Raw genomic sequence first — 144,179 nt, forward strand, 5'->3', positions numbered from 1 at the left:
CCAGGTACCCACCGGTTTTCAATGGGCAAAAGGTTTCATACGGCCTGGTGCTCGGTTCTCGTACGGTGAAATGCTTGGGAAAGGGTTCATTGACCAAAACCATTTGGGCTTGCTGCCGGGCACGTCCAAAAAGGATCGCTTTTGAACAGAACCGGTGGCCTTGTGGTGGAGCATCCACCTGGCATTGGGGAGGCATTAGGTTCGATTCAATGGTGCCGCCAGGTACCCACCGGTTTACAATGGGCACAAGGTTTCGCCCGGCCTGGTGTTCGGTTCTTGTATGGCGACATGCTTGGGTAACAGTTCATTGATAAAAGGTGTGTGGACTTCCTCCCGGGACACGTCCAAAAAAGATAACTTTAGGACCGAATCGATGGCCTTGTGGTAAAGCATCCGCCTGACATTCGGGAGGCATCAGGTTCGATCCCTGGTGCCGCCAGGTACCCACCAGTTTTCAATGGGCACAAAGTTTCATCCGGCCTGTGCTCGGTTCTTGTAGGGTGAAATGCTTGGGAAAGGGTTCATTGATCAAAACCGTTCGGGCTTACTGTCAGGGCACATTCATAAGGGTCGCTTTCGGACTGAAAAGGAGGAATGTGGTAGAGCATCCGTCTGGCATTCCGGAGGTATCAGGTTTGATCCCTGATTCCGCCAGGTATCCATGGGTTTTCAATAGGAACAAGATTTCGCCTGGCCTGGTGCTCGGTTCTTCTAGGGCAAATGCTTGGAAAAGGGTTCATTAACCAAAAACGTTTGGGCTTGCTGCAGCAGCACATCCAAAAAGGATCGCTTTTGAACCAAAACGGTGGTCTTGTGGTAGAGCATCCGTCTGGTATTCGGGAGGAATCAGGTTCGATCCCTGGTGCCGCCAGGTACCCGCCGGTTTTCAATGGGCACAAGGTTCTCCCGGCATGGTGTTCGGTTCATGTATGGCGACATGCTTGGGTAACAGTTCATTGATCAAAAGTGTGTGGGCTTTCTCCCGGGACACGTCCAAAAAAGATTGCTTTTGGACCGAATCGATGGCCTTGTGGTAGAGCATCCACCTGGCGTTCGGGAGGCATCTGGTTTATTCCTTGATTCCGCCAGGTACCCACCGGTTTTCAATGGGCAAAAGGTTTCATACGGCCTGGTGCTCGGTTCTTGTACGGTGAAATGCTTAGGAAAGGGTTCATTGACCAAAACCATTTGCGCTTGCTGCCAGGCACGTCCAAAAAGGATCGCTTTTGAACCGAACCGGTAGTCTTGTGGTAGAGCATCCACCTGGCATTGGGGAGGCATTAGGTTCGATTCCTGGTGCCGCCAGGCACCCAACGGTTCACAATAGGCACAAGATTTCACCCAACCTGGTGCTATGTTCTTTTAGGGCGAAAGGCTTGGAAAAGGGTCCATTGAACAAAAAACATTGGGCTTACTGTCAGGGCACATTCAAAAAGGATCGCTTTCGGACCGAAAAGGAGGAATGTGGTAGAGCATCCGCCTGGCATTCCGGAGGCATCAGGTTTGATCCCTGATCCCGCCAGGTATCCATCGGTTTTCAATAGGCGCAAGATTTCGCCCTGCCTGGTGCTCGGTTCTTGTAGGGCAAATGCTTGGAAAAGGGTTCATTAACCAAAAACGTTTCGGCTTGCTGCAGGAGCACGTCCAAAAAGGATCGCTTTTGGACCAAAACGGTTGTCTTTTGGTAGAGCATCCGTCTTGTATTCGGGAGGAATCAGGTTCGATCCCTGGTGCCGCCAAGTACCCGCCGGTTTTCAATGGGCACAAGGTTTCGCCCGGCATGGTGTTCGGTTCTTGTATGGCGACATGCTTGGGTAACAGTTCATTGATCAAAAGTGTGTGTGCTTCCTCCCGGGATACGTCCAAAAAAGACAGCTTTTGGACCGAATCGATGGCCTTGTGGTAAAGCATCCGCCTGACATTCGGGAAGCATCAGGTTCGATCCCTGGTGCCGCCAGGTACCCACCGGTTTTCAATGGGCACAAAGTTTCATCCGGCCTGTGCTCGGTTCTTGTAGGGTGAAATGCTTGGGAAAGGGTTCATTGATCAAAACCGTTTGGGCTTCACGTCCAAAAAGGATCGCTTTTGAACCGAAATGGTGACCTTGTGGTAAAGCATCCGCCTCGCATACGGGAGGCATCAGTTTCGATTCCTGGTGCCGACAAACACCCACCGGTTTACAATGGACACAAGGTTTCGCCCCGCTTGGTGCTAGGTTCTTCTAGGGCGTAAAGCTTGGAGAAAGTTTCATTGACCAAAAAACGTTTGGGCTTGCTGCTGGGGCACATTAAAAAAGAATCGCTTCTGGGCCGAAACGGTAGCCTTGTGGTAGAGCATCCGCCTGGCTTTCGGGAGGCATCAGGTTCGATACCTAGCCAGCCAGGTACCCACCGGTTTTCAATTGGCACAAGGTTTCCACGGCCTGGTGATCGGTTCTTGTAGGGCGAAATGCTTGGACCAATACTCGCATTCGGCAGGAAAAAACATTGTGTCGTTGGGTGAGTGAATCGTTCGGCCATCGAACAAGTACGCCTTAAGCAGCAGAAACAATTGCCAATATGCGGCTTTTTTTTGGGGGGTTGTGACCCCTTTCCGAAGCATTTCTCCCCAGTAGAAATGAGCAGCCGGGGAAAGCTTATACCCATCAAAAATGGTGGGTTACCACGCTGGGCTGGGACATTAAAGGGAGGTGGTTCGAGGCCTGGCATGGAGATCATTTCTTTTTACGAGTTGTAGCCACGGCTGTAGTGACATGCTCTGTTCTCAGTTCCTGGTAGCCGGCCCTGTATATGCCATTCAAGAGGCAATGAGGTTTTCACCTTAAGAAGGAACACAAACGAACCACAACCACTGCGCTAACAGTATGAACATAATGTGAGCCCAGAATTGGTTCCTGTTTGAAAAATGGAACAATACTGCAGTAGAAAGTCGAACTATAGTTGGTTAGACATGATGAACCTATGTTCCTCTCCTATTTGTTGTTACCTATTCTGCTGCGTTGTTCATCATGTTGAAAAGTGGAGATCCACACACACACAAAATTGCGGGACACGCATTGTCCGCACCTGCGTCTTTCAAAATCTGCGCCAGGACACCGAAAACGCATTGGCGCTCATTATCCAACACATTTCCAAGATTACCTCGGAAGGAGACTGCAGCCATGAAATTAGGAGACGCCTGCTTCTGGGAAAGAGAGCAATGGTTAGCCTTGACCGCCTAGTAAAGAGCAGAGACATTAGTCTGCCAACCAAGATCCGTATAACTCGTGCTATGGTCTTTCCAGTTGTGATGTATGGATGCGAGAGTTGGACTGTGAAAAAGGCTGACCGCCGAAGAATTGACGCGTTTGAATTGTGGTGCTGGCGAAGACTCTTGAGAGTTCCTTGGACTGCCAGAAGATCAAATCAGTCGATATTGTCGACCATAAACCCTGACTGCTCATTGGAGGTCAAATTTTAAAGTTAAAGCTCAGCTACTTTGGTCATCTGATGAGAAGAGAGGAGTCGCTGGAGAAAGATTTGATGTTGGGAAAGGTTGAGGGTCGCCGGAGAAGGGGTAGGCAGCGAACGCGTTGGTTAGATGGCATCCTCGAGGCACTGCAGATGAAGTTATGTGATGTTAGGAAGATAGTGAGAGACCGGAAAGCGTGGCGTGACATGGTCCATAGGGTCACGAAGAGTCGGACACGACTGAACGACTAAACTGAACTGAACTGATCCAACACATTTGTTTACAGAAGACAGGGCGATGTCTTATAACGGTATCACACCTTACTTTAAGTCCTGTGGAACACAAGTTGGTGCTGTGTGCTCAAGTGGAACGTACACGAAGGCAAACATTTCATATGGCTGTAAATCAATTTTACAATTGTTAATTACAAAAATACTAAAACTGCTTGATTTCAGGAGTCAACATTCAAGTGTGGTAATGAAGAGAACGTTGAAGGTGCGTTGTTTTCACATTCTCTTGATCAGCAGTTTTGTGAGAATACCAAACTCAAAAATAGGCATTTTAAAGGCCCACTGTCCACCCTCCGGTCGAAAATATTTTCTTCCCCGGTGACTGTGAGACTTCGCCCCTGGAACGCAAGGCCGCAAAATGTTTTTGAAAAGAGTAACTAATAACGCAGTTACAGCCACCGCAATCACCCGATTCTATCCTGCCTCTCTCCTTCCGTTCCCTCGCAAAGGTTTTTCACTCTCCTGCCCGAGGTCGTCTAGCCTCCGCAATACAATAGACAGTTTTAGTTTCACGTACGTGGGAGCTTTACGTACGTGAAGCGCCTACGTGTGACCAGTGCGCATGCGCAGAACGTGAAGAGTCTGCGGGAGTTTTACGGACGTACGTGAGATTCGGATTTTCACGTTGGCGTCTTCACGTTGCTGGCGTACGTAGAGTTGACAACATGGCGACGCCCTGCCCGCCCGCTTCACAGCAATAACAGCTTCGCCGCTAATTCCTCGGCGCGATATCGTGTTCTAAACTGTTGTATTCGCTTTAAGCTTACCCAATCTTACCCTCGCGTAAAGTTTCAAGTGACAAATAGCCTTTTGTTTTTAGATAGAAGGACGATTTTTCAGCTGTTAAGCCTAACGCAGAAGCGTTTGTCGTCGTCATAGCAACGATCTCGCGAGGTCACGCCAGCCCAGCGTTGAGCGAGAAGTGGCTAGAGTGCCAGATGCAAGCCGGCAGCCAACCAGGGCCAATCCGTTGTAGGGGGAAGGTCGTGAAGTTGTAAGCATAAGTTATGTTGCCCAGCGAATTCGCTTTTCCAAAAGCGACGATCTGGATATGCTTCGCGACGTGAGAGAATGCAATCTATTCGAAGACTGCATGCGACACGCTGTTCGGTGGACGCATATAGGTATGCGTCTTGCTAATTGTTCATTGTAGAGCAACGACGTTGAGAACAGCAATTTCCAATTCGACCGACTCTTGGCTACGGCCGCTGCATGGCTCGGCTCAAGGCAGCTCGACTGAACAAAATTAGTTTGGTTCATCTGTACTAGATGGCGCGGCATAACACGTACGCACAGTTTTTCGAGGCTTGTATGAAAGGTCCATACATTTTGCTTCACGTACACCACGTACGTGAAACTAAAAGTAGTCCTGGCGAAATTCGCGCAGCGCACGTAGACTTCTCACGTTTGCGTACGTAACTCTGTACGCACCCTCCGCGTTTGGCGGGAGGTGGGGCGTGGCTCTCCGCGAGCGCGAAAGAAAAAAAAAACGGTCGAGGGAGCGCGCGCCGCTGGATTCAGTCTGGCCGAGGCGAGGGAAAAGCGCGCTGCGAGCGGTAGACACCCATCCTTCTCCCGTCAGTCAGCTAGACGGACCAATGGACGTCGTTCCCGATACGTACGTCGTTATCGGGGCCCGTCGGGCCAGCGCAGGGAGCGGTGAAGCTGGCTTCTCAAAGGAGAGCATGATGGAGCTTTGAATTGTATTTTCGATGCTTTGCGGCGCGCGTGTCGCTGTAGAATTTTGCACAGACTATCTCCGGTACCTGATCGAAACACTGGGCTCCTTTTTTTAAAAGGGCCTTCCCTGGACAGTGGCCCTTTAAGGCCCCGCCATGCTGTTTCAGCGGTTAGCGTGTTCGACTCCTGTGCCCAAGAATGTGAGATCGAATCCAGGCCGCAGTGGCAGCTTTTCGATAGAGGCAAAAAAGCAAGCTATTCGTTTGATGTGCGATGTCAGTGAACGTTAAAAAAATCAAGGTGGTCACAATTTCCGGGGCCCGGGCTCCACTACGGTGTCTCTGATAGGCTGAGTCACTTTGGGACGTAGAACTCCTTAGACTAAACCAAACCATTTTTTAAGGTCGCCGAGTTCACTTTCCCGCGTCTAATTTTTTTATAATACGGCGTAGCTGCGCTAACCATTTTATCGTCGGCGCTGCCATTTGTTGCAGGTGGCGCCACTTAGCAGCTACTAGAACACAACCGCCATGCTGGTCCACGGCCGGTCTCGGGGGCGGTCGCTTCCGCTGAACAGTGAGCTCTCGTGAACCGGGCAGTGAACGGCTTGTCCTCATTCCGCCGTGTCGCCACATTCCAGAGAGGAGGAGCCGCGCTGTGCACCCCACGTTCGAGGCTACTTCCCTCCTCGCCGCGAAAACGGTCTTATACTGTGGCCGGAACGAACACATCAAATAAACAGTCAAATGAGAACGACGGCAGTGAATAAATATGAAATGCGGGAAAGCCAACCCAACGAGCTTAAAAATACTGGTTTATTATGCTTATTTCGATCCACACTGTTGATTTAAAAATTTTTGAAAATGAGCTCTGGTGCGATATTGGTAGCCTTAATTCCCCAATATAACGTTGCCTCGTAAATCAAATAATAAAAGTTGCTTTGTTGATTACCGAATTATTTAATATTTTATGCTCAGATAAAATCTCGAGCACAGGCCAGTGAATAGGCAAAAATGGTGGACACAGTTACCAGAAATAATATTAAAATGCACTCAATTAAAAATGCTTAGTGCAGCTGAAGTTGCCCAATATGCATGGCAAGTTGTCGTCCTTGTAGTATATCCTACTGTCGTCACCTTCTTGCACTTTCGTCCGTCATGCTTGCAAACACTTCTAGGGAAAGTTTTTGCGGTACATTCGAAGTGAGAGATTGGGCATGAGCCTAAGTACATTGTGAGCAGCTTTATTTACAAGGAGGCCAGGAAAATACAAAATGCCAGATCATTTCTCGAGGGGTGCATAGTTGAGCAGCTTTTCAATGAGGTCCACGTGGCCCAGAAGCATCCTTCGACAGCAGTAGCGCTTCAGGCCCAGGGCGTCCAAGGCATCACTGCAGAGGTGCAAGAACTCCTTCAATGCATGCACATGACACGTCATCATCAAAACACTCTGTGGGCTGTGCAATGCAAAGCGGCCCGTCTATTACCCATATCAAAATATGAATAGCCTAAGGAATATCAATGACAGGGCAAATTGATAGAAATGCTGAAAAAGTCGGGAATGCAAAACAATGCCTTCACTACAAGGCCACCCGATTTCATTAAACTACACAAACAATGCTGTACACAGAAGCGAGAATTTTTCAACTTCCCTCCCAGGAAAAAAGATCGTCCCTTCTTTTTTTTTTTTTTTTAATATCTATAACAGAAACCGCTGAAAACGAAATGAAATAGCACCACCTGTTCCATTCCTGCGCCGGCTGTAAGTTTTGCTTCACCATTGCTGCAGGCGATGCGAACATCCGACTTCGGATCAAATAAAGTTCTCCAAACAAATTTGGTATAAAACAATACTCCTGACCAAATACCATTTCTATACAGAATTTGAGGGTTACCTGGGTTATCTGAAAAAAGCACCCTATGGGATGCGTATGCAAGTGCAATGCGCGATATTCATTACCTATTTACAAAATACTGTTGGCTTTACTGCAAAGCATTAAGAAGGAGTGGGTTTCAAAACCCACTTTCAAAAAGAATCAACCTCCTTGTAGCACACATTAAGCAGTACACAGAACAAAAAAATCTAACTAAAAGAAAAAAAAAGCCCATTATACAATGTTAGACAACACCTTGCATGAAGATTTTCCAAAATGAGCACGGTATAAAATTATTAAGAATTTTTAAACAAAGCTAAGCTGTAAACGATACCACAGTGAAAGCTCCTACAATATCTGTGTTGAGAACATTAAATTCCCGCACAGTAAGCAAAAAAAAAAATTTTGTATGTTTCACTGCAGCATGAGGACTCCCTTCACTTGTAAAGAATGGTAAGGTCGAAGGAGGGTTGAAATCTGGGTCAGTTGGTACATAGTCAGAGAATAAAAACCAGCCAAGGGACGAGGACGAAGAAAGACGATGTACACACGGATGTACAGCTTCCGTGTGTACATCGTCCTTCTTCGTCCTCGTCCCTTGGCTGGTTTTTATTCTCTGACTATGGTAAGGTCGTATCAAACAACCAGTGACGAGCTTAACGTGTTTGCCACTGTCAATTCCTAAGCTACTGTGAATGATTATATGTTACATATATGTACCCGAGTCTCGCAGTATCTCCTGAACTGAAGCAGTGGTTCCAAGCAACATGAGAAAATAGCAGCGCATTTTTATTTTCTAGCACGTTCACCTCCCGTAATTCCAATTTTTCGTTCATTGTAATGCCCATTGTGATTAGAAGTATTGCACTTCTTTGTGTGTTACAATCATATCATATTAATGCCATCATAACCATGTTATAAAAAATTTAACAATCATTGTTTACCTTGTACTGGCTTGCGTTGTTTTTGTATTTACTTTCATATTATCCCATATCTACATTTCACTGCAAATCTGTATGCACATCCTATTGCAATTTAACATGTACACACCTGTGCCATGACTTTGTGTTAACATTATTGTATACCTTTATATTTATTTTAGAATACCTTGTATCTTTTGCCCTGCCTTGTTGCGAATCGGGCGCTTGACCTTGTAAAGCTGACAATGACAGCTTAAAGCTCAGGTGATCCATCAATACTTTAGTTTTTCATCAAGGAATTGAACTGAAAACAAAACAAAAGAAAATGATAAATAATCCAGAATGATGAAATGTGTTGGTGCACTCGTGTGAACCTTACTAAGCAAAAAAAGATGAACAACATGGAGGGTGTATGTGTGATGCCTTCAAAGCTTAAAAATTTAGGCCCGGAACAGTAACGACAATATGTGTGTTCCTTCTTGTCCCAGCCTATGACCAACTGAACTACCTATACGAGCATAGCCTTGCAAACTCAATGGAAGCTTAATTTAACACTCCCAATGCTTCAAAGCTTAGATGACTGCTAGGGGAGAAAATGAGCATCAGGAAAAGTGGATTGTATGTGCTGTTTGTTTGCAGCTGTTTGCATTTTCTGCAGTGTTTTAGTTTCCTTTTTGCAAGCCTAATATTGTCATAAAGCATTATCATGCAATAAAACATTTGCACCCTAGAATTAGTTGAAAATTGCCATTATGTTGACTTGCTACTGTCTTCACCTAAAGCTGCTGTCACCTGTTACTCTCATGAGAACAGGTAATGTAGGCATGCAAAAGTACTTCAGTGTGGAAGCCTAAGCCTGGTCCAGGCCTGTTAGTTTACAAGCCCGAGCTCAAACTGCACCCACAGCCAAATGCCCAGAGCCGGCCCAATTTTTCGGGCAAGCCCGAGCTCAAGCCGATTTTCTTGAAATATGAGGCGTTAAACTGATTAAAAGATGCAGTTATGAAGAAAGAAACCAGCTCTGAAGCTTGCTGCCACATCGGTACGAATTTCTGCATTTCATCGACCCACGTCTCGGACACAGACTGCTACCTAGACTTGCTCTCCAGATGAAAGTTCTTTACCATCCCCTCCGTCTAAATGTTGCACTCACAAGCCTTTTATAGTTCTGTTTAGAACAAGAGAAATGCCATATTGCAACTGCAGATCAGTGCGAACAGTGCAGCATATTTTGCTAAAATGACCATTGTACGCTGATGAACATGCGCATTATAAGCATCGTATGGAATCACTGACCTCTGCCTCTAACTCTTGACTATGTAAAGACCTCCTCCAATTTGACTACGTCCCAAAGGTGTGGTGGTGATGTCATCGTCGGTGACTTTTGCGCGGTAGGCGAAACAACATTTCAGTAGCTTTTGCCTACCGTGATTACGGGGCAGTATGCTGGTTTGCTGCTGGCAAAAAAAAAAAAACACAGCACCATGCTAACTAGTTGTGTCATTGTGGCATGTGCCGAAAGGCGTAAAGGGCAATTTAGCAAGCTTGCACAGATTTCTTGCTAACGAAGGTCACCGTAAACGGTGGGCTGCCACGGTGGAGCACAAAGGCTGGATGCAAACATCGGCTCATTCAATATGTGGCAGTAGTAGTAGCAGTAAACATTTATTGATTTTGGAAACAAAATTTCAAAGACGTAGTCGTGGTTAAGGCTCTCATTTCAGAGCTCCCGTGGCCATCGCGGCTAAGCTAGAGCTTATTCACCTTTACACCAGAGCTGTCCGCATACACAAACGCTGCGAATACCTGGTGTTTGGCCTTCTTTACGGCACGTAATAAGATCTTTGTTTTGGTGCAGGTGCGACTGCGCACATAACATATGTAGACGAGACAGGCATATTATAATGTATAGGCCTGTTTCCTTATTGGTGCTTGCACAGATGTGTTTACCAATGTAAACAAAACACATTTTTTTTCTCTTTATTATGTGTGCGTAGTGAATTGCTGCGCGAGCGATCTGTGTTGAAATCCTTAATGGTTACGTTACATGGCTAACCTTCGCCGTGTTCACCTCAAATTATTTTAACTATTTCGTGATGAAGATTATCACTGTGCGTTGACAGTCGCTGATTTGCTCGATTGGAGCAGCAGTTTTTCATATAACGAGCAATTTTAGTTGTATTCACAGCGGCTAATTGTGAATGCAAGTTGTGGGGATCAGCACCACAGGTGGACATATGGGCACTAAAATGCAGCCATGGTGGCTGGGACTGAACTGGGGTGCCCTAACTACGGAACCACCACAACAGCTGCAGCTTTTAACCGAGAATACCCGTGATGAAATTGCAAACGTTAACGCCGACAGCCGTCTACGAATAGAGCAGATATAATGAATGCTCACCATGGCGATTTCAACGAATAATAATCAAATCCGTGTGGTGCCAAGGTGCAACGGCCTTGGTACTGTTTCCATGCTTACCTAAAAGCTGCTCGATGCTAGTGAGGGGCTTCGTGCTTAACAACGCTCATTTGCCGCTGAGTCTGAAGAATCAACCGAGAGTGCAATGATGTTTCCAGCGGATTGCTTCGTATATGGTTTGTGCACGCTATTTACGAGCCAGAAAAATCCACATTTACTCCATTTACTTACTTGACTGAAAACAGTTATAAGCATTCAAAGCTTTGCAATTTTTGACGCTTCCCGCAAATAATTTACTCAGTGAAAACAGCAAACAGATAACAATGTTGTTCATTTCCCCTGCCGGTCAGCAACACCTAATTTGTGCGACTTGAACCCACTCTCAGACTGCATGATACAACGTGCGGGATCGGACACTGCAGGCCATATACGGGGAGTTTTTCCATGCATCGCTTTTGTCCTCACCGCTGATACTATGCCTTGTGTACATGAACTCGACAGAATGCGGGTCAAGTCGATTATTCGAGAGAAAGAGAGAGTTTGAATCGGAAATGTGTGTCTGGTGCTTTTCTCTCTTCCTCTACGTTTTGCCCTTTCCCTTTAAAAGGGGACCTGACTCGACTTTTGTTGGGTCTATGTAAACCCTTGAGCACATGGGTATTTCGTCGGCCAAAAAGCTGCCTGTAGATTCCAATCAAATGCTCTTGACAAGCTTGGCCACAGTGCCGCTCCTGTGCTTTTTGCCTACCATGGGATCTCACAGTGCCTACCATGGGATTTTTGCCTACCATGGGTCTGGAATTAGAATGCAGCCTTCCAGGACCCTTGAACCCAGGATTGAAAATACTTACCCAAGACTATGAGGGCACATTCATATGGCTTAGTTAAAGCAGGGCTTTATATTTGTGTGGTCTATGATCTGGTAGCTTACAACTGTGTACTAATTAGCATGTGTGGGAAAACAGAGAGAGCAAGATAAACCTTTATTTAGAGAATGTGATTAATATTCGCCCTAGGTAGGCAGCCTCCTTTTTCCACGAAGCCTAGGACCTCAGCCATATCTCTAGTCTGGCATTGGCCAAAGCTACATTTCTTTTTTATTTCAACTGGAGACCGGTATTGCACAAGAAGGAAAGAATCGTAGAAATACAAGCGAAATGGTTTTCGAATGTTGAGGAGAATACTACAACGTCATCTAGGTAGCACTAACATGTGGTCCATTTGAAGCCACGCAGGAGAGTCCATAATACGCTCAAAGGTCACGTGATCGTTGCACAGATCAAAAGGCATAACTTTGAATTGGTACAGGCCGGCAAGGGTAACAAAGGCAGTTTTTTCACAGTCATGCTCGTCTACCACTATTTGCCAGTATCCCGAACGCAGATCTATTGATGATAAATAGCTGGCTACATACAGGCAATCCAGCATGTCGCTACTCGAGGCAGAGGGTAAACATATTTCTCGATGATCACATTCGCATTCAGGTGACATTAATCAATACAGAATTTTCGTCTTTTTCACTAAGATGACGGGTGGTGCCCATGGACTGCTGGAGGGATTGATGATGATGTTTGCCAGCATCTTGTCGACTTCAGACTGCTTGATTTAGCATTCAGAAGAGATACGTGCTCAAAGAGATACACAGATATTGCCGGAGTTAATGCGGTGTGTCACAGCGGAAGTTTGGCCGAGAGGACATTTGCCGAAATCAAAGATGTTCTTGTAGGAATCCAAGAGTTATGAGAGGGTGCGGGCGTGGTCTAGTGGCAGATCTCTAGCTACCATTGCAGAAGTAAGGTTGGAATGGGAAGTGGCCAAGAGCGCAGGTGCACAATGATTAGGTTGTAGCTCAGGTGTGAGAGCAGAAAGTGCGCGCCCGGTGGGGGGAACAGATCCGAGAATGTGATGCTTTGAGACAAGACTTGGGCAGAGAAGCTGAGGTTTAGAATCAGAATGTAAGTGCACATGGCAGTGACGGTGACGATGGTGTGAGGAAGAGTGACATTGTACTGAAGAACAAAATCAGTGATAGTGCAAGTAAGGCAGGCGCCATCAGGAACAAAGGGAAATGGAGATGTAGGAACATAGATGGAAGCTTCAGGTGGCAGGCGAACAAATTCAGCAGAGCGGGAGGTCCAAGCATAGAGGGCAAGTGGAGCAGTCGATAAGGGCAGCATAGGCCAACAAAAAGTCTATGCCGAAAATAATATGATGAGGACAGCGATCTATAACAGTGAACAAAACAGGGGTAGTACAGTTGGCAATATTAACATGGGCAGTGCACATTCTAACGACAGCAGCTGCACTCCAACGGCGACACGAATGACGGAGGAAGCGGCGGGGGTCCAAACCTTTTTCAAAAGTCGACGAAAAAATGAACTAAGGACAGAAACTTGGGTGCTAGTATCAATTAAAGCAATCACAGGTACGCCATCTACATAAATGTTGAGAAGGTTGTGTCGGTCAGCCATGTTCAGGAGAGGAATTTCGGGCCGGGTCGTCAATGCAGTCACCTTCAGTGGCGGAACGCAACAGCTACGGCAATGAGGAGGAATGTGGCCGACACATGAGCAGTTGAAGCAGATTGGTCGGGCATCCAAGGTTCGCCATTCTTCGGGGTTGCGGTTGCGGTATCGTGTCGGGAAGGGCGCAGTAGGAGCCGCAGCAGCTATCACCGGAATGGTGGGCTGGAAAGAAGACTGAGCAGACTGCTGACCGGAGTTGAGGCTGACATTCGCACTGAGGCCCACATTTGCGAATTCCTGGCAAACAACAGCTTGGATCAGGGCAAAAGTAGTGCACACAGGCTGAGGGGTGAATGCAGTGGGAGTCATAGCCTCCAACTCTCTGCAAACAATTCCGGTCACATTTGCTGGGTGGGTCGGCAGATGCAGTGTTGGCAGACCTTCGCATGAAGACGTAGCAGCTGTGTTTGGCAAGCGGTCGAAGCAGGGAGCAGTACGACGGTGTTTAGCTCGCTCAAACCACCAACATACTTCGAAGACGAAGTCGACTGTCATAGTCATATATCTTTGCAAAGCAGAAGATAAAATGCGTCGTCGGCGATTCTCTTCACAATATTGGCCCACCCTGTGGGCCTCTGACACGGTAGTTGACTGCGCTCAGCAAGCAAGATCTTTTTTTTTGCACTGAGGTTGTGTCCAATTGGCTTTTCAAATAAGTCTTTCAGCGTCTGCCTGAATATGTCCCAGGATGTTATATCTTCCTCGTGCATCTTGAACCTGACAAGCGCCATTCTCGCCAGGTAGAAAAACATGTTGGCAAGCATGACAGTAGCGTCCCAGTGGTTGTGCTTGCTTACCTACTCACACATGGAGGACCAGCGGTCAACATCGACTTCATCGGAGCCACAAAAGGTGCCCGGTTCCCGAGACTGTGCCATGACAACGGTCGGCGCTGGGAATGTGCAGAGTGGCATACTTAAAGAATTAAGCTGGCGGTGACTTCGAAGCTCCAGGTTGTGATCCCGTAATAGTCTTACCCGGCACTCTCAACCAAACTGTTACGAGGCATTTCTGAGCCGTAAGACTCTCAATTCAACGTCAGGAGCACCTCCAGAACACCAGAGCACACCAACACAACAGCTTTAGCTTCGGTGTCATCAGCGTTCAACACAGCGTTCAAAACATTCTCGTCAACTTTCGGCATCTTGGCTAGACACCGTAACAACATTGAGCGCCAGCACCAGCTCCAGAACTATTTGTGCAACTATACTGATTAAGTAAAACATTTCTGTATGAAAAAGTGAGCCTTAAGGTTCAACCGAAGCCCTGCAGCTTCTGCGACGGTCAGACCCTGTGATCCTGAACGTAGATATCAAAATACTTCAAACAGTACAGACCTTGACTCCAGTCTGCCTGAAAATATTTGGTGTAGTTTTCATGCTAGTCTGCCCGTTAATTCTCCCGTCCGAGGATATGCCGCCAGAGTTAAGGACTTGTACTCACGTCCAAAGTACGAACGCAATAAACATGAACGCAAAAAGATTTTTTTTTTTTTTTTTTTTTTTCAGTATCAAAGGGCTGACACCGAACATTCTAGAAACGAGGCTGACTATATCTGCAGGCAGTGCACCCAATATTATGTCCATAACTGTGAAAAGTGCGTCGCTTCCGCCCATCAGCTCAGCAACGGGGATGATCTGAACACGAATTCAAGGCAAAATGGCCAACCACAACGTGCTGCCAGTCAGAGACAACGCGTCAGCCAGCGCGCTGCTCACCCTTCGGTGTACTCAGCTTGCAGAAGGCCCAGGTAGGCTTCCCACTTGTTCCCGATGACTTTACCGCACGTGAAGCAGCGCACGGGAATGATCATCCTGCCGGCCGGCTGTCAACTCTCGACTGCGAGGAACGAAGAAACGACGCTGAGAACAGACACCGCGAGAGACAGTGGCACAAATGACTACACGTGTCCCGCTATTGGCACGCCAGTGTCAGCAGACACAGATCTACAAATTCTTTATGATGCTTACCGCAGATTTTTTTTAATGTCACAGGGCACAACGGTTACCAATGACACCAAATTACACGAGGTTGGCGATGTTCGCAAGCGCTAGAGATACGACAAGCGCAAAGTGCGCAAATTATGCGGTGAAGCAATTCGCGCAGTAAAGCCGTAAAGCCGGAAAGCCGGCCGGCCGACCACGAAGTCGTACACAAATCTTAAATATAAAATAAACTTCTTGTAGGAAAAGTTAAAAGTATATTTGTTATTATTAAAAGATTTTATTATATTTTTAGCAGTTTTGCTGACTCTACAGAAGAAATATTTTATTTGTTACGTTTGTTTTGTTTTTACATATCGAGCCAAGCTGGTCCAAATCTGTAGACACATATTGAGCCACATTTAGCTGGCAAGCAGGATGTGTTGTTTTTTTGCAGTCACTTGTGTTTCGTTTACGTCGTGACGCTGAGCGTAGCGAGCATACCCACGCATCACCGACCGACGACACGACCGACGAATATGCGAGACGTTTCCGTACCCCGGCTGGATACGTGTTGTGGCGGCTGACTGGAGCTGCCCACATTTTCGCGTACGAAGGGACATAACCAGAGGCAAGTGCGACTGCGGCGAGAACCCCGATGGAGACAAGTTGGATCGAGCGCTGACGGTGTCCGATTAACGCTGCATGATTAGCTGAGGACCTAAATCCGGTAAGGCGCTGACACCTCGATTTCCTTCGCTGAGCGAACTGCGGACGCTTGCATTTTTGCTTTTCCCAAGCGTGGCGAACTTTGATCGCTGCTCGGACCGCAGCCTGTTTGTGCGAGTTTACTTTCGTACGTAACGTTGCATAACATTTTAGAGGAAGGGCGGAAGTATTACATACGTGACCTTCTTGACGAGATGAATGTGGAGCGTGCGCGTAGTATCTAATCGCATTTCAAGAGCGCAGTTGTAGAACCTGTCTTCGCGTAAAGCTCGCGTGAACTTGAACCACTCGTCTGATTAAACTGCTCGAATGTCTGAGCGAAAGTGAGAAACCGCAGTTCTTTCGCTTTGTTGGAATTCCAGCGCACCTGTGAGTTCCGGAAGCATCCTGCACAAATGCAAAAGGCAGCATTTGGTCCCAGCACTGATCCTAAAATCGCAGCCGGATCGCGCAAACCCGGCGACGCCTCTCGTCGGCCGTTTACGGTGCAGCTGTGAAAATCCGCTTTGCAAGCATCCCGACCGTCGGCACGTTTGGTGAACTCGGGTCGGCGTGGCTTTCGTCCTTGAGAGCGTGTGCTATGTTTCGATTCTCATATAATTTCGACCGCCGCGTGCTGCACCAACGTGTTCGGGGCCGGAGGAGCAACTGGTGGTGATGGCAAGGCTGTGCTGTTCGAGCATGTTTGGTAAATAGTGCGCTCAGCGACTGGGCGCAAATTCAAGCGCAGGGGCAATCGTGATAACTTTTGTCTTTCTGTTGAATCTCGACTTGTGACATAAATTATTATTTTGGGCAAAATTCTTGGTGATGTCCGAGACTCCCGCGCTGCGCCGGGTGTTCTCCGGAGCCGACAAAGTCGCATTTGCGCTCGCCCACTTGTCCACGTCGTCTCGGGCGTATCGTCGCCACGAGTTTATGGCCCAGCGAGGATTGACGGCGCTGAGCGGTGCGGGCTGCCGCGTTCTGTGGCTGCGTGTCCTGCCGGCCTTGGCAGCGAGGCTTGGGAAGATGCGGCGCCGCCCCTCGCTGGGCTGGCATGTTCGCTCTGACCTTGCTCTCAGCGGCCGCCGCTGATTGACGCGTGCGACAGGACGCCCCTGCTGCAAGTTGGCGTGAGGTCTCATCAGGCCTCCAGTGCGCTGTTATACTTACCTGTCCCTACGTGACGAGCTTGCGCACCTGACCATTGAAAGGCTGGTCTTTTGCCTGCCTGTCAGTGCTTTTATAGTTGCTGCTAACAGTAGAGCACCAGAAGTGCACTTGACCGACCTTGTCAACAGGTGTGACGAAGAGAACGAAAAAAAAAAAAAAAAAATGACTGTGATAGTGTACCGATGGGGGTGGGAATCGAATTTCAGATAGCCTCACGTACATACATACTCGCTGAACGAGTATGCGGTAAATGGGTGGCGTTATCAAAAGGATCATTCAATTGGTCAAGGTCTGCATGAAGGGCTAATCAAATTGTTATTGTAGCTGGACAAATTTAAATGGCGCTGTCATTCTCAGACAGTCAGTGTCCATTGTGCTGGCCAGGTCACGTATTTCTTCTCATGTATGTGTTTGAGAGGAAATGGTCAGGAAATGGTCTTTAATACATTCTTGGTGCGAATGTTTTCAACATATGCTGTACAAGTCGCGTAGCATCATTTTCAGAAAAGGCGTGCGAATTCATCGTTGTCGTATGCGAAACCACAGCTCTCATTGTTTTGGTTTTTATCTTATCTTCGTGGGGGAGGTGGAGAAGACAGTTATGCTAATTGCTCCGTACACGTTTGCGCATCGGTCGCAAGCCGATACGGGTCACCGATAAGAGGATTCGCTTCCCGTGGGTCGGTGTTCGGTCGCGCGCAGCAAACAACTGTGACGTGTCGGGATACCCCGCGGCGCAACCTCTGAGCAGTATCTTTTGTGGAATGCTAGTACGCGGAGTTCGCACCGGCGGCGAGGATAGCAGTGCAAGCAGCCAGTTGCTAGTTAATGGCATCTCTTGGGAAAGGGTGCGAGAGTCTCTGTATAGCCAATGTATTGAATCTTCGTGGTGGGAACGATGTGAGGTCTCACGTCGTTTTTCAGAATTCTGTCTCGGAGGATGGGTGAAGGCGGGGCGACCTCTGTGTCCGCCTCTGTCGCTTTGAGCTACTTTGTCGAGTTGGAAGGCTTGACTACATTTTTGACCACTGCTCAGTAGAACGCAATCGACAGTAATGCATGCACTGTTTCACCCGACAGTTTTGCTAAATGGAATGCATATGCGCAGGGCATGAAGTGTAGAATTCGCAGGCTCGTGGGCAACGTCATAAGCGCAAGCACGTGTTGTGTTGAGAGTACGGCGATGTGCTCAAGCGCACAGTCGAAGAATACAACAGGGAATCACTGGTGGTGTTTCGTTAGATGTATTTTCACATCTGACAAACATCCGAGATTAAAGAAAGCCCAACAAGGGTTGAAGCGGAGCCTGATTTCGCAAGCCAACTTCTGACATGTTTTGGAGGAGGCCTTAGCATCGTCTAGAGAATCCATGGCAAGAACGGAGACACAGGGCGAGTGCTTGTTCTCTCTTGTATCTCACGCTGAGCACCCTTCCAAATGTCGAGAAGCCAGGTCGTTTTTTCCCGGAGTGTCAAGCGACTGTGGAAAGAACCGTCATGCACCACGACAGAAGCGTGATTGCAGCCGTTGGAAGCATAGATTATATGTGTGCCTACGTTGCCCTTTTTTTTTTGTCTTCTTGTGTGATGCCCTGTTGTAGTTCGTATAAGCATGGGTCTGGCGCCAGGTTCACTCTCAGGCCTTGTATTCTCAGGATGGCCTTCAGCCGTGTTTTGCGACGAAGAGCCTCGCTTGGCGGCGACGCTAGGGCAAGCAACAAGATCGTCAAGAAATGCCCAACAACCTTGCTGCTTTTGCGGACTGCTCGGCATAGGTTGGGCTCGGCCATTTTGAAACCGAATGAAACGCGTCGCTGTGCTCCGTCATGGTTGGCACCGGTCGTCCTGTGTACGTTTCTGAACGTACAGCGCTTTCATGCTGTGAAGTGGGGCGTGTTCCTGTCATTCCTCCACAGCATATATACGTCGCCGGCGGGAACAGCCACTTGCAGTAACATCATTATTACAAAGGTTACACCACTCACATTAGCGTATCGACAAATGAAACGAACGCAGCCCTGGCCTTGCGGTTTCCGGCGTTGCGAGGGTGCGAACCGCATTCGGCGGTTAAACGCGCGCGTTGGGGCATGTTTTTAGGTTTATCGTGTTAACGGGTATAATAAATATATCTCTACGCATCAACGGCTTCGGCCCTGTGCCGGTAGGGGCTACTTTGAGTCGCACGCTTGGAGCACGATGCACGTTTCTCATGTTACACGCACCGAGATGGAGTGGTCGAGCTGCACGGCTGCGCCTCATTGAGCCCTGCCACTATCTGCTCGTCACCGCAGCCTCGTTTGGGAGGAGCGCTAGCGGCCCAGGCGTACACGAAGCGGTCTTTTTCTAGACAGGCGTAGCTTCAGAGGCATTCATGCCGCTGCGACGCGATGCAGTTGCGTTCGTGACGTAACCAGCGCAAACGGGTACATTTCGCAGCCATTGCGTGGGCCGCCAGCTGGTGTTGTGCCAACGCGTTTTGCATCGCCTGCTTTTTTCCCTCCTTGGTGCATCATCTATCGACGCTCGGCAGCACCTCGCTACCGTGTCCTGAAAGGAAGTTACATAGGAGTTCTGCAGTGGCAGTCCCTCGATCGTAGTGGTACAGTGGCTATCCACTGTAGTAGTGGTTGAAGCGGTGACGGCCATGTTGGATGTGCTGGGGCAGCTGCGCGGGTGCTCATTGCCCACACCCGCGCTCTAGTTTGAATGGTGATGTGTGCGTATAGGAAAGGTTGTAACCGAGCCATCTGTTGTTCAAAATCGTTGTTGGGGCGCTAATTTTGCATCTCACGCGCCTTATTTTGGTGGGACTCGGAAGTGGGAGGTTAGCTGGGGTTCTTGTTTTGCCGATGCTGTATTAGAAGAAGGCATCTTCCTGTGGCATCGAAGGAAGCTCGCGTAGCACGTCCTGCACTCTCGTAAACGGAGCTGTGTGCATAATGAACGCATTTATTGACGCGTACCATTTTTCTATGTATAATGCAAGACCTAGAAATACGTTAGGCTTCGCATTACAACGCGGCAGCGTATATTCCCTCTACTGTCGTAATTTGCACGACAGTGGCATATAAAGTTCGCGCAGCTCGCTTAACTGCAGCATCTGGCTGGGCTACGATGCGGTCGGGGAAATGCAGGGGTGTTTCATGCGGATTGGACCAGTTTGCATAATTTACGCTTACCGGTTTGGATGCACGAGTTAGCTTCGATGACAGTAACTGCACGATGGCGCTTTAACGAAACTTCGTGCTATTTCAGTATCTCACTCCATAGCTTCGTTGACATCATTTCACTCCTGTACACGTTGCCGATACCTACAGTGACACGCGCCGTACCTCTCATCCTTCGGCTGCATAAACTGAGGTTACTGCCGCAGTGATGCGAGGCCAATTTTTTCTGACATTTAGAACAATAGCTGTAATCCTCCACGTACAAAACCGGGGGCCGCTTGGCTCCGTCTGAGTGACCTTGAAGTATTGAGCCAAGGCCAAACCGGTGGTGTGCTAAGCTATGGTAGGCTGGTACGTGACCACTTGACCATGACTAATGTCATTTGATCTTGGAAAGTGAATTCTCAGTGACGTCAAAGACAATTGTTGTAAACAAGCAGGTAGGAGGGAGGAGGAGGAGAAAAGGAGGGCGGAAGGCAGGGATGTTGACCAGAAAGCATGAATTCCGGTTGGCTACCCTGCACTGGGGAAGGGCATGGGGGATTGAAGGGGTAGGGTAGAAGAGGAGAGGGTGTGAGAAAGTCAGTCTGTCAATCAGGCTAGTCTCTCTTAAAAAGCGGAGAAACGCCTTTGAGAGCAGATGACTTTTGTGGCCATGGTCCCAAGATCTTCCCTTCCGTTAAGGGGTGAGCGTCCAGACGATCCAATGCAGTACGCAGCGTATATCGTTCATTTGCAAAAACGGGGCAATCACAAAGGAGGTGCTTTCATCAACTAAAATTACGGTTAATTACCTACTTTTTTCACAAGCTGTCGAACAAGCAGGTAATTAGCCGTAATTTTAGTGAACCGACAGTAACGCCGCTTACTTAGATTTCCTTCGGCACTCACACACTCATGCGCACGCACGCACGCTCGCACACCCAGGATCATGCGTCGGACGCAATGATTGGACTCATTGTTTGCCTGCACCTTAACTAGTACATTCACAATTAAAATAGTTTAAGGCGCAAAAAAAAAACACAAAGGTAAGTGAAGGGACGAAGCAAAAAAACAGACAAACACAAAAATAAGTGACGGGACGAAGCGCCATGGCTCTTCGTCCCGTCACTTACCTTTGTGTTTGTCTGTTTTTTACGCCTTAAACTATTTTAATTGTGAACCAAAACCAACTAGCCCAGCAGCAAGTGCTTTTAGATTAATTAGTACATTATGCAAGTTCCAACAGATATTAATGTGGAGTCAAACACGGAGCAGATATGTTATTTGTGTTTTCATTGCTGACTACCACGCCAGGTATGATTCTTGTCAGTATTCACGCACGAAACGCAGTGTCATTGTGCCGACTTGCCACTGCTGTGAAATTGGTTTTTATACGTATGCATGTGCCGATTTTTCAGATTCATGGGATTTTAGAACAAAATTTCATGCGACGACGGCGATGTCGCCATACGTTGAAGTCATCTTGACACAACTACGGCAGAGTGACCCTCCTTCTGGTTTGACGAAATCACGGTGCAGTCAGTTTTGTGAAAGCGGGAGTGGAAGCGAGGTGGGGCTTCAGCTCGGGAGAGCAGGAAATTGGAGTGGTGTTTTCTAAGGAGGCGCCAAGGGATTGTGGCCTTGCCCCGCGCTTTGGACGCCGGCTATCGCAACGGCTCTCTTACTCCTGTTGTCCGTACTGGCGTCCAGTGGAGAGCGAGATGGTGCGCTATCCACGCGCGGTAGTGGCAGCCGATAGTGGCGGCGTAAGAGCGGGCAGATAAGGCATCAAGGGCAGTGCTATGTGGGGCACCGGGTTGTTCGTACCCTGCTGGTGGACAGCACAGCCGCACTGCGCAGGGCTCGGTTATTTTTCACTTTTTGCGAGCGCACCGCTAAGGTTCTCCGCACAGCTGCGACGCAACTGTTCACCGAAGCGGCCTTACCGATCGAGCTTTGTGGAAACGTAATGTGAAACTTCACTTGACCGAACTTCTAGGATCCTTAGGAAAAAACGTTTGTTGAAGTGAAAGTTCGCTGGACTGTAATAAGTGCGTGGAAGCTTGTTTCCTTTACAAGAAACATCCGGCGCTCGAATTCCCAATTTCAATTTGTCACTGCGCTCATTTGCAAGCGTAGAATGCAGTAACTTTTTTCAGCACCCTTCAGCTTTGGGACTGCAGTGGTCTTGAACTCAGTCGGTGTGTGCAAGCTCCTGTAATCCTAGCTTGTCCCGCACAACAATCTGTATTCCTCCGAGATCATTGCTTCAGCAGGTCGCGGTTACCCAGCACGCATGTGTACGCCTTTCTTGGAGCTAAAGGGCTTTGTAGAGCTGAGGCTCTGGCTGTGGCTGGGTATGACTGTGGAGAAAGTTAAGCATGCAAGGCCAGCTATGAACTCCGCTGGCTACAAGCTTTTTTAGGTAGCCTTTTCAGTTTAAAGTTAAGTGACGGCCAGTTTAATTTCGTCACGCGGTAATGCAACGCAGTCCTCAACGGCAAATATTCAACAAAAAGTGCGGGTTGCTTGCTGAAATGCTCAGTATGACATAAGAGACACAGGATGACGCCGCGGAAAATGTTTATAGAACTGAAAGGAGCAATAACTTAATTAAATTAAAATGAAGGGTGTTTGCACAGCGTTCAGTGGAACTTCGCTGATGGAATTTAATGAAGTCCGTACAACTGAATGCTTCGTTTAAATGACGTTCGTCCAAGTGGTATTCTACTGTATACCTTTCGCCCGACACGACGCACGGAAGCAACGCGAGCCTTTCCCGGTGCTCACCTCGCTCACTCGCTTATGTACGTCACCGAAGCGCGACCTTGCGATTCTTCCATTGCTCGATTGTTATATATGGAGAGGCTTGAGTGGCGACGAGGTTATTCACCGGTTGATGGGTGAGGGTAAATGTCAACATGTCTAGCCTAGGAGTTTCTTTTTTTTTTTTTGCGCAAGCTTGCCATAAGGCATTTTATAGAAACATGTAAATTATTTTCTATAAGGAACCGGAGCAGGCTCCCTCTCTTATCGTTGTCGGTGAGCCATTTAGACAAGTCCTCTTCCCTTGTTGTGGTTAGTCCCACTTCGCGCAGAATCTGTGTCCTTGATGCCCTTGTCCCTGCACAAGTCCACAGCAGGTGGCGAACATCCACTTCTGCAGCTGGTATGGAACACTTCAGGCATGTTTGGTTTGGTTTGGTTTGTGGGGTTTAACGTCTTAAAGCGACTCAGGCTATGAGAGACGCCGTAGTGGAGGACTCCGGAAATTTCGACCGCCTGGGGTTCTTTAACGTGCACTGACATCGCACAGCACACGGGCGCCTTGCTTTTCGTCTCCATCGAAAAGCGGCCGCCGAGGCCGGGATTCGATCCCGCATCCTTGGGAACAGTAGCCGAGCGCCGTAACCACTGCGCCACCCCGGCGGGGCCTTCAGGCATGTGGTTGGTCCGATGTCTGCTTGAGATTCCCATCGGCATGTTACGGACGGCGTAAGGGTCGCCCCAGCTCTTATCCTTCTAAGGGAAGCCTCCTCCAATCTCGTTAGTTATAAGGGAGGGGGAATGAGGGCACGTGTACGTTTCCTTAAAGAGGATGCTAAGATGGGAACAGCGGCCTAGGAGTTATTTCAATAAATAATTGTCTAAGCTTTTGGATACGTGATTTCCAAAACAAAAAAAAAAAAAAATCACCTTTAACACTGTAAAATACAAATTCAAGCGCTCTTATTTGCTTCAGTTCTTGTTTTGTGTTCTGTTTATAAACTTTGTATAACTGTTTTTGTGTGTGTGTGTTTTGTACTCAATAATTCCTGCCAACAATTTGTACCGCTTTTCTTTATTCCTTTTGTTTGGTCTTACATTTTAATATTTCATTTAAATGTCCCACTCGCACAATGCCCCTATGTGAAAGGAGCCTGGGAGTTATTTAATGAACTAGGAATCCACTTCTTGGTGAAGTTATAGTTATGCATGTCTAGTCTTTTATACGAAACGGTGAACGAACGCTCTTGCAGCTGCGAAAGCCGACGATCAACACGGCTCCTGGCGTGTTTTTAGCGAAGAAAACGAGGAGAAAACATTATAATCAGGACTGATAAATGCCGACCGAACAAGAAACGGCGCAATTTGGCAACGGCCCACACAAACGCCTACCAGTCATATTCAGTGATGGAGTAATTATGCCGGGAAGCTTCAGCATTCATGGTCCGGGTGTATCGCTATACAAGACAGCATGCACCGAATCCGTGTCCGCGGGCATGGTTGCAAATGTAAGTCGGGCTGATGCTTCGAAGTGGGCTGAAATTGGTGGCAAGATCAGCACCGAAAGGCTCCCGCTTCAGAAGGGCATCAAGAAGTTCTTTGTGGAATTGTATCGATGGACAGGATCTTGTGCAAAACGCTGGAGGTGTTCGGCGGTCTAGCTGGTGAAGGCCCCAGCGACACACGGAGTCCTGCTCCCAAGCTTGGCACTGCGTGCGCATTTGTGTCAAGTCATCAAGAGTTCACATTTTTACATCGGTTCAATAATATAGGTAAAGCTCAACGCACCATCACGCGCAGTTAAAGACTTGGCAACTTCTGAATTGTCTGACAGGGGTTGTGCGTCGTGAGGCGAACGTTGAGATGTCTGCGATAGGGGCCCTGATTACCCCTGCAAACACGGTCGCATACACGCCTGTTCTTCGAGCCTGCGAGTCTTATGGAACCGCGGCAATGTCGAAGACAAAGCCGAAGGCAATATCGAAGACAAGACAGTCGGGAAAGCAGCAGCGACTCTTGATTGCTTGTCAGAGGCTCTCTATTTGCGTCCCCGCTTAGATGCGGGACACGTTTTTTCCGCCGAACCGTCGCGGCAGTGCGGACGAAGCCAGCGCAGTGCGTTCCGACGGCGGGTTGACACGGCCGCGAATAGCTTTTCCCGTGGCTTGACGGCTGTGCCTTCCTTCTTTCGTTCTGTACGTATACGCAGCGAGGCGACAAATGGCCGCTTGTCGGGCCGCAGCTGTCGCGGAGTCGGTGAATCGTGTCTCGGCCATATCCTACTGATTTCTGATCGCTTGGACTGTTTCCGTTTCAATTTTTTGCACCGACAGGCGCGTCCAGCATCGTCGCTTTTCCTTTGTCATTTCGCCGATGGCGTTGTTTGCATCGCAGGCGTGGAGAATGTTAAGCGGACTCTGACGGCCTCCGCGACAGAATCAGCACACAGCTCTTATAACCTCTCCCAGCTCTTATGTAAATGTGCCGGACGCGAAACGACGATCCAGAGCCCCACGCGCTGTTTTTTTTTAGTGTGTGCAGGCCTTCGCTCACTACCGCGAGTACCTCCATCTTGCGTGGCGCCCGCAAAAGTAAGAGCCGTGTGCCTGGCTTTAATTAATAAGCGTAACCCGCATCTCCGTTGACGTCCGCCCGCGGATATGCTAATGCTTCTCTTAATAACGGCCAAGAAGCTCTGCGTTGTGTCGAGCGCACTGACGCTGCTTTCGCCTGCATGCGCAGGCGTGTCTCGTTGACGTCATCGCTCTTGTCACGGGAAGCTGCGGGCGGCGACCGAACTAACCGAACGACCGCAGCTGCCCAGTGCACGCAGGCACGAGGCTTTCAGTCGGCGCATGGGGAGCCTGCTGATGCCAAACATTGAACGACAGAGAGCCACTTGTCGGAAAAGCTCACGAAAAACAACGCGCACCAACACGTCCGTGAATGAGCAACGTGAAAGAGCACCACGGCGAGATAGCACTGCACTGCACTGCGTATAAGCACTGCACGCGAGTCGGCTCTCTCTATGGTGGGTCCACTGTTTACACCGGCCAGGCTGACAAAGTGCTCCGTACTATCTGCATGTCTCCATGCGCGCTTGTGTTGTACTAGGTGACGAACGTTGGCTGCCCAACTTGGCCGATCTTAATTGAGGATCGGCAGCGAGCTGTGTTAACCGGGGGCGTATACGCCACGTACATAGGGCCGGCTGGAATGGCTATACCTAACGAAATACAAGCCTGCAACGTTGTTTTGTCGGACAGGCGCTAATTGTGAACTTATGAGGGGAGAAGATATAAAATATCACGATTTGGGATGTCCGGATCGATTGACGGATGGTATACCAGCGGCCCTTTCGTAACGGAGTGATGGCAGCTGCTATAGCTTGCTCGGTATCTTTTGTTCACATTTCTTTAACTAGTCCGTCCTGTTAGTGGGAATACCTATCTGCAGATCTGGGCATCGGCCGCACGTTATGAAGAATTTCTCATGCGAATGAAAGGAATAATTAAATGACTGTTCTGTCGAGTTAAAAGCTGCACAAACCGGAGTGTATCTTCCATGGGAACAGCACACTGTGGTTGTACATATACTTAATCATAACACTCCACTACGTTCTTTTGCTTTCTTATATCCGTCTCGTGAAAGAATACATAATTATTGCTTCCGTTTTAACCTTCCGATGACTAATAACGTGGATGGCAAAAGAACCCTCATCTGTGCTGCTGCCGTAATTTCGATAATTAAAAAAAAATAACAGGCCGAATTTGTGTCTCTTAACTCAAGAAGTTCAACCATTGTGACCAGTATGAGACGCTTTTATAAATTACTATTGGTTGATGCGCATACATTATTAGACTTTTTTGTTTTCATTTCTCTTTGTAACTATCCTAAATCTTTGTCAGCATGCAGCGTCATTATAACTCAGTGTTGTCTTATGTATACTTTATTTTATCTATTTTCATTCTGTGCTTAAACATTGGATAATTTTTGTTTGAAAATTTGAGTCTCAGTTTGTCTCGCTACTTTCGTTTATGTACAGTCTTTGTCAGAAGTGTAGAGCCCAGAAGGTCTGCTTCTCAGCCACTTCGTGCGGCTCGTAATGTATTTCAAGCGAGCTGAATCTTTCGATGGTAGGAATAATTTGTGTCCTACCCTCTTCGATGGGAAGGACCTCCACTAATGCTAAATCAGCGCCACTACACGGCTCAGAAGCAGGCCCCCTGGCCTCTACACTTTTGACAAAGGCTGTACATATTGCATGGGCCAAAGTGGAGATTTTTTATTCGAAAAGTTAGCCACAAGGCATAAGTTGAGAAAGGGGGAATGGGATGCAGAAGATAGAAAGTTAAAAGGAAGGAGTGAGGTCCAGTTGCACTTCGCAGAGGTTGGCGGTGTAGTGGTTGTTCATTGTCCACTTCTCGCAATCATAATTGCGGTTCTACCGCGGGCCCACCTTCATGAATAGCCGTTGTCTAACTGGAGCCTTTGCTGGACACGTCCACAACAGGTGACGCGCCTCATAGATCTCAGGTGCAGTGTCACAGTGAGGGCACCTGTCAGTCACTGGCAGATCGTTATCACGCCAGCGATGACTTACAGATGGGGTCAGAACCGCCCCTGCCCGAATCGGGCGCACTGTTACCTCCTCCTGCCGAGCAAGATTACGGGGGAGAGGGTGCGAACACGGGGGAATGAGAGCGCGTGTTCGCTGGCGCAGAACTTGAGAATCGGAAATGTGGGACAGGAACGGATCTAGGGGAAGAGGGGAAGGTGGTGGATCGCCCGATGTATTTATGTGCGTCATAGCATCAGCTTGAATATTATGTGGATCGCGAGCATGGCCGCGAATCCAGTGTATGCGCACAGGACATGGGCACTTTGAACAAAGGAAATGAATGAACTGTGATATTTGGAATGTTCGTCGAATGGCCTTAAGCTGTTTAAGGGCAGTGAGAGAGTTGGTATAAAGATGAACTGCATTGAATGTAGGAACTGGCGGAAGGGAATAAATGGCATTGTAAAGGGCTTGAAGTTCCAGTGCCAGAGGGGTGCACGTATCCGCGGTATATGTCACGTGAGAGTTCAGATGCAGGTGAGAGGGACTATACACAGAAGTAACTCCCCGCTCTGCAGTATGTGATGCATCGGTATATAATATGCACCCTTCAGGCAGATGTGCGGATGATATTGACGAGGAAGCAGTGGGGCGATTGTCCGTGAGCTGGCAGTACGACCATGGAGGTAGTGTCTTTAAACGATGGAATTGTAAAGACTGTTTGCGAGCTCTGTTTGCCATCCGCTGATCAATGAGTTCACTCAGCGTATTTAGCTGGGCGTACTCCTGAAGTACTGGTAGGGGTGTTAGGCGGGGGAATCATGTTATGACACGCATAGCCTCACGATTGATGGCCTCAAGGGAGTCCCACTGTCTGCGGGTGAGACGTTGAAACTGTGCCTCGTAGATTATACGCTGCTGGAGGTCAGAGCGAACAAGTTGGCGGGCCGTGTGAACACGCGCGCCGCCAGAGCGCATAGCTACGCGACGAATCGGACAGAGTAGCGTGAGCGGACTTACGGATGGCTGCCAGCCACAGGGTGCCAGTCCCAGAGGAATTAAGAAGAAGACCAAGAATGCGAACGGTTTGTGGCTGAGGAATCGGGGCATAAATTTGAATAAATAATGAGGGGAATAAAAAATGAGGAATAAAATTTATAGTGGGAGTTTTCCGTAAGTCAGGTTTATTTCCAATGCGAATGAAACAGGATATTGTATGCGAGAGAGGTAGACTAGGAGGGAGGCGGAATGTCAAGACATCCAGCGCATACTGGAGGGCCGCCTGATGGACAGACGTATCTGAGTGACAGCACCGTAAGGTTATATCATCGGCGTACGCAAGCACGCGTATAGAAGGGATGGTCTTTAGGACTCGAACAATAGTGTAGTCGAGATGATTGACATGTATTGTTATTTTGCTATTTCCAGCGAAATAAAATGCAATTGAATCGAACCCGAGGGCTGCATGACTACGCTTCATGCATTACCCCGTTCCCATCGACATGTCATCGTGCTCAAGCACATATACTTCGCATGATTCGGACGAGCGCCCTAATTACACCGCACCGTCAGTTCCATTTCTGTCTTCGTTCTGACCCTTCCGGTTCCAACTATCCTACGGTGCATGCCAGTATAGAACGCTGCCTTTTCTCTCGTCCTGTCACCGTAGTCTGTATAGTAGTAGGATGCAACTCAAGTGAGCAGTAACCGCCGCACACAAGCCCTCCGTTGCAGAAAGTGATCCAGTGTTTTTGGCTTTTCGTGCACCTAAATAAAAAGCAAAGGGTCAAACCCATTTAGAAGCTCATTTATTTCTGTGCCTATGGTTTGTTTGGTTTAGCAAAATATTAAAAACTCATCTAGTTTACTGTGCAGTGCAGCATTACACACTCCGCGTATTTTATCTTGCTGTGGTCCTTACATCCCCTTCTTTTCACTTCCCTTCTGGAGTGCTTAGTCGGCACAGCTGGGAAGACCAGCTTGCATTGGTCGGATAGGAGTAGTGCATGTTAAGGATCAGAATTTTTTTTTTCCAAAAAACAAAAAAAAAAAAGGGTCCCATGGTCGGCGACTGAAAGGGGAGCTCCTGTGCAAAACAGCGATGCGAAAAGTGAAACATGGCGTAGTATATAAACAGTCAAAAGTCACGCGCACCGTCTTTGCCGAAAGTAGCCAGGCTGCAAGTTTCGCTTCTTAGTCAAGTAGCTGAGAAGTATTACAACTACTGAAGCTGTAAATCTGTGCAAAATAAGGGGGAGCTCTAGCCCTCACTTCTTAACAAGTTGTGATCCTCTGGGAATTCATGTTGGCTTTGCAATACAAGCGAAAAGCAAACTATGGAGCTTGGTTACTTTTTGCAAAGTATATTGTACTCGTAATATGTAAACATTAGTATGTACATTGAACGCTTAATCTGCGTTCTGAAATAATTAAAGTATCTGTATATGCGAAAGTGGCTCAGGCAGAAGCTTTTTTCTTATCCTTTTAAGACTCTCTAAACTTACTCGATCTCTCTCTCTCTCCGACCCTCCCGTTGGAGCCACTTGGTCAAAATATTTCCTCCTGTGGCGGCATGGACACCCAGTAGAAGTGCGCCCATCAAGCCGCAATCACCCTTTATGAGAAAGCGCCTCTCGCACTCCACCATGGCGTAAAATGTAGCCGCGCCTCGGCACTTTGGACAAGTGGCCGTTAAGTACACAGCACTTTCTCTTGCATAAGTCGCCTCGGCTATTTAGTGGGATAGGTACAGAAAAAGGAAGCGTCTCTGCCGCGCTCATATACTGTGCGGCCACCCTCGTATCTCGTGCACTATAGGCTCTCGGTAATCGCACTTGATTGTGCGTGCCGATGCGCCCTATTAGGCGGAGAAATGTTAGTCACGCCCTGGTCGCCGTTACGTCAAAGCGCAGCTTCGAAGCAAGTTAACAGGTTTGCGCGTGGGGGCTGCTTATGCTGTGAAACGAGTTTGAATCGACATTGCGTTGCGACACGCTGTGAATAAAAGCACCTCGTTGCTGAAAGACCCGTGGGGCAATTGGCCAGCGGGGAAGTGCGTAAACGCGATCGTGCGGGCAGGAATCGGCTAACACGGTCGCTCATTGAAAAGAGTGGGGAAAATAGTAAGCACGGGGAAGACCACTCCAGTGATGCAAGAGTCGCATATAGGTGCGGCGTCAGATGTTAATTATCGGACCAAAAATGCAGGTTCCTAGACATTTTCTGGCGTTCTCACGTGCGCTTTATCCCGATATGTCCACTTTTACGCGACTCGCACATGTTTTTTTAAGGCGAAAGCCTTTATTGCCTCATCATTGTCGTCAGCAAAAGCGTCACGTTTTTGTGGTGGCTCTGATTGATCGAGACGGGATGACGTCATGGAGGTCTCGACCAATCACCGAGCCAGAACAGCAGCTTGGGCTTGTTGGTTATTCGTCTTCAGGTAACAGAGCAAAAAACAGACGGGGCACAAGAGCAAGAACACACAACGAGCGCTCGTTGTGTGTTCGTGCTCTTGTGTCCCGTCCCTGTTTCTTTTTGTGCTGTTACCTGAAAATGAACAATCACAGAGCACCACCACTGTATGCGCAGATGCGTGCCTTATATGGGCATATGCCAATCAATGATCAATCATTGAATAATTACTTACTATATAATTATTATTTACTAATAGCTACGAACCACTAATTATTTAGTATTTATTGCCTAATTTAATAATGACTAATTAACGTCACTTGCGTAGTTGATTAATTACTAATTCATGCCGCGCACCCGGTAAAATCAACCGCCCAAAAGTAAACGTAGAACAACTGCGAAGATTCATGCAGCGCGATCTCGCCGCTGCCAAGCAGAATTCACTGAATAAATGCACTCGCAGAAATGGAAGCATTCATCGCTACATGCGCAACAGTCGCGTAGCCGATGCAGCACTCAGGCTTTCATCACTTCAGTCGCCAAAGTGTCCTCGAACTTTTTTACTGTTATCTACTGTTATCTCGAGAGCAAAGCCTCGACATGTCGTGTTTTGTTTCCGGGCTTTTCCACAAGTGAGGAGACTAATAGGCATGCTCGCTCACGAGAGCTGTCTTCATTTTTAGTGGTCTCGAATTTACTCCTGTTCTGTTGCAGTCGTTCCGTATTTTATTCAGCGATGCGCCTGAGGCCCCCCTGAGGTAAAAAAAGCGAAAAAAAAAAAAAAATCTCTTTCGATCCCACGATTTTCTAGCAAGAGGCGAGTACGGAACCTCATAGACAGCGCTTACCTGAACTGTAGAGGTGAACCTAGTCTGTTAGAGATAGAAAGGCGATATAACATCGTGTGAAGATGATAGAAGAAAGCGATAGGACATGTGGTGAAATGGTGATAGCGCTAAGGGGATAATTATCGAGTTAGTGATAAGGAGGTGAAAGAGGAATTGTGTGTTCACGGCAGCGAAACATGCCTGAGGGGATGGAGGCATGATCCGTTCAAAATTTGGCAGCGCTTTAGCGTTTCTGAACATGGCCCTGCTCAAATCTGTCCCGGGCCACCAGAAATTTCACCTTGGCTGGACTTTGGCTGAAATTTGGTTAGCAGATATCCGAGAGGTGTCATTGACGTGTCCAGACTCAGATTTGATTTGGGCCACCATTTGACCGAATATGACATTATTTCTTGATGGCGCGTTCAAGCATTACTCTTGTAAGGTATGGCATCTCTTTTTTAGAGCCTACCCTGCAAAAGTCGAGCACCGCAAGACTGCGTCCGCTAGCTACTTGTCATATCTATTACATTTAGTGAATTGTGGTCACAATTTGAGCATTACGCTATACGTCGTCATATATATCGGATAGCTTGTCAAGTATAACTGCACCGGACTAATCGTCAGTTCGAATTAAGTACCGCTAATCAGTTATTTTTTATTATGAATAAACTTTATGCTACAGCATCAGGTCATATGTTGTTGGATAGCTTATATCAAGTCTGATTGTACCTAGCCTACGCAGCAAACTAATTTCATGTCATTATTAACTTTAATTGGAATTAAAATTGAATTTAGTCATTGTTAATTACTTCGTTTGGCTTAAAAATTGAGCGTGACCTACAACCTCAAGTGGTATTGTTGGAAAGGTCTGGTCAAGTAGAATCCGAAATGAAACGCTAAACCACACAGATCCACGCAAAAACCAAACTTTATTTCGTCTTACTCTTTAGTGTTGATTAAACGGCTGCCGGGTTGTTGTTTTTTTTCTTCTTCTTCTTCTTCGTCCCGCTTTCCTGTTTCGGTCGGTGGGTGAAGTGCTGACAGCTCTCTTTCCTTCACGTGTTCTCGGTATTTTGGCTGCATGGAGAAAAGAAGTGATGTGAAATTTCTTTGCTGCTTGGCGGTACAAGTGCTAAGTTTGCAATTGAACATGCCTTTGTTATCACTTTTTTTTGCGATGTTTATTGCCTCTTACTGCCCATGTATCATTTTACGATCCGTTGTTCTGCTTCCGAAGGAAAGCAGAGAGAATTACTCGGATACCGGTTCAAGTGGTCCGAAGCTTCTGGTAGACCATGGCTTAAATAAGACAAGCTGCGCTCGGATACAGCGTTGCATATGTAAAATCAGCTCAAGATATAGAAAATAGTGTGCCGCGAAATTACGCCACTGCCACGTGCATGCAGACGTCCTTCTAAACTCGTCGCTTTTTGCATAATGGCATCTGGCGTCAAGAGTATGTAGGGTTAAAAGACCCTTACTATAAACCCGCCTTCTTCAAATGTGACTTAATATAGTTCCCCGGGTTATTGGACGCAACATTTTTGTTTGTTTGTTTTTTTTCGGAACAGTTTGACAGTGTTGCACGTAATTCGTAATAGATTGGCCCGCTGAAGGTTATCATCTAGTTCTCGCCGGTACTGCCAGACCTGCAACGGCTAGATCAGAGCGCGGGCTTTGTCTTTTTTTTTTTTTTTTCACATTTGTGGGCGTGCTACCCGCACAGAACACAGTACCCGCCCTGCCATGGTGGCTATGTTAGGGCGCTCGACATCGGAGTCAAAAGAACTGGGTTCGATCCCGGCGGTGTTTTTTGCGCAGATGGAGGTGCGCAGGCACCCATGTGCTGTACGTCCGCAGTGCACGTTGAAAAACTGTTAATGGTTGCAATTACCCGATTACCCGGAGCCCTCCAACGTGGAGCCCCTCGTAGTCCGTGTCACTTCGAATCGCTGGATTCGCCGCGTAAGCCATAAACGAGCTAGCGTAGCCCTACACCGGTACCCCTATCTTCGCTATATTGCCCCACACATCGTCGTGCGCTGCCACATTATGTGAAGAGTATACCCTGAGTATAAGCCGTATACGAACGTGCCTGCGCGGCATGTATGTACGTGGTTGCACGTCTGACTCGAAACGCAAAGGTTCCATCATCATCGTCATCATCAGCCTGACTCTCTCTTTCTTACTTCTTCGGACTGTTTGACTGAACATTTAGCATAGAATTTTCTCTCACTCCTCAATTTTTCTACCCGTTTCTCCTGGCCTGATCCAGAACTTTGTGATCCCCCGATACAAAGGGGAATGGCCGCATCAACATATATCACTGCAGGGCGAAGGCCTCTCCCATATTTCTCCACTTAACCCGGTTCTATGCTAGCTGCATCCACTTGACCCCTGCGAAATTCTTAACCTCATCCGCCCACCTAACTTTCTGCCGCCCCCTTCTACGCTTTCCTTCCCTTGGAATCCAGCTTCCCTTGGAGCTGCAAGCTATCCATGCTAGCAGCTCCGGTGAACGTGGACATGTAATGAATGTGGTATCGTGACGTCCCACTGCCTGACAACCAATCAGTGCTTGGTCGTCTGCCACCTCCCAGGGACGTGTCCTTACCCGGGATTTTTAACTCGATAGCGTTGAAGGCCCCTGAGCGAAAATTCACGGTCATGACGCTAGAAGGCGGTAGCTGGCAGCTGACATTGCCGCGCGCTGACTGGGCGAAGGGTCTACTGGCGCTGTTTGGCAAGAGCTGCCAACTCTGGCCTATTCCTTGCATATGGGAGGGTGATGTCGTAATCAGACTGCCAGGACGCTTTCAGTGCTAGACCACGCAGGAACGTTTATACGACTTGGTTAAAGCGGTTCTTTCCATGCAGGTTGGTATATCCTGCGCTGTCGCGTCTTAATTAAAGCGAAGTTTAAGGTCGCCCAATTTTGTTCGTCCACAACAGCGACGCCTGATTTTCCGGAGAACGAACCGGCGCTGAAACGATGCTGTACGCGAGATGCCAAGATCTGAGGGGCGCTGAAGAATGTCGCCCCGAATAACTGCGCAACCTGGCTCGGTGACGGCGGTGTAGCCCAGCGGTGTTCCAAGAGCCAGGCAAAGCGGGGCAGGCTGCAGCCACTCGTAGTTGCGTGGCGAGTGAAATAGCGTCAGGCCTAGCGAGGCACTTTGCAGGAGCAGAGCCAGCCAGGATGGGAAACATTTTGGGCGATGGGCAAGACCCTTTTCCCGTCGTGCCATGTGAGTGGCGTGCCCCTAATTACCTCGGGCGTACGCAGACGGCGCGTGCCGGGCACGTGGCCACAGCAGCGCACCCTCGGAGGAGGGACATGGTAATGGATGCGTCTCCAGCTGGCGCGCTTTGTTTACTCGCTGCCATGGGTGTCGCGCCTTCGTGGCGGCGGAGGTGTTTCGTCTGGTGTGGGCGTCGCGATCCCCTCTCCCTCCCCGGGCAGCAGCCGGCGCGTCTCAAGCTGCTCAAGCCTGGTATCGCGGCGCCCCGGATGTCGACGGAGTCCTTCGCCGCCATCTACTGGCTCGCAATGCATGCTCCCATCTCTGACGCCTTCCTTCCGCAGTCGCCCGTCTCCTCCCGGGAGAAGGTGGGAAGGGCGTCGCCGACACGACGCGTGACCCGAGCGATGCGGAAGAAGGCGCGCGTCGGCACCCGCGGTTGGGAGAGTGTGCGAGTGTGTACGACGCGACGCCCATGCCTTGGGTGCCACACACAAACACGCCGTAAAGAGCGCGGCCGCCACCACCCCTTGCCTCTCCTCGTGTTGTTGCCGCATCCCGGAATAGTAGTCGCGGGCGCTGACGGAATAGCCCGCCCCTCCTCATTCGCTACCTCACGGTCCGATACGCGGGCGACTGATGCGATCGGCACAGAGTTCTCCGATGGGCTGCCATTTCGTTAACGATTTTTGGTGGCGATCTGAATTCGTTCACGCCAATCACAGTTGAAGTTTCGGTTTGACTGACTATTTATTCGCCAGGAATAGTGTCAGTTTAGATCAAATGGCACGTCCAGTTTTACACTATGCATTTGGTACAGTGCCATCGAGCCTTCTAGGCTTCAAACCGGCCGTGCAGTCTGAATTTGGCTCGCGCATGTATAAGTGCCCGCGTGCTTGCGTTTGAGGTAATTTGTCGCACAAAATCGGGAAATGCCTCCAATTGGGGCTAGCACAGGGAAGTACCGTCGTCAGCCTATAGCGCTCGAACACCGACCTGGCGCACAAAGAAAGTGAAATTTCAGAGCAGGGGCCCAGTACTGAGGACCATGATGACGCTGAAACGAAGGCACGTAGGCGTAATGTTTACAATGACAGCTTCACTATACCGCTTACAGAGCTGCCCAACCAATATCTCACTTTGCTTCGCAGCGCAGCGCTCTAGACAGCCGTGCCGACGACTGTACTTGCGTCCTCTTCTGTTCGGATTCTGTCGTGCATGAATGGGAATTAAAGACGACGATACCTTTCAGCGAAGTGTGAGAAATCGGCATGCCTTATCAGCGGGGAGGCTATGGCCGAGCAGCGGCAAGCGCCTGCTCCCGCTTCCTCGGAAGCTCTGTACATCGACAGACGTGTTTCCAATTCGTATGTCCGTTCTAATGCCAACGCATTAACTCGTTCGGGACTGCCTCACAGGAAATCGGTCATCTATGGTTCTTGATTTGCTGCAGAATGCAAATTTCCGTGTGAAGAAATACGTAGCCGCTTTTAGGCAGATGCTGTGGCAACCATAGTTTCGTTTTCTGACTAATTCACTTCTTTTTCGGCAGGCGGCAACGTAGGAGAAATAATTTATGTACTTAATTATTCGGAGCGGAGTGGTATCAACTGTCAATAAAAATGGTGTCGAACTGTCGCCAGGAGTCATTCCGCCGCTTCTACAGTTATATATATATATATATATATATATATATATGATGGAAAGAAGCCAACAGTCGGCGAGGCCAAGGAAAGCGTTGGGGATGGTACTTTTGTGTTTTTTTTTTTTTTGTTTAATGTTTGCTTAGATAATCACAGAAATTAGTAATGTAATCTGTTTAGGGGAAAGATAATTAAACACAAAGTAGAAGAAAAAACAACGTGCCGATGGTGGGATCCGAACCCACGACCTCCGAATATCGCGTCCGGTGCTCTTCCAACTGAGCTACATCGGCCGCTGTCCCCCCTGCTACTTGCTTGGGTATTTATGTTGTCTGTATATGAATCGTGAGAGTGTTCACCAGCGTTTGTGTTTAATTATCTTTCCCCTAAACAGATTACATTACTAATTTCTGTGATTATCTAAGCAAACATTAAACAAACAAAAAAAAAAACATAAAAGTACCATCCCCAACGCTTTCCTGGGCCTCGCCGACTGTTGGCTTCTTTCCTTCCTGTATTATAACGAGCACCCTCATTTCCCCTTAATTGATCTATATATATATATATATGCTACCCGAGAAAGTTCTACTTAAGTTGAGGACAACCCAAAGGGCTATGGAACGCAAAATGGTAGGGGTAACATTAAGAGATCGGAAGCGTGCAGAGTGGGTCAGAGACATAACTCAAGTTAATGACATTCTAGTGCAAATTAAGAAGAAGAAATGGGCATGGGCGGGACATGTAGTGCGAAGAGAGGATAACCGATGGTCGCTGAGGGTAACAAACTTGATTCCAAGGGAAGGAAAGCGTAGCAGGGGGCGGGAGAAAGTTAGGTGGGCGGATGAGGTTAAGAAATTCGCGGGGGTCAAGTGGATGCAGCTAGCACAGAACCGGGTTAAGTGGAGAAATATGGGAGAGGCCTTCGCCCTGCAGTGGGTATAGTCAGGCTGATGATGATGATATATATATATATATATATATATATATATATATATATATATATATATATATATATATGACAGCAAGCAGAGTCCGAAGACGACTCTGCGCGCCCCGATTTCAGCTCGGGTGATGCAAATGCCAGCCGGAAATTTAAACTACTACGCTTTCATCATTAGCTCGCTTTTGAGCAATTGCGCATAACGCACTCTGCGTACTCGCTGTTTTCATTCTATTCGCTATATAAGCGTTAGCAATCTATGCCGAGGCTTCAAAAGTCCAGGCACGTAAGATAGCTCGTCGTCCAGAACTTCGACAAGAGCGACGCTCTTTCAGCAGCATCGAGTGGGATTTGAGCACCGAGGTATCAGAGAACAGCTCTTATAGAGCAGATTTTCCAGTTTTATTGCCAAGCTAGGTTACACTGCTCCGCTCCCTAGAAAACATGGCAGCCATAAGCCACAAATTGTTCGATAACGCAAGAACTGTAGGCTATGCTATATGAGAAGAGGAAGACTCAACTGGGAATTAACGTTTCTTTTTTTTTTTTTTTTTCTTCAAATTATCATTGTGGGCATTATGAGAACGGCGCACCTTCCAAATAGACTTCACCTCGTAACATGTTTGTTGCCTGGTAATTCGGTTTCACTGCATTTTGTTAGTGCTGGTGGGAGAGTGGACACGAAGAACTCTCAATAATCGCCTCAGGATCTGTATTGGTCGACTGCTGTTTCCCAACAGCGCTAAAAGGAAAGCCGCTGGTAGGCGCGCCAAGTTTGTGCAAGTAATAAACGAGCCAGATTTCTCTCGGCGGAGTGCGAGCTGCCCCCTTTATCCCACTGAAGCATGCCACAACGTGTGTGCTAGACTTTAACCTTACGTTAAGGCTTCCGTAAAGCTTGCTTATTTTATATGATACTGGATTTGTACAGTACTTTCTTCTTTTTTTTTTTTTCGCGGCGATATACTGTTCGAAGATATAGCTTCAGATTTCTAAACATATTCATTTCTCAAATTTATACGCACTTTTGTTTTCTGTTTGGGGTTCAGTTGCGTAGCTTTAACTGAACATTTTAGGCATCTAAAGCGTATTAAGTGTATTAGGCGATAGCTTGTACACCTCGTTCAGCCGAAACACCGTCGGCGCCGTAGTAGTAGTAGTATTTGTTGTATAGTGGTCACCACCGCGTGTGGGAAATAATCAGTGGCTACGTAAAAAAGTCGTATCATGGTAATTTGTGGCTCTAGTGATTGATGACTGTTTGATGTGTAATAGGAGATGGGAAGTTTATGAAATCGTTGTAAATAATTAATTGATGAATTAAAGAAATGGAAAAGGAAAAATTGTTAAAAGGGAGTTGAGTCAAAATACTCGGAATGAAAAGTCAGTGCTTAATGATGTCAATTAAAAATATAGGCTGTGTAATTGATAAATTAATCAATTGAAATAATTGAAACAATCAAAAGTTGGAAAAGGGGACTTAAAAGGTGTCAAAATGCTCAGAATGAAATGGCAATACTTGGTGAAAAAATTAATGTGTAATTGGTGAAATAATTGAAAAACGAAACGTTAAAAAATGAGGTTACAAAGGTGTCAGAATGCTCAGAATGGAATGCCAGTGTTTGATAATGCTCAGTATCAATGTATAAAATAAACAATAAAATATAAACTATTAAAAATTGAAATAACATTGTCCGTGTGTGTGTGAAACGCTATTGCGTCATGCCATTAAAAGTGGAGTCCCCTTGCGTTGCAACGAACCCAAGCAGCGCGTTCCACTGAACACGCAACGGAACGCATCAAGTTTCAAGAAGCGAAGTCCGATCTTACCGGTGACGTGATCGCCCGGCAAGCTGTAAGAAAAATAAATGAAACAAATAAAAATAAAGTAGTAAAATAAAAGGCATCGTTGATGAGCGCTTGCTATCGCGTCGTACCCTTACCAGCGGAGCTTAAGTGCTAATTTTTATTGTGTGGCCTAATATACCACCTGGACTTTATTTGTAAGGAAAGACGCGCGGTAGCAGCCATTCAGCCAACTCTAGGTGGCGTTGATTCAGCGCGGATGGGCACGTGGACATTTCTATGAAAGGGGGGAGGGGGCATGATTACTGTACTCAGTTACGATGATCGCAAACCGTGCTCTTAATCGCACCGCTCGCGCAGAAGCACAGCACTGACAGTGGCAAGATCCGGCTGTGAAAGCGGCTCCACTATTTATATTTCCGTAAGAGAACTTCAAAAATTTTCCACAAGAGGAGCGATACAGTAACGCTTTATAAATAGCGTGTTCATGGCATGAGTTTGTTCTCCTAAGATGCCTCGCGAAGATTCTGTCGTGATAGTTTGTGCTCCGATCTATGGAATAGAACTTTGTGCGCGCCGCTTTTTTTTTTTTTTTTTTTTTGTTCCTTTTCTCATTTTGCTACGTAGGACGCAAAGGCCGTGGACAGAAGAGTGCGAATGCTCAGGGTGTCGCACACGTCCGCAGTCGACGATGGTTGGATGGAAGTTACGTCCGTCCCCTTTCAGCCTTTCAGCCCAACTATGAGTCCTCCAGCTTTGACTACTTCAGTTATAGACTGTCTTTATACTTAAATACCATTTTAATTCTGATTTAGCGATCATGCGTCCCCGACCTGCTATATTTAGCCACCAATCTTCCAAACGCTCCTTGCTAACTTCTACAACAGAATTCATTGACGTTTCCTTTTGTTATGTCTAACCCTTATAGGGCCTCAGAAGGTGTGACATTGTTGCCATTGACATCTGGATAGACGCTGCCGCATTCCAGTATAAGATGCTCAATCGTTTCTACGCATCTAATACACATAGAAAGGCTTCATCTTCTTGCCGTGGTTAAACATTTTTGTAGCTTTGCGTTCTAAGACGTCCCTAGGCACTGAGAAGGGGCGGCGTGGGCGGGGAATCGCAGCAGTTGGCTCGCAGTCCATCGACGCACTGGATGGCGGTGTGTGTGTGCGGCGGCAACTATCGACTGGCCGAGAGGAGTTCGATTGGCCGCCTGTTCGATCATCTCTGTGGAGGTGATTTGGGTGGGGAGGACACCGGGCCGTTGCGTTGTTGCCGACCGGCGCTCGCTATTCTGGACGATGTCCGAGTTGTCCGTGCGGAGGCGCTGGGCCCCTTTGTGCGGGGGGCGTTCAATAAGATTAGCTTCCCGGGCTTGCGGGCTCATTAGCGAGCAATGGAACCGAAAGACGGTGCACTGAAATGGAAAGTTTCGTGTCTCCTCTTTGACCTAGATCGCTTTTCGGCGTAGTCGCAAGCGGTCTCGGCGTGTCGTCGCGGAAGCAGCGGTGAACGGTCGGACGCGAGTTGCTTAGACCTCAAGTGCCGATTCATCCTGGGAGGCCTACCCACAAGTCGGATGGCGCGAGTTCCTGACTCCTCGCAGGTGGGTGGCGAGGACTGCAGTTCCTCGAGCGCCACTTGTCACGGCGGTCGTGGGAGCGAACGTAGTCGTGTTCAGTGCTAATCTGAGCAGTTTGCATAGTGTTGTGTACGTGGCATTCTCAATTCACCAGTTGACGGTTACTGCTGGTTACGTGTTAGCAAACACCTGAACGCAGCCCCCCCGCCCATGGACACGGTATCGAATCCTGGCCGCGGCGACACCTTTTCGATGGAGACGAAAAACAAGGCGCCCGTGTACTGTGCGATCTCAGCGCACGCTAAAGAACCGCAGGTGGCCGAAATTGCCGGAGCCCTCCACTATGCGGCGTCTCTCATAGATGGAGTCGTATTTAGATGGTACGTCCTATAAAACCAGACCACCGCAGCGGGCGGACATTGCCTCTCAGCCCATGGCAGTATCTTGGGCGTATTACCCAGGGGTCAAGAAAAATTAGGGCTCTGGGCTAATGGGCTTGTAGGTGCCTCCCCCCCCCCCCCCCCCCTTCCTCGCCTCTCCCTTGATAGTTCCTACCGAGTTGGGGCCACAGCCTCAACTTTATATATGTCAATGTTCGTGACGAGTTCTGCGTGCGGCTGGAAACATATCCCTGCCGGGCCGGCTACTCCCTGCTCTCCTCGCTGCCCATGTGGATCAAACGTCCGGGAGCTGCAGGGACGCAGCTTGGCCTGCCAGTGACGCCGTGCGCCTCCTGTCCGCACCCACGCCGATAGAGCGAACGACACTCTCTCTCTTGCACGCGCATGGAGCTCGTTCTTCAAAGCAGCAGAGACCGCTGGAAACCACTTTTCTCGTCCTATTTTCTGCACGCTGGTTGACTTTGAGCCCGCACAGCCTTTATTGGAAATTTGGAGCCCAGTGCGGTGGACAGAATCCACGCAGGTACGTTTACGCTATAGAACGAAACGCATACTCTTGCTGAAGTTCAAGGAAAGCTGGTCAGTACTTTAGGGAGGCCCCTGTGACCGTCTCCCCGATGTCGCACCGCTAATTAGCGCCGGATCATTGTTCGGCTTGCGCCTGTCAGTGATAAATGTGGGCAGAGAGAAACATCGCCAAAGAGCATAGATTGAGCGTTCAGCATATCCTGTGCCTGGATGGTGATGGCAAGCTGCAGTCTTCGAGCTGCGGCGACGCAGCCAGGCACTCCAGGAGGGGGTGAAGGAAAAGGCCAAGAACCTCGACTTAATAACCCATCGAAATTTCTTCTCTCGAAATGGTGGTGCAGCCTCTACTAGAGCAGCGTCGTTTTATATCGACCATCGATGACGGCCATGAAGGTCCTTATAAATGTTCATAGGTCAAGCCTTCCGTTGAGCCTATCGTTTCGTGAGCTATGACGACGCCTTGAAATGAAATAATATGATGCAAGCTTGCTGCTCTCAGTCCAGCTACAGGTTGTTGGCGTCATCAAGTTTCTTCGCGAGTCCCAGGGAAGTGTAATCATCATCATCATCAGTCTGACTACACCCACTGCAGGGCGAAGGCCTCTCCCATATTTCTCCACTTAACCCGGTTCTGTGCTAGCTGCACCCACTTGACCCCTGCGAACTTCTTAACCTCATCCGCCCACCTAACTTTCTGCCGCCCCCTGCTATGCTTTCCTTCCCTTGGAATCCAGTTTGTTACCCTAAGCGACCGTCGGTTATCCTCTTTTCGCGCTACATGTCCTGCCCATGTCCATTTCTTCTTCTGTCCATGTCCAGGAAAGTGTAATGCGGTTTGACTTCTGGTCATGTCTCTTTCGTCACATGCCCAAGGGCATTAGAGTTGATCCCGTTTGCTTATCAGGCGTGTCAGTTTAATCTCTGTGACGTGTGACTGGCGCATATACGGTCGGCCGTGCGGAATAATGTGCCCCTTTATCCTTAGTCCGCTGCTTCGCATAACGCCGCCCGCGTGGTCGCATTGCGCCTCGTGGGCGCGCTCGCTCGTAATCCCGGCTTTGTTGCGCCCGCGCGCTAATGCGGCTAGGGGTCATGTGCCGTCGCCTTTCAACTGCGCTGCCTTTCAGTGCTGCGCGGGGGTGTGCGCGAAGTGTGGGCCACCGCCGGGCGTCTCTGAGCAATGCCCTCTGAGGCGTCCTCGAGCCGGAATATGGAACGGCAACAACCCGCGCTAGCCGGAAGTATATAGTGCAGTACGGCTGGGCCGCCTTTGTGGCGCTTCTCTGACGCGAAGGGGTTTAAGTGAGCGACGCACTTTTGAGCAACCGGTTGGCGCATAAATGGGCTGACGTGTGTAAAGTGTATTCCATTTTGCCAAGTACGGCACGCGCTGTTCGGCTACGCATTGGCGATCACTCGTTTGCGTGTCGCCGTTCTTCTCCCTCGAGCGATTTTACGAGTTGGCAGTCGTAGTACCACTTCCTCCCGAAGTCCTGGCGTGGTAATTGTCGCAACACTGGGTGTACTTAGAACCACGAACAAAACTGTACGTCGTCTGCTCGACTTTGGGACACTGTCGGCGTCTGTATATTATAGAGTCCTGTTGCGGGTGGACAAAGTCCAAGTCCAGTTCCCCTGCAGTGTATGTCTGCACATGTTGCAAATCATCTTGTGACGCGCGCAGCTTTGTTTGCAGCATTGCAGCTGCGGAACGACTGTTTTCCCGCGTGACTGATTTTGACATCGACCAAAATCGCTTTCTTTTCGTACCTGCAACGAAATGCTTGGTTAAACATTGGCTGTACGCTCTCTTCTGCGGTGTCTTTTCATCACAAATTCGCGTCGTATAGCCATCCTTACTGAAGTTCCTGGGCTGACGGGCTTCCTTGATGACAGCGATGACCTCTCTCTCTCTCTCTCTCTCTCTCTCTCTCTCTCTCTCTCTCTCTCTCTCTCTGACTCTTTGTCAGGGAACAAATCAGTTTATTGGTCGCTGGCGTATTCACAAGGTTTAGAATAGAATAGAGGAATCATGCCGGCTATAGGGGGTTGGTGATTGCGGGGTAACAATGCGCACGTAGAACGGAAATGCTTCTGCCTAAATTCAGGACAACGCACAGAGCTATGGAACGGAAAATAGTCGGTGTAACGTTGATAGAAACAGTGCTGAGTTGGTCAGAGAAATAACTCGAGTTAATGACATTTTGGTGGAAATGAAGATGGGCAGGGCATGTAGTGCGAAGAGAGGATAGCAGATGGTCGCGAAGGATAACAAATTTGGTTCCAAGGAAAGGAAAGCGAAGCAAGGGGTGGCAGAGGACCAGGTGGGCTGATGAGGTTAGGAAGTTTGCGGAATCAATTGGACGCAGCTAGCGCAGGACCGGGCTAATTAGAGGAATATGAGAGAGGTGTTCGCTCTGCAGTGGATGTAGTCGGGCTGATGATGGTGAATATGCACTTGCGGAGTGATGCGCATAAAGGAGAGGGGGCGGGTTTCATATTGTTTCCCTATCCCACTAACCGATAGTGTCCCCCTATTCTAAAACTCGCTATTATTTTGTTGCAAGTTATTTCCGTAACTCGACTTGCGGCTGCTCGAATACAGTATACATTTACTTGGCACTCGCCGTTTGCTCTGCCATCGCGACTGGGAAGTGATGAGGGTGGCCTGTTTGCACTCGGCCCCGCGATGCCCGACTACTGTTCCGGAGTACCCGGATTCGAGCCTGACAGGCGGCGGCTACGTTTTGATAGAGGCGAAGCGGGGAGGCTCCGTGTGCTGTGCGATGTCGATGCACGTCAGGTGGTCAAAATTACTCCGTAGCTCTCCACTACGGCGTCTCATAGCCTAAGTCGCTTTTGGACGTTAACCCCCTAAACCAGACCAATCTTCGCACTCCGCCAACCACTTTTGCCTCAGACGCAATGTCCGAGCATCGTGCTAGATTTGCCGCGTAGCAAGAATGACGTATACTTTGGCCAAAGCTGTAGTCTGAAGCACGCCTTTCTGTTAAGTGCCTCCCTCCCTTGTTGCTGCACGCCTGCACCTCGCTGCTGCCTTGTCGCCATGAAGCGACCAATTTCCGGCAGTGAGGTTGCCGAAGAGCGTGTTCGTGCCACGCGGGAGCTGCGCTGTGGTCCTTCGAGCCACTATAAAGACTGACACGACGAGTTGGCGCTCTGTGTTGCGTGCGTCGGCTGTTTCGCGGGCCTTCCTCGCGGACTGCGTGGTCTGCACGCAGACCGTGCGCTTCACGTTTCCTATCCAGTCGTGTACTTCGAATTGCTCCCGGGGAGGCTGTAGAGACGGCGCTCACGGCGGAGCGCTCTTCCATCGTGTGGTGTAACGGACGTCAAGAGCAGTGCCCTCGGCGGCACCGTTGGGCCACGGCAGTTGCGAAGGGCGCACTCCGTCTCGAACGGATATGAGCCCCCGCACGACACGTCGCGGACAGCGTCGCCGTCTCGAAAGAATTCTGCGACCCGGGACACGCGCTCCTGCGGGCCGGCCTCGATTCCGCGAAAACCCGGGCGGCAGCTGTGTGCCGTCGCGACGCAATTTACGATGCGCCTATTGTGCCGCGGAAGTCTGGCATCGTCGGAGCAGCAGGCCGCCACAGATGTCACGGCGACGTTCGGCCGCCGAAGGACCCGCGCTCTCCTCCAAGACGAGCGGGTAGGCGGGCGGCATGGATGCTCCGCGGTCGCTGCTCAAGCGGCGGGCGTCTTCGTCGGCCAACAACGACGCCCGCGCCGAGGCGTTCCTGGTGTTGCGTGGGGGCGACCTGCTCGCGTCGGCGGCGGAGGACTTCCCGCGCTCCGTGTCTCTGCCCGCCTGGGTGCCGCTCGGAGGCCGCGCATCGTCATCCCGCCGCCGCTCGCGCGACTCCGGAGTCGTCCGCTCTCGGTCGCAGCAGCATCAGCAGGAGGACTCTGTGCTTGCTGCCGCAGCGGCCGGCATGGCGGCGGCCAGGGCTGCAGGAAGGACGCCGTACGTGCCCGTCGCCTCCAACGGCCAGGTAGGACCCGGCTGCACTCGTGTCGCTGTGCTGAAGAGCCTGCTTGGAGGCAAAGAAGGCACGTGACGTGCGCGGTAGCTCCCAGGTGTTTATGCACGCGCAGAGATTTGTCTCCTTTCGATGAGCAGCTGCGGTGGTCTGTTCACGGTATTCTTTTGCGCAGTGATTCTTGTAACGCTTGCAAACTTTCGCAACTGGATACTCCCTTTGTCACATGCATGCGTCTGGCCGGTCCGTTTGATTCGTCTCGGTTTCTCAAACCAACAACCTACCTGTGGTGTGCTTGTACGCACTGCAGAAGGATACTGAACACCTGTTCCAAAACAAAACAGAAGTACAGGCACTAGATTCCGTCGTGCCTGTTTAAGTTGAGCAGTTTGCTTGTCGCTAAGGCAGCAGCCGGAGATTAATATGTAAGCAAGATTTCTTTTTTTTTTCGTAAAGCAAGCAACGCTACACTGCCGTGAAGTTCTCTGTCATGTCACCGCAAGTAGATTATGGAGCGTGTAAAGGGGGGGGGGGGGGGGGGGAGCGGCGACTATTATGAAGCTTATTCGGTAACAACCCGGCTTCTGGAATATCCTGCATCATGGGCTTGTTTTTCACAGTAGCTGAGGAAATACGAGGGGCGCGAATACGTGTGCACCTGCAGCATGTATGGTCGGTCTGCAGCATGTCATACTAGAAAACTTTTTATCTTGGTTTGGCATATCGCCAAGTTTTGTTGCGGTAACCTGAGTTCGAGTGATATATCAAGAAATCGTGTACGGTCATAGCCTCCTCTATACTATGGTACGGTCGATCGCGGATATGTGCAACATTTCTTATGTCTAACTTTCAGAATGTCCCTTGAAAACCCCATGCAAAAGTATAGGCGTGTTCGTGTTTATCGAAAACCCATTCAGCGAAATATTTGATATATCGAACTGCGCGTCATGCCCCTGCAAGGGGCGCTTCTCGTAATTAGCTCCCCACGGTCACATGTCACGCGTGCAACTGGGTCGGCTACGCATCCTTGGGAATCATGCAGTGACGCTGAAAAACCGCTTAACGACGTGAACGTCGAGAAAGTGTCCTTCGGTCTGGCGTGTTTGTTTTCAGCGCGACTTTGCTGTCTTGCGGGAAAGGCGATGTTCGGCGCACTGGTGGTCGCGTGGAAGTCAGCCTTGCTGACCGAAGGCTTGCGGCGGCTCATGCGGGGCCTGTTTTCCTGCTGGTGGAATCGAAGGAATCAGCTACCCTATTGTAGCCGAGTTATTGTTGCTTTTCTAGGGCAATAACAGAGTTACACCTCTTGTGATCAGCGGTGGCCTTTCCCAAAGCGCTGTCCGCAGCTTTGATGGGAACCCCAACCTCAAGGGAACTTGTGCAACGCGACGCAAGACGCGATGTTGCGGTGCGCTCAGCCGTCATTACCGAGGTCTCAACAATAATGAGCCTAGCGTGTGCACACAGTATTCACTCTTCTGGCTTACAGGGAAGCTCATCTGTAGGCATGTTTTATACATCGAATTACTGGCATATCGAATTATTTCGCGCTCGCCTTTCACTTCGATATATCAGTCCTTCGAAACTTCTTGGAGGGGCACTTAGAGGTGCCTATTACATGCGGCTTCGCGAAGCTTGGACGTTTCTATCTGCTTGATTAGATTTTCTGAAAGATGGGGGGGGGGGGGGGGGGGTTGCCAGGCTATTTCGGGATGCCAGGCATGCTTTTCTGTATGTTTACAGCCTGATTGTCGTTGCAGCATGTCTATCTGGATAAAAATTCAGTGACGTCACTCCTGCGGCACCACTTGGCCCGATGACAAACGGAACGATGCATGCCGCTCGCATGTGTACCGAGCAGCGGGTTAGCGGCAACGTTGAGGCACCCAAAGTTGCCATACACGTTTGAGTTCTGCTATGACTTTTGGGGATGGTAGCCCCTTTCTCAGGAAAGGGATCTTTAAGCATGCCATGCTTTTAGCGCATGTTGTCGCACCGCCGGTGAGAACATGACACACAAGATCCCTCAAGGGCCTGCAGTATTCTTTAAATAAAATAAATAAATAACCGCAGGAGGGGAAAAATTAGGCCCGAACACTCAAGTTTCGCCTTAAAACGCGACAGGACCTTTTTAACACCGCCTTTTCATCCCACCAACTTTACTTTTGTTATTATAATAATTGGTGTATAGGAAAGAAGGAAAGAAAAAAACGCTATGTCTGTCACACGTTCTCCGTGGACACATGAACCGCGCAAGGAAAGAGGAAGATGGGACTGAAAGCTTAACGGGCAGTAATTTCGGCCACCTGGGTACAGTGTAACCTGGGGATCTTTAAATTGCACTGACATCACTCAGCACTCCGTTTCGCTTCCGTCGAAACGCAGCCGCCGGAGGTCGAAATTGAGCCCGGTTATTCCGTCGGGCGTTTTCATCTCTGCGTACCGCCGGTGCGGTGCATTTATACGTTCAGTTGCGGGGACTATCTCGGTGGGCATTTAATTGGGTCAAGGTCACACCGCCTTTTCATCCCGCGATTCTTTAAATATTATGTTTAAGTTGGTTTGTGGGGAAACAAAAGCGTCTTCACACCTTCACAACCAGCTCAAGATCATTCGGGCAGTGGAACCCGAAGTCTCACGCCGAGTAGCTTAAGCTCTGACAGCCACCTCTCGGCGGACAACTCGGCTCTCCGTCAAAACGAAAGCGAAACTATGTAAACACTTTCGCAAAACTGAGAGGGTGCATTCACTTCTCGGCGTACACTTTAAACGCTGCCATTAGCACGAACCAGCTGGATTCTATGCTCATGCATAGGAGGATCGGTCCGCCTCGGCAGGCAGGAGTCATAGCCGTCCGTCTCGTCGTCCTCTCCGCCAGGATGGTAAGGCACCCTTTTCCATCCGGTCCGTGATCCGCGGGCCCGGGAAATTCCGCGCTGCTCGCGTTCACGCCACGTGACACGAGATCCGCGAATCCGGTCCGCTCGTCTGAACCCAACATCGCACAAAGTAGATATTTGTGTCGAATGTGCGTCTCATTCGATCCAACGATTGCAAATCTAGGAGACAGAAGGGCAAAACGCGTACATCACTACTTTCGCGCCACATTCGAATTCTCTGCATTCTTCCCTTCGTTCATTCCGACCGTGGGTTTCCAGCGCACGTAAGCATGAAACGGGTGACGCCGTCCTGTTTCCTGGCTTCGCTGCTCGCCTTCAAAAGTTCTGACGATGACGTCATTTGTTACGCTGTTGTTGTTGTGGCTGTAGGAAAAAGGAAAAGAAAATGCACGGGCCTGCTACTGGCTCTGTAGCTGAGCCACCTCCGCTGCCTCGTGCGGACAGAAGAGATATTTTTTCCTATGCAGCAGCTCCACAGGCATGCTTGCTTGTTTGCGGGGTTTAACGTCCTAAAGCGACACAGGCTATGAGAGACGCCGTAGGGGAGGACTCCGGAAATTTCGACCACCTGGGGTTCTTTACTGTGCACTGAAATCGCACAGCACACGGGCGCCTTGCTTTTCGCCTCCATCGGAAATCGGCCGCCGAGGCCGGGACTTGATCCTGCGCCGTTGGGAACAGTAGTCGAGCGCCGCCATCTGCGCCACCCCGGCGGGGTCCACAGGCATGCGACAGGATTTTTCTCCGGGTAGCAGACTCAGGATTAGTATTGTTTCGCGCTAAAAGTCGTCGAGAAAGCATTTTGCAATTAAGTACACAAATGAGAACCGGGCGAAACTGCGCGTCTCGGCGGAACTCCGGAACCTGCGTAAATATGACCATGGCCTCCGAGATCACCCTCGCGCGCGAAACGTGAACACGGAGGTGATCTCGGAGGCCATGATATGGCTGAAGTGTATGCGTTTGAAGTCCACAGAGGGCTACGTACCAGCTGTCGAAGCTGCTTGGAAGCTGACGCCGTATAGTGGTGCAAAATTTCTCCGCCGCTGCGCGTTCTTTAATTCCACCGTGTGGATTCAACTTTCCCGGCGGTCTAACTCGCCGTGAGGAGGGGGCGTTGAGGTGAATCCGCGTGGATTCTGCGTTGACACCTGCGGTCAAATCTTCCTGGACATCGCAGACTGCTATCCTGACCTGCACTTTCTGTCCGGCTTCCGCTGCGGAGGCGATGCTTGATCATTTCTTAATAACTTGCCCTGAACTTTGGGCGGCTCGCAATCTGCACCTTCGAAACCACGTTTATCACCCTATCCGGCCACCTTATACAAGATTATGGACACATGGGCCCCACCACCGAAAGATATTGGAATGCACCACAGGCCTGCTTGTTTATATCTAGATATCTTATGCCGAAGGGCATATTTGCACAATGCAAAAAATAGCATCAGTTCCACATGCATCTGAGATGTTATGTTTCGCGCTTCAGAAGTGCCGCGGGGCGGTCGGCGACCTTCGCGATGCGCCGACTTGGCGGAAGGCCATTTGTGCCGGCCCCGCATCCTTCCGCTTTGCATGCACCGTGCCGAACGGTGTTCTTGGCACTGTACCTGCATATCTCACCCCAGAGAAAGCAGCGCTTCCATGGTCGCGCGCATCCTTGACGTGGGATGAACCGCCGCTGACAGACGTGCCACCCGCGAGCAGCCATGCTGCTGTGACGCTGTGCGCGGTTGGGCGGCCGAAGTCACCACTGCTGGGAAGCAAGCTGGAGGAGAAAGGGGCTGAAGCCAATCCAGACTACAGGAGTCTTATTAAGGCGACAGCCATGTTTCATGCAACGTAAAACAGGTGGCCGGAAGTGGTGGCTCTGAAAATCACGTGTGACGAGATGAGATACCATGATTCAAACATTAATTCTGGTAACTATAGGTGTGAAGTCAGCGGATGAAGCTAAAAAAGACCGCATATCCTATTAAGCCTGTCTGCTCGCTGCACGTCCGTCACAACTCGTTCGCAAAGCAACTGTGATGCGCCATGCATTTGCTCGCAACGCATGTAGGGCGTGCTCTTAATAGGCGAAGTTTCGTGCTCATTTTTTAAGGAAATTAAAGGCGCATTAATGGACTTTTTTTCCTCGGTGCCCTCAGCCGCACCGTGAAGTAATCGAGGAAAGTGGAAGAAGAACGAGGAAAAGAAGGCCACGGCATTGATAATGCAAAACACTTATCACCTCACATTTTAAATGAATTATTAGAAGATCATTTACAAAGTCTTCCCGTTAGCATAACGATAGCAGCGGATGCTTCTCAATTGAATGAAATAGCTGGCGTTGGAATATACTGTCCGCTTTTAGACTGGGCTTTTTCAGTCCGTCTTCCGGATTTTACTCCAATTTTCCAGGCGGAGTTGTTGGCGGTGGTGCTTGCTCTGCGCAAATAGACCTAACATACTCAACAGTGGTTGTAATTACAGACTCTTATTCCTTGTGCTTGTCGCTTTCTTCGAATATGGATTCGCCAATTTTAAACACCTTTCTTTGATTGCTCCCCTCACATTTGAGCATCATACATATAGTGTGGGTACCAGGACACAGCAATGTGACAGCCAATGAGGTCGCTGACAGACTTGCTAAAGAATCTCTGAATGGCCCTGTATTGCCCATCCTCCCGGCAACAGCGTACATAACAGCAGCACGATTTCGGCGGCGTGCCTTATTAAGCACGCAGTCTGGATCTATTTTATCATCGGATGACTACCTGCATCTCAAGTATTCCTGGAATAGGAAATCATGTCAATCAAGGCAGACTGAGGTCTCTCTAACCAGGCTACGCTGTCGTATTCCGCCCCTAAATTTCTATATGCACAGGTCTGGCTTGGTTGGTTGGTTGGTTTGTGGGGTTTAACGTCCCAAAGCAACTCAGGCTATGAGAGGCCTGGTTCGGCGCTTTCTCCCGTCTGCGCATTCTGCGGGGAACCGGAAACAATAGATCATTTCTTGATATTTTGCCGCCGTTTTACCATGATGAGAAAAAGGTATTTGGAGAAGCCGTTACAACAGCTGGGTCTTAATTTGAGCAGCCGAATTTTATTATCGTTCGGTGCCACCATGCTTGGGTACAGCCACAGGCCTGTTTTCAACGCCATTCAAAACTTCTTAATAGAAACAAAACGTCTACCTTGCTAATATGCTTTGAAGTTTTAATCTGTACATATAAATCTTACTATTCTCCTACTGCGTGCGTTAGTATTTACTCTTTTTTATTTTGGTTTTTCATATTTACATTTACTTTTATTTATTTTTGCGATGTAGTTATACATGTCAAAATCTAATATCTCTGCACCCCAATTCTTGGCCGATCCCCCTGTGTGGGTATGTGCCATCAAATTAGAGGAGAATAACAACAACAATAAAGCGCCTCTACCGACCACCTTCTGCCACCAAATACCTCTTGGCGGAAAATGCAAATCAACTCAATATGCTCGATGCACCAGGTCAAGCTTGTAACTCTACCAGTCGTTGCTTTGACGAAGGGTGACCGGTGACTTTCACCAGTTGTGCTTATATATATATATATATATATATATATATATATATATATATATATATATATATATATATATATATATATATATATACACACACTCTGGACGATTTCTCGCGTAACATTCTCGCCACTTCATTTAAGCTCCAAAATGAATTTTCTTTGCAAATCTTGGTATCTTGGTACTTCTGGGTAAACCGTTCTGCAGTGGAAAACATGCAGTGTTCTATGTTTGCATAGTGGTCAGATGCGGGGGATCTCTGATACGGTATAGAAACGATCGGGCAGTAGTAAGGAGTGTATTTAGTTGTATGCGTCTAAGTATGCGTATTTCCGTTGTAGTGAAGGGTTCATCAGGAAGAGGAAGTGTACGAAGAGTTTCCCTAACGTTGTCATAGTGAATAATATGGAAGTATTTTATTTCCAGCAATACGCGCTATTGTGAGCAGCCGCATTAATCGTTGGCGGGCCCAAAGCGCTTCTGCATGCTTCATGTGCATACTGCTGGCAGGCCTTTTCCCCAATTAAGGATGATGATCAACGTCTCTTCATTTTTAATTTTTAATCGGAATGGATTGGAAAGATTATGTACATTTTGTTATTTCTTATATCCACTAATGGTTTTATAGTAAATAAACAAACAGCTCACAATCCACAACGTAATTGGAAAGGGAGAAACTCCACGTAGTAAATCGTGCCTGCGACCCTGACTGCATGCAGTGCAGAAGAGACGTGTAGTTCCCTTGTCAGCCCCGCCTCTGCTCACCGCCTCCTGCAATTCCCTCCAAAATTTTAGTGCCCCCCCCCCCCCATCCCCCGGTAATGAGGAGGATCACTCCCTTACCCGAGGTCTCACTTTCCAGGCTGGGGAGGAACGGCCTTCCTCCGATGCCGGGGAGTGCCTGCTGTCCTTTCTTGACATTCTTAACTACAACCGCGAAAATAGGAGAACCTACCCACCCCCTGCCCCGACTATCACAATACAAGCTGCCCAAGCTACAAACGCGCACAGTCCCATACCCCGTCCTTCTCCATGCCCGCTTTCCTGATCAGTTTCCTTCCTGAAAGCTCTGTGGCAAACCTGGTGACTTTCTACACACATTACTAACTTGTCCCTCATTAATACAGCCTCCTTCGCCATAGGTGGCCCTAGATTACTGGGAGCACCTACTCACCAGTACCTCCGATCAGGACCTGCGCAAGATTATTACTATACGCTCTAGCTAGGACAGCCCTCCAAGGGCTTTCCTTTGCTTTTAAGAGGTGCCCTCCGTACATGTAGGGGGCTCTCAAATGCCATTTAGTGGGCGGCGCCCCCACCCTCTGTAATAGCAATAAATGTTTCTACCACCACCACCAGTCCCGCCCCGTCATCCTTCCCTCCGTCGGCCAGCTCGCCCGAGTCCCGAAGACGCAGCTGCTGTTCACTTTAGATACCCCGGACGCGTTGTTACTGGCGCTCCGTTCATATATATATATATATATATATATATATATATATATATATATATATATATATATATATATTGTGTGTTGGGAACTAGACACGATTTGAGCCGGTTTGTGAACCCTGCTATACGGTAATGGTGTAGGCCTTAGGGAGCTTGGGTTCGGCAGGAGATCCTCTCATTCAGCGTCCCAAGTTTCGCGTGAATTGTCTTTTGGCCTGCCTGCCGTTGCTCACGCTGGCACGAATATGTCTCGACAATAACGGCCGACCACCTTCGGCTCTGTGTATGGTGTCGTGCAGGCTTTGATGGCGGCACCGCTCGAGGTGCCGGTGGGCAATTCGTGTAGCCGCTAGGCATACGCGAGATACTCGAAATTTTGGTTGACGTGTTTTTGTGTGCATGTTGTTTCCCTCATGTACTTACTCAGTCCTCTGTTATTTTCCTCCTGCGCAGGGCCCCGTATCCGGCGGTGGCAGGGCAATGGGCCGGACGGGCTACACATGCGTCCGCCGCACACTCTGCTGCTACAACCTCCTCTTCTGGGTATGCGGCCACTTTTCGCTAAGTATAACAGATCACCGGATGCGGGTTTGCTGGAAAAAAGAAATATTTCGCGGCGTTCAAAAAAAAAAGCATGAAGGAAAAGCGTCATAGGACACGCGTATTCTATCCTCTGAAAGATCCATAAGTGAGGAGCCGGAGTGAAAACAGATAACGTTTTCTGGAGAAGTAAATGTTTTTCTGTCAGTTCCCAAAACTTTTCCCAAAGGCAATCTATATCTGTGTGCATTACCCGCGAGTTTGGGGATGGCACCACTACTGGGCAGATTCTCGCCTCTTTATATGTACGGAACACGCCATAGAATCCTGGTGTCTGAAATTAACTTCGGGCCGTCTGCCGCCGCATATGGACGGAGCTGAACTGAGATGTCGAAATTAATCTTGACCTCTCCACTACGGCGTGCCTCCTTTTTTTATGTGTGTCTGCGGTGGGCGACAGTAAGTGCAACGCTAAAAAGGGCCAGTAAGCCAGCAATCACCTCAACTTTCCTCGTGGCTTAGTGTTAGGCTTTTTCATTATTATTTTTATTTTTATGTATTTTTTTTAATTAGTAGGAGACACGCTTTTTCTTAAAATTAGGCGCGATAAACTAACACTTCCTTCTATTTCCCGGAATTTCGGCACTGAGAGACTGTCACAGATTCCTGCAGTGGTAAACGTCTTATAGACGTCTTATAGATGTCTTTTATATTATTTGAATTTGTGGAAAAGGGCGCAGTAATCTCACTCTTCGCTGGACACCCGCACTTATCTGAAGTATATATGCCGTCGGTTCGAATCCCCTTTGCAAAGTAGACTCCGACTTGGCTACCATATGGATGGTAAATGCGAAGCGAAATGAAATAACACCATTCTGAACGCTACGAAAAGCGGTTGTCACAATTTTGATAGGAAATCCTGAGCATAATTTTTTTCCGACGCGTTGTTCTCAGTTCTGGAATTCTGGGTTACGGCGACGCCTTTTCGACCGATAAATGGCCACTCGTGCGTTACAACACGCGGGGAGTCTTAAAAGTGACGCTTCACCGTATACGATCAGCCATGCATGAGTGGAAGATTGCTTCCCATACATCAACCTCGTTGCGCGAGGTCAGCCCCCTGGATGCTTTTTGGCTGGGCCTTCATTTTTGCAGCTTTCGTGGCGAAATTACAAAACTGAATGCGCACCGCGCTAATTTCGGCACGCCAGTCGAGCTTGAACTTAGAGTGGCAAGCCACCCTGCCGGTGATTCTGACTAGGGATTTTGTCGAAAGTTTTGGGGCTGATAGCACCGGCATGTGCTAACTATAGCCAAATTCCACGTGAAATGTGTGTAAGTGCGTTTAAAATTTGCCGTTGCTGTAGTGATTAAAGCACAAACTTTTGCTCGACTCAAGAACGCGGGGAAGATCCTCGAGTGGTCGAAGTGGCATCTCTCACAGCGTATGCAAAGCTGCATTAGACCTCGCGCATACACAATTACGGCGAATGGAGTAAAGTACAGTCGACGTCACCCTTGTGTAGAGCGCTCTGGAGACACACGTCCCTGCAAATAAATCCATATATCGCCGCAGCTGGTAGGTTCTTGTGGCAACACTAGTGAAAGTGGTGCCACAGATAGCGGCAACCAAGGTAGACACTAGCACCATAGCCCAGAAGCCTGGAGCTAGAGTCTATTTTCGGCTTTTGTAGCCCGATATGTCTTGCTCGAGTGCTCTGCACAAGGGTGATATCGACTGTACGTGCTTTGAAGGGCAATGCGGGTTGCCTTCGTTCTGCTAGCTGAATGAACCGTCACAGGGCAAGTTAATTAGTCCTATTTGGATCACCGTGGGTTGTAATTGAGGAGGAGGGGGAAATCAACATTTATTAGGCCCGAAATAAATCGGTGTGCAGGCACCAAACGGGCAGGTTCCCTAGTTGCGGGACCCACATGTTTCCAGCAACTCCTGGTCCCTGTCCGTCAGTGCGAGCTGAATCGATAGGGCGGGGCTGGATAACAAGGTCTCCCAACGCTCAAGGGGTTGGGGATTGGGGGTGTTGGCGGGAGAGGGTGGAGGAAAGGTCTTGAATTTTGTGCATTTTGCCAAAACGTGCGGCAGGGTGCCCTTTTCTTTTTTTTTTGCAAAAAGGACAGAGCAGATCGTGTTCCGCAGAGTTCATGCGTTTCATCAGTACGGCATGCACAAGCGATCCCGCCTACGCTTGACGCAGGATCGTCTGTTGTTGTTGCCTGGTGAGTTTGGGATGCGATTCTAGCAGTCTGCATCTTTCCTCTCGGTACATCCGGGTAATCTCCCGAAAGCTGGTAACCGGATGCGGTAGCTCTTCCGGCTCGTGCTCGCCCCGGATTGACATTTCTCGGGCATGGTAGTCTGTGATGGTGTTGCCTGCTACCTGCGAGTGAGCCGGCTATATATACAAGGGCGTGTACTTGTAATTGCGCCCAGGGCAAAGGCACCGACTACCTGCCTGCCCCGACTTGACGCTCGCGAAGGCCACTTGGCATGCTTAGCTGACAGGAAATTCTTACTCATATCCGGTATCCTTTGTTTACAGACAGGGCAGGGAGATGGGAGGGAGCCTTGCTGAACACGAGGAATTTGAATCAGGGTTGAACGAGATCCTCAGTACACTATGCAACGTTTCGTCGTGCGTTTTACGCTATCATGGTTGTCGGGGGAGGGGGGGGGGGGGGGTTAAACGGATTAAACAGGGCTTCCCTCCGAGGACGAAGCTTCGTTGTGGGGTAGGAGGGTTCGGTGTGGAAAGGGCGCTGGGGCGAAGAAGCGTGGCCTGGAAGATTTAGCTATAGGGCAGCTGCATAAAGACGAGGACTGAGAGGAGCTGTGTGTTTCTGTCAAAAATGTCAGGCGGACAGAGCTCTCCGTGAAGCGGAGGCCCGTGGACTGCAGGACTAGCTTGAGGGCCTTCCTTTCTTTTTCTCCCTTTTATTTTACATTTTAGCGCAAGTAAATCTTGATGCCAGCACCTCCGGTCAGTTTTTGTCTTCTTGCGTTTTACGCGATAGCGTATACAGTTCGTTCGGTCAAAAAGGCGTCGCCATCGCCGTAACCCAGAATTGAGAAAAACGTGTCGAAAAAAACCAAACCGAATTTTGTATCAAAATTGTGACGTAACCGTTCTCTCTACAGCTTTTAGGGTGGTGTCATACCATTTCGCTCCCCAGTTAGCATCCATCTGCTAGTTAAATTGTAGGCTAGTTTGCGACAGGGATTCGAGCGACGACATATGTGTACCTCTAACTGTATGCCGTTTTTGTGGAGGTCGATCGAAAAGTGAGGCGGATACTGCGCCTTCGTTTCCCCAAAAGCCCAAAAGCCAACTCAACTAAAAGCGTTTACCGCTTTGCCAAACTTATGCCAATATCTCATCAATGCCAAAAATTCGAAGAATGAAAAGGCGGTTTGAAGGCGCTGTCGTGTCTATGAAGCCTAGCGTCCTCATTTATTTTTTTTTTCCTCTTAGGAAATCTATTGTCCAGGCAGGGAAACTGTGACAGGTCCCCTGTAAGCAAGCGGTGACTGGCACCAGAGAGATCGTATCTAATCATCCGCAAAGAAAGTAGGATAGCCGATGGTCCTCGAATGATTCCGGTGAAAAGCGAACGTATAGCGCGGAGCGCGAGAAAGTCAGGTGTGCGGTGCTGCATTGGACGTAGTCAGGCTGATGATAAGGATGATGTCAGGTCTTGGGGAGAAAGTGAAGACGTCAGAGTTCATTTTTAAGCCTGAAGTCTTATATGCAGTTGTCCGGAAGGTGCGTGACGTAAGGTTCAAGTTTCCTACTCTGTATCTCGCGAAAGTGTTTTCATTGGACAGTGTTGTTCATGCAGCAATCCCTGTTAGCACTGGCTGCCTTCATGTTCATCGTGCATTGTCATAGTTTTGTTTTTTAGGCTTTCTTTCTCTTGTTCGAAGTTTGCTCGGATGGAATTTATCTTGGCTGTTGTAATCTTGCCCACTCTGCTTGGCCTAGGGCTGAAGTATTTTGTAAATAAATAAACGAGTCCCAAAGTATGGCCAGGGGTTCTGGTCCTAAATTAAGGTCCTTTGATTCCCGGGTAATGTCTGGGATTCGATTCCCAGACAAGGTCGTGGGTTTGAGTCCCTCGTTCACGTCACAGCTGTGATGCCGTACATAAGGTGGGGAGTTCGACTGCCAGATAATTAGAAGCCCCCAGCATCGGTCAAGCATGACAAATCTGCGATCTCTCAATGACTTATTCTCTCTTTCTTATTCTTTGCGTTTTCGTTGTGCCGTACTTCGCGACAGGCTTTACCAGCATATGTACCTAGTTCGACAGCAGTCTGCGTGCCCCCCTTCCCCTAATGAAGCAGTGTGCGGGGCGGGGGCGAACGCAGGTTCTGGGCTGCGGCGTGACGGGCGTGGGCGTATGGCTGCACGTGGCATACGGCGGCTACTCGACGCTGCTTCCCACCCACCGGGTTCTCAGCGCGGACGGCCTGTGCCTCACCGCGGGCGCCGTCACCTTCCTCGTGGCCTTCCTGGGATGCTGCGGAGCCTGGTTCCAGAGCCGATGCATGCTCGCCACGGTCAGTGCTTGACTGGCTTATACACAGCGATCAGGAGTACACATAACTATGTGTATTCGAGCTCCGAAACGGAAACTGTATCAGCAAGCGCATATCCACCTATTTGTTGCTTTTAGACAATCTTAATTCTACCGAAACTGCAAATAAGAACATTATCGGATTATCGGTGCTTGCATTCGCCGGACAAACCGGCAGTTCAGTACGTGCACGTGAATGCCGCCGAAAATGTCGGCTTTGATCTGGTTTCGTGAGCTGCTTAGCTTAGGTTATAGCGCTGCTCTGGGAGAAGCGGTGGCAGGCGCACCAGAATCGCGAGAACCTTCATAATTGTTTCACGGTGTGGTGCATCCTTCCGAACAAAAAGGAAAAGGAAAAACCGAGAAAAGGCACGGAAACTAATAATAATAATAATAATAATAATAATAATAATAATAATAATAATAATAATTGGTTCATAGGAAGGGAAAGGCGGAGTATCTGTCACACTTACTCTGTGGACACCTGAACCGCGCCGTAAGGGAAGGGATGAAGGTGGGAGTGAAAGTGGAAAGAGAGAAAGGGAAGCCGTAGTGGAGGGCCAAGGAGTAATTTCGACCACCTGGGGATCTTTAACGTGCGCTGACATCGCACAGCACACGGACGCCACTTCGTTTCGCCTCCAACGAAACGCAGCCGCCGAGGTCGGGTGCGAACCCGGGAACTCCGGACAGTAGTCGGGCGTCTTACCACTGCACCACCCCGGCGGGGCCACGGAAACTGAAATTGTAATTATTGGCCCGCTTCCAGGTCGGACCCGGGTCTCCTGCTCAGCAATCGATAAATTAAATTAAATTGGTTCACAGGAAGGGAAAGGCGCAGTAACTGTCACACTTGCTCTGTGGACACCCGAACCGCGCCGTAAGGGAAGGGAGGAAGGTGGGAATGAAAGTGGAAAGAGAGAAAGAGGAGCCGTAGTGGAGGGCTACGGAGTAATTTCGACCACCTGGGGATCTTTAACGTGCGCTGACATCGCACAGCACACGGACGCCACTTCGTTTCGCCTCCATCGAAACGCAGCCGCCGCGGTCGGGTTCGAGCCCGGGAACTCCGGCACAGTAGTCGGGCGTCTTACCACTGCACCACCCCGGCGGGGCAGCAATCGATACGCCTGACGCGTATTTGGGTTTGCTCGGTACGGTGGCTCCGCAAGGGACAAAACGACAGAAGAGACGAAGAAAGCGGGCTGTTCCGACTAGTATCTACCGCCCCCAGGAGCTGAGCAGCCTAGCGTTTAGCGGCGCATGCTTTTTCAATGGGCGTCACGTTGGACACGGCACTAGCTTGAGAAACCTATACTACTACTACTAATACTATTACTACTACTACTATTATTATTATTATTAGTAGTAGTAGTAATAGTAGTAGTAGTAGTAGTAGTGGCAGTAGTAGTAGTAGTAGCAGTAGTATAGAGGAAGACTCGTTTCACTAAGTTGGCACTGAATTGTCTGTAGGTAACGGCCAAATTAACTGGCTAAATATTATCTTCACAGTTTTAATTAATAATGATAATAATATTAATTGGTTCACAGGAAGGGAAAGGCGCAGTATCTGTCACACTTGTGTCTGTGGACACCAAGGGATGAAGGTGTCCACAGACACAAGGGAGGAAGAGAGAAAGAGGAGCCGTAGTGGGGGCTACGGAGTTGTTCAGGTGTTCATAGACACGTGTGACAGATACTGCGCCTTTCCCTTCCTGCGAACCAATTATTATTATTATTTATTAAAACTGTGAAGATAATATTTAGCCAGTTAATTCGGCCGTTAACTAGACAATTCAGTGCCAACTTCGTGAAACGAGTCTTCCTCTATACCACTACTACTACTAATGATAATAATAATAATATTAATAATAATCATAACAATTAGCAAATAAATATTACTGTGTATTATTATTATTATTATTATTATTTAGTAGTAGTAGTAGTAGTAGTAGTAGTAGTAGTAGTAGTAGTAGTAGTATAGGCTCTCTCAAGCTAGTGCCGCGTCCAACGTGACGCCCATTGAAAAAGCATGCGCCGCTAACCGCTAGGCTGCTCGGCTCCTGGGGGCGGTAGATGCTAGTCGGAACAGCGCGTTTTCTTCGTCTCTTCTGTTGCTTTGTCCCTTGCGGAGCCACCGTACCGAGCAAACCCAAATACGCAGCCCTGACAAACCATCGCGGCGTTTGTATTTTTTTTTTACTTCTACAGCGCGTGCCTAAAGGTTTTATTCCCAAAATCACCAAGCCCGCAACATCCTTTTGAAAACGTTTCGATGCGTGCTCGCTTGCTTTGCGATATTATGCGAAGCATATTAACATAGGTTTCGGGCCTTCGCGCGACGCCCGGCGGTGGCCACCATTGACCCTGAAGTGGGGTCACGTGACATGACGTCACGTGATGACGTCACACCGGCTGCAGATGGGGCCTCATATCGCGCCGTTGGTACAGTGGCTCGTTGGTCGCCTCCCGGCGGTGGCCACCATTGACCTTGAAGTGAGATCACATGATGTGACGTCACGTGATGACGTCACACCGGCTGCAGATGGGGCCTCATATCGCGCCGTCGGACGTCGCCCGGCGGAATATTAGCAAACCATATCCCCTAGGAGCACTCGAGCAGACGACGGTCTGGCGCGTGATTCCTCTGAGCAGCGCCACCAGGCGACAAATAGTGGATATATTGTCTAAATGAATAAGAACACATTTAAAGGCAACCGCTCCCGTTGTTTTGGTGGCGCAATGGATTAACACCACGCATCTCTTCACTGATGCTACTTAAACTTGCGTTCGACTCTTGTTTTTTTTTCTTATTTTTTGTTTTTCAAATTGCCTTCACTGTAATTATATCCTGCCTTCAGTGAGTGTATGTTACCTTTAGGTTGCGTTTACAGACACCTTTAAGTAACAATCGGTATGACAACAGTTTCACTAAGCAATTACCTTCCCCATAATCATTTCCTGCCTCGGTGAGTCTATGTTACCTTTAGGTTGCGTTCAGAGACATCTTTCAGCAACAATCTCCGTTTACAGTGAGTGTATGTTACCTTTAGGTTGCGTTCAGAGAGATCTTTCAGCAACAATCGCCGTTTTACTCGCTGAAGGCGTCGACTGCTCCAGTGCGCCTACGGGATATGGTTTGGCAATACGCCGCCCGGCGGAGGCCTCCACGCTTCGGTTCGCGCCGTCGCGCGCGACGCGGTGGCGGCGCCACCATCGCTGCATCACGTGGTATGTGACGTCACGGATGAAGCGGCGCGCGCCCGCCGTCGCGTCAGTGTCTGTGCCCGCAACTAGCCACTGTACCGCAACTGCGCTAGCGTCTTTGCGCCGGGCGTTTATGCGGTCAAGATGCCTCCAAACGCTGAGGACGTTAATAATAGGAATGCAAAACGAAGGCTGCAGCGTGCTACGGAAACCATAAGAGTGTGTTTGTCGGGCTGCAAAGAATAAAGTACGACGATTAACCTAATACCACGTCTCCGTTACTTAGCCCCATCCAAACTGAGGCAGCTGCTTAACATGATTCGCATCTACTGGGCTTAACCTTGATAAGCCTCCAATTTTTTCGCTCATCGGTCAGCCAGGCAGATTTCAAATTTCCCGCCGATCTCGACCTGGCGCCACCGCCGCCGCGGAAACTGAAATTGTAATTATTGGCCCGCTTCCAGGTGGCGCCAGGCAGCAAGCGAGCACGCATCGAAACGTTTTCGAAAGGATGTTGCGGGCTTGGTGATTTCAGGAATAAAACCTTTAAGCAGGCACTGTAAATTTTGCGATGGTTTGTCAGGGCTATCGATTGCTGAGCAGGAGACCCTGGTCCGACCTCGACCGCGGTGGCCGGGTTTCGACGTAGGCGAAACGCAAGGCGCCCGTATACTTTACGATGTCGGTGCATCATAAAAAGCTCCAAGTGTTTGAATTATCCTGAGCCCTCCGCTATAGCATCCCTTAGTATGCTATGTGATGTTAAATCCCAAAAGCAAAAACTAATAAAAATATATAGTCTTGCAAACAAAAGTAAAAACACTGGAGCCTATTGAAAAAGCATGCAAACGGCAAAACAAAACTAAAGGAACAAGTGTTTCTCAGTTTCTCAGGCTGGTTTCACCTACAGTACTGATCTGGTGATCTGGCATCAGGAGGCTTGTAGGAAAGGGTGGGGGGGGGGGGGGGGGATATTATTAAAAGAAGTATACCAAGACCAAGTTGCCTGGAACAGAAACTAAACATAACTGAAACTCAGCAGCACATTTGGCACAAAACACAGGTTACTCTGTTTTGTTCGTAAAATCTTTGGAGGTTGATACAGAATTGCAGTGCTTGCCATGACTACGAGCAAGCACCAGGACTGCACTAGCTATCAATGTTTCATTGGTTGTATGATGGCCTAGGATTCACCTCTGTGTGGGGAGAAAAAAGTGTGCTAAGGAAAATTGAAACTGGCTTTCAATTTTTGATGTTTAACACTCTTAGCATTCCTTCACTTTTCACTGTTTTACAGTACTTCGTTCTGGTGATCCTCATCTTCCTGCTTGAGTTTGCAGCTGGAACACTGGGCTTCATCTACCGTCGCCATGTGAGTTGCACTTTTCCTTGTAGCTTTAATTGTGTGCTTTCCTCACTCTTGCCGAGAGGGACGGTTTTTGCATGTGCAAAAAGCCCTCTAAATTGTGTTTTCAGCAGCATTTGAAAGCCTTACACCTATCCATGTACAGAGTCGATCACACTTGTCTAGGTGCTCGAGCAGTCTGGTGTGGAGCAAATTAAGCAATTAAGCGAAATATTTTGAGGATGCTTTACATTTGGCAAGGTACCGTGCTGCTCACAGGTCTCTTCAACTTCCCACGAGCACAAATTCGATCTGTGAAATCCAGTTAGCGCAGCAGAATTTTCCTTTATTTCTTAAGTGCGGCACTGCGTGAGCGCTCTAGACAAATGTGATTGACTCTGTACTCACTTGGCTGAAAACTACTCTCTTTGATAATCCTTGATGATGTTTGATATCATTGATAAGCTTTGATAATCACTGCTTGCTTATCTAAAGCTCTTACATTTGCCTTTGGTGGAATCTATTGTGATTAGGTATGATCACCCACCAAAGTGTTCATCAGCTTCAGGGCTGTCTTCTTGAAACTATTAGCTCCCTTCTGGACTGTGGCTTCTGACTGACTGAAAAGAACAGTATGAGCACATTTCAATAAAGAAACGCTAAAATTATATTTCATGAAACTAGGACACGCACTCAAAAAATCAGTATTCCATCATCTGTCACCGCTGTGAAAACATTTATAAAACAGTTCACTAACGTCAAAGGTATTGATGCTCCTCCTCTTCCCCTTCGACTCGGTGCACACTGGCTAGCAAGAAAAGAACTTAAGAAAACGGATCGTGACGGCACCCCATTGCCCACAGCCTAATCTCCTTGCTTCGCTTTGGAGCACCCAATGAGAGGACACACCCAAAAAGCCCATTTGAACTTTTTTATTATCAAAGAACTTTTATTTCCAAGCAGAAATACACATAAAGGTATGTCGTCGATCTAAGCACGCAGTGCTTGTGAGATGACCAGGCAGCCAGTGTTGCATGTTCGAAAGGAAATAAATCATTATAAATGCAGAAATAATGCACTATCGAGGAAAAAAACAAACAAAAAAATCACGCACACACAAACAAAATCATAACACTAAGTTTCTCACTAGGCAAAAAAAAAAAAAAGTCATGTGAAAACTCACACATCACAATATAGAGATAAACACCACTTCATACATTTTTCAGCATTTTCATTCGGGATTTTGCACCATACAGTGTTTCACTTAGTTCATTAAACGTTCCTGGTACATAATAATTTCTGGCTTTCTTTCCGTAGTTAGTGAATACCCTCGGTTTAATGTATTTCTCAGTTTTCTGCAATGATACATCTTTTTTTACTAATATTCTAAATACGTTTGAATAGTAATAGCGGGTCAGCACAGTATATTTAAATAGCTCGTGTACTGGAAGTATTTCTAGAATGCGGTATTTTTCTTTAATCTCTGCTTGTTCTCATTCTGTTTCATAGGTTATGCTGTTGACAATTTTTTTAACTATGCGGTTAATAGCTTGTTTTTCATAACTAGAGCATGTACCGTATAAAGTGATACAGTAGGCAATTACTGATTCGGCTAAAGCCTTATACACAGTTCTTGTAATGTTGACAGAACTTTTCCCTCTCAGGCAATACATCATAGCCGCAACAGTCCTTAGCTTTCTGCAAACGTAGTCGACATGATTGTTCCAACGTCAGCGGGAATGGGGAAGCTATCTAACGAGTGATGAAACATTGCTCTAATCGGTTGAGAGCAGTTGGCAAGAGCACTCTTTAAAGATTGCTTACAAATTATTGCGTCCGCACAGAGCTTTCAATTTTTACACAAAAAGTCACAAAGACACCTTCAGCGGACATGTTGCATTAGATTACTATCATTGCTGTGGGGTCGCTTTAACTTCACATGCCAGCAACCGTCTTCTAAGAGGGTAACAAAGTAGTTGCACCCAAATATGGTCAGGGCTGCATTTTCATTGCAGTAAAATTTTGTCACTTCACAGCACCTCATCCTGCTCCCAAGACTGAAGTACAGCATTACATTAAAGCACTTGCCAATTGCAGAACAATTGTTCAGCCAAAAGCACCAGCTTCATGCCTGGTAGTGGACCAAGACTCCTCAGCCTGCTCTTGCTTTTACATCCTTTAGTCAGCAACTCCGATATTTTTTTTTTTTTACCAGTACAATCTCGCTACAAGGAACATGGTTACAAGAGACACTCGGTTATAAGAGACACTTGAAAATGTTTGGTTGGTTTCCTTATGTTTGCCATGTTAGCAACATTGCATACAAGAGACATGGTTACAAGAGGCACTCTGTTACTAAGGACAACTTTTTGCAGGCCCCTAAAGTAAATTCTTCACTATTTAGAAGAGACACAACCCATGTATGTTCACCCAACGCAGCTGAATTGTACCAACTCATATGTGTAACAGTTTAGAATCACGTATCTAAATTCTGTTCCATATCAGTGCCTTGTTTTGTAGCAGTATGTCAGGAACCGGGAAGGAGTGCCTCCTCTTGACTGGGAAGTAAAAATGTTTCTATTCTTTCAATCACGCAGGAATTTGATGACAGTGGCTGAAGCAATAAGGACACTGATATGGAATATAATTTAGTTAAGGCAATCTAAACTGCCATGCATACGAGTTGGTAAGAATTTTTGGTTACAAGAGACACCTTTTTGGATGTCCCTTGAGTGTCTCTTGTAACGAGCTTTAACCACTTTCTCGCACCATTCTTTGTTCCAGTACATGTGCCACCTAGTGTTACAAAAAAAAGAAGAGAGCTGACACTTCGTCAGGCAGCTTTGTATGCCTTTTTGTGTCCTTCTTGGCAGCCAGGAGTTGTTTGAATTAAACTTTTTGGGTTGTGGAATTTTTGGGACCCTGCTTCTGCCAACTTGTGTGAAATGCTAGCTGCAAAACTGTTTGCCACTAACACAGTGCTGCGCCCACTCCGCACTGTGCATGCGGATGTCACTGCTGCTCGTAGCGTGTCTCCATCTAGCTTCTTTCTTTCTCTACATGTGTGCACAGATTCGTGAGTCTCTGGAGGAGGAGTTGAAGGTGAGCATCAAGTTCAAGTACAACCCAGATGGCGACAATGGGCTGGCTGAGCTGTGGGACCACATCCACACAAAGGTGAGGCAAGCACAGTATTCTTTCCTTTGAAGAGCACTCTCTGCATCTCTTCTGCAGCTAACCCAAGCATGTTCAACGAATGTAGGGCAGGGTAGAACATGCTGGATAAGCTAGTGCTCTGTTTGCAGCAAGCTCACTGCACCTGCAGGGGAGTGTGATGTTTCAGTCAGTGACAGCTGATCGGGGAAGGCACTTAGTTGGGAGACGATGCATTCTGCAGCAAGAAACTGCACAACATACCTGATAAAAGAAAAAAAAACTTGCAGCGATCTGTGCTGGCTGTCCACAACACTGCAGGATATTTCATTTGTCGCTCTTTTTTATTTTGGTTGTAGGACCACATCCACACAAATGTGAGGCAAGCACAGTATTCTTTCCTTTGCAAAGCACTCTGCATCTCTTCTGCAGCTAACCCAAGCATGTTCAACGAATGTAGGACAGGGTAGAACATGCTGGATAAGCTAGTGCTCTGCTGCAAGCTCACTGCACCTGCAGGGGAGTGTGATGTTTCAGTCAGTGACAGCTCATCTGGGAAGGCACTTAGTTGGGAGACGATGCATTCTGCAGCAAGAAACTGCACAGCATACCTGATAAAAGAAAAAAAAAACTTGCAGTGATCTGTGCTGGCTGTCCACAACACTGTAGGATATTTTATTTGTCACTCTTTTTCACTTTCATTTCTCAAATTTGCTGCAGAGAAGAAGGAAGACAAGGGTTGTTTTTAGTGCACGCATCATCACATTGTACTTGAGGCAGGCAGAGTTTGACTTCAAGGCAACGGACCTTTTGATAGGTGCAACCTCATTCTATGACGTGTTGTTTAGTGTTGCCACAGGCTGTACTGCAAAGCTTGACAAAGAACCTTGTTGCTTTTGCATCACTCTCTCTTCACAATGTACTCAGGTGTGCCTGTACATTTTGCTGTGGCCTCCCAGGTTATCACTTTTTATGCCGCTTGTTAGTTTCACTGAAAACCATTATCTGGCATATGTATGTTGGTTAGACGAGGGCTTCTACATCTTCAAACATATTGTGTTTTAAACGGTAGCATTAAAGGGCAGGTTACACATAAAATCCAGTGTCAGCATTGGTGTTAGGGTTAGCATTGTGAACGAAAAATCACGAGTTTGGTGCTAGCACCCAACAGTACATTTGACACGAACTGCCAACTCGGGCCTCTCCTTTCATATGCAAAGGTGATACCAGAATCAGCTGGACAGGACCCTTGCATTTTGAGTCACACAGATTACCCTTAGGCCTCACAAGCATGTTCACATGGCTTGATTAAAGCATGGCTTTATATATGTCTAGTGGTAGCCAATGCTAATGCATCATACGCTTAAAGGCAGAAATTAGTGTACCCCATAATTTTATTTTATAAATATAAGGGGTACATGACCGTGTGGAGGTAGTTGTACCATAGAAATGATTATTATGTGATATTAACACCTCGCAGGTGCAAAGTAACTTTGGCACGAAAGGAACAATGACGGCAAATGAACACTTATAAGCACATGCAAACATTCTTGTCTCTTTCATGTTGCAGTTACTTCACATCTTCACTATCGCAACAATTTTTATTGTCACTGTGTGCACCACTCTGAGCATTAGGCACTAAGCCTAATGATCAATGCTAATTGCTAATGCTGAGTGGACGATTTGGTTTTGCAGTTGTGTGATGATAAAGGGAACTTACTGAACATTCATTGATGATACTTTTGACAAATATCGCTTGTGCACAAGGAATAAGCTGGGCAGTCTATTCTGCATCTCGACACACTGGAGTATTAAGAACAACTCAATATATAACTTGGATTTTATCTGTATAAGCTGCACAGCAGATAAGGGACGCTTCAGATGCTGCGTGGTAGCTTGCTGGTAGGTTTGGTTTGAGCAGAAATAAGGTGCTTCATATATTCATACAATAAATATAGTGCCAGCAATGTTTTCCTTGCTCTGATCCATGTGATAGTAGTATCATACATCCATTAGTCATTGGAAAGGTCTTTGTCCTGAAGTACACTGAATACGTGCGCTGAAACATGGAGGCTAACCAAGAGAGTTCTATTTAAGTTGAGGACAACCCAGAGGGCTATGGAACGAAAAATGGTAGGGGTAACAATTAGAGATAGGAAGCGTGCAGAGTGGCTCAGAGAAATAACTCAAGTTACCGACATTCTAGTGGAAATTAAGAAGAAGAAATGGACATGGGCAGGACATGTAGTGCGAAGAGAGGATAACCGATGGTCGCTTAGGGTAACAAACTGGATTCCAAGGGAAGGAAAGCGTAGCAGGGGGCGGCAGAAAGTTGGGTGGGCGGATGAGATTAAGAAGTTTGCAGGGGTCAAGTGGATGCAGCTAGCACAAAACCGGGTTAAGTGGAGAAATATGGGAGAGGCCTTCGCCCTGCAGTGGGTATAGTCAGGCTGATGATGATGACACTGAATACATGTAAGTGAAACTAGGTGGGGAATGATTAGATAGATTCTTTCTTTTTCCTTCTTTAATAAATGTGGGGGGCATCGATTTAATTAGAAATTTTCATATGCTCCTTTTATTTCTGCTAGGTCGAAATAGGAGATGGTGGTGATGAAATGAGAGCACATTGTCCCCTTGTCTCCCTATCTCTTGGTGACTGCCGTGTGTTCATGGGGCACTGTTGCAGTTTGAGTGCTGTGGTGTGGACAGCTACCTCAACTGGCACCACATTGCGGCCTGGCCAGACGAGAAGCGGGTGCCCCAATCGTGCTGCCTGGAGGAGTTTGTCAATGGCACTGCCTGCGCCACCTCTGCAAACTCTGGTCTCATCCATCAAGGGGTCAGTTTTCACTATTCAAGCTTTGAGGAACTGCAGACTGGCATGAGCACTTGACCCAGTCCTTTGTTCATGACGATGATGATGCAGGGCTGCTACCACAAGCTGCACCTGTGGATCATGAAGCGGCTCTACATTGTGGGCATTGTGTGCATGAGCTTTGCCTTCGTCCAGCTTTTTGGCCTCATCTCAGCCATGCTACTTCTCTGCACCAGTGCCGAGAAGAAGAAGAAGAAACACAACTCGAGGTCAGAACCAGTGTGCACTTGTGGTTAACATAGTGTTCCCTGCTTGTATGTAAGTGTTCTCTCTGCATGTAGTGTTCAAAGTGTAATGTTCACGCACTGAGGGCCTTTTCACATGCAATGCTCTACACTTACAGATATGGGCACATGCACTCAGTTGCACATTGCTGGCCGCTACACCAGAATGAGCCTATAACTTTCGATAGGCCTGAAAAGTTGCCCGGTAGTGACTGAAACATGGCAAATTGAAAGTGAAGCAGTTTACTTCTAAATGCAAGACACGCAAGAGCAGCATGCATTTGCTTCTCACGCACCCTCTGACAGCACTTTAAATCTGAAATAAAATGAAATAAAAATCTGAAATAAAAATGCAGCAGCATGAGGGGTTGCAGCCTCACTGTAGCCAGCCTCTACAGCTTGACTGTCCATCTGAGGTCAGCTCACAAAGGGTGTGGTAGGTCTTGTTTTCAAATGCGGGTTTTCACTTGACACTGATGTGGAGCAGGGAAGTGGCATTAGTTGGTGTTGGCCACTGCATGCTGAAGGTTGTGTGCAGGGAAGCAAGCTTTTAAGCACTAGGTGTCTTGCATCCTCCAGAATTTCAGTGAGCACTTCAAAACAACACTGAACATTCAAATAATTTGTCTCCCTGCTCGCCAGTAATGGTCACTTGAGTTGCCATTTGTTATCTGACTGAACTGCAGTGCTGTTGTATGCATTTATTACAGTGCCTTGTATTCTGAGCCTCAGCTATGTCGAAGTACCTTATGGTTTTTACTTGTTCTTTGTAGTGCACTCAGGAGTGCATATCTTTGCTCGCACTATTTACTGATGAGTGTGCATTTGTCTTAACTCTAACACCCAGGCAACTGTGATTTTTGTCACAACTTTGTTTACCTTTCGATGGTTTTTCTGTTTATATGCTTCCAAGGGCTGGCAGCCTCAATTTGCACATGTCCATGATATTTAGTGAAGCTGTGTTTTCAAGGCCACCATTGCAAAGAAAACCTTGACCTTCAGATTTGGCTGTAATTGGTCTTAGAATCTGAATGATTCGTTGGTCATTAAATGGGCTTTAGCTTGCAATAAAGTAAAACCTCATTAAAATATACCCCCTTGAACGGTAGCTTCAGTTTAAGAGTAGTAAATTCAAATCCCCGACTGGGTGCCCATTGAACAGAATGCATTTTGTGTCTGGCTAAACCATACCATCTTACTGCATATGTATCTGTTAACACATATGTACTGTTTCATTTTTTCGTTATACTCACGTGCTGCGGAGTTACGGTAATTATGATGGCCAGGCATGCACATAGCGAATATCAGTGAATTGTAGCCAAGTAGAGGTCCTAACTGCTGATGCCGATAAGAATCCAGACCTGTGAGAGCATAGCCTTTCCTGCGATGGTATTGGTCTATGCATCTCCCTTTGTTTTGTTGATGCCAGTCTGTGTAGCAAGTCCGAGGTTAATGCCATGCCTAAGCTGAGGCAAAAATACCATTTTATTAGCATAAAAGAAAAGCTGAAGATATCTCGTGGTATCAGTGCAACACAAACATATCGGCGCCAGCACAGGAGCGAGATTTGCCACTGACAATTGTGCGTGACATTTATAACGCCAGAGAAAAGTTGTTCAGTAGTGCTGCTGCAACAGCAAAAAGATGTCGGGTGAGAGGTTTGACATTTCTGGATGTGGAGGAGACTCTGGTGCAGTGGCTGAAGGTAGATCGCTCGAAAAGGCTGCCTTTACGTGAACCCCTCCTTGTTGAGAAGGCGCTGGCTTCTGCCTTGCAGCTGAACCATGACCACTTTGTGTGCAGTTATAGCTGGCTGGCGAGGTTTTAAGCAAGGCATGTAATCGGCGTAAGGATCGTGGCAAGAAAATGTTCCACAGCCGACGTGGATCGTGCAAAAGTGAAGAAGAATGGTCAGTCGAGGCAAGTTTTAACGAAATACGTGCTTGAAGATCTTTTCAACATGGACGAGTCTGCACTGTTTTTCAAGCTCCTACCAGACAGAATGCTTGTGTACAAAGGAGAGTCATGCACTGTGTTTGGAGTAGTCATGTCCAGAACTTAAAGCTGGCCACTTCTTGTGATTGGGAAGTTGGCCTTGCTAAGATGCTTTAAAAGCGCCCAACTGCCATCGGTCATTGTCTACAGAAGAAACGTGAAAGCATGAATGACAGGGAGCTCTTTGAGGAGTATCTTTGCTTCACTGACTAGCATTTTGCAGTAATGGAAAGAAACATAGTGATCATCCACAACAGTGCATTGGTGCAAATCGCGCTAAATAGCCTTAAAGCTGTGAGGTTAGTATTTTTGCTGCTGAACACTGCAGCGATTACCCTGCACTTAGATCAAGCTGTCATTCGAGCTTTGAAGCAGATCTAAGGGAAATCTGCGCAGAGTTTTTCTAGCTCTTGAATGTGGCGTCGACCTGTTGGATGCAATTCACTCATTAGAGTAGTTGTGGCATCAGTTTGAGCCTGTGACTGTAGAACTGCTTAAAGCACACTGGCTTCTCGGTGTGCACGGGTGACGTGGTTGTGAGCAACAACCAGGCTTGTTGCAGCCTTCTCGCTGAAGCGCTGGAGTAGCAAGACACTTCTCACTGGGCTGCTTAGTTTTACATGGACAAAGGAACTGGACAAACGCTGAGGTTAAGCGCAATCTATCAACTGAAGTTTTATTTCTTAGAAAAGGAAAAAGGAAACACAAGCACACGACATAATCTGAGGATGGTGAATACACATAAATCATAACAGTGCACTGTAACAGCAAGAACAACTAAGGAATGAAACCATGAAAATGTGAAAAATAAACACCTTTTCTAAGCCCGGGATGAAATCGCACACAACCCCCCCCCCCCCCCCTGCGCATCGAACAGACGCACGGGTGACCTCATGCAAGTATTTTGTCTCTTCTCAAAATATCCATTTCCCGGCGGGAAGGAGCTACGGAAGGAGCGCTAACGTAATCGCCTTCTTTGCCAGAAACCATCCAAAAGGCCTCAACTACCTCACGCTTTTTCTTTTCTGTTGCCCGCGCCAAAATAACAGTGTTTTGGAAATATGGGCTGCATTCGTGTTTCAGGCAATGGTTCGCCAAGTTTTCTGCACGCTGCAGGGAACGACATTTCCTGCTATGCTCCAAAAGCCTTTCATTCAGGCATCGCCCAGTTTGCCCCACGTAGCACTTGCCGCAAGAGAGGGGAATTTTGTAAACCACCCCCTTAGAGCATGGAACAAAAGGCGAAACATGCTTGACCCCACACGCACTTTTCTCATCTGCAGATTCTTCCTGGTTAACTTTTTTGCAGATCCCTTTAAACTTTAAAGGAGCTGAAAAAACAACCTTCACATCAAACCTCTGCCCAATCTTCTTCAGCCGGTGCGAAATGCCGTGCACATAAGGAAGGACCGCGAAAGGCTTGTTTTCATCACTTTGCTTCGGAGGCGAAAGCTCTTGGTGTATTCTTAAGTTCCTTAGGCAAGTTTCAGCAACGCCAATTAGAAGCCTTAAGGGGTATCCAGAAGATCCAAGCCAGCCCATTTGGATAAGCAAGCTATCTTCCATTTTATGGTCACATGATTTAGTGAGGGCCTGCTTCACGCAGGACAGCGCGATGCCTCTTTTTACTAGCTTGGTGTGCCCGGATGCAAAAGAAAGTATGCCCTTATCTCCTCTTGTTTTATAAAACCAACACGTGTGGTCGCTTGAGAACACCAGACTGATATCCAGAAATTGGAGCTGGAAATCTGAGGGGCATTCTGACGTGAATTGGAGCCCATGATGTGCACACAGGAATAGTGATAAGATATCTTCAGTTCTGGTCTCTGAGTACAAATCATATGGCAGGCAAATGAGGAAATCGTCGACATACCTAAATGACCCTGTAACACGCAACTCGGTTAGCTTCGGATGCAGCTTGCGGTTGCCTCTGGCCAAGTACAAATCACTCAATATGGGTGCAATACATGAGCCTATGCAAATTCTATCCTTTTGGGAGAGAACCATACCCTCAAACAAGAAGAGACAAAATACTTGCATGAGGTCACCCGCGTGCCTGTTCGATGCGCAGGGGGGGAGGGGGTTGAGTGCGATTTCATCCCGGGCTTAGACAAGGTGTTTATTCTTCACATTTTCATGGTTTCATTCCTTAGTTGTTCTTGCTGTTACAGTGCACTGTTATGATTTGTGTGTATTCACCATCCTCAGATTACGTCGTGTGCTTGTGTTTCCTTTTTCCTTTTCTAAGAAATAAAACTTCAGTTGGTAGATTGCGCTTAACCTCAGCATTTGTCCAGTTCCTTTGTCCGTGTAAAACTAAGCAGCGCAGCATTTGTGAGAAGATGTTCCAACTAGCTCAATCTCAAGCACTTCCTAGCAGATTCCGGTTCCGCCTTGCGTGGAGTGCGGACGCGCTTCACGTCGGCTCCGTGCGAAGACGGCGAAATTCGCCAGTAGCCCGAACCAGTGGCCTATTTTTCACCAACAAGAGCCCTGTGAAGGTGAGCGCCACGCCCATACCAATTTTCGGCCCGATCTGGCCAGTTTTCGGGCCCCCACGGCCCATTTCGCCTTGAGCCACCGCGTCGCCCGAGCTAGGCCTCGCTCCGCTGGGAGCTAGGCCTACTCCGAACGCGACCTCCAAGTACAAAGCCATCATGAAGGTGCAAGTGCCAGGCGAAGCTATTGACCCTCGGGACTTCAATCCGCGGGACTGGACTCACATCCTCAGCGTTCCCGCCCGCACCCAGGAGCAACAGCAGATTCACCAGATCTCCGCTATGCAGACCGATCAGGCAGACAAGCCTACCACAGACGCTAGAGCGGCATCATCTTCCACCCCAAATACTAACAAGGCCCAGGCATCCGAGCAGCTGCGCGCCGCCCGCACTGCCGCACAAAGGTCACGACAGCAGCCGCCACTACCGATTGAAGATTACAAGGTGATTTTCCGATCCCGTGGAGGGCTTCACCTCACCTCAGTACCGCCACGACAGCTGCGCGTCTCAATCTTGAACGCCACCGCTTCACTCGAGGAGCCCACCCGCACCCAGCTGCGTGTTCATCCCACCAATAACACGTGTACAATGAGCACGCCACACCAGAACGACGCACTTATGCTGGTACAAATCACCAAAATTCATTACCAAGACACCGACTACGCCGTAGCAGCCTACATCGCTCCCCCGGACGGCGCGGTGAGAGGAGTAATCTCGAACGCTTACTGGAATGAAACCCCCAGGGAGCTACTGGAGGATCTCGTGAACAGCAATCCCCGTGCCCCAATAGTGGACGCTCGACGCATGGGTGCCACTCGATCAATATTAATTACTTTTAGAGAAGGACCGGTTCCTCGCACAGTTCTTTACGGCGGGGGACTCCACAGGTGCACCCCTTACAGAGGCCACATGGACGCTTGTATCAACTGCAGACAGCCAGGCCACAGGACAGATGTGTGCACGCTGCCACGTACGAATAACTGCCCGAGGTGTGGGAAACCACATCCCAAAGAGACTATTCCTTCCTGCACTCCGGAATGTATTTTATGCGGAGAAGCGCACATGACGGGTACGGGGAGATGCAAGGCTAAAGGGCGAAGACCTGCAACCAACCCTGCAGCTCAACACCTCTCTCGTAAGGACAAGCCGCCCGGAGACGCTACTCGGAAGATAGCACTCAACGCCACTCGATCCACGTCGCTTCGCAAAGGAGAACGCGCAAAGGACCCACAAAAGATGTCATGGGCCGACCGAGCAGCTGAAGGCATCTCTGAACAAACCCCGCCAACCCAGCCACATCAGGAAGAATCACGCGACAAGGAGCTCAGGGCCCTGCGGGAAGAGGTAAGCCGCCTTTCCTCCCTTATACAGACCCCACACCAACCCTCCTCATCCACCCTCCCTTCCCAAGCTGTACCTCCCGCCTTTTCTCCAACATCCCCAGCCACGCAACCACCGCCCAAAAAGAAACGTACGTCAGAACCCCCACCTGTCACACATGATGCTCTTGAGCAAGTTGAGGCAAAATTTGAATCAAAGCTAAAGGCTTTAGAAGCCCGGATAGATTCCAAAATCGACTCCCTCTTCACCCAACTCGAGAACAAAATTGACTCGATGTTCTCACGCTTGGTTCATACACTCGACATGAGAATGACCAGCATAGACACCCGAATTCAAACCTTAGAGCACACACAAACCGTTATCCTGAAGCACATCAATCTCCAACTACCTCCTCTTCATCCCTCGCAACCACCACCCTCTTCAACGCCTAGTGCACTTGGCTCCCAATCTCTCCACTATGGCGGGGCAGCAACTTAATTTACCCATTCTCCAGTGGAATTGCCGCGGCTTCCGGGGCAAGCGTGCGCCTTTCCAATTACTCATTCCCATCCTCACCCCGCCGCCCCAAATCATTCTTCTCCAGGATACGGCCACTAGAGCATCACTGTCTAGTTTTATGCCCCACCACTCAGATACCACGGACAAACCCAGGGTGTCCACTCTTATTCACCGTTCAATCACCCACCAAACACACACTATTACGTCAGAGACACCCTGCATTATCACGGAAATAATGCATCACCCACACACAGTGCCCTCCATCTTCATTGCCAATATATACCACCCCCCATCTCATCCAATGTCTTCCCTGGTGACGCTCTTGCGGGACCTCCACCGACTCGCTGGCAAGCACCCTCTCCTCATCGGAGGGGACTTCAACTGCCAACACACCGACTGAGGGTACAGTTACACTACGGGCCGTGGTCGATGTCTCTGGTCCTTAGTCCAGGAGCTGCGCCTAACTACACACAACAATTTCCACACACCCACGCGGATCGGCACCAGCGTCAGCATGGACACCAGTCCGGACCTGACGCTAAGTCGCTTCCTCGATGGCGTCACCTGGGCAAGAACACAACACACACTGGGAAGCGATCACTACATCATTAACATCTCGCTCCCCTTTAAACAATCCCGCCACACACATATCACCCACAAACTGGTGAACTGGGACGCCATCCGCGCATTGCGGAAGGACGACACAAACACAACTATCACGGACATCGACGAGTGGGTAGAATCACTTATGACCGATGTCCAACACAATACCCGGCTAATTACAACCACACAAGACACCCCCACTCTAGATTCCTGCCTCGCCCACCTCTGGGAGGCGTACCACAGCTTACTCGAGCGTTGGAAACGCAACAAGTTAAATAGAACGCTTAAAAAGCGACTGGCTGGACTGCAGACGCAGATACAACAACACGCAGAGGAGGTCTGCCGGTGTAATTGGAGGCAAGTTTGCGACGGACTCGCCGAAAAACTGTCCACCAAGCGAGCTTGGCAACTTCTGAGACATCTCATAGATCCAACACAGTCCAAATCCGCTACACAACACCATGTTACACGCCTCTTACACACACACAATAGCGACCCGGACGCTCTCATTGACACACTTCAGCGAACATGCACCTCACCCGGCACATCCGACTCCATGCCCCCCTACTCAGGAAAACCTAACCCGGAATTAGACGCTGATATTTCGGAAACGGAGGTAAGAGCGGCCCTTCTGACGCTCCGCACAAATTCAGCATCGGGACTGGACAAAATCTCCAATTCTATACTCCGCAATCTTGATGACAAATCAATCACACAGATTACAGATTACTTCAACAAATGCTGGTCGGAGGGCACCCTCCCACAGTCCTGGCGACACGCCAAGGTAATATTTATACCAAAACCGAACAAGCCTCTTAAACTAGAAAACCTGCGACCAATCTCGCTCACCTCGTGTCTCGGGAAACTTTTCGAGCACGTGGCACTTGCGAGATTGACACTTCACATGGCGGACAACGACCTTTACCCACACAGCATGGTGGGATTCCGCCCCCATCTCTCCGCTCAGGACGCCATGCTGCAGCTCACCCACGACATCTTCGACCCGGCTGTCCCGGGCCACACAAAGGCAGTCCTGGCTTTGGATCTGTCCAAAGCTTTTGATCGCGTCGAACATCAGGCGATCATGACTGCTCTTTCTCCTCTGAACATAGGTGTACGGATGTACACTTATGTCCGGGCTTTTTTAACGGACCGCATGGCTGAGGTTCATTTCGGCCCCCTTACCTCCCAACCCTACACCCTCAGGAGCGTCGGTACTCCACAGGGATCCGTCCTCTCTCCTTTCCTATTCAACGCCACGCTCATTCCACTCGCCCGGAAACTGTCCACGATACCTCATCTTAGACATACCCTTTATGCGGACGACATCACACTGTGGACCACACACGGTAGTGATGGCGACATAGAGGGTACCTTGCAAAGTGCCGCATCCCTCACACAAGAACACGCCCAGAGCATCGGACTCTCATGCTCCCCACAGAAGTCTGAGCTACTTATACTTCGACCCACGACCCGCGGATGCCCCACCACACCGATTGTTATCGAAGTCGATGGCCGTCCCGTCCCAGAGGTGAATACGCTCCGGGTTCTGGGACTTCACATCCAGAACAACGGCAAAAACACATTAACTCTCAAGAAACTAAAGCGGGTGACAGGCGCGATATCGCACCTCATCCGACGAGTTTCGGGCCATCACAGAGGCATGAAGGAGAACGACCTATGTCGTCTAATTCACGCCTTCGTCCTCAGCCGTTTTTTATACACAGTCCCCTATCTCCGACTCAACAGGCAGGAAACGGACGCCTTGGACGTCATGTTGCGCACGGCGTTCAAGACGGCCCTACATCTCCCAATTAATACTTCCACAGAACGCCTTCTACAGCTTGGCCTCCACAACACAGTTGGGGAGCTTGTGGAGGCCCATCGCCAAGCCCAATACTTGCGTCTCACCAAGACCTCCACCGGTCGCCATATCCTGGAGACTTTAGACATTCGTGTCCCAGCGAATGACCCTACCCTCCTTCCCATACCTCGCCCCCTACACCAAGACCTTCTCATCAAGCCTCTCCCTCGCAACATGCACCCCCAGTATAACGAGCAACGCCGCCGAGCCCGAGCAGCGGCGCTCCACAAATACTACGGCTCCGAAACGGACGCCGTATGGGTGGACGCCGCATGCACGAATGAGGGAGCGGTATTGGCCGTCACAAATTCCTTCCTGCAGCCTGTTGCGACTGTCCCCCTCCCCTCGGTCACCTCCTCGGAGGCAGCCGAGGAAGCAGCCATCGCCTACGCGCTTGCACACACGGAAGCACGCTACATAATTTCCGACTCGAAAACTGCTCTACTAAATTTTGCGCGTGGTAGAGTTCACATTTCTGCATTCAGCATACTGAACTCGCCCGCCACTAACCCACCCCGCTATGTGGAGCTGATATGGGTGCCTGCGCACTCCGGGAATCCCGGTAACGAGGCCGCCAATGCGTTAGCCCGAGGTTATTTAAACCGGGCGCCGGCGGCCTCCGATCCGGGATTCACGCGTGATCGCATGCACTCCTTCAGTGAGCTAACGCAGGCCTATCGGGCCGAGCGACTACTCTATCCCCCACCTCACCCATCTTTAGACAACTACCACCAGACGCTCTGGCGACGACTACAAACGCGCACCCTCCCGTCTCCTTATAGTGCATCTCGCCACCACCACACCCTCACCAATCCCTCCTGTACCCTTTGTAATAACCCCAACGCCACCCTCGCCCACATCCTGTTCCAATGCCCGGCGGATCCTCCCCCGCGGGGTCTAGAGCACCTTACCACCTGGGAGGACTGGGAGACCCTGCTGCACTCTGAGGACCCGGTTCGGCAGAAGATCGCCACAGACTGGGCTGCCGACGTCATGAACCATAGAAACATGAACGTTTGAGTGTAGTGGGGCCGTGCGGGGGCCCAGGGGCATGCATGCCCCAAACTCCTCTGTTTTAATAAAGTTATTACCACCACCACTTCCTAGCAAGACACTACGAACATGTCGTTCAGCAACTACAGAAGCATTGACATCTAAGCTCATAGTTCTCCACACATGTCCAATGAGCCCATCGATGCCCTCAATGCGGCCTACACGTCGTCTAATATTGAGGACAACAACACAAAGTGACAGCATGGGGGATTTGAGCCCGGCAGTGGCAGAAGCTGCACGTGCCATTAATGTCATATTGGTGTGTGCAGAGCAATGGGGACTGGCTGAAAAGCTGGCCCGTAGTTTATGAGTTCGAGGCCGCCGTTGTCGCTGCTAGGCTGTCATAACGAACTTTAGCAGTACAAAGTAAATAAAGATTTGTTTCTTCCTTCTCTACCTTCATACCAATCTGTGGTTTTAATTTTTTACACGTAAATGGGCAGATTTGTGCCATTTCGTTTTAAGGCTTACTACCGTTTAGTGCATACTTTTCCTGAGCTCCGGCCGGCTATGGTTTAATGAGGCTTTACTGTATAAAAAAGGTGACCACTCTGCGTCTTCATTGCCTTTGATCACACCCACTTATTTGTAGCACCATGGTAGCTTTCTCAGAAAAGTTAAGAGCTGTGAGCAGAAATTGTATGGTAAGGTTTCATGACTCTTTGAAATTAGCCAACAAACGGGTGAATATTTGATGGTTGACATTGTCACACTATGTGTAACGCTGCGGCTGGATGCCCAGAATCGCTTATAAGCCTAAATTTTATTTGCAGATACATCCAGTATGCTGCGATGGTTTGAGCTTGCCCCGTATTGCCTGGGAGACTGGCTTGCTGAGGTAGTGCCGCAGCAGAATGGTGAGAATTTCCCAGCTTCTGTATGTTATTTTCTTGGCATCGTTTATCATGTTTTCTTTGACCATGTGCATATAGATTCCAAGTGCACAGCAGTGTCCATGCAATTCTACACCAGTTCATGCAGTGAATAGTGTTTCCTCAGCTCAGTTCTCTCTTTAGTGCAAGGTCACACAATTGCAAAAGAGCTATATTGAAATTCCAGACAACATGGCTGTGTGGTGGTCATACACAGACAGAGTGCATCTGGCGTGAGTTTTAAACTCACGTAGTCATGTGCATTTAGATGGAAAGAAAAAAAAAACTGTTGGCAAAACATACTGTTACATATTGCAAAACAGCTTATTCAAGCCAGGCTGTGTGGTTCCACAGGCTGTTTCCTGGCATGCACTCACCACAAGGCAAGTGCCCTGCACTGCGTATTATTCTTTTATGGCACATTTTTGATTGTGATGTTTTCACTGCAATGAGGAAGCTTTGTAACCCTGTCACACGGGCACTGTGCAAGGCGGTTGAGTCGAGAGCTTGTCAGATTTTCAGCAGCCATTAGAGCCCGAAAGCGTTCTGCCGCTGCTATGGGGAGAACTCGATTTCAGTCGAAAGAATGTGTTATCTCGCACCGAGGTGTTGCGGTGCCATTAGCGCTGTCTGCAATTTTGCAGACATAAACCCCAAAGAGTCAAAAACAGAATGTTTATTTGTGGCAGTCACATTAATCACTCTTGGAACGAATTCTGCTGGTCTAGAAGAGTTGTATGGGATTCATGCATTTCAAGAAGAGAAGCAAGTATTGATTGTTTTTGTATTGGTAGCAACAGTGGTGCTGAGCTTGCTGTAGTGTTTTGAAACCTAGCCTATCTTTTTCTGCAAAATAAATTTCATGCACTTCACTTTCATAACTTTTCAGTGATTTTACTGCTCTGATTTCATTTCCCAGTGTGTTGCTGCAAGTGCTCTCTGTCTAAGAGGGCATTCTGCTGCTGCCCTTCAAAGTCCTCTGAAATTTAGACAGAGTGCTGAGCTGCTCCATTAGCTCGCTAGACTGTCGACTTGATGGTCATTGAAACAGCGCGTGTGGCAGAACTAAAATGCTTTTGAGCCAAAAGCGGTAGTTGTGACTTGGGTATTATCTACCCCATGACTACAGTGTTCTGCTTGATAGCCTTCAACGCAATACCATAAAAAAAAAAAAAAGGGGAAAGAAAACCGAGAAAGTATTTTTTACTTAAAGTATTGAAGCTTCTTCAGCCAAGTCTGTGACTAACCTTTAATAAAGAGGAGGCATTGAGGACGAACCGAAACATTGATATATTACTGCTTTATAATAGCAAAACAGGCTGCATTCACTGAAAATGGAGCTGTACTTTATGAGCTAGGAAAAGGCCGAAAAAGAAAGCAAAATACAGATGTCAACACCAGTGGCCTTTTTCAAAAGCAGATGTCTGGAACGAGGTTCCATAGCATGAACAACAAAACCACAAACAAAAGTGCTAACCTCCACAAAATACTTTTTTTTTGCAAGTCAGCCAAATAAAAGCATTTAGTGCAAGTTCGAATTTTTATCTTATTCTTTCATTGTGTCCCACTATGGAACCCCATCTGTATTACCAGCTAGCCAAAACCTCGGCTTTCTAAATTATATTTCAGTGATGCTCGCACCAGTCTTTGGTTGGGAATCATTTAGGCCAGGCCACAACGTTGGGCATTTCCAGCCAATGATTGCCAGATTTTTTTTTTATCCTGACGTCAGGAGTTTGAATAAAATGGCGGGAAAAAAAATTCTGACGATGCACTTAAGTGTGCTTACATTCAGTAATGCGAAAGCATTTATGTGTAATCATGTTTTTTTTTAATTTGTTTAATATTGTTAGTTTCTAATATCTCTTATTTTTGGATTAGTTGTATTTTTTAAATGTTTGTATTTTTTGGTTCCTTCAACGCTCTGCAGCTCTCCAACGCTCTCCTGGGCCCCTATTCCGAGTTTGCGTCATTATTAAAAGTGTCGCTATCTCACTGACCTTAAGTCATCTGATTGGTGGAAATGCCGAGACATGATGTTGCCACCTTTTCTGTTTCCGTAGTGGAAACACCTGGTTCCGGCGTTTCGACCATTCAGATGACTTGAGGTCACGTGAGATAGCGACACTTCGATAATGACGCAAACTCGGAATACGGGCCCGGGACAATTATGGACACGTTTGCAAAAAGTCAACACAGAGTAGTGGTTATCACACTCTGCTGGTGCATGCAAGGATGGAGGAGGCAGAGGAAACAACTTTATTTAATGCACTATTAAGCTTTGAGAATGTTTGAGTTTCGACTCCTGGCATGGACCCAATTTTTTTTTTCTTAAGTGTCAGTCCTTGCGGACATGTTCTGATGACCAGCTTTGCTGACACCCTCTGGTGATGCGACCCATGAGGCAAGAAATGCATTCGCATTAATAAAATGCCGCATGTAAGGTACAATTTCTTTATTACTAAACACAACTTTTCTTATCCAACTTCAAATCTGCGCCCACTATTTGCAAAACAAAAGGTGTTACCATATGTAATTATTCTTTAATTGCCAATTTCGAAGCAGGGGCACTTTTTAAATGTGTGATTCGTGAAAGTTTTCATGTGGGAGACATTTCTGCATTGTGAGTTCCTGTTGTGTTTGTTCAGATACTGTGGGCAGTGCAGTATCGTTAAGCCTTGATTAGAAGCCACCTACAATTTGCCATGAGGTTTGTGTGGCTAAGAATGTTCTTGAGAGTGCTTTCCTTTTGCAGGTGGCCATGCCCACACATGTGCAGTGAAAACAAGCTGCAAATTTTCCAGGCCGGTGTTCGGCAGCCGACGTCAACTGCACAAGTGCTGCATGCTTTTTTGCTCACCTTTGGTCTGCGTGTGAATGCAGCGTGGGGCTGACTGCCTACCACGATGACCCAGGGGCAAAATAGCTGTTATAGGGCTGATTTTGCTGAATTCTTATTTGACTTCGTAGCTTTCGTCGTTAGGGCTTTGACAGTCCTGTTTCCCATCGCAAGTGGCTCAACTGTGGTTTCGGCGTAATGCCCTTTTGTCGGCGATGCACGACTGCGCATTGTTGAGTGTGGTGTGTTTTCAGGCATGTGTGTGTGTGTGCTTTCAAACTTTTGATGTGCGTCCATCTCGAGGCCAGGTCCAGCATGCTGTCCTGTCTGCGTGGAGAGAAAATTGTCAAGTGGTTCACGCTGCACATTCGCTACGTGGGAGAAGAGAGCAGTAGTCGCAGTGTGGCAGCTACGAGACTCTCATGGAAAAGTGCACAAGGAACTGATTGCTTTTGTTTTTATCCTCGTTGGGTTGATTGGGAGTCAGGTTCTGTTGTTTTGTGTAAACCAGTGTGAGTAATGTGGGACTGTGTTGCCCGTAGGCTCACACAAGCTCTGGATTCAAAGCCATTTTGGATGTGTCACCAGTTTGGCTCTTCCTCCGCATCATCTTGATGTTGCCTAGAAACGGCTTATTCATTGGTGTGTGTGTGTGTGTGTGTAGTGGCTATGTTGAGTGACCAGGAAGGATACCACACCCTTTTGCACTGTGGGAGTGATGGCAATGATGTCCATGGAATTGGCTCAGGAGGGCCGGCATTTTCTCTTGCCTGGGTGTCCCAATGTTTACTTTTTTTTTTTTTTTTTTCAATAATGCAAAGAAGCTTTGGAGATAACAGAGCAGTTGTCACGGGGACTGTTGGCATTTCCTGGCAGAGTGCGCTTTGCATGATGGAGTAATTCTTGTGTGGCAAACAGCCCTTGAATTTCATTGCCAATGAGATGTGTGTTAACATTAATGCTGAGCCTGCAAAACTGTGTATTTTTCATCTATATTGCTTCTGGCCATATGCAACTAGAGGTGTAGTGCACAACTAGAGAAATATGGATGTGTAAGAGTTAGCTCAAAGGGTATGGCAGTTTGCTTTTATTTTGCAAGCTTTATAGTTTTCAGCAGTTGAAGCCTTTGCTGAAAACCGGTGTGCTAGGATCTTGTGTAATTTTATTTGTTACTGAAATGTTTTTCGTAACTTGTTTTCTTATTGGTGGCTACGGCAAAGGAAGAGTCCCAGCTTTACTGTGAGTGAACAAAAAGCAGTCATCAGCTTCAGCTAGCTTCCATCGCACACTGTTAAGAGTTTGCACTTGTTCACGGCCTTGCAAAAGGTTCCACAAGTGTTGTCATTGTGGTACAGCCACTTTTCTTGAGTAATGTAGCAGATAGAGTTTTTGTACTTTTTTTTTCACGCAGACACCTCATTGCAGTATGTTCCTTGTCTCAGTTTCTCTATTCGATTTATATTTTTCCTTTTTTTTTTCTCAGGCTGAAGTGAAGGGGACAGTACCATGTGCTATTCATCGTAGCTTGGCACTCATTTACAGCTTATTGTTACACATTCCACCGTCATTGTGTGCGTCTACTCTAATGCTGCTTCAGGCCTTGTTAGGTGTGTCGCTGCATTGTCTTTTTGAGAGGGGAACTGGAGCTGTCAGGCTTCGCTTTCTTCTCACAACTGTCTAGGCTAGTCTAATTCAAAATAAGAGTGGTAAGAAACATTCCATTCGCACATAAAACAAAGGTTTGCTGGGCCAGACAAAGTATATATGTATTGATGTATTATCACATGAGGCATGTGTAGTTGCTTTCACTGGGACTTTCTCGTGCAGCTTTCCTCCTCCTTCCCATGTGGTTTTTGTTCTGCCCATCCTACACCAGCGGCAGTGCTTTGGTTGCAGTTAACATGAGCGGTGTAGATGCGAACTCTCTTCAAGTCTTAGTGAAGCTCGAGCTGAGCTGGAGTCATTCATCTCTTCCTTCCGAGGGGGCGGGACAGGCAGCTGTACCTTTATTCCTTTGCTGATCGGTGTATTTTTGATGCACAGTGGCGCCATCTGTTGGGCTTTGAAGGCACTGCACCTATTATACATCTTGACTACTCATACAGTTGCCTTCCCATGAACCTGTAGCTGCATAGTAGGCGTCTGTGGCCCACCTGCCTTGAACGAATGCCTCTGATTTCCCTGCTAGGGCGCATGCATGTAATAACGTAGCCAAGCTGAATCGCCCTTCATTTATTTTGCAGAAGAGAGAAAAATGGATGTTACCCCTAAATGAGAACACAGGCACACTTTTTTTCCTCTTTCATCATGGAAGTCGAGAGCAGAAGCAAATTTTGCCTCTGATAGCATGATAGCATTACTAGAGAGTGACAGCTGTGGGAACATCCATAGGCTTGGTGAAAAAGTGGCTGCATGCAGCACTGTCTGTGCTTTTGTTGACAACGCTTTACTCAAGCGTAGTAGGAACCTTTCATACCTCGCATCTATGTGTTTTACAGTGCTAGCACAGGTGACCAAACTGATGTAACTGTGCACAATGTCTCGCGGCCAGCAAGATGTGTATGTTGTTGTAAGTGTCGCACTTTTAGTCACTCTGGACACTTCCTCCATATAGAACGCACATAGCAAGACTATATTTACTGTTTAAAGAAGCATGGTAATGCATTTTATTTATGAGACAAATAACGTTGAATGTGAATTCATATCTATATTTATGACTTTTTATCGTGTGCGCACAAAATACTATAGTGCACAAGTTTTGCAAGAAGTTCAGGCCTCAAGCAGCATATCATGTCTCATACAAGTGACAGCTAAAGTTCTTCAGGCATGGAGTACCAGCTTCATTTCTTTGTTTCTTTGTGCACTGCAACTTTGTTGTTGTCACCTTTTCGAGTAGCTTGAGCAGCATTTTCATTTGCTGTGCTTTCCATCTAGGTAGGAATAATGAAGGGGCCTGGTTGAGTGCAGTCATTTTCTTCTTCACACTCTGCACAGCTTGCCATGAATCTGCTTGTAGCGTACCTTAGCATGTGAAATGTGCCTCAGAAATGGTGTCTTGACTTCTGTGCCTGCCACGAGCTAGAATGCAACGACGCCAAATGTCCGCACTGCGGTTCCTTGGAAGACTGGCCTTCTTTTCTTCTTCTGCCGTTCACTGTCTTCTGGCCATGCCGTTTTTTTAGCCGCCAATGTTTGAAGTCCACTGAATTGTGGTGGCACTTGGAATATGCTGATGTGTGCCATCCGTATTGTCCGAAGCACTCTTTAGAAGATGCTGAAGTGCATTTAAGTTGCGGCTGCGTCTCTAGAAGGAAAAAAAGAAAGAAAGTCATGGAGATATTCATTGGCAGGTTTATAGGCAACCCTTGGAAATGGCAGCTGAGGGCCAGGCCTGTCTTCACAGTGTATTTCTCGAGCTTTATTTGTACCCTGCTGAAAATTCCTTTCTTACAGACCCCGCTCTAAAATTTTCCCCATTAGGCATTTTATTATGCAAATACTTTTTCCCTCATAATTTAAGTAACTGTTGATTTGTGAATATTTTGGTGGAGCTGGATTGAGGTTACTGACGTAATTAGCAGCCCGTGCTGTTTGCTGATCCATTGCAGCAATGCGAAGCCAACCATACAGCATGTTTTACCTCTAAGCTAGCCAAAACTTGCCCGTTAGAGTTTTCGTAACAATGTCGCTGACGATGTCACAAGTTATGTGAAAGAGTACAAAATAGAAACAGTCAGTTTGTGGGTGTTCCCTTTCTTTTTTTCACGAACGAAATGCACCTTGACGTAACTAGAAAACTGTGAACACAAAGCTTAAGTTTGCGGAAGGAAATAAACCGGGCACAAAATCATCTCTGTTGCCGCTCTAAATATGTACTAGTCTCCTGAGAAAACTGTTTTGCATATCAAAAGCAGCCTCGCATCTTCTCTTCACTTGGTCCAGAATGTTAGCACATATCGCATGGTCCACCAGGCCTTCATGTAAAGTATAAATTGTTATCTTACTTGATGACATTGGTTTGTGCAGTTCTTGATACATATTATTTACTCAGTTAGACTGCGTGAATGTAAACATGCATGGCTTAATTGAGTTTTACAACACGTATGCATGTTAGGACTTCTTTATTGCATTTGCTGCTGGGATGGCCAATTTTCGGAATAGTAACGACAGTGCAGCACTGTATGCAGTGCCTTTTTCTGAGCATGTGATGTCAGTTAGACTCTTGAGCAAATAGCACTAAAACAGCTCCAGAAAAATGGAATTCATGTTAGCGTGAACAAGAGCAGCTTTTACTAAGGAACCGCATTTTCACACTGCCTTTTTATTCAAATGCCATATTTAGAAAAAAAGATCGCAACAGCCTGAATGTGAGCACGCATTATGATGCCGTTGTGCTTCGTATTAAATAGCTAAAGCAAGCTTAACGTTGAAAGATGTGGATTGCAATGCAGTGACAAGATTCACCAATTGTCACCTCACCAAACATTTCTGTACCTGGTGGATTTGGTCAAAAGCCTCTTCTCCGTAAACACCAGGGGTGTGATATGACTAGCAAGTACATCTAATAGTTTAGTTCTTTGTTATCTCTGCCTGTTTTAGCCATTCAGCACGTGTTCCCTGATTTTGCCATACTAATAAGCTCAGCACCTGTGAGACCAAAACCATATGCGTATGTGCGGCTCGTCGTCACTGCCAGGAATTGCCTTTGCTGTCTTCTTGGCCCCACAAACATAAAAAGAAAAGCACTGGACATCATGGTGCACGTGGCATGGTGTTAAAGCATGCTTTGTATGCAAGGAGCAGTGCAGCTCCCTTTTGCGAAGACACTGCCACTCTGGCTTCAGCTGTCTCCTTTCTACCGTACCTTTTGAGAGCTTCTGTGAGCATTGCTGGCTGTAAACGATGGCTAGAGATGCATCTGGAGCCATGCGCATAATTTCACTATGTCCAGCAGCTTTTGGTCAAGAGTAGTGGCACTAAATAGTTTTGAGCTGTCCAGGAAAATGTAATAGTTAGTCTCCCACGTTTGCTCGAATGAAAGGAAAAAAAAAAAAAGAGGAAATGGGTATGGCCTCCTTACTGACAGGAATTCATTTGCTGCTTAAGTATATGTAGTCCCTTTGAAGCTTGGTTTAAGAGCCAACCGTAAAGTCACTATGCACTGCCTGTTTGCTAGTGTGGTGGGAAGTGCACTTGCCACGTATGGCCTGCCCAAGAAAGTGTGTGTTGTGGGCGGTTTGTTGTGCTGTGTGCTGCGTAATGTGGCAGCTGTGCCTATTGTCATAGAAATATGTACTCTGTGCTTTTGGCAGAAAAAGGCCTAGTCGTAGCAGGGCAGCCCAATGTCCCCCCAACACGCGAGCTGGCCGCGACCTCATTGGCTGGGTGATCTACAGAAAAGACCGTGGTTTAGCCTGATTTCTTTTGACTGCTGGTCAGCTTTTGCCCTCAAAGGTGTACCTGTCAGCTCTGTCCTTTCATTTGCCACATGCAGCAGAGCTACTGATGGCATGTTGGTGTAGTGTATTGAGACTGTGGCACCAGCAGCGACGTGATTATGTGGACTTGATTTTTATAGCACTGAAGAAACACTCCAGGAAAGAAAGACAAAAAAAGTACAGAAGCGCATCTGTCCTTTTGTGTCTTTTTTCCTGTGGTGTTTCTTCAGCGCTATAAAAATCAAGATCATGTACCAACTAATCTGTCAAAATGTCCTTCTGCAGATTATGTGGACTGCTTGCTTGCTTTCGAAAGTGCTCTTTGTGTTTTCTCCTTGACTGAGCAAAGGGTATCTATTGCAGCTTCACAAAATTGAGAGGGCACTCTGTCAATGTGCGTCTTCGGCAGCCAACTAGCGTTCAACATAAAACTGTCTAGCATGCCGGCTTTTCACTTTTGTACGTGCAGAGCTGCTATTATCGCTGTTGTGTATTCAGCAACCACTCTTCATTTGTAAACTGCCTTCTCTCCAAAGGGGTCTTGCGTGTCGTATGCACTCATGGGCTAGCTGGGCATAGAACTAGCAGCTGTAGACAACGATGTCCTGTATCAATGTGCACCTTTGTCAAAGTCATGTAATTTTTTGATGGACAGCAAACAATTCAAAGTGTGTGCACCTTTATGGACCACTTGCACGCTTTTTGTATGTGTTGCGCACAATGTGTTCGCACACTGAGCTCGCTCAGAGGTGAGTGTTCATGAAACTGCATGTTTTTTCGACTATGCATTGAGTACAAGCCTAGTGGTAGGTATTGTGTGGAGCTCAAATTTGCACACCGAGCCCCTGTTCCTGTCTTTTTAAGGATACTGTGTGCCTGTTCTGGCGAGGACAGGAGAACATATATTGAGGCATGAATGTGGAGCTTTTTCTACGCAGAATATTTCTTCGTTACTTTGCTCTTGTCTGACTTCCATGATGGCTGTTTCTGGGTGGACCGGAAAAGGTTTCTCATATCAGCATTTAGAAAGCGCTGTTTCGTCCACACTGTGTGGTGTTGCTTCGAGTTGAACATTCCAAAGGGAACATTAATGGAGCTAGCAAAGCAGGTTTTGTTGGTTTTAATATATTTTGCCTTTTCTTATTTTGGTGGGGGGGAGTGGGGGGTGCTATAAGTGACAGATATTTAACGAAGTTTTATAAAGCTTGTGGCAAAAGAAAGAAATGTTTGCCAGAAAGATAGCCATTGTATTTTTGATACAGCTTTCAAAGGCTCGTTATGACATTGTGGAGCATTCCACAGAAGAGTTGCTGTACTGGCCACGGCTGCAGATAGAGCTTGTTTTGATTCTTTCTCTTAGGATTTTTTTTTGTTTTGCATCTTCTCTTCCAACATATGCCAAACTGCGCAAACATGAAACGACGTATTGTTCCTTTTACATGTGAATCAATAGTACAACAGGCCATTAAGAATTTGTTTGTCAGGCATGTCGTCTGATTGTAGCTTGGCATATGGTCGTTGTGGAACTTGAGCACAGCTGAGGTACCTGCCTCACATGTACCTATACATGTTCACATCATGTGAACTGCAGGCATATCCCGATGATATATACCCCACGCAAAGTTGTAAAGTACAAATTGCCCTCTTTCCTTCTTTATATGTCAGATATATAAATATATGCAGATTATATACACATATATATACACACATTATAGATATAAATATATATATATATATATGGTTGTTGAAGTGATTAGGAAAAAGAAAGTGTGACTAACTGTGCATGTGATTGCTTTGTGTGTATATATATATATATATATATATAGGTATAGAATGTCATAAGCTGTATTCTAGAAAATGGAAAGGGTGAAATAAATGCTGTCTGTAGATGCGTGCATCTTGTCTCTCTTGAGAACTTTGTTCCATGTGGCTATTGTTCTTTGAATGTCAACACTCATTGGTGTTACTGCATTATTGTTTTCTTCAAACAGTGTGCCTGTTCTAGGGATAATTGAAGCCGATTTATGATTAGGCAGCATCACGCCTACCTCACATGGGTCACGAGCACGTCAGGATATTGTATGATGAGTGTACATGAGCTGCTTTAAAAGTAGTAACTGCATTGTATCCTCCACTGTGTGCTCAGCGGGGTATATTCTTTAGTATACGACAAAGATACTTCTCTGTGAGAAGGCCTCCTGGGTAAAAACATTTATTTTGGGTGCTCTGCTGAATTGTATGCTGATATATCAGCTGAGAGAAACAGCAAGCCAATTCATGCTGATAGAGATATTAGGTACTAGTTGCGTGACCTTGTCAAAACCTGTTAGGGCGGTACACTGGCTTTGGCATTCAGCTGTTGATTTGAAAGAAGACCCGAGCATTAACTGTCAGTATATAGGATGCAGCAGCCATTTGAAAACAGATGTGCAGAAGCAGAGATATATAGACACTGGAGATGGACTGTTTACGATTGTTTAACATTTTGTACAAGAGGCCATACATAAAATGGACTGATCATCCAATGAAACTGCTTTTGGCAGCAATGACAGCCTCTACACGCTGTTGGAAATTATTACAGGCAGTAGTAAGATGCACCTTGGCAATTTTTGCCATTGCATCAACATCTCTAAGCTGCAATAATGCTGTGTGGGCACCTACACTCCTTTAAAACTCGCCTCGTACGTCCACTGAATCAACATGTGGGGAACTGGGAGGCCACATTTTTAAACATGGTCGTGGACATTTTTAGTCATCTATTCTTGAGTTGTATGGGCTTTATGGGATGTTGCAGTGTCAATCTGAAAAACACACAGCTTTCTCATGCTACAGCAGTAATCTAAGAATTCATAAAGGTGTTCAATACCTCAGCTCGGGCAATTGCATTGGCCCTGACACCTTAAAAAAAAAAAAAAAATGTGAAGACATCAAGTCCATACACTGCTCATGACCCCGAGAACTGTCAATGAAGCTGAAAAACTGTGTATGATAGCTGTAACAGCCTCAGGATCTTGAGCCACGTATTGTTTTTCGGTTTCGATATACGAGAGATGGCTGTGACATCACAATCATGTTTTTATGCGCGCCATGAAAAAACAGCGATATAATCGCTCATTCTTCCCTTCTAACGATTCCTGTCCTTGAAACAGGCTGGCTTTATTATTGTAGTGAATTGAAATGACACAGCACTGATTATATCGCTGTGTTTGCATCCCTCACGTGACTTAGACTTGACTGTGACGTCACAGCCATAGCTCGGCTGTTGAAACCGAAACAGGTGAGAAACGAAATTCGATTATAAATTACTCAGTAGTCTTATTCGAATGTGACGTGGTGATCCGTGTACAGTAAAGCCCTAGGCATCATTATGATAAAACACTAATACAAAAAGTAGGCGAGGACATGAATGAAAGCATGAAAATGAGCCTGTCAAGAGATGGCCCACACGCAAGTGTATGGAATGCATCGTGGTCGCTGAAGAAGCAAGGACACCCATTTCGGACTGTGCAAGCCTGATGCAGAAATGAGTGGTGGAGGTAGGCTGTTTGCTCAGCTATTTTATGCAAAAACTCATATAGAGCCCGTTCACACTTGCGCCTGTTGCAAAAGGTCGCATTTGTTAACTTTACAGCCTTGCAACTGCTGCTCGCAAACCGCGGTAACCAATCAGAGGCGCAATTGAAGCAAACAAAAATTAGTTTTACTACTGTTGGTGCTGTACTAGCTGCTGTAGCATGGTAGAATTGCTGTAGCACACAATCACGTCACAAAAGTGACGTTTGTATTATTACGTCACTTATACGTGTCTTGCCGATGTCTCAATTTTTGTTTTTTCATTCTAATCGGAGGGAGTGAGAGGACTGGTACTCAAGATCACGGTGCTCAGGATATTTGCAGCCCAGCATATGGTACCTTGCACGTTTTCCATTACACTGAATACAGCAAACACACAATCCCTGCAGCGCGTTGAAAGCAGACTCACGACTCTGCGTCGCTAATGTATTCTATAGCTATAACCGTGCTCATAAAAAAGTGAAAAATTGCGAACGCACAGAATCGGCGCTCACTCTACGTCACCGCGCGAACTTTTTCAGGAACCTTAACCCTATTTGTAATTTGTGCAGTCTTGACCAGCGGGCTGGCGCCGCTGTCAATCATCACCGGTCACTATCATCATCATTGCCGTTGTGGAGGGAGAACCGAGTTCGTGCTGGCTGTTGGGCTGTCATGCCATAGAGAAAGAGATTGGTAAAGAGCGGTCACTCGGCGAAAACTGGCCCCAGGAGATGACGCGCGACTTTTTTGCGCTGCCGCCGATTGATGGATGGCGGCACCAACGTGCGCATGCGCGGACGCGCGCGCGACGGCACTCGCTGCAGCGGTAGTCCGCCGGAGCAGACGACAAGAAGTTGTCAAAGGGAGCGGTTGTGTGCTCGTGCCTCGCCGCGCTTGTGCGGCACACACCTCTCGTGGACTGCTGCGCAGAACGACAGCGGTTGGAAACGACGGCAAGGTGAGCAACGTTTTTTGCTTAACTACGCTGCATTTCAAGCAGTTTACGCTGACCATGCCGGCCGGTGCCAATAAGTTTCGCAGCTCGTGAACAGGCGCGCCGGCTGTTCAGACGCAGTTCATTACGCCGTAACTCTGGCGGTTCCCAACCACGGCGAGGTGTAATATGTTGTGTTTCCGGGAAGCAGCTTCATTTCGAACAGTTTAGCTCGTCACGCTTGACAAAGTGGCATGTGAATGCACCAAGGCACGCCGTTGCGCCAAAATGGCGTGTTCGCCGGCCGGTGCGGCCATGCTGACGCAGTTTGCCGAACGGCTATAGTTTTGCTAAGTGTCGCGTTTAGCAGAGCAACGGTAAAGGGAGAAACGTTTCATTCTTGACTTTCTTGTTAAACTACGCAGTATTTCAGGCAGTGTAGCTCAGTGCGGCGGTCTGCGCTTCACAAAGACGCACGTGAAGGGCAGCCAACAGGCATGATAAGGCGCTCGCTAATATGGCTCGCCGGCCGCGATGACATGTGACATGGCGTGAGGTTTTGCGAACGGCTAGTTTTGCGTGGTGTCGCGTTACATGTAACGGGACAACGTTAAAGTGAGAAATGTTTTATTATGCAGCAAGTTTCATTGCTTCAGCTGTTCAGTGCTCTTGAGGAATGTTGTTAGTTTAGTGGCTGTTATTTCACTCACTGTAGAAATGCATTTTCAGATAGGTTAGGTTAGCCTGCATTTCCTGACCTCTACGTTGCAACAGTAGCTTTTGTATCAGTTTTACGAATCACAGCTTTTCTGTTCTGGACCATAACTGCTGCTCACTAAGTCTTCAGTGCGCACCCAAATGCACAGTTGTGTGCGCGGTGCAGTGGCCTTATATTTCATTGCAACCTTCTGCATCATGCTCATTCCTTTTCCAACAGCACTGAATGGACCCACGGACTGCAGCCGAAGCGCGGCAGATGCGACGAGTGAACGGAGTGGCCTTCCCCCAAGCGTCAGTACTTCTCTCTGCCCTGAACAATACAAGTTACCCTTGCTAAGGTAGCCGCGACTGAGACTGTGTAGTTTATGTATAATGCCTGTTTTGTTACATATCATTTGCCATAATTTGGAAATCAACGTTATGCTATTTTTTGTCTCTAAGTGCTGTTTCTCGCCTTGTGCATTTTTATTCTCCTGTATTTTGCACATCGCCTAACGTGTGCCAAGTTTTGTCAATGCATCCGTCTACATCTGTTTCATCTCTTACGTGTTTTATATGCAGCAAAATAAATGTTCACTTCACAAAGCACTTGGCGTCTTTTCTGCAATACTGTTTTGCAAAGGCTGTGGCGCAGCTGCGTTGATGGCCAATTTAGAGAACTAGGAATCTATTTTTCATGTTGTTATGCATGCTGAACATAAACACACTAGCAGACCGTGTAAAACCAAAATAATGCGCCAAAAGGACAGGGAAGAGCGCAGCGCATGCTAGCATTCAAATAACGCGCCTTTCAGCAAGACAGGAAGTAGTTGCCGCCGGCCGCTTGGTGCACTACAGTCAAATGGGCCGCTGGGCCCTATGGGAGTGTCCGCTCTTTACCAATCTCTTTCTCTATGGTCATGCGTCATGCTGCTGTTCTCGCTTTGGTTTTGTAAAACGCTGCAAAAAAAAACAACTAAGAGTCCGTCGCGCCGCTTTCGTTGCCTGACCGGTTGGAAATCGCTTATCTTCGTTATGGATATCAACTGCAACGATACAAGTAAGTCGCAACAATGTCATAAGGGCCCCAACTCGATTCGGCGACAGTCGGCAGAAGTGAACAAGGACCGTTCCAGCCGTGCTTCGAAGGCATCAATGAACGAAGGTGTACCAAAGGCGCGGGGCCCAGCTCAAAAAGGTGCTAGGAAGCCTAAGCTTACAGTCGTAAGCGAAAATGCTACGCTGTCGGGCGCAATCGAGCCCGAGCAAGAAAATTCGCCACTTGAACATGCGCCTCCTGACTGTGGTAAACTGCCGACCATAGCTTCCGTTGCGGCGCCGGTGGCATCCGCGGGTAAGAAGAAACGGGTATCCTTCCAGTCTAACATAGAATGCGGTTCTGGGTACGAGGAGTCGTCATCGAAGGCTGGACAGCCGAGCGAATCTGATTCTGTGGATGATCAACAGCCGCCCAGCGACACGCACCTCCAGAGTCAAACGGCGGGCAGCGGTCGCTCTGCCGCCCGACAGCGTGCTGCAGAGAAGCGGAACGCCATTCGCTGCGACCTGGTCGAACGCAGAAGTCGAAAAAAAGCTGCGGCGACGAGCCCCACGAGCATCGCCGCCACTATCCTGTACCGCCCGGCTGACCGCACTGCTTCATTCCGGCTCCTTCCTCGTCGGGTCATTGTGGAAGCTCTGGAAGAAATGTGCGGAGTCACGGCGGTGCGTGTCAACTTTCAGCGCAATGTGGTTGCCGTCGACGTCGCGGATCGCTCTGACATCAAGACACTGCTAGCCATGGACAGCGTGAACGGCCTTCGCATCGTGGGTCGCGAGTGTGCCGCTCGGCCGGGAGTCAGCTCTGGCGTCATCTACACCGACCTGGAGGGCCGTGGTAAAGAGGACATTGTGTCTTGCCTGCCATTGGTCAACGTTCACCCGTCACGCAGCGGCCGCAGTGCGCTCTTGCGCTTCGACGGGACGCCGCACCCGCCGTACGTGTACTTCGACTGGCTACGCGCAGCCGTGTGCCCCAACAGGCCGCGACCGCTCCAGTGCAATAACTGCGGACGCTTCAACCACGCGGCAGCGTCGTGTCAGCATCCGACGCGTTGCATGCGCTGCGGTAAGAGCGGCGGACACTCGCAGAGCCCGTGCGAAGCGGCTGCCAAGTGCGGCAACTGCAACGGCCCGCACTCGATGACCGATTACTGCTGCCGGGTCTGGAAGCAGGAACGCCGAGTGGAGGCTGCACTAGCGACAGGACAAGTTACATCGCGCCGCGAGGCGCGTGCTGCAGTGCGTGCAGCCTGCAGCGACCTGGAGTCTCGCCGCTCCAAAAAGCGCCGTTGTGCGAAGCAAGCGTTGTTGCTAAAGCAGAAACATGCTGTGCAGCCAGGACAGGTGCAAGTTGCCATAGGTGAAACGAACAAGAAAGCAGAGTTACCAAATGCATTGCCACCATCACCACGCTGCAGCCTGCCTCAGCCCACTGGGGCGCAGCGTGCCAAGGCATCGGAAAAGACAACATCGATCCTGCTGCACAAGAGCAATGGTGCTGGAGATGCTGGCCCAAAGGGGAAACATTCTGGCAATGCACAGGTTTCAGGAAAAGGCACAGTGTCAGGTGCAACTGGTCATGCATTCGGTATGGCATTCAAGCTTCCACCTGGCAGGCAGCATTCCACATCAGCTGAGTGGGCAAGCATTCCGCAAGGCATCCCGTGTCCTGTGACAAAGACAAAGGGAGCTACTTCAAAGACCGCAGCAGCAGCTCCCCACCATGCTCGGAGCGCTGCCAGTGCAGCAGCTAATGGGGTGAGCAGCTGTTCCACTGGCACAAGCACCGAGGTCACTGCAGCACCTCGTGATCAGGAAGAAGCATACTATAGTGTGCTAGCACAGCTGGCCACAGCTCTGCAACGGTACTACAGTCAGCTCTCACCTCCTGTTGCTGAAAGCAGCACCAAGAAGAAGAACGGTGGGAAGAAGAGGTGGTAGTCATCCAAATGGCAGCTGTGTTTTAAGGTGCTGTGATAAGCCATTTGACTGTGACTTGCTTGCTTAACAGTACCAATACTGCCTGTGACTGTGTGGGGTGACTCTACTCAATGCACTGTCGTGCTCAGGTGGGTCACAATAAATTACACAACTTGTTAACAGTTTGGTAGGTTGCATAAATGCAGCTGTTTAGTCTCACTTGTGCCTACCAAATAGTTAGTTGACCGTTTTTTCTTGAGTGGTTGATGGTGTCTGATGCAACTCAAGAAAAAAGCAGCAGATACCCCTCATAGGAGGCCCTCCAACTTATGGTGGAGACAAATTCTTTTGTTTTTGTGGGTAAACTTAGACCTGCTAACCAAGCCTTGCCCTGTGTGGCAGATGAAAGGGGCTTAATCAGATGAAATGTGTCATGAAAATTGGTCAATGCCATTGACAAAAGGCCTACTCTGAGGGGCACCTGCCACTTTTTTCGAGTTTGGTCCAACTATAGTAAGCATAATCACAATGGGAATCAATCTCCATCTGATAAATAATTCATAATTGAATAGCAGCCGTCCATTCGGTGTCTCTCTTGGATTGAGTTGCTTCGCACGGTAAATCCTATTAAAATGACCAGCGTGCAGAAGTTGAATTGTTACAGCTTTTTGTTTATATATTGTCATTGTGGCATTTTATGGAAGTGGAAGGGCTCTAACGAAGTCATAGTTCATCAGAACTGTGATTGCTATATTGCTTTATTTTAGTACCTTGCATACCTATTTCAATTTTTAATCAGTGTTAGGCTGTTGAAAAAAAAGCCATGGATAGATGTGTATCAATCTACTTGCTATCAAGAAGTTACATGTGGGGATCCACGTATTTTCACACTGTTGCAAAGAAAACATGCTACGAAAAGTTTGGTGCTCATACTCATTACAAAACTGATGACGCATTTTAGGTGTTCAATTTCTTTTTAATGTAATGGCAAGTTTGCTGTATAAAGTGCTTTGTTTTATAAATTTTCTCTGAAAGTCCATTGAAAATTTTAGAAAAATTTTTCAGTATGTGCACATATTTTTATTTTTGATATCTCAAGCTGGGGGGGGGTGGGGAATAGATAAAAAAAGCGATCAAAAGTGATTCGCCAACAACTGATATAAATCTCACCTGCCAGACAGTAATTGGACAATGTTAATGCAGACAGTGGCCATTTATATTTGTACGCTGTTATGAAGGAATGTACACCTAGTCAGTATTAGACCCAGCGCATAACGTAGGCCTCCGCCTTGCTTGTGATGCATACAGAACGTCTCCTGTGGATAGCCTCTATGTGGAAACTAACGAGCCTTCACTGAGTGATAGACTAGCTTTACTTACATGCGCATATGTCCTCAGAATAAAGTAAAAAAAAAAAACACCTATGCTATTCAATAGTCACAACTTGCCCCTCCAGAGTCATTTTCACAAATAGTCCTCAGTCAACGAGGCCATTGATAATGCGGTTCAAAGAGATATGTTGCAAACTGCATATTCTGGACACGTTACCAGATATCGCTCAAAACAACAGCCCTCTACTGCCATGATACAATCTTCGCATAATCTGTAATCTCACTCACACAGTTTCCAAAGACTAAAACCCCACAAGAGCACATTATTCAGGAATTCCTTCAGGAGGACTACAGAAGCTTCACAGAGTTTTATACCGATGGATCGAAAACAGCTGCGTACACGGGAAGTGCAGTTGTGCGAGGAGATTCCGAGGAAGTAATAAGACTTTCACTCTGTGCATCTATTTTCATTGCTAAATTCCACGCCATTTCTGTTGCCATAGAGAAAATAATAAAAGAGAATGTTACAAATAGCATTATTTACAGGCTCCCTAGCAGTCCTCAGAACTCTAAATCTAAGTAATGCAGCTGCTCCGTTACTCGGAGATATAATACACAATATAGCAACAGCCATTGCTCGAGGACATAACATGAAATTCTGCTGGGTCCCGAGTCACGTGGGCATTAAAGGAAATGAGAGAGTAGACACATGTGCTGTGAAAGCCCATGACAAGCAAGTATGAACATACCCTATAAAGACTGTATGAAACTTGTATATCGCAAACAAAAAGAAAAATGGCAGTCTTCCCAGAATAGTAAAGTGGATAACAAACTACACTTGGTAAAGCCCATTTTGGGGGAATGGAGGTAGTGCCGGCATCAGGAACGTTTCATACAATACTATGCCGCCTCCGCATTGGACACACGCACCTGACACACAATTTTCTGCTGACAAAAAAAAGACAAACCTCAATGCAAAAACCTCAATGTGGAGAACAATTAACTGTTAACCACGTTTTATTCTCATGCACAAGTCTCGAAACACTAAGAAAAAAATATTTTACCCCATTTTACAAACAACACATTCCTTTTCACCCAAAACTGATTTTAGGCGAAGATGGAATTGTAGATTTGTCGTGTGTTTTCAGTTTTCTAAGGGAAGCAAATGTTTTACACAAACTATGGAATAAATCAAGTGTGCATCAGTAAACAAAGCCTCATGCTTTCCACATAATTGCGTTAGCAGCTTATGCTCCCTAAAAACTAATGCAACCCGTTTCCTAAAAGAAAACTGTAAAAAAACTGTAGTTTAAGCACACCCGTTTTCCTCCTTTTTTCACAAAAAAAAATTAACCTTGCTCTTGGCGCATGATAGCCTTAGTTGCTTATGTGCCAAAAAACACAACACACACACCTCGTCAGTGAAAGTCTTAGTGGGCAATGGATACCATTTCAAGATATTCAAAACACTGGTGCCATCTATAGTCACATGTCAGTGATGCAAAGAGTGTTGCTTTCTGTTGAAAGGCACACTGAGGAGGGAGTTAAATACAGAACATGAGCACTCCTGAAAGAAAAGCACTGTCGAGGCAACAGAATTTAATATTTTGCAGAGATGTGGTTACATGGTTCACTCCAGGCAGCACTCCATTTCCACCATAACCTCATTCTGTTTTGGTCAGTGCTCTCTGGTACTTATTGGGGTGAGAGTTGATTGAGTGTTCATACATCTGCACAACTTGGATTGTCTTTTATTTGTTTGTGTGATTAATAGACTGGAAAAAAGACATTAATACACACGACAAGCTATTCTACTAAACGAGCACAATAGATGATTTCAACACTGCGAACATGAGACACAAGGAGAATTAAGATGGTAAACTGAGGAAAAAAAGAGCAGTGTCGTATCTAAAGGCTGTTTCTCCTTCAGCAGTCTATGCTGCTTAAAGCCAGATGTTCTGGTGTGGGAACACGGTAACAATTTTGGTGGTGGTCCAGCTGTGCCATTTGATAAATTTGTATTTTCCTTTGTTGTTATGCTGAGAAGTGGCAAATCGATAATGAATACACCATCACGGCGCCATAGGAGGCAGATATGTTAGTGAATATACTGGGTGTCCCAGTTAACTGTATCCAAGGGTTAAAAATAAAATTTGATGTAGTCCAGGCAAACCAGTTGCATACAGCTGTACCAGCCATCTTGCACATCACAGCTAATTTTTTAAGGCAAAAGGCTTTCTAGGTTCATGGTGCATTGGCAGAAAGGGATCACCAGACGCGTCATTGTTCATCGTATGAAGATAGATTAAAGAAGAAAAATTGATTGATAGTGATATTAACAGAGGTTATAATAGAGATTGGTAGATGCTATGATGGCTACTAGTGACTTGTAAGGACCTTGTGTCTAGCTACTACTTGTAATGACTTAAAATGCTTAGTAATGAGCGAGAGTGACTAAAATGACCTACTAATGGCTTGCAATGACCAATATACCGAACCAAAACTAACTACAATTTGTTAGAAATGACTAAAATCCTTAGTAGAGAGCATTGATGACTAAAATGGCTGCTAATGACTTGTTATGACCAGTATGTCCAACGATGACCTGTAAAGACTACAATTGGTTAGAAATTAGTAAAATGCTTAGTAATGAGTAGTAATAACTAAAATTACTACTAATGACCAATATGTCTGATGACTACAATTGATTAGAAATGACTAAGATGCTTAATAATGAGCAGTATAATTACTAAAATGACTACTACGATTACTAGGCTTTCGCCGTTCACCTCTTAAGAGACCCTTAATTTTTTGGTTTGTAATTAATTATTTCATTAGTTTTATTTTGTAAATTACTAAATATTGGCTTTAGACTGTAAATGGGATTTGCAAAGTTGGAGAGCGCCTTCAGAAACGCCCATTCGCGATAGAAACCTCGTGTTTATTTTTTTTTTTTCAAACGCGAAATAAAGGCCGCGAAATACAAAAGAAATATTGTAACAGTCTTGACTCCACGTAACACAATGTTTTTGGGCATGGTGCACACGAAACAGGTGGCACTTCCACTCCTTCGTCCAACTACCCCAGAGTTGCTCATCATCATTATTCATCTGGACTAACATTTGCCCCATTTCGCAAACGAAGCCCTCTGGCCGATTCAGGTGTTGTCACGAGAGTGGCACTTCTTCAAACGGGCGACATGCGTAACCTCAGTTTTTGCCGAACGTCGTCCACTGGTCGTAAGGCGTGCAATCCGGTAGTTCGCCGAGTCGTTCTAAGATCACGTATGGACCAATCTAGCGTGCCAGCATTTTCTGGTATAAGCCGCGCGTTTCTCATTGGTTTCCAAAACCAGACTAGGTCACCGGGGAAGTAGATGATCTGGCGATGGTTGTCATCATAGCGAGCTTTCGATCGCTCTTGTGCTGCCACAGTCCTTAGTCGAGCTATATTTGCCGCGTTTCTTCAGCTAAGCACGGGTCGTCTTCAGTGGAAAAAGGGAGGATGGTGCCGAGGGTGTGTCGAGGGGAGCGGGCGTACAGGAGGAAGAACAGATATATCTTTTGGTATCATGACTGGTAGTGTTGAAGGCGCATGTGATGAACGGAAGAACACAGTCCCAGTTTTTATGGTCCAATGCAACGTACATTGAAAGCATATTCGTGAGAGTTCTATTGGTGCGTTCAGTTAAACCATTTGTCTGAGGGTGGTAAGGGGTCGAATGTCTGAAATCAGATGCACATAAACGGAGAATTCTTCAATTACATCGGCAGTAAACTGGCGACCTCTGTCATTTAGTACAACTCTCGGGGGACCATGTCGCAAGATGACTGAATGCAGCATAAACAGGGAAACTTGGTATGCTGTAGCGGCGGGAAGAGCGGCTGCCTCACAGTAGCGAGTAAAATGGTCCACGCATAGAACAATCCAACGATTGCCCCCTTGCGACTTTGGAAAGGGACCCAGAAGGTCGACTCCGACTTTCTCAAAAGGAGCCTTGGGCGGCGCTACAGGGTGAAGCATTCCGGGTGCAAAACCAGTAGGACCTTTGTGACTCAGGCACTGATGACAGCTGGTAACGTATTGGACAATCGTGTGGCGCATCCGCGGCCAGTAGAATCGCTCCTGAGTGCGGTGCAAAGTTCTCGAAGAGCCCAGGTGTCCCGAAGCTGGATCATCATGCATGACGCGTAAAACAGAAAGACGGAGGCTTTCAGGTACTACCAGAAGGAATCGATGGCCAGTGTCTGGGTAAACTTTCTTGGCTGTTCGAGGCTGGGTCCTGAGCAGCATTTAAGAATAGCTCCAGGTGCTGGTCGTTATGTTGCTCTGTTCGAAAGATGGGAGTGTCGGGAAATCTCGGACATAAAGCAGCGACGTAATGGTCGAAGTTGTCCGCGTTGCATTCCGTCGTGGCAAGTGGCAACCGGGAGAGGCAGTCCGCATCTGCGTGCCGTCGGCCACTTTTGTATGAAGTGCTGTAGTCATATTCTTGCAAGCGAAATGCCCAGCGGGCCAGGTGACCAGACGGGTCACGGAGATTGAGTAGCCAGCATAGAGAATGGTAATCGGTCACCACTACGATCGAAAGGCCGTCCGTACAGGTAGCAGCGAAACCGCTGCACGGCGAAAACAACCGCAAGACATTCCTGCTCGGTGAGGGTGTAGTTGCGCTCAATCTTGCTGAGAGTCCGACTGGCGTAAGCAATCACATGTTCACGGTCGTCATAACGCTGAACGAGGACAGCACCGAGGCCTATGCCACTTGCGTCCGTATATACTTGGTTTGGTTTGGTTTGGTTTGTGGGGTTTAACGTTCCAAAGCGACTCAGGCTATGAGAGACGCTGTGGTGGAAGACTCCGGAAATTTCGACCACCTGGGGTTCTTTAACGTGCACTGACATCGCACAGCACATGGCGCCTTGCTTGTCGCCTCCAAAGCGGCCGCTGAGGCCGGGTTCGATCCCGCGTCCTTGGGAACAGTAGTCGAGCGCCGTAACCACTGCGCCACCCCTGCAGGGTTGTATTTCAGTTGGAGCAGAAGGGTTGAAGTGCCGTAAGATATGATGTGATGTTAGGAGGAACTTAAGTTGTCGGAAAGATGAGTCGCATTCAGATGTTTACTGGAATGGAGCGTGTAGTGGGCACGTGAGCGGGTAGGCGACATCTGCAAAACGAGGGATGAAGCGTCGGAAACATGAGCAAAGGCCAAGAAAACTGCGAAGCTCCTTCACATTTCGAGGTTGCTGAAACGCGGCAACGGCTACGGTCTTCTAAGGATCAGGCCGGATGCCGTCACCATTGACGAGGTGACCAAGCACCAACGCCTGTCGCTCACCAAAACGGCACTTCTTTGAATTGAGAACAAGACCAGCTTGGCGCAAGCAGTCCAGCTAGAGGACTAGGCGGTCGTTGTGAATGTCCGGCCTAAGATACGTCGTCCAGATAGCATATACACATCTCCCATTTCAGACCACGTAGTATAGAATCCATGAATCAAATGTCGCGGGCGCATTGCACAAGCCGAAAGGCATAACATTAAATTCAAACAGTGGTGGTGGTGGTAGTGATTTATTATTATTAAATAATCAAAAAGAAGGAAAAGAGTGTTGCCGGCCGCTGCAACTTACTGTCTACATCGTCTGAAGCACCTGAGCGGCGGCCGGCGCGAAAGAAAAGGGGGTAGGGAGAGGATAACGAGGGGAAGTCTATAGAGGGGAGCGATAGAAAGAAAGGACAAAGGGAGATTTGTACATTATTTACAAAATACAAAACGGTCAACGAGTTCGCGTCGCTCGCGCGTGTCCGAGCACTGTCCACAAATGCCTGCGCGCGAGCGGCCACTGCAATTGTTTAAAAAAAAAAATATATATATATATATATATATATATATATATATATATATATATATATATATATATATATATATATATATATATATATATATATATATATATATATTTACATTGCTGTATATACATAGCCACACGCACGCGTAGCATCCTACCGCAGGCACATCGCGCGCGTGACACAATCCACGAGCTGCCGGGGTGGGGCATCCGGCAGCATACGTCCAAGGTAGCACACACGGAGCGTTCGGGTCACGCACGCACTACCTGGCGAAGAGCAAACGAGGCTTCAAGCCCGCCTGTTCGATGAACGCACAGAGGCTCACCATTGTCCTGTCACGGGTGCGCGCAGTGCCTCTGTCCGGGATGATTCAGAGCGCCCTATAAGCTGCAAGCAGTCTCGCGACGTCGCTCCGCGGATGCGGTACAGCGAAGCAGCATGTGCTCCAATGCCGCATCCGCAGAGCCACGTCGCGAGATGCTCGCGACTTATAGGACGCTCGGTCCATCGGGAGTGATGGAGGCCGTCTTCTCCTTGTCTGCGTCTGCTGGGTGCATTGGGATTTGCCAGTATTCTGATCGCAAATCGGCAGATGAAAAGTATGATGCGGAATACAAGCAGTCAATGGCGTCATCAATGCGGGGAAGCGGGTAGACATCCTTTTTAGTGACTGAATTCAAGCGGCGGTAATCTACACAAAATCGCCATATGCCATCTTTCTTGCGCACAAGAGTTACTGGAGCCGCCCAGGGACTGCACGACTCTTGAATGACACCCTGGTCCAGCATTTCACGTACTTGCTCATTGATGATCTTGCGCTTGGACGGCGCCACACGATATGGTTTTTGGCGAATTGGATGTGCATAACCGGTGCCTATTTTAGGGACTCCGGAACTTTTTTTTTTTTTTTTTTTTTAGTGTGTGTGTGTGCGGGGGGGGGGTCAAATTTTGTCAGGTCATAATTGTTATTTTCAGGTAATTTTGATTTTATTTTTCTTTTAATTTTGTTTTATTGTTACTTTATCATTTTATCTTAACTTTTTAATTAAATTTAGCCCCAAGTTTACACTTTGTAAATTTAGTTATACGCAATTTGAAATCATGTTTTACCCCTAAAGAAGAATGAGGTCATGAATTGTTCGCAAATACGGCCTTCTAAAACGCTATCGCACTTCATACTTTCAAAATACTCATCACTATACACACTCAAAATTACTAGCGTGATTCAAGTTCAAGCAATCGAAAAGGTAGTTTAAGAGAATACATAACTTCAGGGAACCAACAAAAGGTTGTTTAAGGGTCCCAACAACTTGCCTTCAGATTCTTTGCGAGAAGAAATTGTTATGTTGGCTCAAGGGTGCCCTATTCTTGCAACCTGTCAATTTTCACCTCCACTGATCATGCCAGGGCAAAAGGTAATGACCTTGTTTTGAAGAACCGCTTATACCATCACTTAGCAAGCCCAGGTAGACAAGAATGTTGTGTGCTGGAACGTCATCCGAGAAGAAGGTTTTATATTTTTCTTTGAGATATTCCATGCACAGTCGTTTTGTTGCTGTCACGAGTGCACCAAACCACCTAATGTGGCAGCTTGCAGTTCACCCCGTTATTGTTGGAAACGTCAACGCCGGCGCTACCAATCGGTGAAAGGATCGATCTGTCCTGACCACGACCTATAGCAGGTACGCGTACTTATTGATGAGAGTGCACACCGCTCCGGTTCGGAGTCCATCTCGAACTGCATCAAATGGTGGTTCATGATCAAGTGAGTTGTTACTTAGACCGTGTGCAGAGGTTGGCAACGGTGTCAAGGTATTACAGCATTGACGAAGCTGACACGTTACGTTCCAAACTGTGTAATTGAAGCATCGGCGCTGTGGCTAAGTACAATAGCTGCTTTACCTTGCTTCCTTATATAAACGCAGACCTTTTCTAGGTATCCACGCCGGTAGCAATATAAAGTTGCGCGTAACTTCTTGAAACTGTCATGTCGGTGTATTTTGTTCGTCACAGCTATTGCCAACAGCGGCGAACTTTTGCAAGTTTTTCCAAACTTACCTTCGTGTTGTGGCTCTGGTTGTTCGAACAGCTTGTCTGGTGCACTGTGTTGATGGGTTGCCACATGCTTTCTAGAACATGAGGTCCTTTCCAGCGAACCGGCGCTCTCGTAATGCTTTGTCACGAAGCATGACCACCAATGGGAACATAGTCGGGTTAACAAGCGACAGCGACGACACTGCTTTGGCTGACTGTTCAGTGGCTGCTATGTTCGCACAGGCACTGTTCCAAAGTTGTAGTCGGCAAACAGTTTACAGTTCTTCCTCTAACTAGTCTCGTCATTGGAAGCGAGCCGGCTGTTGACTTCAAATGGCCGCGGGTTTATATGCTTCTTCAGTGCAGCTACCATGCATGATGTAGTACTCTAGCAGACCGCGGTAACTGGCAGTGGCGTAGCCAGAAATTTTGTTCGGGGGGGGGGGGGGAGGGGGGGGGGGGGGGCTCACGTTGCAGCGCGTCCTCCTCCATATAGAATTTGTCGATGTATCAAATATGATTAATTCCAGCCAATAGCCAATAGCCATTGTGTATTAGGTGCTGCAAACGAATTCTTGAGTGCCACGCAGTATGCACTGCCAAGACAAATGTAAAATATTAACTATAAAAGAACATATATGTATGTGACAAACATTGTGGCAGAAATAATTGACATCAATGCTTCCCTGATTCTGTCTGTTGATTAAGTACAGAAAATATTAAACGAAATCTAGAACTATATCAGTTCGAAACCAGCAAAGCAGTGCATACCGCTGATATGAAAACGTAAAGGCCAAGAAATGAACACTTTGACGGGAAATGCTTTATTGAATCCGTCATCCAAGACGCTTGTTTACATTTTTGTACACGTCCAACGGCCAATGACGCTGTCCTTTTTTCCATTTATCGCACAAGAACACCTGTCACCGGTCGTATACTGTGGGTAATTTAAGTGAAATTATAGTCGCAACAGAGAGCGCACTGAAAAAGCAGGAGAGTTCCGAAACATATGTACATACAAATGCGAAGATATAATGGAATATTATAAATGAGATGATACAACTTGATAAGGGCAAAAAATTACCACTGGAAACAAACTTCACTATATGTATGCACAAAACCTCTCAACATGACATTTAAATATACATACAAGTCTCCAATATACATATATATATATATATATATATATATATATGCAGCTAAGCAAAGTCACTGCATATGATGCGTCAAACAAGGCACATAAACATGTTGCGCAATCACAGATAGTAAAGTTTAAGCACAGAAAGACAGACGATCTAGGCAAGAACAAAGCTATGATCGCCACGCTTCGGTCGCGACAGCACCATATGGGTAGAATAATAGAGGAAGAATGGAAAAATCAATACATTAAATGTAGATTTTAACTGCCTGCACAGCGACAACAGTTATTCTGTACCCAAAATTAAAGAAGGGTATTTGCTTTGGTTAAAAAAATGTTGCAAAAAGCAGGACAGGTGTGTTTAGAAAACGTTTTATTACGCATTAGACATTCAGATTAGACAATCACATGGGCGCCGACAAATGACCGAAACAGGAAATGCACATGATTAAGAACAAAGGAAAATACACATAAAATACAGCCTAATAAATACATCACAAATCAGTATTTACATGGAGAATAAAATTTGGCTGTTTGTGATGATAATATATACAATTTTGAACGGCACTGTACATGAAGGTATAGGCAGTAGAATAATTTGCCACATAAAATAGATATAAACATATACATGAATCGCATGCACAATATATATGGCACATTGTTGCGGTGTATACAGCTGTGAGTTGGCATATATATTTGCATTATATTACAGGTACCAAGCAGGACGGACAGGTAGCTAAAAAAAAAAGAAAGGGACAAACGAAACCCTGACACGATGCGACAATTCGAACTACCCATTATCCGAGTGTGCTTGTTGAAAAACGCCGCGTGGGCTGGGTTTTCAATGAGCAGGTCGGTCAAAATTGTTTATCGATGTCCTCGCAATTTTCGCATTCATGTGATAATTTTGATCTAGATGCTGACTGTTACAATAAGAGAAAAAAATGTCTGCGGTTTTAAAAGCTAATGAACAATCATGTTTTTATAATTACGCGTTTATGAACCCGAAGGAACCGTGCTTTTACTTGCATTATTTTTCCTGACAATTAATTACAGTCTCTTTTAAAAACACCGGTTTAGTTCCGGATAAACGCAAAACCGTTCAATAACAGGGACAACAAACGAAAGAAACGCCACTGCGCTGTCGACGCGCACGACAATACACTGCCAAGGATAAAACTTAACTAGGGTCAGGGCTTCACCGCGGCAAACAAAACACACTGCGGCAGGAGCAGCCAGGGAGTAGAAGTGAAGAAGAAACGTTTTATACAACTTTTTAAATGATCTGACGAAAAAGGAGTTTCGGTGGAGACAATCTGTCGTTTAAATATGGTAGGTTATCCCCAATCCCCTAGCTGGGGAAACAAAGTTTAATCTGTACAGTCCAATCAGCGGGGCACAAGCATGGACTTGAGATGCCGCCCACTGCCGAGGGTGGTGCTTGAGCCTCCTCTCACATCTTTCAGTGGCGAGGGCTAGCTTCTCCGATGTCGATGACAATTTTGTGCATGCTGGCGGTGGAAACCCTTCACTAAGGTAAAGTAGCCGCAGAAGTCGTTCGTTGGCTGAGGTCATTTCCCTGGAGTTACTTCTCAGAAGTTCACCCGCCTGCTTCGAGAAGTCGGCGAGCAGGGTCAATGCTGATCGGCGACGCGCCTCCGAACCTTTATACAAAAGATCAGGTTCCCGTGGTCGTCGCCGCGGGTGCCAATAGGATTAAGGTCTGAAAAAGCAGCTCCTCTCCGTCTCCATCGCGAAAGGAGGGGGGGGGGGGGGGGGGCTTGGGCGCCGCAGTAGGAGACAAACGATCACTCCGCCGCCGTCGGCGCCGCTTCGGTGCCTTTGGTCACGGTCGCTCACCGGCGCCCGTAAGGTCAGTTTCTGTTTTAAGGGGGATTAAGGTCTGCAAGGGCAGCTCGTCTCCGTCTCCATCCCGAAAAAGGGGGTGGCGGGGAGGGGGCTTAGGCGGCTTATCAGGAGACAAACGGTCACTCCGCCGCCATCGGCGCCGCTTCGATGCCTTTTGTTCGCGGTCGCTCACCGGCGTCCGCAAGATGCGTAGGGCGGCGTAGAGCGGTGTAGGAAAAAAAACGAGGTGCAATAAAAAAACCAAAACGCTCCTGGGCCAATGTTCAGCTCCTTCTCTTCGACGCGTAAGAAGAAGCGTGAAAAAAAAAAACAACCACAAAAAAAAAGCGCAACCACGGAGAGAGCATAGTGTACGGCGAGAAGGGCGAGGGACTACCACTAAGAGCTGCTACAGCACAGTGAGGATTCGCAGAAGGCACGATAAAAAAATAAAGCCCCAAAAGAGAGACACAGGGATTTTGAGGAAGCGGGGAGTCGAAGGCGAGGGAAATACCGCCTTTGAAACACTGAGCGGGAATGGAAACCTGTCTTGTTTCGTCGTCCACCCCCACCTCGGCGGCCGGCGCGAGTTGACGCGACGAGCCCGCTCGCTATCTAAACGCCCTTGAAACTTAGTGCTCGGAAATGGTTCCTGGCTTTACGTGACTCCGTCTGCATGGGCGTTGCTACGAAATGTAGCCCCCAAGTTCGTAATGTTCGTGCCGAAATGTATTTTCGAACGAACCGGAAAAAGATATTGTAGACAAAACCCAGAATGCTTTCGAGCGCCGGTGGTTGCTTTTGTCGGCGGTGCATGACAGCACGAAAACATTTCGGGGGGGCTGGAGCCCCATAAGCCCCCCCCCCCCCCCCCCCTGGCTACGCGCCTGGTAACTGGCATGTTTGGGTAGACCACGGCACAGACAGCGTCGTTTGTGTCCTCCCCGCACGGCTTGAGCAAGTGCGGTTTCTTTTCTGGGCGCTCTCCGTGACACCGAAGCCGAACTAAAGCCGTTGAATTCCGGTATCCGTGCGGGAAAAGCGAGCGTAGCCAAGGTGTTGCACGAGCATAGCTTAAAGGTATACTGAGCAAATATCTAAGAATATTGAGAAAGCACCACAACTGCATTCTTAAGACACGATTACACTAGTACAGCCACTGAATTCGGGTTAGTTTTGAGCGGATGGCTGTATTTTTCACGTTTTCTGACTTTTGAGCGACGGCCGGATCAGAGGCAGCGCTCATGGCCCCCCGATCCTGCCGCCGCTGCCCCCGCACCTGAAGTTGGTTGACCGGCTAAGGTACACGCAGTGTCGATTCCCCCGCGTCGCGCCGTGCACAGTGCTAATGTGGAACGCTGCATACGAGGGAGGTCGAGGATGACACTACACTTGTTTGCGCGCTGGGAGGGAACGAGGAATTATTGGGCGCCGGAACACGAGCACACACACACACACACACACACACACACACACACACACACACACACACACACACACACACACACACACACACACACACACACACACACACACACACACACACACACACACACACACACACACACACACACACACACACACACACACACACACAAAGAGACTACTTCCGTCCGTGCGCTTTGCGAGTGTCACGGGGGAAAGGAAAAATGAACAGGTGCGACCGCTCGTGATGGGGCTGGCTAGGGAGGCATGAGGGAGGCAAGTAAATGTGCCGTGTTATCCGGTTTTGTCAGAGCTTTCACAGGAGCCCGCTAGGTGCGGAGATTTGAGAAATATTCATTACAATACTTACTTCCCGCTCATTTCTGTTCATAAAGTGGATTGTTTTGTTCACTCCCAATGCGATAGCTACTATCTGCGCTGGAAATCTGGGCGGCAATTATTTTATTCAGTGTACCTTTACGCTGGACTGGGATCTGCATCCTCGTCACTACTGTTATATCAGCCATTGGCTTTACAGCAGCCATTTTTGGGACGCGAGAAAACTATTTACACTCGTCTAAACGACATGTTTCATGCACACCCGTTACTGGGTCACCCGCGTGAATCCCCCACGTAGTCTAGGCTCCAACTTACTATTGTAACATTGGGAGATATTTATATAGTTTTACACACAAAAAAAGAATTGCCCACGATTACATTACTTCCTAATGCAAAATTTGAGCGCAGCTCGTCCGCTGTTTAACCTTTTCGATATATTGAGGCAAAGTTCGAGCAAGACACGTATTGACAATTACAGACAACCTTTTTTTTAATTTTTCACATGTATTTCTTCAAGAAACATTCCACTAACAGTTCTTGGATGTATTAGGTTTGGGGCTTGCGTGCTCAGCCCACCGCTGACGCCAGTTATTACATTTGGTTCCTGGCCTCTCGGTAGCGTTGGCCTGGTGGCTCCGTGGCTCGGCGGACAGCATCAACGGTCCCAGCAAAGACGAGGCGTCTTCTAACGAAACAACCTTTACTACAACATCATGAAGGAACGGGCAGAGAAGCTGACCCGGAGAGAATACAGACGCTCTTACACAGCTGGTGTCTAGCGTCGTCTCTACGGCGCGTCAAAGTAGTCTCTCGCAGCGGAGTCTGCCGTTGCTTTTTATAGGCTTGCCAGTTCAGAGGGAAAGGAAGAGCCCTACAAGTTCGGACAAGACGAGATGACTCAATCGCAGGTGGCGCTACCGCATCTCCTCCACCTCCTGCAGACGGGCGAAGGCGATGCACTCTTCCTCGAGCGCCGGGCTTGGCCAGCGTTTGCACACACACGCACGCACACACATTTGGCGCGTGGCAAGAACACGCCGAGACTTGCCCGCGGGAGGAAGCGTTGGGGGGCCGACTGGACGGCGCCGAAATGGCCGAAACGCACGCTGTTCTGCCTGTTGCTATGCCGTGGCCGCGTCAGCTGTCACACTTGTCGGTGGCGAAACGTAACAGACTGCCCCGCCGGGGAAGAGAGATCCCGAAGGGCAGGGGACTGCATCCGCTGTCCGGAGGGATTGGTATGTTGCTGCTAGCCGGGGTCATCCGACTCTGCTTCTTTTGAGCCAGTCGGCCTGAAGAGGTCCTTGGCAAGTCTTGGTTTCCAAGGCACTCTGCAACTTGTCTTCGGAAGAGTTTTCTGACAACCCACAACGTCACAACCACGCTAAAGACTAGACCGGTCAGCCAGCCAGAACGGCACAATCTTCACTAAGTTATGCCAGACTATTCCCCTCTTATGACCCCATCTATATAAAGGGCAGCTCAGCAGCACTTGGAACGCGTCCACAAATTTGAAAATTGCGCTTTCAAAGACATCACTTCAAACAAAGATAATCAATACAAATGTACAAAATCCTATGTCAGGAAGAAAAACACCAACAAGTGAAAACAGGCTTCTTCTGACGTTAGGGGCTCCGACTTAAGCCATCGGCGTTACCGTTGAGACCACCCTCTTCACTGAAGCTTCGGCTGTCCGTTTCCCGGAACAACCTTACTCTCCTGTTTCTGTGCGAAGAACCACATGAGGATGAGTCACTCGCTTTTCTAAAGAACCTATCCCTCTCCTTACGTGTTGCGCACCAATCACTCATTTTCTTTGTACGGGCTCATTTGTGCCTTTGGGATAGTCGCATTTTTTTTTTTCGCGATAGCTTCAATTTGCTCCATTCTTTCTCACGCCTGCCTTTCCGTTTTTTTTTCTGCGGCAGCACTAGACTAGAACACAGGCTTTCTGCTTTCTTTTCGCAATCGTTTGCTCTCCTTACGATGGCAGCAATCTTTCTCGCGCCTGCTGTTCCGCTTTTTTCGTTGGCAGCACTTGAATGCTCTCTTTCTACTTCCTTTTGACGCTATCTCTGATAAGCTAGCGGTAACCGGAGCTAGTAGGACACCAGTGTCGTCAAAGTACGGCGCCGCGTCTGCTTCGCGGCTAGCAGCGCATGACTTACTTTCAGTGAAATCCGAACAACCGCTCACGTCAGTCCCCCTGCTAGGAATTTGATCTGGCCGCTCGCCACTCAGAGCGTCGCCTCGCTCAGAGCTAACCGGCGCACGATCGAGCTCCTTCGACAGCTGGGGCGCTTCGGATTGTGTGAGGGTCATATGTATGCCGCATTCGCGCTCGCGCTGAGCTTGCTGCTCTCGTGAATACAACCTAGCGTGGTATCGGGGCACGAACGATGCTGACTGCTCTGGTCGCTCGCTGTCGCCTTCACAAGTCTCGCTCTCTACAGCGGACGCGCACTTCTCGTCGGCCTGCCCTGGCTGATCACAATTCGCGGGCTGCGCATAGAGAAAGAGACCAATCTCTTTCTCTATGGGCTGCGCAGTTTCCCTGATTGGCACTTCGTTTTTCTGCGTGCCCTGCTCTACCACACGGTCGATTTCGGAACCAGTGATTCTGTCATTTCCTAGCTGGTTTCCATCTCCGCCACGCTCTACACAAGCATCTGCTTTTGTCTCGAGAGGCGGTTCACTTACTGATAGTTCTCCACACTCATTGGATGGAACCGTATCACATACAACTACGTAGGTCGGCGTGCAGTTCACCTCGCTTTAACGGCGTCACTTCGGACTTCTCGCCGTTGGAGCTGGCGCTAACTCTCAGCTAGTGGCTCGACCAATGTAACACGATACTCTCCTGTTCGAGGGTCGGTCGGCTCGCTACTGCGGTCACGTTGCTCGGCCGCTTCCCCAAGCTGTGTCACACTCCGGTGCAAGTTCGATTTGCTCCGGAACTTCCGCACTGTCTAGCCATTCGCTTACATTGGCTTTCAACTGATACGCCAAATCAAAGTACGACTTGTAACAATGTTTCTCGCTCTCATATCTCTTCCGAAGATCATGAAGCGTTATCTGATATCGTATCGGCAATGACTCTTTTAGGTCATCGTAATTTTTCAAGCGGTCGCTAACCAATCGCTTGATTTCTTCCGACGCTTCAACGGAGAGAAGAGCTACCAACTTCTGCGCTCAACTATCTCGCTCGAAGCGTTTATTTCTACAGACACTCTCGAAGTCTGCCAAATACTCTGCCACATCCTCGGCGATGAGGAACGGTGGCGGACCCTCTCGCGGTATCGAACCGTTACACTTCATAGCAGTGAGGCCAGATGAGGAGTTAAAGTCAGACTGTTTATTAATACACTTAAAAAGAGATTCGGTTGATCTGCAGAGGGTCTCCTGGCTGCATAGAGTTTCTTACTTTTACCTAGAGGGAAAGCTGTGCTGCCGTCTATGGGAGTTTACATGGAGTTTTCAGACGCCAGTTCAGCCACCATGGGCGCTCAAAGCATCATGGGCCGGAGAGCTACTGAGTGCAGAACTACAACTTTTGGCCAAAACTAATGCAAAGATAAATGTTGTTCTACCGTAAATAATGTCCTAAGATTGAATATTGTGACTACAAATTGCAAAAAGAGAGAGAAACAGCATGTCAGTGTGATATTTATCCAATATAAGCGCGGGCTCTTTCTCCTATTGGCTTAGTTTTGAGCAGCACAAATACCAATATTTCGCACTTAATAGGCAAAATTTGAAATAGAAAAACGTTATAAAAATATTTATGGTTGTGCGATCACTTAAGGAAGTTTTTAGTGGCATTTCGGGAAACAAAAACCATTTATTGGCGACGTCTGTTTTTGCGCCTTCGCTACTATGGCTTTCGCGGTCTATGTACGCACCTTCAGATGATGATGATGACGAAAAAGAAACATTGCAGTAACGCCACTCCACGTACCCGAGAAAAACCGACTGTCCCGCAACAAGTAGCACACCGGCCCATGATTCTTAGCGCGCCCATGGTGGCTGAAGTGCAGCGCCCTCAGCTTTCCCTCTAGTTAGTGTAAGGAACTCTATGCCTGGCTGGATGTGGTGCGCCTTCGTGCGCGTCTGTGCTTCGTCTCGTCTCGGCTCCGAATGCTTTCTCCCCGAGGCGTCGGGTCCTCGCGTTTCTTACTCAAGTTTCGCCGCGCTACGGCAGCGCCGCATTCCTGGCGTGGTGGCGAAATGTGAAACTATGGGGCATCGCCGGAGCAGACGCTCCGCTAGATTCCTGTGCACGCGCGGCGATCGCGTTGCGCCTGGCGGTTATTTGGCGATACAAAAACGCTTCCGCTGATGCGGAACGGATGTACCGTCTGTTGCAGAAGTTTGCAGCCCAACGCGCAGGGCGGAGGAGCAGTATCGCTCCCGAGAGGCGGCGCTGCGCCCGCCGGCGCTGCCTGGTGACGCAGCTATAACGAGTGAGGAGGCGTGTTCTCTTCCCCTCATCCCACGGCTGAGAGCAAAGATGTGCGATATCTACCGCGGGATGAGGGGAAGAGAACAAGCCTCCTCACTCTTTATATTTACGTCACCAGGCAGCGCCGGCGGGCGCATCGCCGCCTCTCGGGAGCGATACTGCTCCTTAGCCCGGCGCGTTGGGCTGCAAATTTCTGCGATAGACGGTACTAAGTAGCATTGTGTCATGGGAAGCCACAATAGTAGGCGAAGCACCAAAATTCGAGGCTCACGTGTGAAACTCTGCAGATTCCTTTGGAAGCGCGTCCGCAAGACCTGTTTTCCAACCCCATGACAGCGTTCTGAGAAGTCTCGCGTTCTTTGTGGAAACGAAAAGAGCCAATTTCCCCTTTCTTCGTAAACTCAGAAATGTTGACAGTTGACAAAGACGGCAGCCATCAAAAAAGTACAGTGGTTAAACACCATGCATAAAGAGTGAAGAGGATGGAAGATTATCCTGCTCGTCGCTCCCCGCGTGTCTAGTTTTGCCGATTTTTTGTGCTATCTCCCTGCTTTGTGAGTGCTCTGAAAGCAACCAAATTAACAGATGTGACGTCCGCAATCGAGACTGATGTGTAAATGTGCCCTAAGTGTCCACAGCTGCCTTTTCATTTTTAGATCGACCAAGAAAATATCTATGAACGAGGCCTTTTTTTTTTCTGGAGTGGGGGCGGCGTTGGAAAACATGCCTTGCTGAGACGCTTTTACAGATTTTCGCAAATTGGCCAATACGTGAACCAATTATTATTATTATTATTATTATTATTATTATTATTAACGAAGATACGTCGGAAGTGCAGTACAAAAGTGATCCTAGCTATGGCTCGACTAACACTACTCGCAAGGAGCACCCCATTCTCGTCACAGGGTTCGTGAGTGCAAACCAAATATTATCATAAATGAAGCGCAACCATTTAATAAGAACCGAAAAAAAAAAAAAACACTGTGTAGTACAAGCTTGGATTTCACCTGCCTTCCGAGCTAGCGAGCCGGTTATATCGCGTGTAGCGCACGGAGCACGCATGTGCTTATGAGATTGCTAGCGTTCTTGTCTTTGAAGAAACACCTCCTTCGGACTATATACTTATTCTTCTACTGCGAAATTTCCTTTGGTAACGTCGTAATAATAAACAAAAATATCCGTATATAGATCGCATGCTACAGGCCAAAACGATGGTCAACGAGCGGGCCACTTTATTCCACAGTACGGATGATACTTCAGCAGTTTTTAAAGATATTATGTACGGCAATATAATTACATAGCGGACTTACCTCGAGATAAAGTTAAATTGGTTCACAGGAAGGGAAAGGCGCAGTAACTGTCACACTTGCTCTGTGGACACCCGAACCGCGCCGTAAGGGAAGGGAGGGAGGTGGGCATGAAAGTGGACAGAGAGAAAGAGGAGCCGTAGTGGAGGGCTACGGAGTAATTTCGACCACCTGGGGATCTTTAACGTGCGCTGACATCGCACAGCACACGACGCCTCTTCGTTTCGCCTCCATCGAAACGCAGCCGCCGTGGTCGGGTTCGAACCCGGGAACTCCGGCACAGTAGTCGGGCGTCTTACCACTGCACCACCCCGGCGGGGCTACCTCGAGATGCATTCCTACCTTTTTGCTAACGTGGGACGCATTTCCTACCTTTTTGCTAACGTGGGACGCATTCACAATCAATATTTACTCATCCCCGTCTGTCGTCTGCTCTACAGTGCAGACGTGAATAAAAAGTTTCCCGCTTATAATAAAGTATTCTTCATGGAAGTACGCGTCAGGTTGCCCAATCAAGACGGAATGCGGGTTGCATGTCGCGGTGCACTTACGGGGGCGCGTCAATGCGCGTGCTCGTGCGAGAGAGAGCGCACGGCGCACGCCGTGAAGGCAGCGAGCGAGCCGGCGGCGTCCAGTGAGTGCCCGCGCGACAAAGCAGCGCGAGACGTCTGCACGTTTGCACGTACGCAGACGCGAGCGAGCGAAAGGAGAAAACTTGCACGGGATGCCTAGGTGGTGCCGCCGCGTTTATCCCCAGTTTCTATTTTTCTGTCAGAAATGGCGCTCCCTGTCAGGAGCAGCAGCGCCGCTCGACTGTTCACTATAGCTCGACGGTGCTTTGGAAGCCTATAGGGAACCAAAGCTGGAGTTTGCTCCGCGACGCCAGCGCTCGGTTTCCAGCGGAGCGGAGAGGAACTACAAAACCTACGCGCATCCGCGCCCGCGCTGCGCGTGGCTGTCTGCGGAGTCTGCGCAGCCCGCTCGCTCGGGAGCGCGTGCTACGTTCAGCCGCGCGTGCACGCGGAGCGGGAGAAGGAGAGTGAGGACGAGGGGGGTTGGTGGCGCGTTCTCGCGCGCAAAGCCGGCGCTCTTTGCCAGTGGGATTTCTTAATTTTGCTTTTTTCTGTGCCCCGGCTGACATAGAGGCTGGCTGGAGGCATGTTTTTTATCGGTGCTTTTGAAAGCAAGAAATTATGATTAATTGATCGCCAGACATTGTTTTCAAAGAGCGCTTGTTGGCAGGCTCAGACATACATAAAAAAAAAATGAACGCGAATTCGCTGCTTGAAGGCGGGAGGCAAACGACAGGTATCTTCAAGGACTTGAGGCGGCACCTCTTGATGCCTCTGTCCATGTTCACAGAATGAAGGGTCCAGCCTGCGAGTGCTCCTTCCTTTCCCTTTGTGACTGGTCACTTGAAAGGGGCCTATTCAGCTCTTTGGGGACAAACGTTTTAGGCAGTGCTGCCGGCGCCGTGGGGCCTGTTTTCGGCGCGTTTAGGATGCGTTCCCTACAAAGGCACAAAGCATGCCGCCTTACCCTTTGGTTCCTGCCGACACCGGCCAGGGGAAGTTCACTGCTGCGGCGCTGCCATCCGAAATCAATGACCTAGCTACCGTTAACGATGAGGGGTTTTTTAACGACCTGGGTCATTCCCCAGAAGCCGAGGCATGCCATTTTTGCGGCAGTTTCCTCTCCACGAGACGAACAGCGAGGAAATGCCTGACGACTTTCCATGCAGACGGGGACATCTCTCCACGGAAATCTTTGTATTCTTAATTCCACTGTTACGCTGCGCAATTCCTAGTTCAGTTATCTCCTATAGCGAACGCGCAGTTTTGAGCTCCCGAAGCAGGATCGCGTATGAGGATAGGATGATTGACGTAAAGTGATCGCATTAATAACGAATATCTGTTTCTTGAGGCCGACCCGGTTCCACGATGGCTGCTTCAGCACCGCCAGTTAGAGAAGTACGACACACGAACGGTACGAGATATCCCCCCCCCCAAAAAAAAAAAAAAGAAAAAGAAAAAAAGAAAGGCCCACAACCATCCCATTACCGTTTCCACACAAGCTTCGCGAAAAAAGTGCGCCGTCATTATTTTCCTTCTAGTTCTTTTCTTTCTTCTTCCCCCCTCATTGTTAGAGCGCGACGGTGGGCACAATGCGGCCGGAGGAGGAGAGAAACAACCGAGCGCGCGCGCGCAAACACGTGCTGGAGAGCAGCGCGGAGCAGACGACAACATGCTTTTCTATGCGGCGGCTAGCAGACGACGCGGCCGGGCTGCGCGTAGATTTTGACGGGGGCGCTGACGCACAGAGCGGCGCAGCGCCCCCTGGCCCAGGTTTTCTCCCCTATAGAGGCTAGAACATTTGTTTAGCCTCTATAAGCAACCTGCAATGGAGTTTGCTGTAGGGTGCCCCGATGCGGCGCTGGCATCGAGGCACCCTAGTTTGCTGAGACATGTGGCGCCACCTGGCGGCCGATGGGAGCTAATACTGAGGCGGCGCAGAAGCAGACGCCGTATATGTTGCGGCCGCTGTGTTCCTTCTGCGTTCGCTTTTTGCTACGCCAGTGAGTGTGATTTCCTCATTTAGTGACTTCGGTGGTCTCGTGCGATGCTTCGACGACTACGGATGTGAACAAGAATAAAAATAAGCGCAGGGGCGGCGAGAAAGACTGCCACAATCACGAAGGAAGCGTACCGCTTGCTGGGAGAACCTGGGGAGAATGATGAGAGAAGGAGATAGAGGCTGCGAGAGAGTAATGTAACTGAAATTCGTTTTGTTATGGGGCCATTGGCATACACACGCCAAGAAGCTAAAATAAGACGATCACCCGTGAGCGGAGGAAACCGTATAAACTTCTGACTCGGGGAGTCGCACGCTGGTTGGGGCCCACTACTCAGTACGCTCTCCGCGCTGTAAAATCTGGCGTGTACTGGTATATGCTGTGCAAGATCGAGTGGCATGGTACTTTTAAAGGGGGTAGCGCCAGAAAAGCAACAAAGCCGCGCAGTCGCAACATCGTATTCCAGCGGCATTTCAACGGAGGCGAAATAAAAAAAAATGTTCGTGGATCTGTGAACCGGATTTCTAAAGCGGGGTCTATTCGTAACCACAAAGCCAAAATATGTTCAAAACTTCCAATTACAGATTTGAATAAGCATATTTATCTGTAAATTAGTTCTTAAGGTGCTGAAAAAGTCGAAGTGACGTAGTGTAGAGGCCCGTGATACTGTTGAGAATGAAACTTCGTTCTATCGTTCCGCGCCATACATTTCTTACACCGACTGCTGAAGCTGCTCAAGAGTTTCTTGTCCCAGACGATAGACTGTTTCATCATTAGTAGGAACAGTCAAAAATCCTACCTCTTAACGACCTCCTTTACGAAAGCTTTGCCGTTGAGTGCCAACATTACCCGCCGGCTTTCCCTAAGCTTGAGCTTGAGGTACGGAGGTACAAATTGCATGCCAGTTGTTGTTAAGAGCTTTATTTTTCCAACGGTGTAGAAGGCCCCTTACTCCCCGCCCCCGGCACGCGCAGTTTTCGTTGATGACGCACGCTACAACCGCACAGTGCTTGGAATCGCCACAAAATCCGTAACGGGTACCGCACCACGCCTGTAACCTCCGCGGCACTTTCGAAAGGTGCACCACGAACAAAAGTGTTCGTCATGATACTAAACTGTAAAGCGAAACCGCGAGGAAATTATTATGCTGCTGTAATCAAAAAGCAAGAACAAAAAAAAGAAGAAACGGCGATCAATCTCTTCTCAGGTTCTCTCTGCAATTTCAATGTTTGGGTATGAGGTGTGAACGCAACAGGTAAATGAAAAGCTACGTTTACAACATTTTTCATTCATTTAATCATTTCTTAATTCATCATCACATATCGGACTGATGCCCTGAGAGAATAAATTTCGTTACAAAAAAAAAAAAAATGTTCCATCTACACACGCGAAATTCAAAGCTTTGCGCGCGGGTGTTCCGTCGCGAGCGGCGCGCACTTCGCGGCGACATCGACACCGACATCGACATCTAAACATGGCCATTCTCGAACAGGGGGTGCCCCATTGGTTTTCGGAAGTAGCTCTGAAGACATTCGATTGCCTTAAAACTGCAGAAAATGAGAGCCGAGATGCTTCGAGCCGTACAACGCGAACGCAACCCGACCGCGCCGGCCGCCTCAGATTATTCGGCGCCGCCGTTGGCGGCGCTGAACGCTGCGCTCTACTAGCGCCGTCTAGACACTGCAGGTTGCCTATAGTTCGAGGGGAGATATAACTCAGGCGGGGTTCGCGGGGCGCGAATCTCCGCGCCGTCGTAACGGAGGTGTGAATAGATAACAGACCGACCGAGCGAACTTGCTCTTCGCGGTATCCGCTGTTGTAACTGATTCAAATCGTTACGGCTGTTGTAGTTTTAAGATAACTTCGTTTATTTACAACAACAATTGAGAATCAAATACAACATCTTTAAGAGGGGAGCAAGAGCTCGGAAATACACATGCTTATCGATGGGGCTCCCCGTTCGTTCTGTCCGCCCGCATTCTTTTCTCCCTCCGGTCGGAGGGGTCCGCGGTCCGCTTGTCCCGGCGTTGGCCCCTCTCCCATGGCATCCCGCAGAGGGTGGCCCGGGGAGGAGCTGTCGCCGGCCATAAATTACTGAAGGCGCCTGTTTAGTGTCAGGCGAACACTTTACACAAAGGGAGCAAAAAAAGGAGAGAAAAACGCAAGTTTCAACACTGCCCCGCCGAATGAGCTTGCTCATTCTCCGTTTTCGAAAAGCTCTAATGGGTACAGTAGCTGAACGGGGCGTCGTATCGTTTTCCCCTGCGACATCCTTACTTCACAAGAGCGAACTTTTCCGTCGCGCCCGGGATTTATGGCAGCGATGATCCCGCTCTTCCAGAGCAGTCGCGGCCGGTTCTCTCGGACCAAAACAACCTCTCCAACTCGAGGATTCGCGGAATTGGTTCGCTTAGAGGCGTACGCAGAGCGCAGCTGCCCCAAGTATTCTCTCTGCCATGCCTGCCAAAACAAGTTCAAGATCTGGCCTCTTTTCTTCCAGAGCGCACGCAGCGAAGCCGCGGACGTCTCAATGGCTCGTGTTTCAGGCGAAGGCAGAGCAGTTAGGCGTCTTCCGGTTAAGAAGCTAGCCGGTGTCAGTGGGGCGCCGTCCTTAGGGTCCTCGTAAGTGTACGTGAGGGGTCTGGAATTTATCACTGCCTCTACTTCGGCCAAAACGGTTGACAGCTCAATAGCGTCCAGGCAGTGAGGTCCGATCGTTTTCCTCAGCGCGGTTTTCACGCTACGGACTAGCCTCTCGTAGAACCCGCCCCACCACGGCGCCCGCTCAGCGATAAATTTCCATTTTATGCCTGAATTGGCGAAATGGTCCTGTGTGTCAGGGTGTCGCAGGAGCTTCCACAAAATGCCCATATCTTTCGAGGCTCGTTTAAACGAAAGAGCATTGTCTGAGTAAATGATTCGGCACAAGCCCCTTCGCGACACAAATCGTCGGAACGCCTGGATTAGACGCTCCGTACTCATGTCCACAACAAGTTCAAGATGCACGGCTCGCGTCACAGCACATGTAAATAGCACAATATATGACTTCAGCGTCCGACTGTTCTCCCTCACCATGAGGGGTCCGGCGAAATCCAGGCCCACGACCTGGAATGGGTCTGCTTGGGACGTTCGATCAGGTGGAAGGAGCCCAGTCGGTGCATCGAAATGAAAAGCACTATACCGCCTACACACCACACACGACCTCACCACACTTTTCACCAGCTGACGGCCGCGCACAATCCAGTACTTCTCTCGAAGCTGCACGAGTGTGTCCCTGGCACCTGCGTGGAGCAGCTGTCGATGGGCTTGGTGCACCAACAGAGATGAGTATCGATGCTGCCTGGGAAGCACAATCGGGTGCCGCTCATCGTGCGTTGTGTTCGCTGAGCAGATCCGCCCTTGAATTCTCAGTAGCCCGTTTTGATCTGTCCAGAGCGTGAAATCTTTCAAGGGCGAGTCGCTTGGGAGGCGGTTGCCTTTCTTGGTGCGCTCGAGTTCCTCAGAGAACGCAGACCTCTGAGCCCTTTTTAGCCAAAATGTTTTTGCATGTTCAATTTCTTCCGCAGTTAAAGGGCCTGATGTTTTTTCAGCAGTCTGCAAATTTCGCACAAATCGGAAAATCCAGCCTGTTACTCTGTTTACTCTCGACGCTGAGCTGAATTTCTTCAGATCCAGCAAGTCGTCTCTTTGATCGCAGGTCGAATTTAAGACACCAACCTCCCTTTTCTGTTCAAGCTCTTCAGTAGTGAAGTCGGCCGGTTTTGGTTCGGTTGGCCATTTTTCAGCTGCGCTTGTAATCCATGGTGGCCCACTCCACCAGAGCTCGCTGGACTTCAGTTGTGCGCTTGTCAATCCCCTGGTCATGAGGTCAGAAGGATTCGTTTTCCCTGGGCAGTGCTTCCATGTAGTGCCTTCCGTGTTCTGCTGAATCTCAGTTACGCGGTTTCTGACAAACTCCTTCCACCTTGCCGCATCTCCACGGATCCAGCTCAGAGTGATCATGGAGTCCGTCCACAGATACACGTTGTCGATCTCGACTTCGAGATTGTCTTTCAAAGATTGACAAAGTCGTGACGCCAGCAATGCAGCCATCAGCTCCAGCCTTGCAAGTGTGGCAGGTTTTACTGGAGCCACACGGCATTTAGACATTACCAAGGTGGATGTGCACTGCCCAGTGTTGCTTTCTGTGCAAAGGTAGGCTACGGCGCCGTAAGCCTTTGTGCTTGCGTCTGCAAATATATGCAGCGTCCTGCGCACCGGGTCTCCTGCGTTGTTTGTATCGTAGGTACGGGGAATCCTGAGATCGTTAAGTGAGGAAAGGTCCTCACACCACTTGATCCACTTCTCCAATATGTGACCTGGCAGCGGTTGGTCCCACGAAAGGTTCTCTTTCCAAATCTCTTGAAATAGTGTCTTCGCCCTCATCGAGTATGGGGATAAAAATCCAAGAGGGTCGTACAATCGTGCTGTTGTTTGCAGTAAAAAGCGCTTGGTGTTTATCCTTTCCTTGGAGAATTCAATGATCGGGTCCAGGGAAAAAGTGAGAATGTCTTCGTTTGCCTGCCAGGTGAGACCAAGCACCTTTAACAAGCCCGCTGGCTGTCCTAGCGGCCTTTCGTTCGGGCAACTTTCCGAGAAAATTGACTTCATCTTCTCGCTGTTCGATCCCCATTTATGCAAACGCATTGAGGCTGCTTCAAAAATGCCGTTCGCCTGCTCGTAAATTTCTGCGGCTTCTTCATCGTTGGCAGCACCACACAGCAAGTCGTCGACGTAAATGCTTCCCTTGAGAAGCTCAGCAGTATCGGGATATTGGTCTTTGACACTGTCAAAGTGGTGTCGCAGCGTCGCCGCCAGCAGGAAGGGACTAGACATAACTCCAAATGGCACGCGTGCCATTCTTAACACTACGGTTTTGGGGAGCGGTTTGTCCGTTTTGGGGCTGCTTTCATACCACAAAAACCTCAATGAATCCCTGTCTTCAGGAGCCACCCTAATTTGTAGAAATGCCTTCTCCACATCGGCCACCAGCGCGATTCTATGGCGTCGGAAATTCAGCAGCAGCCGAAGAAGCTCTGGATTTAAATTTGGTCCGCTTTCTAAATTCTCATTAAGAGATTTTGCTCCCAATCCATGAGCCGACGCGTCGAATACAATTCTCAACTTTGTCGTGCTGCTGCTCTCACGAAGTACAGGCTGGTGGGGCATATGGTAAATATGTTGACCGTCGCTACAAGCCTCATCGGGCACGATCTCCGCTATGCCTTCGGTCACCAAGCGTCGCACTTCGGCATCGTACTCACTCATTAGAGCAGGCGTCCTGCTCAGTCTTTTCCCCAGCTGGCGGAATCGTTTTTCTGCTACTGCTCGATTGTCTTGAAGATTGACTTGCTCCTTCCAAGGAAGCTTCACCTCATACCGCTGATCAACAACCTTTACGGTCTTGGTAAAGCCTTCCCAGAGACACTTGTCGGTGGTATCTTCCTGTGTGTCGGAGACTCCAATGCTTTCCAACTCCCAGAAACATCTCAAAACAGGCTCAACTTGTTGGTCTGCAACCGTAGTTCTTAGCACGACTGCATGGGCGCAAGTGACATCTTTGCAGGGGAAAGACGTTTGCCCCTGCACTGCCCAGCCAAACACTGTTTCGAGTGCCGTTAGCCTGTCGCCCAGTTTTTTAACCTTGCCAGTTAGAAACTCCCAAAAGTGATCTGAGCCCACCAGTACGTCGATCCCTGCTGTATTGGGATAACAGCATTCGTCACCCGGTGGCAAAGAAAGCTCGTGGAGAGTCTCTATAATTCGCTTATCTGGACAAGTAATGGCCTGTTCGCATATTGTAGGCGTTTCTAAGGCTTCAAATTTGAATTGAGTTTTCGGATCGTCCTTTGCCAATAGACACACTTCAACGCGCCGGAATGTGCGCTGCTTTTGCTGTCCTCCGAAAACCCCAATCGATAGTATCTCTGTTCCGAGCAATTTGCACCCAAGTTTTTTAGAGCAGACTTCTGTGATGAATGTTCTCTGACTGCCGCTGTCAAAGAGAACTCGGGAATTTTTTCTTGCTTTACTTCCCTTGTTCAAGGCTGTCACGGTAGGCATTAAGACGGTGCGGTGACTGGGGCCTTCTGATCCTGAAGCATGCAGGTTTACGGGTTGCACCCCTTCGTTGGCCGACCGTGCGTTTTCGGCTTCGTTGATTGCAGGGTCGCATAACGCTGTCGCATGTCTGCGCTTGCACTTTTTGCAGCTGATATTGACTCTGCATTGCCTTGAACGATGTCCATGCTTCGTGCACCGAAAACATCCGCCTCTCGCTGTTAATATCGCTTTTCTTTCTTTGACTGACATCTTCGATTGGCACTCTTGGCTGTCATGACCTTTCGATTTGCAAAATACGCATTCCATGCAGGATGCTGCACCATGCAGGGCTGAGGCGGAAGAAGGGTGAAAGTTCCCTCGTTGATTCCGGGTCTTGTGCCCATCAAAATGAGGAGAAGGCTTACCATGCGTGTCGTCGGGCCTGTCCTCCACCGTCCTCTCGCGGCTCTGCAGCTCGAAGCGGAAAAACCTCAGCAGAGATTGCAGAGGCGTCGCCTGTGCGGGGTCTGATGGCGAGCTCGTTGACCCAGAATCATCGCTCATCGTTGACACTGTTGCCTTGTGGGCCTCAGCATATGTGCGATGAAAGTCCAGGATCAACTCCTTCGGCATAGCACGGAGAAGGACGGGATACAGCATCGCCTGGTAACCACCTTCGTCGATGCCCAGCGCCTTGAGTCCCCGCATGTGAACTTGTACATCATCATATAGCCGCCGCAAGGCCGCCACGTTCTTCGCAGATAACACAGGTTTCACATCAATCAGGCCTTGCATGTGATCTTGAATCAACGCTTCCTGATTCCCAAAGCGCTGCTGCAAAATGTCGACCGCGTCGTTGTAGCAATCACCTGATGCTTGCAGTCCGGCGATTGCTGTCTTGGCCTCCCCTGTCAGCAGCGTCTTTAGGTAATTTAGGCGATCTATGTTGGAAAGATCTGTGTTCTTGTGAACTGCTACCTCGAACTGTTCCCAGAATGGCTGCCAGTTTTTCCGTTTGCCGTCGAATTTGGCCAGTTCCAGCTTTGGAAGTTTAATTTTCTGAGCCGCGGGACTGGCACCAATTGAAGCTTGATTCCGGATATCTGGAGTCCTGATTGCGTGTTCAGCTTCATCTTTTCTCAGTTTTAGACGGCAGATGCAGGTAGTCACTCTGTCGCTATATTCGATGACTTGTTCAAATTCAGCTTCTGCTTCATCTTCTTTAACGGTAGGTTCTATTGCCGCATCCACATCGATAAGCTGTTGCTTTACCAATTGTAAACGTTCGATGAGAACGCTCACCTTTTCGATGGTGGGTAGTGGTTCAGCGCCCAAGATGTCGTCCGTTTCTTTGGTCAGCCGCGTCGCTTGGCTTCTGATGGTCTTTCTCTTTTTCCTCAGAACATCCATGTCGCTGCTGTCGTTGGTCGTTTTAGTCGCTGGGTCCGGTCGATAGTCCTGATTTCCGTTCCCGGGTTTCGGCACCAAATTTCTTTTTTACTGTTGTAACTGATTCAAATCGTTACGGCTGTTGTAGTTTTAAGATAACTTCGTTTATTTACAACAACAATTGAGAATCAAATACAACATCTTTAAGAGGGGAGCAAGAGCTCGGAAATACACATGCTTATCGATGGGGCTCCCCGTTCGTTCTGTCCGCCCGCATTCTTTTCTCCCTCCGGTCGGAGGGGTCCGCGGTCCGCTTGTCCCGGCGTTGGCCCCTCTCCCATGGCATCCCGCAGAGGGTGGCCCGGGGAGGAGCTGTCGCCGGCCATAAATTACTGAAGGCGCCTGTTTAGTGTCAGGCGAACACTTTACACAAAGGGAGCAAAAAAAGGAGAGAAAAACGCAAGTTTCAACATCCGCGCGGTCGTAACGGAGACGGAGGTGTGGATAGATGAACAGACCGACAGAGCGAATGCGCTCTTCGCTGGTTACTGTAGCTGGGTTCCGCGTGGCGTAAGCACGCCCTCTCGTGTCGCCGCGGTTACGGGAGAGTTGGGTGGTCTCGTGCGTGGTCTGAAGTGATGAATTGCGTGCTGACACAGCCCCTCTAAATTTTGCGCCTGTCCTCAGGCGCGCGTATCCACGAACTTTGCGGTAATGATTTGCCACTTGCAGGAACAAGTGCAATTTCTTGACGTTGCTTTCGGGCTGGAACATGTCGACTGCTGCGACTCTCGCCTCGTCCAGGGTTCGCCCTTCTGCGGCGTTCCTATAGCCAAGAAATGAGATGTCGTCTCGCATGAATTGACGCTTCTTGATGTCCGTCTTTAAGCCGTTGACGATTACTGTTCTCAGCGCCTCATCGCGCAGTGACAGCGCTTCGGGGATCGTAGCTGCTCCCTGGCCGACATCGTCCATGCACGTGGATCGTTATTAATATAAACAGCGGGAACACGAAGACAAAGGACAAGATAAAAGAAAGCCACAGTACAAGCGCTGACTCACAACTATGCCTAAGCCCTTTACTCCAAGGCCCAGAAAAAACAAACATGTAGAAAACGAAACAGTCACGTGAAACAACCCCTGGGTTCACCTGCCGCACAAAAAAGTCACTTAAAAAAGGCACCTCTTTGCTTGAAAGAGCAAGAGAAGACACACTTATTGTCCGTTGAAATAAAATATGATTCCACTATCTCTCTCGTCATCTTCTCTTTGTGGCGACACAAAATCCTAGTCCTGTCAAACTTAGGAGTGCACTTCTTCTTCTCCTTCTTCATTACTTCACATGAATGGCAATGTGATACCAGAAACGTTTTGTCCTTTATATTAATTTTGTATTAATAATAAATAAGTACCAACTCGCCCAACACAGTATCTTGGTATGCACGTGGATGTTCTTTTCATAGCCAAGTGGTCACTGACTTCGTCCTTCATGAGCTGTCGATCCGCGGGGCAAGATCGGTACGACCCTGTGGCGACGGGAATGTTGTCCCTAAGTTCATCGCTGTGCTCTATGTACGTGAGCGCAAAGCCCCAGCGCATCTGTGCTCGCTGTGAACGCGTCGTCATGACGATTCAGAATTGAGCGGGGTTCATCTTTTTCGTTGGCGTTCGCGTCATGAGTAATTTTATATGCAGACTCTTCAACCAGGTCAAATAAATCTTCGTCGGGACCCAGGCCCTTCGAGTTCAGTCTAACGAAGCCGATGTCGCTCCCTGGTGAAATGCTCTCTATGACTGTGCAGTTGCTGAAGGCTGCTATCAGCGTCTCGCCAGTACGATTCATACTGCTGCGCCTGGAGTGTTTACGGTAGGTTCACTCACAGATGCCTGTACGAGGACGAGGGTGACATCGTTCGTAGGGTGAAACGTGACGTCGACGTTTGCGGCACGGCGCCAATCTGAACCAAGAATCAGATCCATGGCACTAGGCAAGGCGCGATCACGACCTCTGCGAGCCGCACGGTCGATGTTCCAACGGTCACAACCAACGCTGCCACTCGCGTCGGTCTGATGCATCGGTCAAGTACCTCTATGTGATCTGGAGACGCCCGCGGTCGACGTGTGACGAGAATATCCTTACGGCCACTGCACGGTAGTCCACGGGTTCGAAGCTCGTCGGCCAGCCGCTGTTTTTTCAACCCGATGAGAACACTGCGCATTCTCGATTTCGCTGGTGACCAGATGAGGGTGGTCTCGGAACTCGTCGAGGTTGTTCTGCTGCGCGCTGTGGAGTCCGGTGGTTCTTCGCGCACGCGAGACGCCTCTGCAGATCCTGTCGGCTGCGCCATGATAGCAGTGAGGCCAGATGAAGAGTTAAAATCAAACTGCTTATTAATACTTAAAAAGAGATTCGGTTGATCTGCATAGGATCTCCTGGCTGGATGTGGTGCGCCTTCGTGCGCGTCTGTGCTTCGTCTCGTCTCGGCTCCGAATGCTTTCTCCCCGAGGCGTCGGGTCCTCGCGTTTTTTCACCGAAGTTCGAGGGGAGACATAACTCAGGCGGGGTTCGCGGGGCGCGAAGTCTCCGCGCCGTCGTAACGGAGGTGTGAATAGATAACAAACCGACCGAGCGAACGTGCTCTTCGCTATATCCGCGCGGTCATAACGGAGGTGTGGATAGATAAACAGACCGACCGAGCGAATGTGCTCTTCGCTGGGTTCCGCGTGGCGTAAGCACGCCCTCTCGGGTCGCCACGGTTACGGGAGAGTTGGGTCGTCTCGAGCGTGGTCTCAAGTGATGAACTGCGTGCTGACACACTGAATGGCATTGAAATCTTTAATCTTTTCCACGCTCATTCATCATCATCATTATCAGCCTGAATATACCCACTGCAGGGCGAAGGCCTCTCCCATATTTCTCCACTTAACCCGGGTCTGTGCTAGCTGCATCCACTTGACCCCTGCGAACTTCTTAATCTCATCCGCCCACCTAACTTTCTGCCGCCCCCTACTACGCTTTCCTTCCCTTGGAATCCAGTTTGTTGCCCTCAGTGACCATCGGTTATCCTCTCTTCGCACTACATGTCCTGCCCATGTCCATTTCTTCTTCTTAATTTCTATAAGAATGTCGGTAACTTGAGTTATTTTTCTGACCGCACGCTTTCTATCTCTTAATGTTACCCCTACCATTTTTCGTTCCATAGCCCTCTTGGTTGTCCTCAACTTAAGTAGAACTCTCTTGGTTAGCCTCCACGTTTCAGCCCCATAGGTGAGTACAGGCAAGATGCAACTCTTGTACACTTTCCTCTTGAGCGATACCGGTAAGCTGCTAGTCATAATCTGCGAGTGCTTGCCAAATGCGCTCCATCCCAATCGTATATTCTTCTTGTTATTTCCTTTTCGTGGTCCGGATCTGCGGTTACTACCTGTCCTAAGTAGACATATTCGCCTACTACTTCCAGTATTTCGCTACCTAATGTAAACTGCTGTTCCTTCCCGAGGCTGTTGAACATTACCTTAGTCTTCTGCACATTGATTTTCAAGCCTACCTTTCTACTTTTCCTGTCTAGGTCATCAATCATTATTTGTAGTTCATCCCCTGAGTTGCTTAGCAAGGCAATGTCATCAGCAAATCGCAGATTACTGAGGTATTCTCCATCTACCCTTATCCCTAACTGCTCCCATTCCACGCTCATTCCATGTGCTAAAATCTCCAGCTGCATCAGTTGCCTTACGCGGGCGTCCTCTTTCTCGTGACGTTCCCTACGTTCACGATCCTCTTTCTCGTGACGTTCACGTTCACATTTTTCTTTCTCTTGACGTTCACGTTCCTCTTTTTCGTGAAGTTCGTCAATGATCTCAAGGCATTCCGAAAGCTCGTCATCTTCAGCTTTCAACGCAAGAATAGTCTTTAACACTTCTGGTTTTCTGAGTTTGCTGACAAATTCAGATCCAATTTCTTCGCAGGCTCCAGCAATTTCGGTTTGCGCAACGACTTCGAATCCAAATCCATGGCTGTTCCGAGTGCTGCCTTCTCTACTGCCCACTATTGCCTTGCTGCAATTATTGCAGCAACAATGACAACACAATTACCAGCTCTGTTTTCTACTTAACAAAAGCCTGGCAAAACGCAGTAGAAGAAAGTCCTGCACTTACCAAACCTCGCAGCCAAGAATCCAACGCAGTCGTTCCGCTGCGTTGGATTGGACGAGCAGTTCGGCCATTTCGGCGCCGTCCAGTCGGCCGCCCAACCCTTCCTCCCGCGGGCAAGTTTCGGCGTGTTCTTTCCACGCGCCAAATGTGTGTGCGTGTGCGTGTGTGCAAACGCTGGCGAAGCCCGGCGCTCGAGGGAAAGTGCATCGCCCTCGCCCGTCTGCAGGAGGTGGAGGGGACTTTAGTGGAGGAGATGCGGTCGCGCCACCTGCGATTGAGTCATCTCGCCTTGTCTGGACATGCAGGGCTCTCCCTTTCCCCCTGAACTGGCAAGCCTATGAAAAGCAGCGGCAGACTTTGCTGCGAGAGAGACTACTTTGACGCGCGGTAGAGATGGCGCAAGACACCAGCTGTGTGAGAGTGTCTGTATTCTCTCCGGGTCAGCTTCTCTGCCCGTTCCTTCATGATGTTGTAGTAAAGGTTGTTTCGTTAGAAGACGCCTCATCTTTGCTGGGACCGTTGATACCATCCGCCGAGCCACGGAGCCGCCAGGCTAACGCTACCGAGAGGCCGCGAGCCAAATGTAGTAACGGGAAAACGCATGCGTGGCTCTTCACGTGATTTCGGCACTGCTGGGAGATGACACATTGCACCCGACACGCGGAAACCGCCATCAGGGAAAGCGTGCTACACCCTTTGCTACCGCTTGTCGGTGCGATTCTACAGCTTGTCCCCTTAATTTCTACGGTGGTCAAATGCGGAGGTGTCACGAAATCGGCGCCCATTTTCATCAAGCCGGTACGGCGCGAGGCCCGCACGGCGTCGCGTGGAAGGCATGGAGAGAAAAGCTCCCTTCCCCGCGCGGGAGAGCGCGTAGCTTTGTACGCGTTGCCGTGACCCTCTTTCCCATTGCCCGGGGAGGACGGTGGTTCATCGGCCTGGAATGTGCCAGGCCTTTCGAGAAGGTTCTATGGGACCTGGCCAATGACGACGCGCGGCTCGACGGGAGGAGAAGAGGGAGCTATAACCAGCGAAGCTATGTGTGTGTGCGCGCTAGCTTTGGCGTGTGTTAACAAACAGACGCGGCGCGCCCTATTTAAAGCGACCGCGCCGCTTGTTGAATCAGTCAGTCAGTCAGTCAGTTCGTCAAGTGTTTTGCGACGTGCTCGCCTGTGTTTCGACTGGACTCCCGGGGGCAAGCCCACGGACTTTCAAGGGAGCGGCGCTCGTCTCGTATGGCGGCCACATCGTGACTCTTGAGGCGTCGGACTGCAACAGTGCCCGGTGAACAATTTGGTGTTTGTTTATGTACTCTCTCGTGTTTCATCTGTTGTAAAGCCTCTATGTTATTGGATACCTGTGTAATTGCATGCTTAGCGTTTGTATTCTGTGAACCTCTCGTTTGTTGTATTTCAAGTGATCTTGTGTATTCCTTTGTATCGTCTCTTGCTGTGCATAGATTGTGTTTTGTTTGTTACTTCTGACTCCGATCCTTACTCTGGTTTGAACCGGCGACCGCTGGGCACCAAACGACCACCCCCTTCTGTCACTACAAGGTAGCTGAATTCCGGCTGAGCTTGCCACGCAGGTCGAGGGCATCTCCTTTGCGACCGGAACAGCTACCCCCACTCACTCTAAGGGTGTCTGGGAGTGTGCGCACCGTTAAGGGCGCATCGTTAATAATATCCCCCTAATTATTAACGGGTGACAATTATTCTGGCGTCCGCGACAGGACGTTTGGTGCATTCAAGCTCAGAGGACGGAGAACGAGTTGGAAGAGTTTACGAAGAGGTCGTAAACTGTGTAGCAGCAGAGCGATAGCGAGAGGTAGTGCCGCGCGGAAGCGTTTAGGCGAAGTTCGCTAAGCAGTGTTTAGGCTACACCCAGACGGTTCGCGCTTCAGATATGAATCTGAAAGAGTTGGTGGAGACTGGCACCCAGCTGGGGTTGTCCGGTGCCGAACTGCGCAAATGGGTTAGCCAAAGAGAAAAAGAAGAAAGAGAGAGAGAAGAAAAGGAACGAGAGAGAGCAGAAAAAGAACGAGAGAGGGCTCGAAAGGAAGCCGAGGAAGAAAGAGAGAAGGCTAGAAAGGAGCGTGAAGAGGAATTTCAGCGAGAAAAGGAATTACTTACTATGAAACTTCAGCTTCAAAACTCAGGGAACAACAACGGTTTAACTGAAGTGCATAGCTCCAGTGAAGGACATAGCAGCTTGCGGATAGACGCAAGTAAATTGATCCCGAAATACGACGAGAGAAGAGACGATCTCGACGCGTTCCTCTTGCGTTTCGAAAGGGTCGCCATAAATGCAAATTGGACGGACAGTGAATGTGCTACCATCTTGAGCACTTGCCTTAGCGGCGAAGCATTAAGTGTGTTTGGAAGACTTCCTCCTGAGGATGCAGGCAGCTATAACAAAGTGAAAGCTGCATTACTTAAAAGGTTTAGATTTACGACGGATGGGTTTCGAGAGAAGTTCAGGACTGGAAAACCTATGGACGGTGAAACGGCAACACAGTATGTTGCGCGATTGAGTCATTATTTCGACCGCTGGACTGAACTCTCAAAAATTAAACTTGAGTATGGCGCACTTCGCGAACTCCTAATTAAGGAACAATTTCTGGGTAGCTGTCACCCTGGTTTGTCGCTTTATTTAAAAGAAAGAAAGGCACATACATTGGATGAAATGATGGAGCTCGCAGACCAGTATTTGGAAGCCCAGGGAGGCGAGAATTTGAGCAAAATTGTAAATTTGGAAACCCCTCGAAAGACCGAATTCCGACAGACACAACCTATTGTAAAGTCAACCCCGAGGTGCTATCTCTGCGGACAACTAGGCCATTATGCACCTGACTGCCGCAAACTCGCAACCAACAATCCATCCTCGTGTTGGAAATGCGGACAGAAGGGCCACAAAGCAATGTCGTGCCCCGGCGCTGACAAGGCAGCACCGCAGGCGGCATGCGCGAGGACTCCGTCAGAGTCAGAATATCGCCTGGAGGAAGAAGATGCCGATGGCTTTGTTGAGCTTAAGAACGGCAGGAAAGTCCGCGTGGTGCACGGCCAAGAGGAGGAGGAAGCAGAGAAAGTGGTTAATCGGAAGGACAAGAAAATCCGGGTAGTGAACGCCGTAGTACATGCACAACCTGGATCTGCGGTGAATCGGATGCCGGTTTCGAGGGGAAAGATAGGAAGAAAGTCAGTTTCTGTGCTACGAGATACAGGTAGCAGTGCCGTAATCGTGAAACGAAATTTGATTCATGAGAATGATCTGACTGGCGAGAAATGCCCTGTGAGGCTAATTGACGGCTCAATTCAATTACTCCCTGAGGCAAAACTGGAAGTGCAGACGCCATACTATTCTGGAAAACGGACAGCCCTGTGCATGGAACGCCCTATATACGATTTAGTGTTGGGAAATATCAAGGGCGCGACATTTCCCGAGGATCCTGATCAAAGTCTCGCGCCTGTGTGCTGCAAGGAATCTAAAAAGAAAAAGGCAAGGCGAGGAAAGCAAGGCCATGAGAAGCCGGAAGAAAAGCCTCGAGACAAGAATAAACAAAAGGAAGCCCCTCAGGAGGAAACCGAAAAGAAAGAGACAACACGGGAAATAAAGTCAGCAATGCCTAGGCCTTCGTTGATGCAGGCAGCCCAAGTGTTCGTCCTACTTATGGGGGCGTTACTTGGGATATTTCACCTTCAGCGGAAGGAATACCGGTGCCTAGGAAAGAACACTATTACAGTGATTCTTTTTGTTGGTCTGTGCGCGTTGGCACATGTTCCCGTGTATCCGTCGGCGCTACTGGTTGTAGGGGCAATTATCGGCACACATTGGTTGTGTGATTTGCAAGAGGATAAGTCCTGCCTCAGGGAATTTTCAGTAGCCCGATCGGAGAACATAGAAGCGTCTCAAATGCGAGAGCCTAGAGCGAAGGCAGAATTCCTGGCGGACAGAAGCGTGTCGCGCACTGATCGCGGGTTAGAATTACGCTCGGAAATTTAGGTTTGTGCGCTTCGCATTTGAAGAGCTGTGTGTTGTTGATTCCTATGTGTATCTGACGACCGTGTGGTGCTATGTTTGTGAACATCATGGCATTGATGTATGAATTTTGTAATGTGTTATTGCAGTTTGTGAAATTTGCGCAATGTGTGTGATGTGGACATTTGCCCCGTATATTTGTGAGCGCATGCATGTGCGCGCGATGTTCGTGGTTGTTGTGAATATTGTGGGACAATATTCTTTAAGGGAGGGGCAGTGTCACGAAATCGGCGCCCATTTTCATCAAGCCGGTACGGCGCGAGGCCCGCACGGCGTCGCGTGGAAGGCATGGAGAGAAAAGCTCCCTTCCCCGCGCGGGAGAGCGCGTAGCTTTGTACGCGTTGCCGTGACCCTCTTTCCCATTGCCCGGGGAGGACGGTGGTTCATCGGCCTGGAATGTGCCAGGCTATGGTGGCTAGAAGGGGAGGTGTGAGCATCGTCGCGGGCGCGCCGTGTTCAGAGGCGTGCTGGTGTTTCATGCCGCCGCGGGGCGGCGCGCACGTCGCTACCGAGATCCGTCGAGAGCACCCGCCGACCGCTGTCGCCGCACGTTTCGTCCCCTACAGACAGGTACTGGCACGTGTTTTCGTAATGTCTGCGGTGTGCTGGCTTAAATTTGGGATCGCTACGTACCGACGTGGCCATGCCACAGTGATGTCTAAATAGCAAAGACACTGTTTTGCACCTGGATGCAAATCAGGCTATGTTTCGGCCCGCAAACAAGGGAAGAGGGCATGGAGGAAGAAAAAGGGCGTCTTTCTTGGCTCTCTTACCTATTGGTTCTGTTTCAATAAGTTGAAAACGGATAGCATCATGGACCTCATCTCTTGCCTGTCTGTGAAGAGATTAAATATGGTCGGCTGTGAGTAGCACAAAGTGGAAGTGACAAATCAAATCATTCGCTTCTTCACACTGACAAGCTGATGCATTTTCTTGTTGCTGGAGAAAATGCATCCAATCAAAAAAAAAGAAAAAAGATGAAGTTCTTGAAGTTGAGACGTACCACTTAAATTGATAATGTTAGCACAGCCAGCAAGTTTTTTTTTTCATGTTATTGTACACTACCCACATTGTGTCGTCTTTTGTGAATTTTTTGTAATGTCTTCTTCACATTGTTACAAAGGTCCCATTATCTGACTGTGTTTCGTAAATTGGTTTATGAATGCATCTGTGTTTGCCAATCAAACCTCAATGCCATGTGTGTATGCCCATTTTAACATTGCATTAACTTCTTTTTACTTGCCTTATTTACTTCCTTGAGCACAGTGTATAGCTTGCAGTTCTACCCTACATTGATGCATATTTTCTGTTCATTTTCTTTTGGTGGTGTTTTTGAGGTGCATTTGTAAGAGAGTGTCAAATAAAAAAATGTCTTTCTTATTAAAGCTTGTACGATATAAACCTAGCTTTTTGATGTGCAAGCCATCAAAACAAAGCATTCAGGTATGGTTGCTGATGCTTCTACCTGAATTGAGACGTCATGGAGAACACTGCGGCATCAAAACAAAAACTGCACGGACGTCGTTTTGGTGACAAGCTCACAGCAAGTCATTTCATTTGATTCACCATCTTCCAGCGCTTCGGGGTACCAGCGGCGCACGTAGCTAACAAGCAGGGAAGCAAGTTTTCAGTGCCAATACATGCTAGTTTTCAGTGCCAATACATGCTTTGCTGCGAGCCGTGAGAAAAGTGTGCCAACTAGCCTTTGTTGTAATCCGCACGGTATCGTGAAATAGCTGCAACGGAAAGCGGCTGCTACGGCTGCTGCGCGCGCGCGCGCGGCTGGCGTCTCGGAGCCGACGGCAGCGCCGCCGCATCGGGATGAATTCTCGCTCTCTCTCCGGCGCACCGATGCTGACACCTCTCCTTCTAGCCACCATAGCCAGGCCTTTCGAGAAGGTTCTATGGGACCTGGCCAATGACGACGCGCGGCTCGACGGGAGGAGAAGAGGGAGCTATAACCAGCGAAGCTATGTGTGTGTGCGCGCTAGCTTTGGCGCGTGTTAACAAACAGACGCGGCGCGCCCTATTTAAAGCGACCGCGCCGCTTGTTGAATCAGTCAGTCAGTTCGTCAAGTGTTTTGCGACGTGCTCGCCTGTGTTTCGACTGGACTCCCGGGGATCACCCGCTGCTGGCAAGCCCACGGACTTTCAAGGGAGCGGCGCTCGTCTCGTATGGCGGCCACATCGTGACTCTTGAGGCGTCGGACTGCAACAGTGCCCGGTGAACAGTTTGGTGTTTGTTTATGTACTCTCTCGTGTTTCATCTGTTGTAAAGCCTCTATGTTATTGGATACCTGTGTAATTGCATGCTTAGCGTTTGTATTCTGTGAACCTCTCGTTTGTTGTATTTCAAGTGATCTTGTGTATTCCTTTGTATCGTCTCTTGCTGTGCATAGATTGTGTTTTGTTTGTTACTTCTGACTCCGATCCTTACTCTGGTTTGAACCGGCGACCGCTGGGCACCAAACGACCACCCCCTTCTGTCACTACAAGGTAGCTGAATCCGCCTTTTGCGCGAGGATGTGGCGCCATCATGCGGGAGCGGGCGGGAAACACATTGAGCGGCAGTGTAGCAGACGACGCGAGAGCACACCATACGAAATGGCCACGCCAACGCTGGTAGAAAGCGAAAGCTTCCCCCTTTTTTGGTCTCGTAGCGGAAAGTAGTGACAGTGATTGCAGCATATCATGTTCACGCAGTATGGGGGAAGGTAGAGCGTTTTCACAATCCACTCATAACGCACGTACGCATATACTATCTTCGTATTGTAAGAGCGTGTAGCGCGGGCCGTGTTCGACGTGACAGAATGAGACGCTCTCAGCGTGCAGGTTTTCGGCAGACAGGAGAGCGTGGGGGCAGAGATAGAGAGAGGGATCTCAAAGGGCAAAGCAGCCAGGGGTTTGTTGATGCTGCAGAGCTAGGTGGAATCGTCTCCTGTGACTTTGAGCGGCGCATATGCGCGGGGTGTCTTGAGTTACCGAGCACAATGCGGTCTCCGCGGCGCCGGCATGGTGCAATGGGCGTCGCTTCCTCCTCGCGTCATCTACAACCGTGCAGCTATAGGATTTCATCCACGAAGATCGGCAGAGAGTCACATATACACACCCCGTGAAAAGGGCATTGTCCCGGCCGGAATGCACACCTGCAGGAAACGCGCTGCATTTTTCTGGCAATGGATGATTCAGAGCTGTAGCCGGTTTCTGGCCTCAGGAGTCAGAACGGATGTGGTCGCAGTGGTGAAAAGGTTCTCGGTGCGCAGAGAATGGTCATTCTGTTGTGAAAGGATCTCCAACGTTCATTTCTGCCTCCGCCGCGATTTCTGCGGAATCAACAACTTGGTGACACATGTGAATCTCCTACATATCTGATGCGCATCTCGGTCAGGAACCAACCCTGTTCTACGTCCAGAGCGATCCACTCTGCAAGTGAACGAGCATGAACCCTCCAGGAGACTCATTTATTGTGCCGGGCGGTTTCCTTGACGTTGCAAACGGTTGGACGAAGACTATGATTATCAAGCTCCCTAACGAAGTGCATCTGATAATTCGTACACCAAAGGAACAAAATCCGGATGCTTTGGCGTGCACGAAGGCGAGCTTTTAATTAAAAAAAAAATACTGTGCGTCGTGCAAGTGTCAAGTGCGTCATATGCTCCGAGCGGCAAAAACACAGATACTACAGGTATGTATGCATCTAAGCGAAATAGGCATGATGAAAAGTACCTACTGGAGTTTTCACCTAGGCTGTAGCGCACCAGTGATAGCTGCAATGAGGATTTCTTCGGTGCGTGATTGCTCCAGTTGCTCCGGGGCCTGAAGGCGATGTATTTTGTCCCTTCTTATCTTTATGTGCGAAACGGCTAGGTAGCTTAGATATCACAGGCGGCTGTGTGCGCTAGGCCGTAATATTTAGCATGTTTTATCGTGACTGCCACCTCACTAACAAGAAAAAAAAATACGGCGTTTTAATGCACTGCCGTTCGCGAGCGTCATGACCAGCTCAACCACTCGGCTCGCTAACGGCGGTGCATCACAACAAACACCCTTTTTTTCTTATTTTTAGTCAGGCGGCAGTCGCGATAAAACATGCTAAATATTACGGTCAAGCGCACACAGCCACCTGTGATATCTGCGCTACCCGGCCCCTTCGCACATAAAGAAAACAAACGACAAAATACATCGCCATCAGACGCGCCGAACAAGTGCTCATTGCGGCTATCACTGGTGGGTTACAGGCTTGGTGCAAACTCCGGTAGATACTTGCACATCATGCACATTTCCTTTAGATGCATGCATACCTGTAACGAAGTGTTTTTCGCACAGTCGAGAGCACGCAGTCGGCTGCCAAGGTCGCCCATTCACGTCTTGACGCTTGGTTGCCCTAATCCAAGCTTCACGCCGTTGCAGGTCGCGGCTCGCCGAAGGAAACCTAACAAAACGCGTCTTGCATCCCGGCACGCCTCGAGAGTGGCAGCCGTAAGCGGCACAGGTGGTTGGCATCGTTTTACCGAGGCTGTGAACGTACCGCGCCTCCAGCCCCCGTGCGTTGGCTATGAGTGCGGCGACCAGAAGCGCCGTCGACGCCTCTCAATGTGTTTTCATCAGTCGCCGCTGGGGCTTCGCGCATGCGCAGAAAACTCGCGCAAAAGGCGGATTCCGGCTGAGCTTGCCACGCAGGTCGAGGGCATCTCCTTTGCGACCGGAACAGCTACCCCCACTCACTCTAAGGGTGTCTGGGAGTGTGCGCACCGTTAAGGGCGCATCGTTAATAATATCCCCCTAATTATTAACGGGTGACAGGAGGCGGAGACAGGAACAAGGGGTGAAGGATGGGCTCCCGGCGGTACGGAGAGGAGAAAAACGCATTCCCCAAGCTGTACAAACTCAACACACCTCCACCTTCTCTGTGCCCCTCCATCTGCGCCCTGGTTCTGCCAACCAGGCCAGCTGCCGACATGAGAAGGCAGTGCAAGACATTTGGCTGCTACAGGAGAAAGTATGCACTATGCACGGCCACGTCAGTTCCACGGGGGGCAAGCTTTGGTGGCAGCTGTGGATGTTAGGTGCACCTCAGCAGCCTCCGCTCTTCGAAAGCGCTAACGGCCCCGGCACTTCAGTGCCCGGGCTTATGATTCGGGATGTCTCTGATAAAGATTCACAATGCGCGAACTGCAGCCTAAATACAGAAGCGGGGAATGCGCTTTCCTCGATCCTCTCCATATCGCGGAGTCAGTGCCCTTCTCCTCCTTCCCACCCCACTTGTCCCTGTCTGCACGCTGCCAGCCCCCGTCTTTGGATCTTTATAGTTTCCTTGTGTCGGCGAATGCCTTGTTTTAAGTAAACGGCGGACATAACAAAGATGACGTTATTGGCAGACGCTTTTTATATTTTACTTTCCGAGGCTATAGTTGAAGTAAAGATATTTTGAAATTCGATGAGTCGAAAGACAGGCTTACTCGCACCCGTAACATGTGACCTACTTGCGGGCCTCATTTTTTATTCCTTGGCCTTTCATTGTTCCGCCAAAAGAAAAAGTTGAAGAGTTTTTATCGCCAAACAAATGCATGCACTACTTAGGACATCGCTTACGCGCTCTATACGATCCATACGCTCAACAAAAAGCGCGATAAGATTGTGGTGGTTTGGCGTGGCCTCACGAGCAGAATGGAGCTGGTGGTCTTTCTTGGAAAACTGGCTTATGGGGTGCTGCACTGGAGCAGGCGAGGCGTGCTTACGGGAAACGGTGAATGGGTTGGTAACATGCTGTAGAAGGCTTAGAGTGCCGACTTTGCAAGAGGGTGGGCCTTGGGAGAATCCTGAGCCTTTCGGGAAGCGGGGAAACTGTCGTGCTCCCTATCGCTGGTGGCGGCCGACCTGTCGAAAATGCTAGTGCACAGCTTCCCTGTGTGGCATTGCAACCTGGGATATTAGCCACCTGAGCAGCGACTCCAACAGTTGCCGTTTTACTGCTGCTCTTGCGTCGCCGGCGCGGCCGCAAGAGCACAACATCGATTGCAGCTGTTGTCACGTTAGAGCTATCCATCTTTGATCCGCTGGTTCATGGTTTCCGTTACACTTGTGGCATTTAGCGCTCGAATGTTAGCGCTAGCATTACGTGTCGTAGTACCACCTGCAGCATACCTTGTTTGAAGTTTTGCACGCAGGTGCTGCGTTGCTTGGCGACATGCAGGATATCGTGGGTAAGTCGCCATGTGGCTGCCTTTGCAGTTTTTGCATACTGTATTACTGCCAGGCCTACGACATCGGAATAATTCTGCTGGTCATGCTGTGGGCCGCCGCAATTATCACAGCGTCTTCTGTGCGGGTTTGGACATCCATTTTGGAGGTGTCCAATATTGAGGCACACGTTATCATATTGTGACGTGTGGAGTAAGTGTGGACCTTGACTTTCCACAGCCCAAAATACATTGTCGCTAGCGCAGTTTGTCCTTCATTCAAAAAAAAAAAAACCCTGATCTGTCAGGGAGACTGTTCATTACTAGAAAGATATGTTTTTCAATAACCTTTGCTAAAGTGGACAGGATGGAAATGAGGCGATAACTGTGTGCGCACTTAACATCCCCACCTTTAAGAAGTGGTTGTTTTTAATCACGACTTACGGCTGTTTTTAATCACGTAGGGACGTTTCCGCCTTAAATCATTTCGTTTAGGATTTCTAACAAGGCATTCTTCAGAACGCCGAAATTGCTGAAAAGGTCGATCATGCGAATTTTATTGATTCCTGGAGTCTGATGACGACTGAAGCTGCCTAGTAAAGTGTAAAGTTCTTCCGAGATGGTGGGGAGAAAAGCGGATTCAACTACCGGAGAAGTTTTCAAGCATTGTACGTAACGCAATTCCACGGCCTTCCCGAGCTGGGTGAAAAAAAAAAAAAAATGGTTGGATGTGTTGACGACTGTTGACAAATCAGAATCTAAATATTCTGAATATAATTAGCCGAGTCTGAAGGTATACCTCTTACCTCATTTATCAGATACCATGTTTTCTTGGGGTTATTACGAGATTGAAGGAAGTCGTTCTTGCTGTACGAATGTTTTGCGGCACGAATAAGAACATTCACCTTACTGCGTGATGCTCTGAACTGGGGACGCAGAGTGCTATCACTGGGCGTACGTCTGCAAACGTTGCTGCAGATTGTCATTTTTTTATAGTGCTCAGTATCAAACTGTTCATCCAGGGTTGGTTATTTATAGTACTGCGGTGGCGAACATAAATTTTCCTTTCACTAGGTTTGTAAATGATTTCCATTGAAAGCGAGAACTGAGTGTACAGATCGGACCTGTTGGTGGTTTCAAGCAATCCTGACCAGTCGAATAAAGCGACCAGTTTATCGCAAGATTTGGTTTCAGTAGCATAGCGGAATGTGAAGGTTCCCTGACGATGCCGAAGATGGAAGCGCAACCTACAAGCGAAAAAGTAGTGATCAGCAACTTTTTGCTGCGCCACTGCACCGTCAACTGAAGCACACTCCGCGCGAGCGTTGGAGTGATCAATACAAGATTGAACTAAATTATGAAGAAGGTACCTCTTCCCGAGTTGCAGTGCCAATAATGCTTTCCATGCCATACCTTGCAATGATATATGCAAGTAACAGCATACCGAGGGTAATGGTGAATTAAGAATATCTATGTTAATATCCCCCTTCATGGATCACTGCCTTGTCGTGGCGGAGGGGCTTGCGAAACTCGATGAAGTCGTGAGCTCTGTTCTGTAGGGCCACCCAAGATAGACAGGTCACGGCAGAGAGTTCTGACAAAATATGATTCACTGGAGAAGGTAATGGCAACCCACTCCAGTATTTCCTGCCAAGAAAACCCTATGACCAGTCACAATAGCATTAAGGATATGGCGCTGGAAGATGAGCCCCCCAGGTTGGAAGGCGTCCCAAATATGTTACTGGGATGAACAAAGGGCAATTCCTAGTAGCTCCAGGACGAATGAAGCGGCTGGGCTAAAGCCAAAAGGACGCTCAGTTGTGGATGTGTCGGGAAGCGACCGGAGTCCGATGTTGCAAGGAGATATATCACATAGCAACATGGAGTATAAGATCTATGACGCAAGGTAAACTGGATGTCGTCAAGTGAGAAACGGACAGATTGAACATTGATATCTTGGTTATCAGCGAGCTCAAGTGGACCGGAATGGGAGAATGTGATTCCGGCGACCATTATGTCTTTTATTGTGGGCACGAATCCAGGAGAAGGAATGGGGTCGCTCTCATAGTGAACAGAAGAATGGGCAAAGCAGTGCTAGGATGCAACCCCAAAAACGACCGAATGATTTCACTTCGGATCCAAGGTCACCCTTTCAACATAACAGTTATCCAAGTCTATGCTGACGTTGGGAAATTTTATGCTGACCTGCAACTCCTTTTAGACCGCACTCCATCATCAGACGTCCTTTTTTTTTTTTTTTTTTTCATAGGAGACTGGAATGCTAAGGTGGGGAGTGAAGGAATATCCGGAATTACAGGCAAGTTCGGTCTTGGTGAGCCAAATGAAGCTGGGCAGAGGCTAGTAGAGTTTTGTCAAGAAAACAACCTGACCATAGCGAATACTCATTTTCAATAGCACAAGAGGCGCCTGTACACATGGACTTTACCGGACGGTCTGTACAGGAATCAGATTGATTATATTCTTTGCCGGCAGAGATGGAAAAGCGCTATACAAGCAGTAAAAACAAGGCCTGGGGCCGATTGTGGCATCGATAATCAGCTTCTTGTTGCCAAATTTAAACTTCGATTGAGGAAAACGCAGAAAACTAAAAGGCCTCACAGGTATGACATGGATCAAATTCCATCAGAATATGCTGCGGAAGTGAGGAATCGATTTCAAGCATTAGATCTAGAAGACAGAGAGCCTGAAGAGATGTGGACTGATGTTCGTCCACAAGAAGTTGCTACTAAGGTAGTTCCAAAGCAAAAGAAATACAAGAAAGCAAACTGGTTACCTGAAGAGACTTTGTAAATAGCTGAGGAAAGGAGGATGGCAAACGTTATGGGGGAAAGAGAAAGATACAAGGTTCTCAACGCGGATTTTCAGAAAATAGCAAGAAGAGATAAGAATGCCTTCCTGAACATACAGTGCCAAGCAGTTGAGGGCAACAGCCAATTGAGGAACACAAGAGCTCTGTATAAGAGATATCACCACCAAAGATATCAAAGGAAGCTTCTGTGCAAGATGGGCGTGATAAAGGCAGGGACCTCACTGAAGCATCAGAGATAAAGAAGAGGTGGCAGGAATACACAGAAGATATGTACAAGAAGGACCCGGATGTGCAAACCCAACATAAGACGGTTGCGATTACTGATCTCGAGCCGGGCATCCTGAAGAGTGAAGTTGAATG

At 48.3% G+C, this 144,179-nt stretch overlaps 2 protein-coding genes across 4 annotated transcripts; one reads left to right on the plus strand and one right to left on the minus strand.

The window, feature by feature from the left end:
* Positions 1–6,647: 6,647 nt before the first annotated feature.
* Polr2L (DNA-directed RNA polymerases I, II, and III subunit Rpb10) lies at positions 6,648–15,280 on the minus strand. 3 transcript variants are annotated; one of them, XM_084602551.1, is made up of 4 exons: positions 15,128–15,141; positions 14,876–14,996; positions 8,401–8,517; positions 6,648–6,810 (listed from the first exon to the last, which is right to left on the minus strand). In XM_084602551.1, exons 3-4 carry the CDS (start codon positions 8,484–8,486, stop codon positions 6,702–6,704), a joined length of 195 nt encoding a protein of 64 aa, XP_084458677.1. In that variant the 5' UTR covers positions 8,487–8,517; positions 14,876–14,996; positions 15,128–15,141; the 3' UTR covers positions 6,648–6,701. The 3 variants fall into 3 exon arrangements, with proteins under 3 accessions (XP_084458677.1, XP_084458676.1, XP_084458678.1); XM_084602550.1 differs by lacking the exon at positions 8,401–8,517 and having other exon boundaries at positions 15,128–15,280; XM_084602552.1 differs by lacking the exons at positions 14,876–14,996; positions 15,128–15,141 and adding an exon at positions 9,510–9,679.
* A 30,234-nt stretch (positions 15,281–45,514) lies between these two features.
* On the plus strand, positions 45,515–90,567 carry LOC146192665 (tetraspanin-9-like). The gene is made up of 9 exons (XM_084602553.1): positions 45,515–45,849; positions 54,184–54,273; positions 58,658–58,849; positions 63,371–63,445; positions 66,491–66,595; positions 69,261–69,413; positions 69,501–69,658; positions 80,299–80,382; positions 83,153–90,567. The coding sequence occupies exons 1-8, from the start codon at positions 45,520–45,522 to the stop codon at positions 80,324–80,326; spliced, it is 1,131 nt and encodes a 376-aa protein (XP_084458679.1). The 5' UTR covers positions 45,515–45,519; the 3' UTR covers positions 80,327–80,382; positions 83,153–90,567.
* Positions 90,568–144,179: the final 53,612 nt, after the last annotated feature.

Source organism: Amblyomma maculatum, chromosome 4 (assembly GCF_055883805.1).
Source record: "Amblyomma maculatum isolate TAMU_Amacu chromosome 4, ASM5588380v1, whole genome shotgun sequence".
Lineage (NCBI taxonomy): Eukaryota > Metazoa > Arthropoda > Arachnida > Ixodida > Ixodidae > Amblyomma > Amblyomma maculatum.

Excerpts from the sequence above, each read along its gene's own strand:
- Polr2L (XM_084602550.1), bottom strand. The coding sequence starts at position 14,970 with ATGATCATTCCCGTGCGCTGCTTCACGTGCGGTAAAGTCATCGGGAAC. Across the intron at positions 6,811-14,875 it reads CAAGCTGAGTACACCGAAGG|TGATGCCTTGGACGCCCTGG; the intron begins GTGAGCAGCGCG and ends GCACCTCTGCAG.
- LOC146192665 (XM_084602553.1), top strand. The coding sequence starts at position 45,520 with ATGGATGCTCCGCGGTCGCTGCTCAAGCGGCGGGCGTCTTCGTCGGCC. Across the intron at positions 58,850-63,370 it reads GCCGATGCATGCTCGCCACG|TACTTCGTTCTGGTGATCCT; the intron begins GTCAGTGCTTGA and ends ACTGTTTTACAG. Across the intron at positions 69,659-80,298 it reads AAGAAGAAACACAACTCGAG|ATACATCCAGTATGCTGCGA; the intron begins GTCAGAACCAGT and ends TTTTATTTGCAG.